A 144,179-nucleotide genomic window follows, 5' to 3' on the forward strand; every position below is an offset into this window, starting at 1 on the left:
TTTAGAATGAGTTTTAAAAGAAAATGCAATAAATTAGATGAATTTGTGTTTTTTTTTTAAATTTAAAAGGGTAAATTGATATTACAAACTTTAGAGGACCAAATATATAATTTTAAAAAATTTGAGGACTATACTTGAAATTTGTTCCTTAATATAACGAGTCACTGAGAATCACAATTACCATATGGTGATTAAAATAATATCTTTTATGTAACATATCAAGATGTGCCAGTACTAACCAGATGTACAGTAGGTTTTTAATAACCACACGGTCTGGAATTATTTTTATAAACCATAATTAGAAAAAAAAAATTATGAAACCAATGTGATTATATTTTTTTTTTTACAAAACTATAAGAACCGAAATATTATTTCGGTCCTTTTTTTTTTTGGAGACCAAAATAACATTTCTGTCCTAGCTGTTTTCACAGATTTCGAAAAAAAATAAGTTAAAAAATTGTAAAAATACCTACGACCGAATTGTCATTTCAGTCCAAAAAAAAAAAAGTTCAGAATCGAAATGACATTTTGGTTCTTATAATTTTTTATAAAAAAAAAAAAGTAATCACATTGGTTTCGTAAAAATCTTTTTTTTAATTAAGGTTTATAGAAAAAATTCCACGGTCTGGTACCGACTCGTAGAGTTGTTATTGCTGAACTGGAGACGATAGCACCGATGAACTGGAGATGATGGCACCGGCCCGGCACTCAATTTTGTGTAATTGTGTGGTTGGGAGTTGACATGACACAATAAAGTGGCTGTTTGTGCTTTTACAAAGGGTAGACTTTTTTCACGCGCGCCCCTGAAGTTCTCAATATATCATGACCAATCATTTCAAAGCATCAAGTGTGCGAATTAATTTACATGGAGTTTCTAACGAATTAATTTTATCCTACTTTCAAAAAAATTAACAATATTATACGTACTTTGTATTTTTAACTGAGCACATGCATTCAAAGCGACTTATAAATATATGCATTACGTAATTAAGCGTATTATCAAACTTGTTAAATTAAACATATTATTTTCAAATTTTCAAAAAACTCGGATGGAAAAAAAATCATCTCTAACACTTGTATATACTAGTTATGTTGTGAAATATGTAGGGGTGAAAACGGTATGAATAATATCTGATGCGTATTCGAAAACTTAAATATGGATATCCGAATATCCGTGTGGATAAAGATACCATATAGTTTTACGTTTGAATTATCTGTATCTGAATAGTAAATATATACCATATATTTTAATATATATTAGAAATTTTATGTTATTCATCATTATAATTAGATAAATATTACTAGTTTTAATATTTTATATTATTTTCGTAAATATCTAATCTAATCCGAATTCATATCCGTATCCATCTGATATCTGCTCCGTATGAACCGTATCTAAAAATTTAAATAATATATATAAATATAATTTTACCAGCTCCATTTTCATCCCTAGAAATATGAAATATGTGCTTGACACAAAATCACCCAGAAAATGAGGAGATTTCCTCAGGCATCCAAAAAATGGTGCAATCGAGTCGGTTGGATCTGTCATTTTTTTTGCGGCTCGAGAGGCCCACAGATAGAGACCGCGGCCGACATGAAATATTGAAATACTTCTAATTTTTTATTTGAAAATTATTGTTTGAGACCACATTTAATAATGCAGAGGCGGCCACTAGTCGGCAATCGAATATGGTATACTTTGCTTCTATTGTATTATTTTTTATTTATTTTTCTTTCTTCGTATGAAATTAATCTAGTCAGAGGTAAAAAAGCAGGTGTTTTGTTCTATCTTACGTACCATATAAAATTTTCTTTCTTAATTTTTTTTTTTATATTTCTTTTGGGGAGGGGCGAAGGGGATTTCAGTTGCATATATATAAAATCGTTCACATATTATGATTGTCAAATTTGAAGATAATTTACGTAGGGCTAGGCTACTATGACATTGGTGTTATTTGAAATTAAATAACACCAACTTTTAAACCCTTAGATCTGCCTTGAGATTCGTACAAAATAAAGTGCTTGAACAGTAAAAGCGGATATTACGAATCTCAAGGCAGATCTAAGGGTTTAAAAGTTGGTGTTATTTAATTTCAAATAACACCAATGTCATAGTAGCCTAACTCATTTACGTATTATTCAATTATACGTGTAGTTTGACAACTCTCTGGTTTAATATTATTTTAATTAACAGTGCTAGTTCGTCCAAAAAATTTGTATATACCATATTCCAAAAAAAAAAAAAAAATTAAAAAATCACATTTTTTGGAGAATTCCAAAAATATCCGAACTGCCAATTCAATCTGCAGCTCTATTTTTGGAAGGTGCAGATTGAATTGGAGGTCTCCCAAAAACTCAAAACTGCACTGTAATATACTGATATTTAGGTTTTTTGGGGGTCTCCAATTCAATCAACGCCCCCTCAAAAACGAAGCCACGGATTGAATTGGCGGTCCTAGTATTTTTGGAATTCTCCAATTTCATATATATTTTTTTAAATGGTATTAATAAAAATTTCAGCTAGTTCGTGCACAAGTTATGACAAAATAACTAAATTTACGAACTAATAGCTCTCTTCCACTGATTTACAAAAAAAAGATAGAAGAGTAGAGAAATACATTTTTTTTTCAAAATAGTTCATTTATTAATATACTCTTTCAAGTTTCGAGTTTCACTTTTTTACTATATTGTTCTAACAGTATATAATGTATATCAAATAATCACGATGAAAGTTAAAATGCCTCGTGTCTTATAATATCGCATATATTTTATTTTTGTTTTCAAATTTTAAGAGTCAACTCAAACTGATCAACATAATCTCCATATTAAAATGTGCAGATCAAATTTTATATTTTTTGAAACTATTTTACTATTTTTTAGATATGTACAAAATCACTATTTTTTAATATTTCAGAAATAACAATTTTCTACTTATTTAAAAAATAGTTAAAAAAATATCAAAAAAATATATAATTTGACCTTCAAACACATTTGAATATAGAAAATGATAATGTTAATTGTTTCGAATTAACTGGACTTTGCAAACGGAAATAAAATATGTGAATGCTTGACCCTCTCCAGTATGGAAGCGTATCCTCTGCGGAGTTTTTTCGTGCAGAGCTTTTAATCTGGTCTGTTCGTTTCGGATCAGACGGATCCGATTAAAAGCTTCGCAAATTTTGATTTTTTTTTTAATTCGGACAAGATCTGATCTGTTCCGTCCGATTCAAAATGAACGGACTAGATAAAAAAAAACTTTGCACAACTCCGCACAGAAAAACTCCGCAGAGGATACTATTCGTTCAGTATCATACAATTTTATAAAATTTAAGGTCAGCTAACTTCCTGTCAAAGGTTGTCATATTCGCAGTTAATGAATTCCTTTTGTCGCGGTCTCTTCTTTTTTTGTTTTATTATCGTGATTCGTGGTTTGTTTACGTGGCATTCAAAACAATGATGTCAAGGAAAATTCAACTTCAAGCCTCATGAATTATTCTCGACAGCATTTCCATGCTACCTATTTTATTTTCTCAAGATAAGTAATGGAATACCGAATCATTGATGTTGAGAAAAACAACCGTGCAAACTAATAACAACATAAAGTACGAGCAAATTAAAATCTACCGTACAACATAAAAGATCAGGAAATAAATATTCTGTTATTCCAAAGAGATAACAAGATTCTATTATTCCGATTTCAGCCGTTAAATTTTGTCGAGATTCGCATATAAAAAAAAAATTCCTTGAAATTTAAGCATGAAACACTCTGAATGGGTTGAAATAAGCATGGAACACTCTGAATGGTTGGAATAGGTATAACAGGATCATGTTATCTCTTTGGAATAACAGCAGATTTATTTCCAAAAGATCGAGGTGAGTTTTTTTTTTAATGAAGATGTATGGCTGTCTACACAGCAATCACCATAGGCTCAATTTTTGAGTTTTGAATAGAGACTGTCGGATTCGAATATGTCGCTTGAGATCGTCTCGAGATTCAAATTCATTGTTCATGATATTTGCGCTCCACTTCGGATAGATTTTTACGGATTCGAATCAGACGGTCTCGATCTAAAAACCAAAAATTGAGTTACTTCACTGGGTCTGAATTCAGGTGAATTCAGTAATTTACATAGGATAAATTTAAATATGTATTTTAGGGTGCTAGTATGAATTTTAGGTGGAATAATTTTTTAGCTGAGGTAAGAAAGAAAATTGTCAATAAAAAGTGCATGTAAAACACGATCCTTGTTTTTTTTTTTTTTTTTTTTGTCAAATATAAATCTGCATGTACAGTGAAAAGGATTACCTAATAAAGGCCCAAAATGGCCCATTTAAATTTGTACCTAAAGTTTCCGCTAAAAAAATATTCACTAGGCCTTAATTTCAAAAAAAGAAAATAAGTTCACGATAACATGCAAAATATATAATACAAGGTGCTTCATTTAATCATTTCATTAGCACCAGCCAGACTGCCAGATTGAATCACCCTAGGGGTGCAAACGGATCGGATACAGATCGGATAGTGGTAAAACCATATCCGTATCTGTTTTTATTTTCCAGATACGGATTGGATATTAGACAGATACGGATACGGATCGGATATTAATCGGATACGGATATCCGCTTTTTATACTAGTGAATAACATAATTTTTTTCATAATATATATTAAACTATATAATATATATCTACTATTCAGATACGGATAGTTAAAATTCAAAATCATATCCGTATCCGCACGGATATTCGGATATCAGATATCCGCATTAAATTTTCGGATACGGTCGGATAATATCCAACCCATTTGCACCCGTAAATCCCCCCCCCCCCCCCCAACCAAGTGCGAATTAGGACACCCCCATGTAATTAAATTTGGACCGTTCTTTAAACCTAGCACAAATCTCAAAACAGATCCCCCATAGTTTTTATAGATATCAGATTGAGTTTGATCCGGCTGAGATTAGTCTGGACCGTCCGTTTATATATATTGCACCTCATGTATCTGGGGAACTCCACTAGTGCGCCCCAAATCACATGGTTCATGTTCGACTCGACAAAATTAAAGTTCTTTAAGGCTCCTTTAACTCTTAATCCGTGCTAATTTTGTCGAACAGTGACTCCTTTTGCAAGATTAAGACTCCTCCTTAGCACAAAATCTTAAATCCAAGGTATCCCCTTCCTAAAAATTTTGGTTTCCAAAAGACCTCCTTAAGACCAAAAAATGTATATTTGTTTGACAATTATACCCTTATCAACTAACTTCTTTAAGGTCGTTTTCATTTTTACTTTGTTTTCTATCGTCTCTACATCTGAGGCAAGAACACATTTAATGCGGAAAAGAAAAAATTTTGCTCTCTCCAGTCCATATTGACCGAAATTTTTATTAATAGGAAAAATATTAATTAAATATCGAGATTGAAGAAAGCTTTTGAATTCTTTTCAGAAATAGGGAAAACGGGATGGGAAATCACGGCCATAGTTAGTGCTTAATTACCCTCCCCTAAGCTCAATAACTGATATAACTGATGAACCGGGAAAAAAACAAAAAAAAACCAGTCCGTTATGGCTTGAAACGGACATTGTCCGTGATGGGGCACTACGGCCAAGGGATAAATCAGCGAAAAAATAAAAAAACAAAACCTGTCCGTGATGCGTAGTAACGGACGAAGAAAAAAAAAAAAAAGGAGCCCGTGATGGGCCATCACGGACAAGGGAAAAAAAAATATATCGGTCCCTCCCAGACCCTTCTCTCTCGCTCTCTCGCTATTTCTTTCCCTTTCTCTGTCTTTGTCTCCGCCGACCACGCCCAAAAGAAAAAAAAAATCGGTGGTCCTAGCCAAGTCAAGCACGTGCACAGGACGTTATAGAAAGTAACGGCCAGGTCTTGTCTGCATTTATTTTCTCTCAAGTGAGTTTTTTTTTTCTTTTACTAAAATTAATAATTTCTCCATAATTGATTAAGTTGATTTGTTGTGAAGACTATTATTAGGTTTAATTTGGTGAAATTGTAACTAATTAGTAATTTTTGAAAATTATTGTTAGATTTAATTAGGTTTGGGTTTAATTCGGTGAAATTGCAACCAATTAGTAATTTTTGAAAATTATTGTTAGATTGAATTAGGTTTAGGTTTAATTCGGTGAAATTGCAACGAATTAGTAATTTTTGAAAATTATTGTTAGATTGAATTAGGTTTAGGTTTAATTAAAATTTAACAAATATTATGTACAAAATTCATCATATTATGTATCTAAAAATGTACAGTTGAATCCAAATTATTTAAAATATTATTCTTGCAGGATGGCATAAAATTTTAGCAATCTGTTATGGATGCCGCATGCACAACATAAAATATCGTTATTCTCTGATCCTGTAAGTTACTCAATGAATCTTGTAAAATTCAAATTTCACATAATTTTTGCTATGATATATAAATGTTTGAATTACGATATTGATTTTAACCGAATTGTATACCAATGACAGACTTATCATGGATTGGATGTTCGACACCTCCGGGCTGTGATTCCATACCACGAGTGCTGCGAGCCGTACTTGCTGAGGCTTGGTTTGTTTCAGGTTGCTAGAATGAAAGAAATAAATATTGACAAATGGCTCATCGCTGGCCTCATTGAACGGTGGAGACCAGAGACGCATACGTTCCATCTTCCAGTGGGAGAGATGACAGTCACACTGCAAGATGTTTCATGTTTATGGGGATTGCCAATAAAGGGGGCTCATGTGACTGGTTTTGCAGACGTAAAAGCGTCTGAATTAATGGAGCGGCTTCTTGGAGTTGGGCTTGCAGCTCCGCTGCTTAAAAAGAAGAAGAGAATGGGGCCAAACGAACAAGTTGTTCGCACGACTTCTGGATATTCCATAGAACTGAAGGAACTACGCAATCGATTTCTTGTCATGCCAAATGAACAACCGGGTGAGCCTACAGAGGAGCAGGTACAACAATACACTCGAGCTTACATACTTGACTTATTCGGGATTATGCTTTATGTTGATTCTTCGGGAGATTCTGTTCCGGCAATGTATCTGCAATTTCTTGAAAATCTTAACTCACCGACTCAATACAACTGGGGTGGTGCTGTTCTAGCAGTACTATATAGAAACCTATGTAATGCCGTTGAGCGTAAGACAAGAACAGTGTGGGGACCAACTCTTCTTCTCCAACATTGGTGTTGGACCAGATTACCGAATGGACGTCCTCGTCTCCTAGGTGGATGGACTCCAAAATGGGGTGAGCCGGATTTAGAAAAGTAAGTACAAAAAACTTTACAATAGTTTAATTTGTCATTTATTATGTTTATTAAGATTATGTATTTTTTTATTGTAGGTGTTCTGCAATTGGGGAACAGTGGTGTTATAATCGTGACTATAGGGAAGCTCACGGTCGTGCTGGAGTTGGCTACTTCCGCTCGACACTGCAAGATCTTGAAGACTACATGGTAAAATGGGATCCTTACAAAGATAAGTTACTAGAGAATCCGTCCAAGCTGCCGTTACGAATTTACGATGAGAGTGATGTATGGCTTGCCTGTGTGCCACTAATACACTTTTGGATAGTGGAATATCATTATCCTAATCGAGTGATGAGACAATTTGGGTATTCACAGGTCATCCCACCTCCTGAACCGTTGTTGAACGAGATAGAGGTACGCAGGTTACATAACATTAGTCACAATGTTGGTGTGGTCAGAAAAAATTGGGCCGATGAGCACCAATTGTACATTGAATTGGCCATTAATCTTGCCAACAACTTGGCTGAAATAACGGGGATATGGACGGATGACCAACTTTTTGATTATCGAACTTGGTTTCAAAGGAATTGTATGTTTAACGTCTTCTTGAATAGAAGGTTCATACAGGGTGTTGATAATTCCATGCCTGAATATAGAGATGAGCACGGCGAAGTAGGGTACATTCCCAGTGCCCCGAAATCCACATGTGTTGTAAGTTAAAATTTAATTATAAATGCAATTATTTTATGGAATTATTCTATCTGATAAGTTACAAGCTTTTTAATATTATAGGGACTACGAGGGATAAAGTTAAATGCCATTAGTATAGCTCTGAGTAAATCAACCTCAAACACTTACAAGGCTATCGGGAAGTTTTTGCTAAAAATAAGTTGTGGCCTTCTACGAGATAATGGTATGGAAACTAAATATCGTAACATGATGAGAGCGGCCAATCTTCCGGAGAATCCCGATGACATTGAAGTTGGTGATATTCCACCTGATCAAGAACCCATCCCACCTTTGCCACAAGATGATAATCCCAACTATCAAGAGAATTGGATCAACTCTGAGAACGGATTGATGGACTATCTCACACAAGTCGCGAACATGCCACCTCAATACGATCTGGTAAGTATATAAAACTTTACAGTAGCTTTAACAAAGTCTTGATTATGATGTCGATTATGTTTATTGAAATATTAATGTAATTTTTATGATAGGGAGCACATGATCATGTTGCACAGGGAGACACAGGTCCTAGCCAGGTCTATCAGGTAATAATTGCCAACCTTTTCATGTCAGTGTTGATTATGTTTATTAAATACTCAACTATTTTTATAGGGATTAATAAAAATAATATGTTCATATATAACTCACATTGATTGAAGCTATGATTTACATACGAGAACCTGAGAAAGTGATGGGGAGCTTTGCAACGTGAAACAAATAAAGGTTCCTCCGTGCCACCGTCAAAAAATCTAGTTTTCATCTATGGAAAAATTTGAAACTAAAATGTTGATGGTGGAACGGAGGGAACCAATATCTAATATGTATTTCACAATGCAAAACTCCACAACACTTTCTACAATCAATTAAACTTTCTCATAATTGAAAAATTACCTAAGAGAGAGGATTTTTTTTTTTAAGGAGATAACGTAATGTTTCGGAATTAAGAGTGGATTTATGAAGTTATTGTGTATATCTGGACGTTTTGGATTTAATTTATAGCATGTCTGGACGTTACGGGGAATGGCGGATCACGGACAAGGCCGTTATGGGGCATCACGGGCATAGGCCGTTATGGGGCATCACGGGCATAGGCCCTTATGGGGCATCACGGGCATAGGTCGTTATGGGGAATCACGGACATAGGCCGTTTTACCCCATAACGGACAGGTTTTTTTCGGTTTTTGTCCGTCCGGTTCAGTTAGATACAGTTAGATATTAACAGTTATTAATTAAGGTCTAAACCTGGCCGTGATAAACCATAACGGCCATTAGCCGTGATTTTCCGTCCCGTTTTCCCTATTTCTGAAAAAAATTCAAAAGCTTTCTTCAATCTCGATATTTAATTAATATTTTTCCTATTAATAAAAATTTCGGTCCATATTGACGTCTCCAACGAAAAACATTTAAATATGACACCACACAACTATTTTCGTCAATGCACTCTCTCCGTTGACACCTCTTTTAATAGATTTTTTTTTTTTGTTTCAATTTTGCATTTCTGTAGCAGCGTGATTCTTTTGTTTTGACCTCTCTTCAATTTGTTTGTTTTCATCTTTTTAGTTTCACACTTCTTTTAAATTTATTTATTTTAACAAATTACTCAGTTCCCCACGTCTTCAACTTTGTTAAATCAGAAAAATAAATTTGTATCCTCTAATAACTCATTTTTTAGTTTTAATCTGGACTGATAGATCAAAAATTTGAACTAATTCAATCTGTGGTGGAATGTACGGAGCTCATTAATATTCATGTTAGAGCAACTCGGACGGTGCGGATCCAAACTAAAAAATACGTTACTTTGGGATCCGAACTCAATCGCATAGGCGAATTCTTTTGTTGATTTTCTTATGTAGCATTATCATCAAACCTGATTTCTAATTGCTGGAAGACGTAGTTTTGACCGGTGCTATTTTTAAAGGTCCATATGCTTCCTTTACGCATGGGCATACAATTACAAACCGCAGAATATCCCTGAGCGAAAAATTTATCTTAGTCTTTATCTGCTCAGTAGCACCACTAGGGGTGTTCAGTGGGTCCGGTTTAGTCGGTTTTGAACTGAACCGAATTAGTTTGGATTGAATGATTCAGTTCGGTTCAGTTTGAAAATTTTCAAAACCGAAATAACCGAACTGACCGAACTTTTATATATTATGAATTTGGTCCGGACCGTTTCGATTTATTTCTTAATTAATTGCTTAAAATGCTTCAGTTTATTTGTTAATATTCCGATTTATTTCTTAATACTCCAGTTTATTTTTTAATATACTTTGGTTTATTATAAATTAATTGCTTTAAATAAAAAAATCAATATATTTCGGTTTGAACTGAACAAATCGAAATAAAAATTTGGTTATGTTTGGTTGCAATACTAAATCGGTTCGGTTCAATTCTATTTCTAAAACCGAATTATAACTTCGGTATGCCTAGTTCAGTTCGGTTTCAACCGAACCGAACCAATGAACACCCCTGAGCACCACCAGGTTCTAGCAATTTGGACATCTCTGAAGAGGAATCAGGCACAGTCTGATCTGTTCAATTGAAGTCGTTCAATTCATATCAAGATTCGCGTAAACAATCTTTAAATTTGATTCAATATCTGATCGGTACCATTCAATTCACGTCAAAATTTAAATGAATCAGGTGCGAAAAAATCTCAACCTAAATCAGACGACATTAGTCAGATATCGTACCGAATTTGATGTGGTACTGATCAGACTCCTCCAATCCAGCTCAGAAAGAGTGTTGTAGTTTGTACCCAACAAAAAGGCAAAAAGACAGCTAAAAGGGCCTTCCTCTTGTGTCAGCCTAAACCCAAGTACCTAACTGATTATTAGGTATCCAGTAATCGTCGGTGGCAATGGACCTAAATTTCGTATCTGGTATTCCTATTTTGGGTTCGAATATTTATAGAATTAGCCCAGATGATTTTTTTTTTTTTTTTAAAGATAGTGATTACCACCGACCGATTTCATTACAAAATCAAAATAATACTTGTGTAGGTATCCAAAATGAAAACCTATAACAAGCATCATGTTCTGTTTGAACCAACCAAAATAACAAGTTAGCAGTATAAACAGACACGTACAGCACAAAACATATCACATGCAACTGGATACATAATCACTCTAGATCACTCCAAATAATGGAGACTGCATCTTCATCAATTGCCATCCTTTATAATAAAGTGAGGTCGGATGTAAGGTTTAGTATTTTAGATATGAATTACAATAAAAATTATTTGTAACTTGAATAGACTGGTCTAGTATATTGTAATATGTATTCTCGAAATTTGTATGCACAAAAGTTCATATAAATGAAAAAATAAGCACGAAGAGAATAACTTATTTGATGGTACAGAGATCTGAATATTGTCCAAATTAGTTAAAAAAAAACTTCCATGTCTACATGTAAGTGAAAAAGTTTTAGTTTTTTGCATTTCTAGTCTCAAAGTGCGAATAAATGGATACAATGTGCTATAAACATACTCTATCAAATTTGTTTGAAAAAATAATCTCTTTTAGAATTACCACTGAAAAAACTAAGAGCGAGGCTACCGTACTATGAATAACATACATCGACCGGTACTATGGATCTGTATTTCTGTTTTCAAAGCCATTCGAACCGTTCAATATGATCTTCGTATGAAGATGCACTTGGATACCGAATTTTACATTTTTTTTAATCTTTAATTATTTTTTAGATAGGTAGAAAATTATTATTTTTGAATGATCCAATATCATTAAATCAAGTGATTTTTTAATCATCTAAAAATAACAATTGCTTTTTGAAAAATGTAAAATTTAGTCTTCAAGTTTATTTTAATATGAAGCTAATGTTGAGTGGTTCACATCTATTACTTGAAATTTGAAAATAAAGATACTGATTCATAGTACCAGTTGATGCGTGTTATGTTGGATTTATTGACAATCTCGTTGGATTTAATGTCAACATTAAGCATATATGTAATATAATTATGGATTGTTTATTGTCATATATGATTGTCAATTAAAGTGATCAAATAAGGTAATAAACAATTAATATATTCATTAAGATATGGTCCATAAATGTGTAGAACAATTTAGACAAAGATCAAATCATTGATGGACTGATTTAGAAATTTGCAATTCAGAAAAGTACCTTTTTAGAGATCAGAAATATGCCTTTATGGAGGGTTGTGTTGTCCGCACGGATATCAATGCAGTCACACAGCTTTTGATGCGTCGGCACGGTTTTTGATGCACAACATATTATAACTTTTTCAATTTGGCAGATAATAATAAATGTTATTATATATAAGGATTGGTCCTCAAGGCACAAGGTAACCAAGAAAAGTAAAGAAACTGTACATATGTTTTTCTCTCAAGGAAAGTGCATTCTCTTCTTCTTCCACCATCAAAGAATAGAGGAGAGAAATCCATTAGGAAATATGGAGAGGATTTCTCAAGGGCCACACCTTGCTATCTTGGAAGACTTATTTCTCGACCCGACGACAAAAGGCGAGCATGACTTCTTGCCATTGAAGACTTGTCTTGTACTCACGGAGATGGCTTGCTCTGCTATGGCTTTGGTTATTTCATGACAAACAACATGGAATCAGGTATTATGTTCGGCACTTATGATTTATGTTTTGGGTCTTTTTGACATTGGACGGTACTTAGGTTAAGGTAGAGAATTGTTTATCCTTCCCCGGGGTGTAAGTGTTCGACCCCTAAATGAAATGTAATTGTTTGATCTCTAAATAAGAAGTAATTGTTTGACCTTTATGATTCCCTAACATGTTATTCATAGCTTTGTTCTTGCTTTAAGTTAGTTATAACAAGTAATCGACATGTACTTTCGAAAATACAATTATGGCATTATCCTTGAGGGTTGCAACTTTTCCAGCTTCATCTAATACTATGCAAAGCGCACATCAATCAATACTATGAATTTGTATCTTTACTTTTAAAATTTAAATAATCAATCCAAAGTTTCAAACCATTCAACATAATCTCCATATAAAAATACACTTGGAGATTAAAATTTACATCTTTTAAAAAAATTACCTTTTTTTTTATATAGGTAGAAAATCACTTAATTTTGAGATATTGGACCATCTAGAAATAGTGATTTAAAAATAATAGTAAATTTTTTTAAAAAATATACAATTTAATATTTAAGCGCATTTATGTATGAAGATCTTGACAAATGGTCCGGACTAATTATTTAAATTATTGTTCAAAACAGAGATACATAGTACCGTACTGGAGCCTCACTAAAAAAATGAATGTCCGTGTCTATTAAAATTCTCATTTAAAAAAAAATACATGAATTGTTGGATTGGTAGATAGACGCATAGTCACAAGATTCGCGAATTAAATCCGAATAATTCACGAATTTTAGGAATTTTTTCTGAATTTTTCGAATTATTCGTGAATTTTTCTCAGGACATTTTTTTTTGCTCTCTTACAGGACTGAAATCTCTAGTCCAGATAATTCAAAATCATTTCCGAATCACAAATTTTTGACTTCGTCGAACCGAATCCGAATAATTCAATTGTCACTATTTATCACTGTAGATAGACGTAACCCCTTTCTCTGTCACAGAGGATCTGATGCTCTTTTTAAGTGAGACCGAGCCTGGTCGGTGAAAAGGTCGTACAAATTACCCTTCAACGCGTGATTACATAATGACATGGAAAACCAAATAGCGTCTCACGAGAAAAGTGTGTGTGGCTGCATGGGGAAATGGGTCCCACGTGACGAAGCCATCGGGCTATCCAGTCAAAATCGTGTCCCGCCCGTGGCCCGTGGTTGTCGCCTTGACTCTTTAATCTTCTCGTATCATCTTTGTTTCGCTCAAATTTTTTGCGTTTGGAACTTTGGATAGAGCAAGAATGACATTAATATGAGAATAATACTAATTTTTTGAAGAGTAAGGCTTGGGTGCTATGGATAGCATAGAGGGCTACGGTGCTACGGCTCAATATTCGAGTTTTTAAAATTCTAACAGTTGATCCGATACGTTCATCTTGTTGTCCATATTAATATGTGTTCGGAGACCAAATTTTATATTTTTTGGAAATTTTTTACTATTTTTTTAAATAGGTAGAAAATCAAATATCTCAATGGTGCAGAATTTTTTAGATCAAGTGATTTTTTACCTATCTAAAAAAATAGTAAAAAATTTTCAAAAAAATATAAAATTTGGTCTCCAACCACATATTAATATGGAGAACAAGATGAACGGTTTGGATCGACCGTTAGAATTTTGAAAACTCGAATATTGAGCCGTAGCACCGTAGCCCTCTATGCTATCCATAGCACCCAAGCCTTACTCTTTTTTGAACCATTTAATATTTGGATGGAACAAGAGTAGCACTAATTTACTATTATTTATTTATTTTATATGAGTTATTTTACTATTTTATTAACCCAACCAAATGTTAAATTAACTATTATTTTCAAACTTGAAATTAGCTCTATTTCTGCTCTATTATTTATTTCATTCAAACGTATCAATGGAATAGCTCACTATTCTACTGACTCAATCAAAAATTAAATCAGCTACTATTCTCAAACTTAAGATTAGCTCTATTTTTGTTATATTATTTGTTTCATCCAAACGTTCCTTAGTTATCATCTTGATATTCTTTATTGATTTTATCATTAATTTTTGAAAAATTAAAATGTTACTACGTGGAACTATACTGATATGCACACCACTAAGGAATTTTGTGCCATACCAATCTACATACGAGTATTAGAAATTTGTGCGCGTATTAGTATGGCGTATCTCTTCGGTGGTGCGCATAATTAATCTGCACATGTGATAACATTATCTTTTTAATAAATTCATGATAAGATATGAATTTTGCCTATGGATGTTTCATCTTTGCATCAGGAAGGCCCATTGATAATAATGTCGGATTCAGGTACTCTGAGCAGTCCATTGAATTCAGAGGGAATCGACCCTGGTCATGGTTTAGAAGGGTCTGATTTATCAGACTATATTAGGGCTCGAGCTGAAATTGCAGATATTGATGCTGCATTTCAAACTATTGGACACCATGGAGTTTTAATCCCCCTCTCTTCCTCTACTAACTCGTCTACTGTGGCTTCTAACCCTTCTTCAATTGATAGTTCTACTACTTCTTAGTTTACTTCTACTTACCTTTTCTAGTCTTGTGATTAGTCACATTTTGTATTAGTTATGGCCTTATATTTTGTAGTAATTGTCATTAGTTTCTCTACAGTTCTCTTCTTATATATTGTAGTTTTATTCTATGCACTTGTGTTCTTCTCTTTGTATGAACAATTATGTTTCTAATAAAACCGGTGGTTATCCACTTTTTCAAAAAAAAAAAAAGAGATATGAATATCGAGAAATGTAGGCAGCTAAAAAAAATGGAAGCAGCTAACAGTCCCCCAACTCCAATCCCCCAAAAATCCCCGGAGATTTTCAACTAATTATGTAAACATCAATACTAAATCATGTAAACTAATTCAACAAATCATGTAAACATAAAAACGTGTGAAAGCTGTTAAAAACGCGTGAAAGTTGTTCAAAACGTGTGACAGCTGTTGAAAACGCGTGACAGCTGTTGGGGACCACCTTCTGTGAACATACACATAATATCCTATAAACATACACATATTATCCTGTAAACATACACATGCTATCCTATAAACATACACATATAATTCTGTAAACATTACCTTTTATTTCTGTGAACATACACATAATATCCTGTAAACATAAACATATTATCCTGTAAACATAAACATATTATCCTGTAAACATACACATATTATCCTATAAACATACACATATAATTCTGTAAACATACATAGTGTACTTGAAATTATAGCAGTTGAAATTATGGTAGTTGTGGCAGTTAAAAACGCGTCAGAACTAAGCTAAAAAAGGAAGACTTTTATACACGGGGATTTTTGGGGGACTGTAGCCCGGGATGTTAGTTTGTAATAATCTAGAAGTCAATAATACGATAAATTATCATAAAACTTTGTTCATGAATTGAATGTTTATTTATATATCATTTTGTTGCCTTGAGTATTATTGAATTTATGGATCATTTCGAGTTCATGACTGAAATTGTGAAACTCCATAATATAGATGATATATACTCTTAAAAAGTCACTGACCAAGGTAATTAGCAGGAACACTAATTACCGCGATAAGGTTAGTATGTGGATTAAAAGATGGTTAAGTTTTACAAACCACCTGACACGAGATGTCATTTTAATCACATAGATACATGTTCTAGGAACATGGTATTTGACAGACCCCGAATGAAACATTAAATATAATTGTGTTCGTGTCATTTATGTTTTCATTCAGTGTCACGTTCTACAGTATGAGGTATTTATCGTTCCCACTGAGAAATATGTATGTGTGATTGTTATCCACCGCTGTCCGTAAAAAACAGTCATAACGGTAGCTTTTCCATATGTATAGCTTAGCTGAGGAAGTGATAGTTTACCAAGAATACTATTTGTCCCTCGTATCTCTATACGAGCTATAGCATCACTGGGCCCCTTGATAGAGTAAGATTATCTGCTAGCGGTATAATTACAAGAGTAATTATATTTGATAATCTGCTCAAGATCAAGAAAAGATTCAGTTTGCAAGGATGACACACATCTACCTTGAAACTGATCTGATAGCTATGAGACAGAAGAACAGACACAAGTAAATTGTTTACTGGATCGTGATATTGTACAGTACAGCATCATCTGTGTAATTGGATGGTCATGATGTGTTGCCAGATGCCACCCATGATTATAGAAGTTAAAACAATTTTAACTCTATTTACCAACATAACACAGATCCTATTGGGTCACACCATATAGGAGTTAATCGGAGAATCTTATTGTGATTGATTATAAATTGGTTATGATCAATAGTAAGATGGTTATAATTAATTATACATGTTATAATTAAATTATAAATGTTATGTAAAAATAACAAGCAAAAACATTGGTTAATTTATAAACGTGTGTGACACGTTGTATAAAAGTTAACCGGTTAATTTATAAATGTGCAGGACACGTTGTATAAATTACCAAAACAACAACCGTAAGAAAAATATATATAATTGTTCAGAATAATTATACGAATATTATTTGTATTCGGGCCGATGACATTCGGGTCTTTTCAGATTCGTCTTATTTGCATGACATGTCATCGATCCTATCCAGATGACACGTCATCGATACCGAAACAAACAACCGCAGAAAAATATATATAATTGTTCAGAATAATTATACAAACATTATTTGTGTTCGGGCCGAGGGCATTCGGGTCTTTTCAGATTCGTGCTTATCCGCATGACATGTCATCGATCCTATCCAGATGACACGTCATCGATCTTATCCACATGACATGTGATCCTTATCCATTCAATGGCATATCTTGTAAATAGGCATAAGTTGAGGGGTATTTCGGTCTTTTGCGAACCTTCTCAAAAGCCTATAAATAGAGGGGTGCATGTAGAGAGAAAAATCGCTAATTCACTTGTATCGTTTCGTGCAGAATCAAATCGTTATTTTCTCTCTTTCTCGGTTTCTCTCCCAAATAGTGTTTCGGTTGAGAAAAGAAAGTTATACGTAGTTGACGTATAATCTTGCGGGTTGTTGTGGAGTATATTTACGGGATCGATGAATAGTATTTTACCGAATTTAGCGGTATGTCAGTTTTGCATATTGATGAAACTGAGCAACCGAAAATTCGTGTTTACGGGTTTTCGTCTTTTCCCCGTGAATAGTGTTTTTACAGAATTCCGCGGTTTACGATATTTCTGGCAGAAGAAATAAACCGCTCTCCGGTTAGTCCTGGTGGATAACCGATAGAGGCATCAGACATCTGATGCTCCGTTCCGAGTCGATTCCTTCCCTGGTGAGGCTCTACTCGCTCGGTCTGCATTCCAACTGTGATTTGGAAATAAGGTATAAATATGTTATATTAATCTATTTAATTTGTAAGTAGATTAAAGTTTTAGAAATCAATCATGGAGTAGATCTGTAAAAGGATTAAATTGGGTTTTGATGTCAAAGGAATACTGAAGGTGGACCGCCTTGGAAAGTTTCCTGACATACCCCGTTTAATCCTGAGCTTAAGTTGGTTGTAGAAATTTTTGTTCTACGGTCATTCCGCACCTTAAGCCTAAAACGGGTTTCCGGTTAGCACTGCGTAAACCCCAACACGGGAGACATTACCTTTTCTCAAAAAAAATATCAGCTCGTTTCGTTGAAATATTTGAAATTTCAACTAGTGCTAGTGCGATCCAATAATAATGATAAACTCCATTTATTATTTAATAAGAAGTTCGTAGATTAAATTTCAATAAATACTAAATTGCAGTTTTTTATTCGAAGAGAAGCGTGTTGGATTTAGAGACGTCTAAATTCAATAAATTATGTTGGACATGCGTGTATTATAATTATATGTCTAATACTGTCACGAATATTAATGCCAAAATAAGTGATTAATTAAGAAATGGCATTATACATGTTTCAATTAGGGTTTGGAACCGAAAATGTATAGAAATACATTTGATTAATTATAATTGTTAATGGACCGATTATAATTAGTCTAACTAATATACATGTGATAATTTCGGCATTGACCTGAAATTAGTGTAAACTAATTTTAGCACTAACCTGAAATTATTTTTGGCTATGGTTATTTTGGCATGTTTTTTTTAGCTATAGTTATTTTGGCATGTTACGCCAATTTTAGGCTATGGTTATGCTAAATTGAGGACCTAACACTTGTATTTAAAGGATGAGTCTTCAAGGCTTGCAATCACAATCACAATTGTCTGCTCCATTGAAGACGAGATACTCTGTCATATTTTTCGAATAGCCAAAGAAAAGAAAGAGAGGATTGCAAGTTCTTGGAAGGACTCGAGAACCAACAACTCAAGTCAAGACCAGGAGCTTATTAACCTAGAGCCTTGAAAGCTGTCTGATTGATAGCATACGGAGGTTTTTGAAGATGGAAAGTAAGTTCCGCTGTACATTAAATTTAATTTCTTACATAGGAGTAGATCTTGGTTAGGGTTTAAAGTAATTAGGAAAACTCACAAAATAAATCTAACAAAGCAAAGCACGAAATAGTCAGGATTTTCGCAAGATGTACGAAAAAAGTTCTTATTTTTTTAATTTAGATAATTATTATTAATTTTCAATGAAAACAAAATCATAAAAAACAATAAGAATTGGTCGAACTCATTTTAATAAATTATATTAATTATTAATTACATCTGATTCGTTTTAATACATTATATTGATATAAAAAAAAAGTAATTGAAGCCGTGTGATTAATTTTGAACACTTCAAATGAAAAAATAGGAGAGTACTCATTTTTTTAAGAAAATGAACATATTTAAATCCTATTAAATATTCGATTTATATTCATATCCGAAAAATACGGATTCAAATATAGTTTTCTCACTATCTGATCCGTATCCGATTCGTTTGCATCCAAGCTTACAGACATAAATCGGTTTGACTCAGATTCTGATCGGAGGGTCGGGATCTAAACTCTAACTGCGCGTTAACGTATAGGATGAGGACCCTGGTTTAATTTCCTGAACGCGTAATATTCATAACGTGATCGCAACTTCGCAAGAAAAACCAAATAATAGGCTCACGCGAAAGGAGTGTGTGGCTGCATGGGGAAATGGGCCCCACGTGACGAAGCCACAGAGCCATCCAGTCAAAATCGTGTCCCGCCCGCAGTTAACGCCGTGACTCAATTATTATTATTTTTTCTATCCCATCTCGTTTCGTGTAAACAATTGAAATTTCAATTAGTGCTACTGTGATCCAATTCGTAAATTAAATTTGTAGATTAAATTTCAACAAATACTAAATTGCAGTTTTTTTAGTCGAAGAGCTGTAAAATGCGTATGTATATGAATTGTATTAAAAAATATAAATTCGAAAATATTAAACAATAATGAAGAAAGCTTTAAAGAACGTCGATTGAATGATGAATCTGATCTGTTAAATGAACTTCGGTTCAATAAAGTTTCAAATAGTACTGTCGTCATTATTCAGATTCAGATCGTCTCCGGTTAGGTTGAAATGCATCTATCCATTTGTCGTAGAGTACATCTGCTTTTGGTACTGCAGATGTCCAGTCGTCCGGAAATGGAAAGCTTACATAACCCTAATGTTTAAGTCTCTAAGATTGATTTCTTCGTTCACCAAAACTTTCTACGCAGCTCAAGAGTTAAATCGGGACTTCATAAATATATAGCGTGTGATTGCCGCGGGACAGTAACCACCGACCAATCATATAATGCCTCGTGTAAGAGAGCTAACTACTTTTAGTGAGAACTACGTATGTATTATTTCCAATAATTAATGCTTTCCTTTTCTTGTAAAGAGAAATCCAAGGATCAGTGGGATAGCGAGAGAGGGTTCAGTTGGTCATGGTCGCAGAATCATGCATCCGAGGTGTATTCAAAAGATAAAATAGAAGATCCTGTACTAAACAAAAAGAAAGAAACCAGATAGATCCTAGGAGTCCGAGTTCAGTGTGGCGTATTTGGGCTGATTTTGTGTTGACAGTGGACCCCACGTAAAATAAGAGCAAAGATGATGACGCTCTGTTGTCAGAGTTATGGACTCATCTTTAGTTACTCCGTCCAAGACACAGCAATCCTGAACCCAGATAAGTGACTTGTTAATTTAATAATTTTTAATATTTGACCCCCCAACCGACCATCAATGCATCAAATATTCAAATGCGAAGCGCAAGTCTTGGCAGTTGGGAACTTGGGATACAATTACGAAGTAAACAAGCAGAAGAAAAAATAAAATAAAATAAAAGAAGAAACTAAAATAAACGGAGTGTGTGTGAGAAAGGAAACACCAGAAAGCAAGTTCTCTCTTGTCTTGTACGCAAAATCATGGCGATCAACTACCTACCATTTCAGGTCCCTTTTCTTATCTTTCTTCTCTCTCTGGGTTTTCTTTGTTTTACTTTCTCAGTAGGTTCCTCTTTACGCGCATTACGAAGTTTGACTACTTTTTCTCTCAGGAATGGTAGTAATTCAACTTTAATCGTGTTGAAAGGGAAGATTGAAGCTGAAATTTCGCTGTACATCGAGATCTGAAAGGAGATTCAGAGAGAGATAATTTTTTTAATCCTGAGGTGAAAATTGGTGAGTTTAATTAGCTATATACTCAAGATTGGGCAAATTAAGCTGATACCTCGTTTGGGAATTTTGTTGGATTGGTTTCAAGTAGATAGTCTAATAGATCTATTATTCTTTATCCTCTTGGATTACCTGTAGAGTGTCATTTGTGTGAGCAATGCATATCTGCTGAATTTACAGTATAGTATTTATTTGAGTGTTGGAGTCTCTACTCAGTTTATCCTGAGTGTTAAATAAAATAGAGTATTTAGTTTAAATTTGAAAATGAAAATCCATCCTAGGGGTACAACTGCAAAACCTGTTTTTAAAGGTTATGCATGCAGAAACACTAATTTCATTTACATGCAATGGGTGAACTTGCACACAAGCTTGTTACTTGTACCTCTCGAAAGAAGATTTTTCCCTGTACCATTTAATTACTTGTTGTTTCAAGAATTTACAATTGTGCCCCTCTTGAAAGGGAAATGCCACGATTATGCGTCCTTGTGCTTCCAGTATAACTTTAATTGATTGTACTTTTAGCACGGTATAGGTTTAAACTGATTGTTCATCAAAGTTCTCTATTTGGTACTTCTATACTATGTACAATTTGTCTGATTATAACGTCCCAAGGATGCTTTACCTCAAAAAAAAAAGAATTATCTGACTATATTTTGGATTTTACTTTAACTACTTACTGTTCTGCTTTCTGATGGATTTAAAAAATTTTAGGATTTATGAAACAAAACGCCTAGAAAAAGAAGGAAAAAGCACAATGGCATACAAGCTTGGCGTAGAGGTTGTAAGTGCACATGACTTGATGCCCAAGGACGGTCATGGGTCAGCAAGTGCATGTGTTGAGCTCCAGTTCGATGGCCAGAAATTCCGTACCAGTGTCAAAGAAAAAGACCTAAGTCCGGTATGGAATGAACATTTCTATTTTGCTATATCTGACCCATTTAACCTCCCCAACATGCATCTAGAAGCATCCATCTACAATGTCAACAACGAATTGCATATGAGATCTTTTATCGGAAAGGTGCGGATATCTGGTACATCCTTCGTACCGCTTTCTGATGCGGTAGTGATGCACTATCCCTTAGAAAAGCGCGGTTTGTTTTCTCGTGTAAAGGGAGAATTAGGGCTCAAGGTGTTTTTGACAAATGACCCCTCGATCAAGGCATCAAATCCCCTTCCGGCCTTGGACCCTCTGTCAAACCAGCCTCCAGCTAACCCTAATCCTGTACCACTGGTGCAGGAGTACAAATCTGAGAGGCACACATTTCATACCATCCCAAAGGAAGTACACCAACAATACTATGCACAGCACCAGCCTCCCCCACCGATCAGTGACCTGCCACCTCCACCACGCTATTCTGCTGATCCAATGAAAGCTGAGCCAGTACCTCCTCGAATTGTACGAATGTACTCATCCGCCTCATCACAACAACCACCAGAGTACTCTTTAAAGGAGACAAATCCATTTCTGGGTGGAGGCCAAATTGTAGGAGGAAGGGTCATAAGAGCTGATAAACCATCTAGCACTTATGATTTGGTTGAACAGATGCAATACCTATTTGTGCGAGTTGTCAAGGCCAAGGATTTACCAGCCATGGATGTCAGTGGCAGTCTAGATCCGTATGTGGAGGTACGGGTTGGGAATTATCGTGGTACCACTAGGCATTTTGAGAAGAAACAAAACCCTGAGTGGAATGAGGTTTTTGCATTTTCTAGAGACAGAATGCAAACTTCAGTACTGGATGTACTGGTGAAAGATAAAGATTTAGTAAAGGATGATTTTGTGGGGATTGTGAGGTTTGATTTGAACGATGTTCCGACTCGGGTCCCACCTGATAGCCCGTTAGCACCTGAGTGGTACCGGCTTGTTGATAAGAAGGGAGAAAAGGCAAAGGGGGAATTGATGCTTGCAGTTTGGATGGGCACACAAGCTGATGAAGCATTCCCTGATGCTTGGCACTCTGATGCTGCATCCCCTGCTCATGCTGCTGTGGTTGGGGCCCACATCCGGTCAAAGGTATACCACGCACCAAGACTCTGGTATGTGCGGGTGAACATAATAGAGGCACAGGATCTTATAATGCATGACAAGACCCGCTTCCCTGATGTCTATGTAAAGGCCCAGATTGGGAACCAATTCATGCGAACCCGTACCTCTCAAGCCCGACCCAACCCATTCTGGAATGAAGACTTAATGTTTGTTGCTGCCGAGCCTTTTGAGGATCATTTGATGCTGTCAGTTGAGGATCGAGTGGGGCCTAACAAAGATGAAATCATCGGACGTGTCATCATACCGCTTGCTTCGATTGAAAGGCGAGCCGATGATCGAATTATACATGGGCGATGGTTTAATCTTGAGAAACCGGTAGTTGTTGATGTGGATCTAATTAAGAAAGAGAAATTTGCAACCCGTTTGCATGTTCGAGTATGTCTAGATGGAGGCTACCATGTCCTTGACGAATCGACTCACTATAGTAGTGACCTCAGGCCAACAGCCAAACAACTTTGGAAGCCGTCAATCGGTTTACTTGAGCTAGGAGTACTCGGTGCAGAGGGTCTACATCCCATGAAAACACGTGAAGGCAAAGGAACATCAGACACATATTGTGTGGCTAAATATGGTCATAAATGGGTGCGTACCCGTACCATAATTGACAGTCTTGGCCCAAAGTTCAACGAACAATACACTTGGGAGGTGTATGACCCAGCCACAGTTCTAACAATCGGTGTTTTCGACAATTGCCAGATTGGTGAAAAGGCTAAAGAAGGGGGGAACGGTAACAACAGAGATGCAAAAGTTGGTAAAGTACGGATCCGCCTCTCAACCCTTGAAACAGGTCGGGTGTATACTCACCGCTACCCCCTTCTGGTACTTCACCCATCAGGAGTAAAAAAAATGGGCGAGCTACATCTTGCTATACGCTTCTCTTCAACATCTCTAATCAACACACTGTACCAATATTCACGCCCGTTGCTGCCAAAAATGCACTATGTAAGACCACTGACTGTGATGCAGCTTGATCTTCTGCGGCACCAAGCAGTGCAGATCGTAGCTGCACGGCTAGGCCGCATGGAGCCACCACTGCGCCGGGAAGTGGTAGAATACATGTCAGATGTAGATTCGCATCTCTGGAGCATGAGGCGCAGCAAGGCAAACTTTTTTCGTCTCATGTCTGTTTTTTCTGGCTTATTTGCAGTTGGTCGGTGGTTTGCTGATGTCTGTGCGTGGCGTAACCCGATAACAACTGTCTTGGTGCATGTGCTATTTCTCATGCTTGTGTGCTTTCCTGAGCTCGTTTTACCTACTATATTTTTGTACATGTTTTTGATCGGAATATGGAACTATCGTTACCGTCCCCGGTACCCTCCTCACATGAACACCAAGATATCTCATGCCGAAGCAGTGCACCCTGATGAGCTTGATGAAGAGTTTGACACATTCCCTACCAGCAAAAGTGCGGAGTTAGTTAGGATGCGGTATGACCGGCTCAGGAGTGTGGCGGGCAGGATACAAACTGTGGTGGGAGATATTGCAACCCAGGGGGAGAGGATTCAGGCATTGCTGAGCTGGCGGGACCCACGGGCTACTGCTATTTTTGTGCTTTTCTGTTTGGTGGCGGCAGTGGGTTTATATGTGACTCCTCTGCAGGTGCTGGTGGCAATTAGTGGGATTTTTGTTATGCGGCACCCCAGGTTTAGACACAGGTTACCGTCCCCTCCAATAAACTTCTTCAGGAGGCTCCCAGCAAGGACAGACAGTATGTTGTAAAAAATCAGTGTCTTTATGTTGGTATTTGCTGTTCTGATGGTTTGGTGCTTTGTAACTTTGTTTGGGGGTAGGGGATTTGTGTCTATTTACTGGCACCTAGTTTCTTGTTTTAGTATTTTGGTGTGTTTAGTTGTGATGCTATGTTTTAATCCCCTGCTTGTGTTAATGTTTGCTATGGTTTAGAGGATGTTGTTTAGGAGTATGCATTAAGTTTTTAGACTAGATCTTTTTATATAATAAGGTATTCAGATGCTTCTTTTTCAATGTGTATTACATACAGTTATTTTTCAAAACTGCTTTTGTCCATGATGGCAACATTCCTTGCTTCTGTACTATATGGACGTTTACAGTTAACAACTTAACAACCTAGCATGCCTCTACCAATTGTATCTTTTCTGCACAAATGAAGTCAATTGATCAATTATTTATTTATTTATAAATTTTGTGGCTTTGTGCGATTCTGGGCTAACTGTAATAATAATACTAATAATCCTAGGGGTTTGTGGGGGAATTAATGGAGAGCTACTGTGTTGTGCAGTGTTGAGTGGTGTTTTAGACTATTTCGACTATCTGAGATAAGAGGTTGTTTCAGCAAAGAGACATGATCTTGGGTATCTAATCTGTTAGGGCTGATGTAGTTTTGGACTATTACTGTTACTGTGCTGTGGTTTCAAACTTTTACTGTTACTGTACTGTGCTGGTGTAGTTTTGGACTTGCCGTGCTGTACCTTTGAACTGTTTTTTTTTTTTTTTTTTTCGAGTATAAACCTTTGAACTGTTACTATGTCAAAGAATGACAAGACTTACTGCTAGTTAATGTGCTGTGTTTGTGTTTTGAACTGTTTCCATTATTAGATATTAGAGGGTGTCTCAGCAAAGAGACATGATCTTGAGCATCTAATCTGTCAGGGCTTATGTAGTTAGGTGGCAGGAATCAGGATCCATGAGACGACCAGTGAAGAGGGAGAATAGTTTTGCTTTTCATGTTTACTCATCAGGGGCACAGCTACTATGCTCATCTTCTATTATTTTGAGCTAGTTTAATGTTGCTATTCTCAGTAAGTAGTATGTGTTTTTATGCTTATTTTGTTGTAGGAAAAATGGTTGAGTTGATATTGGCATAAATAATTCAGGTGCTGTATGCTTCAGCAAACAGTTTAATAATGCAATTTGTTTAAGTAGTACCTTTGCTTAATTTTATGCAATCCAAGGGAGTTATTTGCTTCCGATGGTTTTGCTTATTAGATACTCATTTTCTGGCTTAGCTTGTATGTAGCTTGATATCTTGTATTGTCTCATGATCCATGGCCTTGTTTATTCTTTTTTCTAGCTTGGCCTGTATGTAACTGGATCTTTTGGGAAGGCAGGGGTATTTTTGGAAATACGGGTAGTAAGTATAGAGAATTAGAAATAATCAAAGTACGAGCCATTTAAATTTTTTGTAAGATATATAAGACAATAGCAATGATTCTGATTCCTCAATGGAGCATTGGCTTTTTTATATTATGCAATTTTATAGTCAGATTTTCTTATCATATGTTATTACCTGTGTGAAATTGCGAAATGTCAATTTTTGCAATCCAAGTGGGACTTGTCTAACCAGATGTTAATATAAATGTCAATTTTTGGTCCATCGAAGACTCAATCAAAAATTAAACTAAGTAATGGACCTCTCTAAACTTTCACAACATGACAATCATTCTTTATAATTTTTTAAACTTGACTATTATCATCTCAAACTTTCAATTGTGAGTTGTGACAATGAATCTCCCACAATTGTTAAGTTCAATTAACGACTATTTTAATTGTAGCATCTAAAAATAATAATTTTTATTTTATTAAACTTATTTTTATATCCTTGCAATTTATTAAAGTTATTTTTATTAATTTGCAAACTCCATTTTTTAATATGAAAGTGGTAACACTGTTTTAATATTTTTTTTCTTTAGTTTATATTAATAAATATTTTCTGAAGTTTTATTAATCATAGAAAATGCAACATAAAAGCCTACTAGTTATTACAAATATTGCATATTTATTTCTCTAATTTGGAAATATGAGGTATATATATTCTGTCATTTTACTTCAAATTAAGGAACATAATTTGTTAATAATAAAATTATGTATTTTCAGGAAATTTTGGTTAAAATTAACGGTGCTAAGTAATTTGACATAAATTTAATGATACAACGAAGATCAATTTTGACCTAAATTCATGCTTGACAAGGTACAACATTTTTTTTATTTCAGTCTAATTATTATTTTTGTATAATTACTAGTCTCAGGAGCTGAAATATATATCTATATTTTTTAAATCATGGGGTCAAATCACCCAACACATTTTCAAACCTCTATGTATATTATAGTTTGTGGGTTTCCAACTCATGATTTTCCATATGAGAGTTATGTGTCTTTGCCACTAGACTAAAAACATATTCTTAGAGGCCGAAATATTTAAACATACCAATTGAAAAAAAATGATAAACGGAAAAATTATGAATTATGTGGAATTTCATATTTATTACGGACGCAACTTACGCAACTTCAAGTTGCGTATGCCAAAGATGTGGAGAAACTTATAATTTGAATGTACTAGAAGGAACATTAAACAAAATAGATAAAAGATCTTATAATTTAGATGTACTAGAAGTCTAGAAGTACTACGAAATATTTTTTGGATATGATTTTTTGCGGCTATAAAAAAAAAACTATTTATTGATGTGTTATTGAAAAAAAAATAAAAGTATTTTGGATCTCACTTATTGATCCCGGTTCAAAAACAACTTCTGGGTATTAAAAAAATATAGTGGTCCTCTATGTTGCATGGATACGGGTACGCAGTGGCGGAACCAGCGCCTAGGCCAGCCTGGGCCCCCCTTGGCCCAGGAAAATATACATAGCCCTTTAATAATAAAAAAAAAACTGGCACTCCCTACATCGTTTATGATCCCTTGGCGACTGAGCTCCGCGACGAGGTGACGAGGGCACGCGATTGAGCGATCCGTCTCCTGAGAGAAACTAGTTAGGCTCCCTCTACCGATCATTCCTGGTTCAGCCACTGCGGGTACGGGTATTGTATCTGATACAGATATGAATACGGCGATACAATAATTTTTCAAAATCTAGAATATGATACGCCTATTATATATATTAATTTTTATTATTTTAATCATAATTATAACTTAAATCAAATTTGTACAAAAACTGAAGGGCTAACTCTAGTATCAATTAAATATGTACGTTACTAGGACGAATCATGTATATTAGAAACATGTATCCGATACGCGCCCGACATGGGTACGGAGCCCTAAGGGCCGTATCTGGATAACATATCGTACTTAGTATATTCAAATTCTAAGTTATTTCATCTATTTTTTATTTGACATTAGCAGAAATTTAGATTCTTTAATTAATTTTCAAAAACAGAAGGAACAACTTATAATTTGAATGTATTAGAAAGACCACAATAATTTTTTAATACCCTAAGTTTTTTTAACTGGAATTAATAACTGAGATTCAAAATATTTTTTATTTTTTTCCAGTAACATATCAAAAAATAGTCTAATTTTTTTTACAGCTGCAAAAAATCATGTCCAAAAAATATTTCGTAGTACTTCTAATACATCTAAATTATAAGATCTTTTATCTATTTTGTTTAATGTTTCTTCTAGTACATTCAAATTATAAGTTTCTCCACATCTTTGGCAGACGCAACTTCAAGTTGCATAAGATACTTCTTTTATTTTGTTTGATGTTCTTTCTAGTATATTCAAATTATAAATTGCTCCTTCTATTTTTGAAAAATAAAAAAAATCTACTAAAACTTATGATGAATTTCATATTAATATGGTTTAATGGACGCAACTTGAAGTTGGGTCTATGATACAGATAAACCTGGAATTCCTCATAATTCATTATTTTTTTGTTTATCATTTTTTTGAAATGCTATATTTAAAAATTTCGGTCTCAGGAGTGCAGAGAGGCATAACCATGGCTTCACATGCTTTTATTTTATTTTATATATGTTTTATTTATATTTATCATTACATTGTTATGATATATTGATAAAAGTGTTATAAAGTAAGGACCGGTACAATAGAAAATGCTAGAAAGTACATCAGTAATGGGAGAATGCTTGCTAGCGAAATTTCAGGATCAAGATCAGAGAATGATAATTTTCAGATCCAGGCTGGTACAATCTGCTCAAACTGTCTGGCAGACACAATTGTGTGCATATATATATTTAAAGTCAATGTAGCATGTGGTTGAGTGGATGTGTTGCATGCACTGGATACATATAATTTGCAAGTCAACCTATGCTATTGGATGAGCTAGCACAAACATGCATAGATCTGAGACCAAGAACGCTGAGGGTCTGTTCGGCCGTCTAAAGGGAACGGGAATGAGAACGGAATTGAAATTTTTTTAATGGTCGAAATACTGTGCGCGTGAGTTGATTTTTGCAAAATTTGAGTGAATTTTTTTTCCCACACACACAGTAAACGACCGAACAAGCCTTAAAAAAGTACATATGAGATGAGAACTTCTCTCATTGTATTACCATTTTTCTTTTGAGTTTTGGCGAAATTTCATGTGAACATTTGTGAACTCTCAAAATATCATTTATAAATATAAAAATAAATTAGGTACTCCAGTGATAGAGCCAGAAAGCCTGTTGATGCATTTACACCTAATTATATAATTAAAAATGTAATGTATATCTAATGACAAAACCATAAAACTTATTGGAGATTAGAAGCCAAGTGTCTAGAAATTTAGTGATCAAAATTAGCATCCATAATTAGGAAGTAGCACTATTTGGAGAATTTTCGTTTAGATTGGGAAAATTAATTAGTGAGAAAAATTATCAATACTTGATTACCATTTTTTTCTAAATACGTAGAAAATAATTGTTTTGGATGGTCCGGAATTTTTAGATCAAGTGATTATCTACTCTAAAAAATTCTAAAAAAATTTCAAAAATTCAAAAATTTGATCGTCAAGTACATTTTTTGGAGATCATGTTTAACAATTTAGAACTTCGGACTGAAAATAATAATATAGATCTATAGTACGAGTCAATCTGTAATATGCATATTACCATAGCCTCACTTGAGAACAATTATATGATCATATATCATCATAAAATTAGTGAGAAAAATTATCAATATTTAATTTGTGTTAAAAGTCTTATGTTGTGTCTAGGGGTGTTCATTGGGTCTGGTTTAATTGGTTTTGAACCGAACCGAATTAGTTTGGATTAATCAGTTCGGTTCTTTCGGTTTAATGGTTTGGTTCGGTTTGAAAATTTTCAAAACCGAAATAACCGAACTGGCCAAACTTTTGTATATTATGAATTTGGTGCGGACCGCCCCGGTTTATTTCTTAATCAATTGCTTTAAATACTTCGGTTTATTTCTTAATATCTCAGTTTATTTCTTAATACCCAGGTTTATTTCTTAATATATTTTTGTTTATTATAAATGAATTGTTTAAAATAAAAATATTAATATATTTTGGTTTGAACCGAACAAACCGAAATAAAACTTTGGTTCAGTTCGGTTTGGTTTTTTTTTTGAAAAAACTGATAGTGGCTATCGGTTTAGGGTTTAGGGTTTGGTTGCAATGCTAAATCGGTTCAGTTCAGTTCTAGTTTTGAAACCGAATTATAACTTTAGTTTGCCTAATTCGGTTCGGTTTTAACCGAACTGAACCGATGAACACTCTAGTTGTGTCAGATTATATAATTAATAAAATGTAAATCCTGGTATATCATACTAAACCGATTTATATGAAATGGACACAAATACAATAGATGCAAATGGGTCATACTTTTTTCTTTTGAGCGCTCATGGGAGTTCATCATTGTCTCGTCCATACACATGTTATTTATATATTGCTAACAGAGAAGACTTAATTATTAACTATTAAAGTTGTTATAAATCAACATAAATATATTAAAAAAAATATAGTTTCAAAACCATTAACAATTATTTCTTTTTCACTAATAAAAATTTCTTAAATTATACTGTCTTAATTAATTGCTGGTGGCAGTGTTTGCTTTAAGTCAAGATATTTGATGACTTTTGATAGCGGTCACATTTAAGTGAACACATCAACTATTGTACCAAAACTGACCCTACTTGCCAAATTGTCACATATTCACAGCTAATATCCATCTTAATTTGATAAATTAATCACACTTGATTGTACATATTCACCCAATTCTATCTTAATTTGATACAATGAACAAAATCTACCAACCATTTAAGAAAGTATATTAAATTTCTCCAACCAATCAAACCGTACTTTTATGGTAAGATGTCCTTGTTTAAAGGTCTCTTCATGCTTGGCTGTTGTGCCATTTTTGTCGAACACAATTCTGTGAAAGAAATGGGCCTGAAAGCATACTCTGTTTATATATGCAACCTATTTTTCTATCAAAAGCCATATTCTGTAATTAATTAAGGCAAACAGTTATAATTATAAATGAGCTAATAAACATTGCATTGGTTTGATTAACAAAAAAGTAACAAGTATACTTTTTTTTTACTGTATGTATGACTTGTATTTTTTTTTTTATTTGGTGAATTTAAAATTTGAATTAGAAACTTGTAAGATTTTTATTTTTTATTTTATTTTGGGTAGTGAAAATTTTAACATTGTTATGATTCTCAGCAAGATACAAATCTGAACCGTAACATATACCACTTGATGTTATATTTTCAGATCTATTTTCCAATAGAATTGAACTTTTTTCTTTTCTAATTTATTATGGCCATGACAAGCCTTGAAAACGACCAGTAAGTAGCCAAAATAAGTTGTTTTTCATTTAGTTAGAAACATTGCATGCATAAATTGTTCACTAAAGGTAGGATATATCATATATTTATTCTATTTTGTTCTGAAAAGGACTTGAGAATTTAATGCACACTTGTGCTAATACTTTTCTTGTTCATTGGGTCTCTTACCTACTAAGCCAGCTAATAGAAATGGACCCTTTAACATCCATGTTCATTTTATCTTGCCACCAGATATTATACTATATATATTGTGACATTCTCTGATCACCTAGTAGCTGATGTTCATATATTAATTGGTCTTAAAAAAAGACAATAACATCTGAAAATCACTTCACTTGTATGGTTCTTCACTAGTGCTTAAGTTTAGACTTCACTATCACAGACAGACATTGTGCAGAGATTTTCTATATATAACATCTCAAAGCTAGCCTTTAGCATTTTTAGGGATGCAATTTTGGAAAACAAAATGTAACTTAGGCCTTTATAAAAATGCTTTCAAGCTTCCTTGTTTATTCTCTCCTCTAAAACCTCTTTTTTCTTAGTTGCTTATGTTAATATATATTTGATATGGACTTAATATATTTTAATAATGAAAAAGAGAACACTCTATGACATAAATTTTATTTTTAGTATCAATATTATTTTACTCTCTTGCAAATTATAAATAACATTATAACAACATCTCAATGTATAAGCTACATGGTGCTCTTTAGATATCCTAAAACATAATGTCATTAAACACGACAGAAATACCAAGTGCATGAATTGTATAATCCAACATGACTCTAGAAAACTTAAGCATTTAATATATTTAAAAAACCCAAATACATTCACTCTAACCATTTGACTAATTGACCAAATAATTAAGTTTATTATTTCCAACAACATATATTACGTAACATAGTTTTTATGTTCTTTGAATGGAAAGTTGCATGTTCAAAATTCGAATATAGAATCTATTATGAATATTTAAAAATGCATAGCTTATTTTCTATCTTTATTATAAAAAATAGTTAAATAGTTATATTCTCTATCTCAGATATAAAACCTCGACTGCCCAAGCTTCCTCAAAACATAGAAATTAGGATTAAAGATAATATTTTTCATATGAAATGTTACAATTTTACAAATATAATATTGTTGGCTTTTGGAGCTCTCGACTTATCTGTTTGACTAGATTTGCAAAACATACATAAATTGCATTTAACAGTTTCCTTGAGTTGAGATGTGTGTCGGTTCATAAGATTTAGAAATGCAACAAGACTGTTGAAGCTATTTCATTTATCCTTGAGATAACTGATTGCATCACTGCTCAAATGATGGCTAAGACTTCAAAATCAACATATACTCTTCACAAGTTTTCTGAAAAGTGGTCATATGCCGAAATCGGACACTCGAGCACCAAGATACGCCTGTTTGAAGAGTGCTGAAGTTCCAGAACAGTTGTTGACCGTTATAACAGAATAAATACCGAACACGCCGCATAAAATCGATGTTAAGCTGCTCCAGCTGCTTGTTGAAACAGAGCCGACCGTTGCCAGGACCGTTATGGTTCGTCAGTTTGCGCACCTTTTGTATTTTGGCCACCGTTTGGTCATACGAACTCCGATTTGAGTAAATCAAAGCTTGAAATTCTCAGGAGACCGAGATCTACAACTTATATGTATTAACTTTGTTAACAGATGGATTGCTATAGACCTTGGAATATAGACGTCAGATTTGGAAACAAGAATAAACCTAAATTTGCTTCTCTCCCTTTATATAGAAGCCAATGCTAGATTTCTTGGGTGTGCTCCAGCCATCAAACTTCATCTCCTCTATTCACAAGAGAGCCACCATGGTTGCTAGATCTTAAACTTCAATACTCATTCAACAGTCGAAGATCTCCTCCACCATACTCAATCAATTTCAATAATCCGAGTGATTTGTGAGAGATCTTTATTTACTACAAACACCTTGTAACCCTTCGAGCCTTTGTGCTCACCCTTGTTATCTTGAGCCTCGCGCCCACCTAACAATCTTTGAGTCCTCGCGAATCGGATTGTCTTTAACCCTTTAGTGCTTCTTGTTCGAGCCGTGTGACTTCCCATAAGTTTGTAAGGGCTCACCGGTTCCACCTTGTAAAACATTTCTTATTGGGTAAAGAAAGGCGCGCCATCTAGAAGGTCGCGGGCCCCGGAGACGTAGGCGTTAGTGCAGAACTCCGTAAACAACTCTTGTCAAGTGTCTCTAAACTCTACTATTTACTTTATTTATTTTATATTTTAGTTTAAATTCAAGTTATTCGAGTTTCTGCTAAGAATAACTATACGACACACTAGAACTTTATAACTTAGATTGAAAAGTTTAAAAAACCTATTCAACCCTCCCCTCGAGGTGTCTTTGGGACCAACAAATGTTTGAATGGCTCGGCTCCATATCATTACTGGAAAAACAATTACATATATAACACATGCAAATTAAAAGAAATTCGCATAAGAGATTTTTCGTATGAAAGGTTACAATTTCAAAATATAATGTTTGAATGACTCGGCCCCATAAAACAATTAGATATATAACACATGGAAATTAAAAGAAATGTGCATAAGAGATTTTTTTTTGAGGTTCTTACTACCATATATTTATTTTTCCTCACACCATTTTGTGATTAGAACATATGAACAGGGAGGAAAGTGCTTTTCTTTTCTGAAAAAAATAAATAATAATAACTCAGATTCAATATAATTTTTTTTCGTAAAAATTGTCGCCTAACTCAAAAAGATAATCTAATTTTTTGATTTAATAGGGCATAAGAAAATTGTGACTTAATTTTATATTGTAACAATAGTGAGACCTACAAGGAACCAAATTGGTGCGATGGGGAAATTTGAATTTACCCAATCTTAAATTTGATATATTTTTTTACCTAGTTGTTATTATTGATAATCTACAAAAATAATGTATAAATTCAAAGAGAGCGTATGTGTAAGATATTTTTTATCTTATGATAAAAAGCAAGGGATCGGTGGGCCTTTGAGCTCACTTTTATATTAAAAAAAAATGATAAAAAGCAAGGGATTACAAGATATGACTTGATACTTATCCATTAAAATATTAAATCAAAGACTTTATTTGGACGCGATGATCGATCATTTGTATCATTACATAATAATGAATAGCAGCTCATGTTGTTTTCTCAAAGTTGAATCACTTAAATTTTAAAATAGGAAAGCTAATGGTTGTTTAGGGATAGATACATTTCAATGAAATCACATAGACATAGACATAGTACATTCATCATATCATGTGTTAACTTTTTATATGAAATGTATAAATCATGTCTAAGTTTTATTCTTCTCTAAATAAAACGTGATACAATTTATTAGATAGATAGGTACATTATCATGTTAACTTTTTATATGAAAAGTATAAATCATGTCTAAATTTTATTCTGCTCTAAATAAAACGTGATACAATTTATTAGATAGGTACATCAACATGATGATTCATCTTAAGCGAATATTTTTTTTCTTAAAATAATTCACCGACCTTTTGGTATCAACTTTTTTTTTTTTTTTAGCAAACTAAATAGACAAGAAATGCGTTAGTTGCATAAACTAAATAAACAACCAAGAACAAAAGGGGATCAAATCAATTAATTAAACACACGCACTGATTGATTCTCTTGATAGCGGCGGGTTGTTTCAATTAAAGACACGCACTGATTGATTCTCTCTTCTTCTTTTTTTTTTTTTTTTTTGTAATGATGATATTGAAGTTGAACGCTCTTTAATATATAGAATTTTGAACTCATTCGGTCATACTTTTTCAGAATTAATTTGTTTAAAAGATAAACACTAAAATGTGTGAAAGATTGCAGATTTTAAACAATGTTATTTCTAGTCTTATGCTAAAAATTGCGCACTTCAGATGATTGTAAAAGATAAATGCTACAATATAAACATTAAAAAACTGAGAAATTCTTGGATTTTACAATTTACTGATTATTTAGTTAAAATTACAGATAAAATTGTACAAATAACCTTTAAAATATTATTTATTACCATTATGGTTATTAAAGTTTTAAAACATCATTTAAAGTTCTAAGTTTTTCAATTTCATCAAATTGGTCAGATCTTTTAATGGACTAATATTTCATTAATCTCCACGTCATGTTAGCATTATAAAAATAAATAAAATCTCATTTCGTCCCATAAACAAAGTGATTGATGTAATTACTGTAATATTATTATCCGTAGCATCACTTATCAATTTAACAAATATTAACTAAGAATAACATTTAAATCCATAAATTAATTAACAAATATTAACTTATTAATTGGCATATGTGTAATCATAAATTAATTAAGAATAACATTTAAATCCATTCTCATATTTTCTATTTTATCACTGATGAAGGTTTTTATTAATTTTTTTCTAACAGAGATACCTTAAGAATATTAAAGATATATAATATTTTTAAAATCTTAAAGACTAGATAAAAACAAAGATACCTTAAGAACCATTCATATAATTGGTTCAAAACTCAATCTTTATAGAAACAAAATGATTATCGATCCTCCAATAAAATATTTTAATAGAACAATTTTTACTTCATACAACTCACAAACTATAAAATAAACATATCATTACATATAATTTGTGCACTTCATAAAGCTAAAACTGCTTTGTTAAGATCTTTACCATCAATATTCCCTCATACCCCACTAGCTAATAGCCTAATACAAATAAATGATCTGTCACAAGGGCCCCAGTCAATACAATGGACGTCTCCATTTCTGCTTCTGCTCACATGGAATAGTAATGGAGGGGTATGGGAGGTGGAAAAGTTTTGAACAGTGGAAAAAGTGGGACAATGAGAAACACTTTCTGAGAATGAACACAAAACTAGAATAGTAGAATAGCATTAGTTATAACTAATTAATTAATTAATTAATTAATTTCTGGTTGAAGAAAAGAAACATTCCAATTAATAAGCTCCCCAACCGATTTATTCTGGCATGTAAAATCAACAGTTCGATATCTGCGCCAACAGTTCATAATCATTAGATCCAAGTTTAACCCGTGATGTTTGATATCCTCGGATCGAATACGTATCCTCTGCATTAACTCAAAAATGAATATTCTGAGTTAATGCATATGAACCGTCTGATCTCTTTAAGATTAGTGCGAACTAAATGCACACTAATATTAAAGACCTCTATATTTTAGGTGGAAGCCAGATAATCTTTGTTTACAATCAGACGGTCAATATCTATTAACTCAAAAATGCTCTTTTGAGTTAATGCAGATGATGCGGACTCCCTCATATCCCGGTCAGTAGATATTTTCTGTTCTTTTTTGATTACATTAACTGTTTCTAAACATACCATTACTCTAATAATTAACCTTTTATTCATTAAAATAAAACACCATTTGCTCTACCTGTTTCCAGGCTTGACATGTCGGAATCCAAAGCATATTATTGTGTTTTCTATCCTCTCCATTAAGCCACAAAACGGTGACACACAAGGCCTGAACTGTAAAAGTAAAATCTATTTCTGATCATGTCGGTGTGAGAATATATCATATTCATTACTTTTTAGTATTTTTTTTATTTTTTTAATATGTAGATATAAACAATGAAATCTGGATTTTAAAATATCTAAATTAGATTTTATCTCTCTAGCTAGAGAGAGCTATAAAATTTCTCTGTATAAAATACATGTAAGTTGTCAATTGATTAAAAATGATATAGTTTATATAGTTTTTAGAATTAGAAAAAATACAGCCTCCATGAAAAATTAGTGGCCCCTACAAAATAATAAACTAATGAGACTATATTTATTTTGAAATTATTTTTTGAAGACTTTATCATTCTCTCTTACAAATACAACCTACCTCTAAATTCTCTATGAAATTGTGATCAACATGAATTAATCCATTTATTACAACTCAATTACATTCATATTTTTCACATAAGGTTCCTCCAAATTTGCCACATTTTCTTCTGATGTTAATTTTCCCAATAAAATAAAATAAAAATATTAGCTAAAGTGCAAATATTTAAACAAAAGATACAAGTCTCGCCGCGTGAAATAATAGGGTTACCTTGAAAATGGATACATCTTGTTTTTCTCAACTGCAGAGGATTATAAACTCCACTTCTCTAGACTGTATCCACCTAGTTGGCTTGTGTGTTCAGATTCTTTAATAATGTTGCATTCACATTTAACTGACGAGTGGACACCCACATTATTTGTTACAATTACAGCCTGCTTTTAGTGGTATGGCCCATTTGTCAGCGACTTGCGACAGAAAGAGACTATATTCATGACAGAAGATTTGCGTTTGTCTCCAGTCTCCACTCGCCTCCACTCTGCTGCCACTGTCTCTCTCTATTTTTTTTTAATACATTATTCTCCACTAAAGAGTTCCTCTCTTCCACCTTACTCTATTCTCTCTCTCTACCTCTCTCCTCCCTCTTCTCCTTCTCTTCTTTTGGCAACTACATTATGAGTTCCTTCTGAGAAGGTCTGTACCTATGGTTCCCTGTTTCATCCCCTGCTTTTATCTGTTTTCTTTTATCATAATTTACTAATTAAGCATAAACTTTTTTCTCTTTTTTTCTAGAGCACCATAAACCGGTGCATTTTCTCCAAAATTAAAAGCTTCGTCCTTTTTTATCTACTTCAGTGATGAGTCACTGCTAGCACAAGAAAGAAGCAAAGTAGTTTTACTCACATGCCAGATCTGATTCAAGAGAGAAGAGAAATAAGGGGGAGAGTTGGGGGAAGAGTGTATAGAGCGAGAGAGGGGTAAACGTCAAATCCCAAATAAGGATTTGTGCCTAAGTCCAGTAAATTGAGATGAAATCGGAGGTTCGGCTTGATTCGGCTGTGTTTCAGCTGACACCTACTAGAACCAGGTAAAGAGTAGGATCTATCTACATTGTTTCTGATTCTTTCTTGCTTTAATCTATGATAACTTTGATTTTTTTTAACTGTTTCCTGAATTACGTTTAGTCGTGCTTTTGAGTGCATTAGTTTATCTAATAATAAACAACATTGATCATTGAATGCCTCTTTTTTTATAAAAAAAAAAAAAATGATTCATAGCTAGAGTACAAGATTGAATAACAGACCGATATTTCCTTAAGATTTATTTACTTATTTTTTGGGCTTATTCCAATGTCGACATTATATTATTTTGATCAATACTTGTATGAATTTTGACTGATTTGCTAGTCTAAAAAGATCATAACTTTGTTAGGAGGGCTTATTTTTTTTTTCTTTCTTTTTATGCGAGTGGTTTTTATTGCAATTGCAAAATTTAGAAGTTCATTGGTCAGATCTCATTCTATTTATGTAATTACTCTTTCATTGTTTGGTAATAGGTGGCATGGTAGTACTAGTATGTGCATGATCATGATCATGAAAGTTTTTGACACAAAAGAATGAACTTCTTTGTTTTAATTTTGATTTATATATCAGGTGTGATTTGGTAATTCATGCAAATGGGAAATCTGAGAAAATAGCATCAGGGTTATTGAACCCGTTTCTAGCGCATCTGAAGGTGGCACAGGATCAGATTGCCAAAGGCGGGTATTCCATCACACTTGAACCCGACCCATTAATTGATTCCTCATGGTTCACCAAGGGTACTGTTGAGAGGTTAGTACACTTTGTCTTGGGTGTTTGGCTCTTTCTTACTACAACAACTGTACTTTTGTAGGGTTATTCTGCTTTTCTAGGCTTTTTTCTTATGATGACATGCCTAAAAAAGTTGTTGGTACCTCACTGCTTACCAAACTGATGAATTTGTTCATCCCATACATACACATACATGTACAGCTTTATTTAATTTTGCATTTGGTAGGTTTGTGCGGTTTGTGAGCACACCAGAGATTTTAGAGAGAGTCACAACAATAGAATCAGAGATAATACAAATTGAAGAAGCAATTGCTGTTCAAAGCAGCGACACTGTTGGATTAAGCAATGTGAGTAAATTTTTTTTTTTTTTTTTTTTGAAAGCTCTTATAATTACAATATTTGATAAAAGGACTCTAGAAATCAACTTGCGATATATATTACTGCATTTTATTATTTCAACCCTTTTTATAATGTAATAGAAATCATCAAAGATGTTAATGCGAAAAAAAACTCTTTTGTGTTGATGTAACTTTATTTTTGAATCTAATTTTATAGGGCGACGACCACCAACAAAGATCTGCCGAATTCACTGAAGGTAAATCCTAAGTTTTGCTTGACTAACTTAATTTTTTCTTCTTTTTGCCATATCTTTATTGTTATACTGTTTATGATTAGGTGCAAATGCTGATGGTGATAAAGCAATTGTCATTTACAAGGTATTAGCTCCTGTCTGTCTTTTTAATCTCTCAAGACTAATTGTATTTTTTTCAATTTTACTTATTTTTATATTAATGGCAGCCTGGGTCGCAAGCGCCAATGGCAGCATCTAATGGAAACACAAATCATGAAGAAAATTCAAAGTATGCTAATCTTTTTGTTTATGTTTTTAATTTGTTGTGCTAGTATTGTAGCAAAACGGTTGGATGATCAGTTTTGTACTGGTCCTTAGATATCATAAACAACAGGTTTTGCTAAAACTTTCTTGTGACTGCTGCTTAGAAACCCAAATTGAGCTTCTACTGGCCCTTAAATTTAGTCGAAGTTCAATTTTGCAATCAACCTTCAATTTAATTGCCCTGTTTTGCACCTGCAGTGCACACATGTAGCTAAGCATCAACTTACTGCCACTTGCACAATAAAGCTTCAATCAACCCTCAATTGTGCAATTAAGCTCAAATAAATTTAAATGTGTAACCATGCATGAATTAAGTTTGAGGTTTGTAATTAACAACTGCCAAGCTGAAACTTAAATGACATTTAACTCGCTAACCAAACAATTTGGGTAACTAAGCCTAATTGCCATCTATTGTATGATTCAATGAAGCTCAATTCGACCCCAATTTGCTTCAATTTTGAGACAGGGTTCAGCTACTGAAGGTGCTAGAGACGAGGAGGAATGTGCTAAGGAAAGAGCAAGGCATGGCTTTTGCACGTGCTGTGGCTGCTGGCTTCGACATGGAGACTTTACCTCATCTTGTTTTCTTTTCTGAGTGTTTTGGTGCTTCACGACTTTTGTAAGCATTTCCATAATGAGCCAAATGGGTGTAATATCAAGAGATGTTTGGGTCCAATATCTTTTCTGGGTTGTTCTAGATTTCGGTTGATTGGTTCTGGGTAATTTTTATAGTTCCATTGTTTCAGGTTTTCTGATTGGTTAGTTCCAGGTTGGTATTTGTTGTTTGATTTCCAACTTTTTTGTCAGGTCTAGGTTCAGATCCAAATTTTGTTGCGTCATCATAATGCGACTTTGGAAATTCTTTGGTTAAGTGTGGGCCCTTTGGTATTTAGCCAGCTGTACCATTTCATTCAAGTGATTATTTGTACTTTTTCTTGATGTTAGTGATGCCTACCATCAAATGAAAGTTCTACTAAGCGCAGAAAAGAATAGAATAGAAACCACACACAATACATAACAGTGATACACTTGCCCCAGTATAGTAGCACTACAGCAATATTAACTTTGAATTTGGTGTATGGTAGATAATGTATTTTATTGGCCGCCATGAACAGGAAAGCCAGTTCACAGTTCATGGAGTTGTGGAAGAGGAAACATGAAACGGGTCAATGGGTTGAGGTGGAGGCACTTGACACCATGTCCATGCGATCTGAGTTACCTCCATTTAATATGCCTGCAATTCTACTTACTGGAGATCATGCAAAACCCAATCTGGATGGTACAGACCTGAGCAACCCTGACGGGTCTGCAAAAACTGGTGAGTTCATTTTCCAATTAATTGAATCTTAAAAGTTATAGCATTTAAGTGCCAGCATTGCTAACCTAAATTTCACTTTGTAGTATGCTGAATCCAATTTAATTTTACTCTTATTTGAATATTTTGAAGGACAATTTCAAGGACAATTTTACCCTCCATGGCCAATGCCTTACCCCCCTCCTTATCCCATGCAAGGCATGCCATATTACCAAAACTATCCTCCCGGCGGGGCCCACTCGTACTACCCACCACCATACCCTCCAACTGAAGAGCACCACCACCATTCAAGGACAAAGAGACATTCCAAATCAAGCAGTAAAGACTCTGATAGTAAATCTCCTGATGATACTGACCCTGCCTCAGAGTCGGACCAAGAGGCTCTCGGTTCATCTCAGGGCCATAAAAATAAAAAAGGAAGCAAGAAAAAGAAGAAATCTAACATGGTTGTGATAAAGAATTTAAACTACATCACCAAGAAACTCGCTGGGTCAGATAGTGAATCTGGATCAGGTTCAGATTCAGAATCTGGTAAATCTGATAGATCATATTCTGACAAGGACAGCACGGACTCTGATGCAAAGGAAAGCCGCAAGAAGCACAGGAAGTCCTCTAGGAAGAAAGAGAAACATGGCAGGAAGACACAAGATTCGCCTCAAGACGCAGGTTTTGGGGGGTCACAGATGGAGGGTGATTCGGGACATTGGCAGGCCTTCCAAAGTTTTCTCTTAAAATCAGAGGAGAAATCAGGTGTGAATGATAATGACATGTTTTCTAGTGAGAGAGAGCCTGTACTGTCTAGGAGGAAGGAGAAGGGAGGTAATGCTGCTGATCCATTCCTTCCTTCCGGGAGAGATTACGATGAGTTTGGTCATGAAAGGAGTTCTGCCGGGTTTGATTCAGTCAATGGTAGTGCTTCTAGGGTTAGGCAAATATCCTCGAATGATGAGATGCTCTTTTCGGGTGAAAATGGGATGACAGATAACAGGTTCAAGGATATTGAAGGAGGCAGGAATCGCATTTACCGACGACCTGGTACAGGTGACGATTATATCATTGTCCATGGACAAGAGAGACAAATGGTTGGTATGGGACATGACATTGATCCACTTGCCGAAAGTCAGTACAAACAGTCTAATTTAGATAACCACAAATCTTATGGTGTAAATGACGAGTCATTCATGCTGGCAATGAGGTCAGGCCCACATGACAGTTTTGGCCCAGACAGCCGAGGCACAATTGATATTGATTCAGAGCTGCCAAAAGAAACCCGTGATTCTGGTACCAAGACTGTGAGTCGAGTGTTCTATGAGCCAGAGGAGATGACCATGATACCAGATCGTGAATTTGCACCTGTTTCAGCTGGGTATGACCCTGCAATAGACTATGAGAGCCAAGTTCATATAGAGAAAGTAGTGGAAGTTGAAGAGGTGGAGGAGAGCTCTCCTAGTGTACAAGCAGAGGTTAAAAGTGCAGAAAAGGACAAAAAAGTGAGAAAATCTCAAGATGGAGTTTTGGATAAAAGAAGGAAAGATGCACTTATTAGGAGGCTGAGTGGTGGGTCCACCTCAAGGACAAACCCACTCACCGAGGCCCAGAAGCGGGCCCAGAATTTGAGGTCATATAAGGCTGATCTTCAGAAATTGAAAAAAGAACAGGTTTGTTTGGCTTGTCTATGGTGTTGCTTTGTTCATCTTTCATTTTAGTTCTCTTTCTTTTTGTGTACCAATATTAATTGTCATACCCTACAAGCTTTTAAACTAGAGTTTTTCCAACTAAGATAAAATGTTGTGATTGTTTTCTTTACAACAATCAGCATTCACAAATTGAATGACTGCAATAATTGGCTAATCAATATATACATTTTGTACTGATTTCAGGAAGAGGAACAAATGAAACGGCTGGAGGCACTAAAATTAGAGCGGCAAAAGAGAATTGCTGCCAGAAGCAACAATGCGAACCCAACCCAACAAGTCAAACCCAAACCTGTGTCCAAGCCCACTCAAAAAACTTCAAAGTTCACTGATGCTGATCCAAATTCCACACCTGTTCGCAAAGCAGTGACCAAAACCACCCCCTCCAAGTCAACCGGGTCGGGAAACGGACTGACCCGGTCCGTTTCGTCCCTTTCTGACACAAGAAAGGAGAAGAACGGATCGGGTGATCCAAAAAGACTGTCCGAACCTATCCGTGCATCAACTGTTATAAAAAATAGAAGCGTTACTGGAACAACCAAGAATAGCAGTGGTGCCAAGGAACCTCAGAGCAAGAAAATATCTGCTATATTGCAGTTGGATCAGAACAAATCAGCAACACTACCAGAATTAAAACTAAAAAATAATAAAGAAAACCCATCCCATGCCATAGTATTTTCGCAGGATAAGGTTGAAAGTGAAATGGTCATAGAGAAGAATGTTGTTACTGTAGAAAATGAGGTGGTTGCTGCACCTACACCAGTACTGCCTGTAAGAGAGTCTTATATGGCGGCACCAGTGCATTCAGAGGTTGAGAAAAATGAGGAGTATGAGAGAGAAGAGAGGATGGATAAAGAGGCAACAGAAGACCGGTATGTGGCTGTGCGGGCTCCACCTTCACCTGTTCTTGTCAGTGAGGTTATCAGCGGTGACATGGAGGCTAGACGTGGTCCTTCCGAGGTATTATTTTATAATAACTGCAGGAGGTCATCCTAGTATACCCCAAGAAAATATAAAAATATTATGCACATCTGTGTGTGACATAGAGAATGTCACCGAGAACCCACAACCAATTCTCTATTTACTTGAACAAACTAACCCCTATAATTATCCATAAAATAAATTGGGAGTAATTGGGGTAACTTATGAGCAAGTTAGCTCAGGTGGGTTTCTTCATGCTTTATGGAGGATATTGATATATTTCTCATTTTTTGAGGTATCTGTAATGCTTCAAGGATTTGGTAGGGGCAAACGTGAACTAGTTACAAAAAATGTAAGACATCTTCTAATTTATTTTTCAACAGGTGGTTAAAAGAGAAGAGCTTTCTGCTAATGCTCCAAATACTGAAATTCATACCCCTGTCGAAAGACCCTACCAAGCTCCAATGGCCCGATTAAGCTCCATGGATGAAGTGCACCCAGTTTTCACAACACTCAAATCCAACACACCAGCTCAAATCGAGAGCATCCAGATGCCGGTCCCTGCGAGTTCCTTGGACCCGATCTTCTTGGACCAGACCCTGAACCAGGAAACTATAGTAGAGAAAACAAAAGGAAAGGAGACAAAAGGAGGTTTCCGGAAGCTTCTGAAATTTGGAAGAAAGAGCCATGGTGGGGAGGGAGGTCATGCTGAGTCAGATGCATCCTCAGTGGATGATGTTGTTAATTCCTCACATGATGGTACTTGAATAATTTCCATTACACTTGGTTAGATACACCAATAAGAAAAACCAAAAGAAGTACATGAAAATATCAATGCAATTCAGTTTGGACATTTGAATTAAGCGTCTCAACTGAACAGAAATTGGGGAACAATATATCAGTAAGAAAGATTGCTAAAAATGTATCAATTGAGGTGTCTTTCCTGTTTGAAGTAATTTTTTTTCTTGTGTTTTTAAAAATAAATAATAGTTTTTACCTTTTCCTTTTAAAATAAAATATTGTTTTTACACTTGTGATCAAAAGTTAATTTTATCTGAATTATTTTGTTTTTCCTATTTCAGCTCATTTGCTGAAGAATCTTATCACTCAAGATGATACCAAAGGTGAGCCATTTTCTAGTTTGTAGATTTATAATATCTCAACTTTAGAATTCTCTAAAAAAATCATCTGTTTCTCTGAGATAATACTAAATTAATAAAATCATGTATTTTTGCAGTGTCAAAGTCCTTTTCTCTCCTTTCGCCATTCCGCAAAGACAAAAAGGTTATTGTGTTATAGTTCAACTTAAACCTCTACTGCTTGCTTATCATACCTGTGAGAAATTTGCATACTAGTTACTGAAATACAGAAGTTCTTTCGGCTTCTCTTCACCCTCTGTAAACAGTAGTTTCCTTTTTCTTTTCTTTTTTTTTGTCTTTTTGTTGTTGAGCTTGTAATTGAAGGAGTTCACTTCTTTTTCTGTTTCTTGTGAATTTATATTTTGTAATATACTGTGCTTGCTATATTGCCTGAATTCCTATATATCTTGGGAGCCTGGATATATATTTTTTGCAATCAATGGGAAGAAAAAACAAATTGCAGAGTTGGCCGAAACACCCCAATTCAAATTGGAAATTTTGTTTAACACATTTATTAGTATCATAATGAGGTTCACTGTCAAGGTATCCATTCTTTTTGGAGTTCGCCATTTATATATTCGTAGCACAAAATTCACGAAATAACTTCTCTTTTAAATATTAACACCACTGGCGGGAAGACCGGAAGAACCAACACTGATAGGTAAAAACTTCACAAACACATGAGATTTGTAAACAAAATGAGAAATATATATCACAGTGACACAGCTGCTTTTCTCTCATCCTAGACCACCACCACCAGCGCCAAACCCAGCTCCACCTCCAAACCCTGCACCGCCACCGCCACCAAACCCTCCACCGCCGCCTCCACTGAAACCACCACCGGCACCAACCCCTCCACCAAATCCGAAACCACCACCAGCACCAAAACCTCCTCCAGTGCCTCCACCTCCTCCAAACCCACCACCACCTGCTCCTCCTCCCATGCCCCCACCAGCTCCAAACCCTCCACCAGTACCACCTGCTTCTCCACCACCGCCACCACCAAATCCACCGCCACCACCACCACCTATTCCATCTCCAGCCCCAAGCCCACCTCCACCACCACCACCTATTCCACCTCCAGCTCCAATCCCACCTCCATGAACTGCACCACCACCTTTTCCAACTCCTCCACCAAACCCACCGCCACGTCCTGCTCCTGCACGATCAAATCCACCCCCGGCTCCTCCACCACCTGCCCCACCGCCAATCCCCTCACTGCCACCAATTCCACCTCCACTTCCAACCCTGCTACCACCACCTCTAACCAAATCACCACTAGGCTCACCTCCTAATCCACTATGGCCAAAATCATGTCTAAACCCTCTACTGTAAATCCCATGCCCTAACCCGCCTCCATACTGGCGACCAAGCAAGTTTTTCTGATCAGTAAGTGCACTTCCTCTGGTGAATGAAATGCTATTGCTTACCTCTCCTGCCAAGAGAAGAAGTGCAAATGCTACTGTAAAGCATGCTTTCATTATAAACATTGCATGCGACACAAACAGTGGCCTGTTGGAGGAGATCGTTATGTTTAGCTTAGCATGCGGTGCTCAGGACTCAGAAGATTCAAGATTATATATGTGAGAAGTTCAAAGGAAACAGTTGGTTGGTGCAAGTTATAGTAAATATATATATATATATATAGAGAGAGAGAGAAAGAGAGATGAGCTATGGTGAGAGTTATAGAGTAAAAGAGGTTTTTTAATTCATGGTAAAAAATTTCTATTTTGAAAATTCAAACACCTGATCCGAACCGCTCAACATGATCTCCATATTGAAATATGCTTGGAGACCAAATTTTACATTTTTTTGAATTTTTTTATTATTTATTAAGTCATTTTAAAAATCGCCGATCCGGTGGTCCAGAAATTTTTACTGTTTTTACTGTTCATCCGGATTTTCAGAATTTCAAAGTAGCTTAATAAATAGTAAAAAAAATTCTAAAAAAATGTAAAATTTAGTTTCCAAGCATATTTTATTATGAAGAACATGTTGGAAGATTCGAATCGGCTATTTGAACTTTGAAAATGAAAATATTGCGTGGAGTATAAACGCGTTTTATAGTTCACCGTAGCTCATCTCATATATATATATATATAGGCTGTGGCTAATTTGCTGCCGGCAGTGCTGCCACTGTTTTTTCTATTTTTTGATGTTCAAACGACAAATCTAAACCGTTAGATGTTTAATCTATATTATAATCTACTTGGAGACCAAATTTTACATTTTTTGGAATTTTTTTACTATATATTAAGCTGGTTTGAAAACCGCTGATTTCAATGCTGCAGAAATTTACTGAAATCAGCGGTTTTCAAACCAACTTAATATATAGTAAAAAAATTCCAAAAAATGTAAAATTTGGTCTCCAAGTAGATTATAATATAGATTAAACATCTAACGGTTTGGATTTGTTTTTTGGACATCACACGGCTAAATATAGTCCCGGCAGCACCTCTGCCGAAATGCTGCCAGCAGCAATTTAGACAGACCCTATATATATATATATATATATATATATATATATTTATTTATTTATTTATGGAAGTCAGATAGTAAATAGTTAGGTGCTTACAAGTCATAACTCTGTGCATGGGAAATGAGCCAAATAATTGCTTTCTTCCAACCGTCCCCCAACCTGGAAATTTTGGAGGTAAGAGTCAACCAAGGTTTAGTTGTTGCGCAATTGCATCCAATATGATCCTCTCAATAAAAAAAAAAAAAAAAGATTAAAAATTGTTGTTTTTAAAATGCAAATACTTGGCGTTTAATTTGTAGAGGTGAAGTCACAGTAAGCTACATCGAGCTACGTTAAGCTGTACTGGCAATTAATTTACATTGAATAATAAAAAAATATTTATCATTTTTTCTATAATAAATAATCATATACATATATAAAAAACTTCAGCACAATGCAATTGTTGGTGACAATTTTGAAGAACAAATTTTGGGATCGATATGAGTGCCAAAGAGAAGATCTGCCACCTATTGGCCTGAGTGTTGACTCTGAAGTAAACAATAAATGACGGTCTACGTACTTCCAGTCGTTTCAAGTCAAAACATATACATCTTACCTAAATTTCTAAGCAAAATGTTTATCTTCAAAATCCAGAATCTTCCATCCATAATTAATATAGAGCTTTTGTGTTATATCATTTAGTAATTATAAGGTCAATTTTTTATGACCTTCAATTGTAATTAAGATAATTTCATTCCAATTCACCTCATGATTCTGTTTCAAACAAGCATTTTTTTTATAACCTTCAAATTTTTTTTTTTGCTCCTTATCTATAATTCATTAAAATCCATTATGTTTCAAATCATACCATACACTGATTTAATAAAATTTGCTACCAGTTAAAAGTTATTAATTCCAGCTTTATTTTGAGAGTAGGAATTAATTTTCGATAAAAGATGGAGAAAATTTGAGCAATTGAACTAAGGCAAGCTCGTGTAATTTTAGGTCTACAAGAAAATAAAATAAATCAAACGGCTACATGTATAACAAAATAACAATTAAGTCCATGAACTTTTGTATTGAATTCTGACACATTTGTTCTTTAGTCAAACTAGCAAAGATAAAACAAACTTAGTGAGTTCGAATTTGAAAGCGTTCGAAGATAATTATCAGTAATTAATTAAATATTCAGGTTTCCAAAATAAAAATAAAAATCTCAAAAATTTATGAGAACGCATGGTACAAAATTGGAAATAAATGAATGATTCTACCATGCCCAGCTTGGCAGCTTGTTTCTTTGTTTAAATGATAGGTCTAGATTCTTTTTTTCTTTGTATTTTATTTTTACTGTATATATTTCCGGTGCACAGAAAAAGGGCGATTCATTAAATCCATAGTTACTGCAATTAGTGACATCTTCCCTGTTTTCTCAACAACACATACATTTCATAGTGTTACTATGGTCCGATGCACAACAATTGCACGCATACATTTCATAGTGGTCCGATGCCTCAAAATGCAAATGCTATGCTGTGTAATAGTTGTGCCTTTTGCCAGGCCATCGAGCAATTGTTTCATTTTTTGAGCCACGCCTCAAATCGGTTGTGTAAGAAAAATCAACCAGCAGTGTCATGAATGCCAAGTCGCACAGTCCGGCCTGTATCAGTTGCAAACAGGAATAGGTGTGGGAACTCGAGGTTTTATCACAGTTTCATCAAGCTGTTGTGCCAGAAGAGATAATGTCTGCCAAAATCATCACAAAAGATTATTAGCTCTGTATTGTGTAAAATTTTATATCAGTATCGTGTTCCGGTGTGTCTTCATCTATAAGATGAACCTGACTTCACTAATGATGCTTAACACATGCGACTTAATTAATTTTATGCTCTAGATCCTCAAAATTATATTCATTAATCGGTTTGTCTAACTTGTATTTGTTAAAATGGTTTAGTTGAACTAAGGAACTCAAGTATCATTAGAATTATTGCTGCTACTATTTAAAAAAAAAAAATTATTGCTACTTCTGAATTCTGATATGCAATTTTTCCTCCTTCAAAATTTAGAGAGTGAATTCCAACTGTTATGGGATTAATATAAATTTGGTTTATATTTTGGTACATCTAATGTTTCAATCTTCATGCATGCATGTATCTATTTTGTAATATATTTTTATGTTAGGGTTTTTTGGTAAGATGATTAAGGGATCTGGCGAAGGAGTATCGACCCCTCTTTCTTTTCTTCAATTTTCTCTTTGTTCCTCCATTAAATTCAGTTCAATGTTTGATTAGTTAATCTTTTACAGATGGCACTGATTTACCTTTATAGTAATTTGGGATTTTTTTTTACAAATCTCTCTCAAAAAAGTATACTACAAATTACAATCGACTTAACGTGCATGGTCTCGTGGAAAATTCCCCAACTAATAATCTTTTAACAGGTTCTTTTTAACTCAACAAAAACATCCTTTTGCAAGTATTAAAACCTAAAATCAGTTCATATACAAGGGCAAGAAAATTACACCTCCAATTCTAGAGAAAGGCTTGTACAAACCACTGGCATGAATAACCCTGATAATTGTACCCATTACCCGGAAACACAATTCTGATCTGCATTACAAATCCACAAGTAATCTTGAATAACTGCATATTAGTGCAAGATTTTTGAATCTTTAGCATATATTACTTGAGGCCGGGCTCAACTCTGTATACTCTACTGGAAGCAGACTTGAATTCAATTAGAACCTGAGTGATTATCAACAAATATAATTCAAAGTTGAGCATCATAGAGTTTTGGTAACTTTAGATACTATAATTCAGCATAAATTTGCATGATTATTTTGACCAGTGAGATAGTCTAACCCGCAGGTTAGGAGATCATAACAGGACTCTGCCCGTTGAACCATGCATGATGATCAAAATAGGTGGAACCTGAGAACCAACGGCCCTGGTTACATGTTCAATTCATTATTTCATAAACAATAAGCAATAAATTTTGAAATCCTAAGCACACAAAATGAGAAAAACAGATGTAGTTCCAAATAAAAGAGCAATCAATGACCAATAAAAGACAAGTACAATATAGTTGACACTAAAGTTCAACCGAATAAATGGTTTATATAAATTTTGTAATCCATTACAAAGTTACAGTCAACTTGAGTTTCTCTTAAACCATTCTTTACTAGCAATTTTTCCACCACACACATCTACATATGCTTGAAGGATCCCAGGAAAAGCATGCTCATATGGCATAACAAACTTATGCACAAACTGCTGTTCAATTGGTGTTGCAAAAGAAATAAAAGCTTGATTTGCCACTGGAAACTCTTTTGACTTGAGAAGCATCCGGACAAGGTTCCTGGGGATGAGCCTCTTCTCCAAGCTCAGACCGAGCAAAACAGGATTTCGGACCACGTCAATCTTATCACAACAAGCATCTTTTATCAGGAATTTCATCTTCCTACCAACGAGCTCCTCTTGCATTGTCAACACACTAGGACTTTTACCAATCATGAGGACTACTTCTTCCTGTGAAAGCCCAACACACTAGGACTTTTACCCATTAAAATTGATCTTATCCATACCCTACCCGTACCCATTAAAAATTAATCTTACCCTACCCTATCCTTACCCGTTAATATTATCGGGTAACGAAACAATAACGGGTGAATAACGAATAATACTAGTATAATAATTAGTTTTATTATATTTTACAAATTAAACATCAAAAACTCATTCATTTTAACACATATATAATTGCATTTCTAATAAAAAATAAAATAAATGTGCAATTAATTTCAACAAAATTATTTTTTATAAAGAATAAAAATTTAAAAACACAAATATACATTTAAGTGGATTAGAAATTGAATTAAATATACATTTAAGTGAGTTGGAAATTGAATTGAATATATATTTGAATTTTATAATTACCCTATAGGGTAACGGGTACGAAATAGTCATTACCCATACTCTTACCCATTTATTTAACGAAAAAAAATTCTTACCCATACCCATACCCAATAAGCTAACGAAAAAAAAATCTTACCCATATCCGCCTTATCGAATACGATACGGGTCGGGTAAACGGCTAAAAAGGTACCATTGACACCCCTAGTTTTGACCAACATTGACCACCGTCGGCAGCGCAGATGAGAATTGAGAAGGCGGATAGGGTTTAGGGTTTCGCTGGACTTGACCCAAGTTCCAATGGGCTTTGGGCTTAAGTTAACGGTTGCTATTAAATACGAAAACGACATAAAAAGTTAAACGCAAATTTCAAAAAATAAACAAATACAAACGGCATACAAAGACAAAGCTCAATAAGAATTGTATTGAGCAAAAAAAACATAGATGATCCAATTAAGAGGAAAGGGTTGATATAAACTCCAATGGTTGATCCATGCCAGTAATAATATTGTTACTACCTAGTAATCCAATATATTGAAATCAGATAGCATGAAATTTTATGAACAATACAGGGAGAGAGAGCATAATCAAGAATGATGAATAAGAGGTTGTTAAGTCTCCAATTTTTTTTTTTATTTTGGTTTACTGGTATTTTTTTTGCAGTTTTCTTAGTTTACTGTTTTTCAGTTTTTATGATTTTCCCTAAATAGCTCAACTGTTTTGAGCATTTTAAATTTTGCATTTTTCTTTGACAGTTATACCCTTTGTGTAACAAACACTTATCAATGAAATATGGACTCGATCCATATTTTTACTCAAAAAAATATATTGAAATCAGATGACCGGTACTGGTACTTGAAAAGTAAGCACAGTTGAAAATCAATCTTGACCGATATTGGTACTTGAATCCAATAAGAACCTGAGTGATTATCATAGATATAATTCAAGAGTAAAATTAGGATGTTCTTGAGCTCACTAAGTCTTTTGATGAGTTTTAATTTCAAAATTTATTAAATTAACTTTAAATAAATAATTCAAAATGTTGAAAGTGAAAGTGATCTTCTTCATGAGTGATAGATTTACATGTCAAACTTATATATTTTCGACTTAATTTAGTATAAAGTCAAACAATAAAAAAATATTTTTTTAGTTAACTTTAATGCATTCATTTATTATCAATTTTTCACCGCTTGATTTTATACTAAAATAAGTTAAGTCGATAATTTATAAATTTGACATGGATACTCATCACACATGAAGTAGATCGGTTTTAACATTTCAGATTCATTGTTTGAAGTTAATTCGATAGATATTAGAGTTAAGCTCACAATTTTTTTTTGGTGAACTTAAAAACACCTTATTACTACTGATAATTCAAAGTCGAGCATCGTAAAATTGGGGTATTTTCAGATATTTTAGTTTTTAGTATGACATAACTGATCAAACGAGTAAAACATAAAAATTATCCAAATTTTACAACAAAAGAAGAAGAATGGAGAACTTTTCTTTATGAATTTACTTCTAATTGGCGACATGCTTATTTGGGGGATATGGTATCGGATGCTTACTATCTCAATCCGGATCTAATCCGGTTTTCAATACATTTATACCCGATAGCAGTCAAGGATATTGAGATAAGGATCTGCATGAGTATTAAATGTAGCCTGCGCACATAATTGGATTGGACCAAATAGTACAACCCTTTCTGCACACCTCTTAAATCTTAATTATTTCGTATTTAAAACCCAATAACCCAATCTTATGTGTTATAAATGTCACTCCTCTGTATTCATGGTCAGCCACTTCCATTAACAAGCCTTAATTACACATATGCTTTACCACAGGATTGATGAATGAGGTGTCTCTGTGTGTACAGTACGAGTGCATAATTTAACCCTTCCAAAAAAAATGTTATACTTTTATATTATAGTATGCTCTGAGTTTAATTAATAATGCAGAGACAGACAAACAATAATAAATAGGAAAAACAAGTTTTTTTTAATATCTTTTTAAAACTAAATAAGAATTATTATGTAGACAAATTACAAAACTCGGCAACCAACTTAATAACTTAATAACATAATAACAAATCGTTATCAAACGCCTTAAGAAGCAAATTACATAAATTTCAAAAGAAACAACGACATATATATATATATATTAGCATTAGGTAAACTCATGCAAAACCTTATATCGAGATGATACAAAGGAGTGCATGATCCATGCATGCAAAAGGAAATGTCTCACTTAATTAGTGGCCACCACCAATGCCGCCACCTCCACCGTAACCGCCGCCAGCACCGCCACCTAAATCCCCACCACCTCCACCGCCACCGCCGCCACCTCCACCAAATCCTCCTCCGATCCCACCTCCTTTTCCAAATCCAAAGCCAAACCCTTCGCCTTTGCCGAAGCCCCCACCTAATCCTCCACCTCCACCTCCACCTTTACCAAATCCTCCACCAATTCCATGACCAATGCCACCACCTATTCCAGGACCGATGCCACCACCAAGACCACCACCTTTACCAATTCCACCACCGATGCCACCACCAAGTCCACCACCTTTACCAAACCCACCACCGATGCCATGGCCGATGCCGCCACCAAGACCACCACCTTTGCCGATTCCACCACCGATTCCATGGCCAATGCCGCCGCCAAGACCACCACCTTTGCCATATCCACCACCGATTCCATGGCCAATGCCACCACCAAGACCACCACCTTTGCCATATCCACCACCGATTCCATGGCCAATGCCACCACCAAGACCGCCACCTTTACCAAACCCACCGCCAAGACCACCTCCTTTACCGATCCCACCGCCAAGACCACCACCTTTTCCAAAACCGCCACCAATACCATGTCCAATGCCTCCTCCTAAACCGCCTCCTTTACCAATTCCACCTCCTAGACCTCCACCATTTCCATACCCACCACCAAGACCACCACCGGATCCACCACCAAGACCACCACCGGATCCACCACCAATTCCATGTCCTATACCACCACCGAGGCCTCCACCTTTACCGAACCCACCACCTATACCATGGCCAATGCCACCACCAAACCCACCCCCACCTCCACCGCCACCACCAAACCCACCCCCTCCTCCACCGCCTAGACCACCGCCGCCACCAAACCCACCGCCCTTACCAAACCCACCACCAAATCCGCCACCCTTACCAAATCCAAAGACTTTATGCAACCAAAGGTTCTTCTCCTCCTTTGTTTGCTCACCCGCCAACGGTCTCCCGATCACACTCACTAACGAACTACACAAGCAAAGTGCTATTACAAGTGTTACCTTCCCCATGGTTTTCATTATTTTTCTTTTGGCGCCTAAAGAGGCTTTGTTTTGGCTTGAGTCTAGAGCAGTCATGTTTTTATAGACTGTACGTGGTGGGCTCGAGTGCATTAAATGATACCCAACGAATCACGTCTCGCCACTTGAAAAGTCTCTTTAGTGGGACATACAATCTATAGAACTCCCAGTGGATTATTTGAAACGGATCTCAATCCTAATTAATCCGACCCGCTAAAGTTCATTGACCAATGGTTGATTCTTTTACATAAACTTTGTTGTCATGTACTCGTGTATACTTGCAAACCCTCTTAATTTGTTCATCCGAGAAAAATCTTTAATATCATTATCTATAAATTTATTATTTTTTATGACTTATTGTTTCCATTTTATAGTGTGCAAAACTTGTGAAAGACCTTTTTAGGAAAAACATGGGTCATGCCCATATTTGATTGATAACGGTAAAAACCTTCAGTTTCTAAACCTGATATTCATGCAAGATACTAATTTATTTGTCAAATAAATGGAACCTATCATCAGTGAAAAACCATGTTTCACAAAAAAAGTTGGATCGCAAGTTAAGCAAACATGCAATAAATGTCCTCAAGAAAATTTTCCCAAATGTGCAAAGAATCCGACCCGTTTGCAAGCGGTAGGGACAGTAAATGCTGGTGGTGAAAAGCAATTAATTAAGGATGACGGTGGCCGGTGGGGTAGTTGCGGAATCCAGAGAAATTAAGAAGACGAACAAAAATTGAAATGGTTTTCTTTTTCTTTTATAAATTGCTCCTAGGCTATGATATATATATATATATTTTATACCAAGTACAAAACAAGAGAAATGGATGATGAACGATTTTCAAATAGTATTTTTTTTTTCTTGTTGAGTTAAAAACTAAAATGCTTTTGTCTTCTAATTAAATTGTCCATTTACAGTAACAGTATATACCTTGCAAATCCGTTATATAAGGGCGAGCGAGAGAAGACAACTGCCACCAATTTTTTTTAGTTAGTAGTTGTAAACACGAGATTTATAGTTTGATTTGAAATATCACGAAACCAAAAAAAAAAAAGTCATCTCTATCAACATCCAATGAAGATAATTTTGGTCTCTGTTAGATGTTTTAGGGGTGGTCGGCAACTCTCCTTGAGATGTCAAGGATTAAGATTTTAATCTTTACTAAGGAGTACTTGTTCGGTAAGTAGTAGGATTAAGTAGAAAGAGTTAGTATGAATAAAATATATTATTTTGTATGTGAAGACCTAAATACCCTTGTATTGTTGTCGCTATGCAATTTAATTAAGAAGGCTCATTAGATTATAATATAGTGTAAATAATTACATTTAATCAAAATTCAAGGTACTCTAGTTAATAAAATCAATAAACTTTAGCTAAAATTTAGATTGAGCGGTCAAGAGTGATTATAATTATATTAGCTAAAATTTAATGCTCTGACCAAGACTTACAGTATTTGCTAACTGATGACATTAATTAATTTATTGTTTTTTCAAATATATTATTCATTCATAAATTTAAGCACGCAAATTAATTTTGAAAGTTATTATTCATTCGGGATGTCCCATCCTTAATTAGTAATCCAATAATGAAAAACCTCATGCTCACAACTAAAGAGAAATAAAATCTAGCAAAGCTTGGTATTGTAAAATAGCAATTTTTCGGTATAATAATAAATCAGATGATCGTATCAGATGCGGTATTGTTCAGTACGATACTGGTGCATGTATAAGAAAACACAATACTGCCGATAGCAGTGGTTAACCAGAATGCTAACACAAAATCTAAAATTATAAACAAAAAGAAAATCAATGTAACGTCAATTTTGATTTGGCCTACTACAAATTGCTGAATGTTCTCAAACTTTTTTTTTTTTTGAAAAAAGGCAAAATGTCCATTTCATTGATCGGAATATGGATAATTACACCATCACAATTGTTCCAGTTTTAGAGTCAATCAACAAAAACCCGCAACAACAAAACAAACACCAAGACAGATATCATCCAAATCTTAACACTTGCAATATTCCAAAAATAGACTAATGTAGCTAAAACTAAGCCGCTAAGTAATGGGCTGAGGCTAATAATATCTAAATGACAAAATTGGGGCTTAGTCTTCATAAGCATCTAGGTCATCACAGGAGGACCCCCATCTGAGTCGGCTGCTGGCTGGTAAACTACCACCTCCATGGGTATGTACTAAGCTAATGGAATAACATCTTCAATCACAGGAAGCCACTCTCCAACTGCATCTTTGACTTTCTTCTTCAAGGTACCTGACCAATAGCCACACAAGGTTTTAATGAGCAAAATTAACGATCTAGCATTTTTAACATGACAATTAGTAAAGCATACTTCATTTCTATGTTTCCAAATACTCCAACAAACTGCACTTAAAACAATCAAGAAACCATTTCTGTTTTCATAATCCAACGTCTGTGCAAAATGTAAGATATCGTCCCATGTATGCCAATTTTGCATTACCCATTGACTTTTACCTAAATAAAACCAAATTTGTTGTGCTAAATTGCAAGTTATGAATAAGTGATCAATGGATTCATGCTCAGAACAGAAATGACAAATTTGATCTCCAACCCACCCTTTCAATGCAAGATTATCTTTGGTCAATATTGTGTTATGGGATACTAACCACATAAAAAATTTTATTTTTGGTGGAACTGGTAATTTCCACCAAAGCATAGAGTCACTAGGTTTAACCCCCCCAAAATTAAGAAGTGTGTAGATGGAGTGTGTTGAAAACTTCCCTGAAGCCTCCCATTTCCATTCAATGTAATCATGTGGAAGAGTAAAAAAGGTTGTGCTAATGATGTGTAGGAGAGCTAGCCAGTCTTGATAATCGACTCCAAGTAATTCTATCCTAAACCGAACGACCTGCTCTTGTGAGTGTATGACATCAGCTAGCAAAACATCCTTATTACTACATTTTGTGTACAGTGTGTAAAATTTTATAGCTAAAGGGCAATTTTGGTACCAATGATCAGTCCAGAATTTGATTGGTGTATTTACACCTAGTGTGTAAGAAACACTCATGTCACTTATGTGATTGACTTTCTCTAAAGCAGACCAGAATGAGGAGAAAACAGCTGAATTGTGAGTTATATATTTATAAACAACTAATGTTTTCCAAGGACTATGATACTTATTATTCTTTAATTTCCACCACCATTTAAGTAAAAGGGAGATATTCATTTGCCTAAGGTTAAGTATACCTAAACCTCCAACATGTTTGGCTAAACAAGATGTGTACCAATCTATGAGAATATATTTTTTCTTTTTAGAATTACCTTGCCATAGGAACCTCCTTCTAATTTTATCTATTTGTTTGACTACTGTAATTGGCATTCTATAAACCGAAAGTGAGTATAAAAATGTTCTCACACTAGCTACATGAAAAACAAAATATATAAATAAACTGAAATTGAGAAATCAACCAACAATCAATCTCTGTCCCTTCCAGTGTCTAAGCATTATCATTTCAAAAAACTTGACTTTTCTAATTCTTGATCACTTTGTTCAACGAGAAAAGAAAAAAAAAATTCAGCCACCAAATAAATACATGAAATTATTATTCATAATAAAATTCTTATGTCCTAATATACACAATCTCTTCTTACAAATATCTTAATTTTGAGAAAACATTAAGAAAAACTAGAATAATTTGATGAAATTCAGAAGTTAAAACTCACAATTTATCGGATTGTAGTGACATTTTATAAAGAGAGTGAAAACCCATCAAAAGGGATGTCTATAGAAAGAGCTTCACGAGAGGAAGCTATGTATGGTGTTAGATTCACGAGTTTGTTATTGGAGGACCGATAATGTCGAGTAGAGATGGGAAGATGTTTTTATTTTGCTGCCTCGAACTTTGTGCTATCATTTGGAGAAGAAAGAGTAAAAGCCAATAAAAAAAGATGGTGCTCCTTAGGGTGTGCTCCAGAACCTGTCGCGCAGAGGAAGGGGACGGGAGACGAAGGGAGGGTAACACGGCTCGTGTTACTCCGTCTACACCTCCAATCGGGGGGTACGAATTTCGGAAGCTTTCAACGTAGAGTTACCCCTGCAACAGTAGCGTTTCTCCTTCCTCTCCTCTCTGATTTCTTTGTTCTGGAGCGAGTAACCGTGGCGGGCAGCTCCAGTCTGCCTTCGTCTCCCCTTCCTTCCCTTTAATGAGGGGTTTACTCTCCGTTGTGGAGCACGCCCTTAAGGAGCTGTACGAAAAACAGTAAAGAAATGAGAGGATACTAAGGAGCAGTTGCTTTTGGAGATATAATTGTTCGAAAAGTATTTTAAGGAAGCTCTAAGGAGATCAAAATCTTAAGGGGAGAGATGCTTAATCTGGTCTAAGGAGGAGCTGTTCGTCTAGATTAAAAGTTAAGAAAGTCTAAGGAAGCTTAATTTTGTGCTGCCGAACAGGTACTTAGAGTTGAATAATTTTATGTTTGTCTGAATGCAACATTTTACTGGAGACTGGTTGACATGAACCTTTGGTACCTCACCACCTCTCAGTCATGTACCTTTTTCACTGTGCTGTGAGTCCGTATCCTACTGAATGCATTCAATGTGTTTTAGATTGAGTTGTATGAAGCAAAAGAAAGCTTTTTCATATTTCCTCGAAAAAAAACAAACCTTTTGATGTAATGGAACCCAATAACACGTACACCTGACCTGTATATTCAATTATTCATAGTTATTTCAGAAAATTTAATATGCAAATCCCACTTTTTAAAAAGGGAGAATTTCATATATATCCCTCAAAAGTTTTAATATTACGTATTTATTCTTCCAAAATTAGTAATTACATATTTATCCTTGAAAATTATACAAACTCACATATTTGTCCAATCTAACTATATAAGATATCAAATTATCTCCAAAAATAATTAAATAATATTTTTGAAAACGTTAAAATTTATTGTACATTATTTTTTTTTTTAAAAAGGCCAAAGGCCCATTCCATTGAACAAGAAATATATTACAGAACCCATTCAAAACCAACGTACCCACATCGGTACACCAACCCTGGTAACAAACCAGCAAAACAAAATCAGCAGCATTATTAATTAATAATATGTTGACCATTATGTCCTTCAGTCTCTTTAGCCCGTCTGAGTTCTCTTCTCTTTAAGGTGCCAAATCTCCTTGCCTCTCTCTCCAAACGTGCCAAATCACAGATTTCTCCCTGCCTTCCCTAGTCGCCTCCCCTCTCACAGATTTATGCCGCCCCTCACTGTTTTAAAAAATATGAGTTTGTATAATTTTCAAGGATAGATACGTAATTATTAATTTTGGAGGGACATACATGAAATTGCCCCCTTTAAAAAAGAACAACAGTAATATTTTTAATTTTTTAAAAATTCACAATACTATGCATTAATTTTAAATGTATGCAATTCAGCAGTTATAATTTAATTCATGCGTTTTATACATCAAAAAATGAATTTCACAAATACTAAATAAGAGGGCAGATGCAACATATGAACTTAAAAAGTTCGGCCTAAGCACATGTGGTGCTTTTAGGTTGTTATAATAAATAAATTCAGGTATAATTCTTGCATCTCGTAAATAGAGAAATCGTTTTGCCAAATTGAAAGCACGAGTTCGGTCTAAATGTTGAACCTATATGTTTAATTTTAAGAATAGTGTCATCAAATTTGAATTCAGTATTATATATATTTTTATATGTTTGAAATCTGACTGAACATACGTTATAACTATTTACATGTGAAAGATTTATACCCATTTTATCTCAAAAAAAAAATGAAATATAGAAAATAAAATTCTCTATTCAGTTAACAGAGCTTTTGTCTTTTCCTCTCGCAGTATTCTAAATGAAATTTTGTTCATTGTTGGTTGTAAAAATTTACGATAAAAGAATTAGTTTTGAGATGAGCTACGGTGAGTTGCGAAGTAAAACGCGTTTCTACTTCACGCTGTATTTTTATTTTGAAAGTCCAAATGACCGATTCAAACATTTAGATGTGATCTCCGTATTGAAATGTGATTGGAGACCAAATTTTACATTTTTTGGAATTTTTTTACTATTTATTAAGCAATTTTGAAAACTGCTGTGTTTGCTGTGAACAGTAAAAAACAGTAAAAATTTCTGTATAACCGGATCAGCAATTTTCAAAATTACTTAATAAATAATAAAAAAATTTCAAAAAATGTAAAATTTGGTCTCCAAGCACATTTCAATATGGAGATCATGTTGAGCGGCTCGGATTGGTTATTTGGATTTTCAAATCGCAAAATATGAGTGTGAAGTAAAATAGTCGCTTTACTTTTGCAACTCACCGTAGCCCATCTCATTAGTTTTTATTTATTTTGCCATTTTGACTGAGTCACGTTATTTATTAAGATAAACCCTAAACCATGAAATTTGAAAATTAGTTTTGATCCAATAGACCTTTGTCCACCCTTGAAAATTAAATTGTCATACTCTGTCCAGTCCAACTTAAATTTTTGCTGCTCAAACTCAAAGATTATTATTTTTTTTCCTTAGAATTCTAATTGATTGAGCATTCAATTAGCTAATTTGTTTTTTTAATATGTAAAAGGATATTATTTTTTTGTTTTATTATTATGTAAAAGAATATTATTTTTATTTTTTATTATGTTTTATCTAGTTTTAATTAGCTAATAAGTTTGAATTCAATTAACTATTTGTGTGTATTTATTCTGAATCCACCTCTATTTGAGCCCGAGTGTTTCAATTTTGATAACCAACATGTGATACATCTCACTAAAATCACAAACTTTTATTTTTGTCTGATATTAAATTTCTCTATATCTCCAATCCACAAAATAAATGTACGGAAAAGATCTCATTATATGCATGAAACTAAATTTCTATAGATTTCCAATCCAAAGAATAAATGTACTGAGAAGGTCTCATTAATATTATATGCCGAGAATAATGACATGTATACGGAGTTGGTAACCATAGTGACAAACGAAAAGTTCGAATTTGTTTTTGCGAGATCAAAAATTTGTGATTCAGGTATAATTCGGGTATAATTCGGGTATAATTCGGGTGTAATTCGGGAATTATTTGGTACAACAAGGAAGTCCAAAAAAAAATCTCCAGCAAAAAAAATTCAAAATTTTTTTGGGTGTTTTTCTCGCGTTTTATTCGCGAATAAAACATATTATATGTTTTTTGCATTTTATTTGGAGTTTGGTTCGAAAACTTTAAAAAAATATTTAATACTAGGAAAACAATACTTGAATTCGGGGCCTCGAGCCCCATTTTTTTTTCATAAAAAAGGGAATTTCGTAATAATTGTTATGTATTTTAGGTATCGAATAATGGGTCAATTTAATACACTTTTTCACTTTTAAATTTATAAAACCTTAGTACACAATAATAGGTCAGTTGCAAGCATACAACCTATCATTGTAGTAGTTTAGGTATCGATCCAAAGACAACGGGAAATATTACTTTTTACTAAATTAATTAATTCTAAAACAGTGCAATAAAAGTAAATGGGGGGTTTGTTTGAAAATTGGTTTTGTGGATTCAATACCCGATCGAGAGTCTAAAGTAAACAAAGCAATTTAAACAAACAAATAAAATGAGTTTTGTGATTTAATGAGATGGAAGTCTAGGGGCTTTTGGCATACAATCACTTGGTCAAATCAATACTTAGTTGGTTTCTAAATTCATGTTTGCAATTATGGGGTTTCTAAGCCTTAAATATCAAAAAGGGTCACTTTCGTGAATTAATGACGTGCCTAAATAATTCGGATTTCACGATTAAGTCCTTCACCCTAGCTATCTAGACCATAAGCACAGGTTAGCCTAGTTTATCCCTAAATATCAATACTTCACGATTAAGTCTTTCATACCAATATTTAGTTCAATTCTAGGGGTCCCAATCAAATATGAGGCTTCACGATTAAGTCCTTCACCTCAATTCAACCTTTGTTTCTTGTGGTTCCGGACTAAGAAATAGATTTGGTCATTTCTAATCTTAATCCTAAGGTTATTCATGTATACAATTTGGTACCATCAATTCTTTGATCCTAGCACTTTAAGTTTGTTAGACCTAAACGGGACGCTAATTAACGAGCACACAAATCATACAAACACATGAATTATAAAATCAACAAGAACAAACATGCAAGCAAACAATCATCATAGAGAAAAATATCCAACTAAGGTAGATTTTAACACAAGTTCATGTTTTAAGCCTAAGCCCCTAGAGAGGAAATCTAGCCTCTCATGGGTGTGTTAACATCCAAGAGAAATACAAGAGTAAACATGATTAAAACTAAGAAAAACAAGAAAGAGAATAGAAAACACCAATCTCTTCGCTCGCTGCCCCTTGTCTTCACCTTTGCTCGCTCGAGAAAACCTTCAATCCTTCGCTCCAATCGCCTTCAATCACTTGGGGAAGATAGAAAAGATGTGGAAAGATGTGTAGAATAAAAGCTAAGTTGAAAGATGTCTTCCCCTGGTGTCTCCCTGCCAATATATAGCTATTTTTGTGCCTTGGGAAACAATCCCCCGAAATCTGGAAGGAAATATGAAGAGATATGATGAAATCAGGCCAGACTGGCATTCGTGCGGCCTCTTGTGCGGCCTTCACAAATTCTCTGCGGCCCACACGAATTTCCTGCGGCCAGCATAGAATGGAGAATTGGCTGGAGATCATGCAGGATTTTGTGTGGCCCACACAAAATTCCTTAAGGTCGCACAAAGGCCCACACAAATCTCTGTTTTGAAAGGAGAAAACTTGATAAATTCCGAATTTTATTTTCGGCTTGAATTTATTTTGTGTGGCCCGCACAGAATTCCTACAAGCCACACAAACACCCATAGAATTGCTCCTTTTGCTCGATTTCTGCAATTTAAACAAGGCAAAGGCAGTAACTTGGTTCTTTGGTATATTCTATGTTAAACTAAGCTAAAATACAAGGAATTTGGTGCAGTTTTAGAGGTAAAACCCTAACCGAAAGTATATATAATTGAGGCTTATCAATAATTATAAAAATATTAATTACATTGTTTTATAAAAACTAAAAAACTTAATATTCAATATTTAAAACTATTAAAACTTTTCATTTATCAAATCTAATTTGTTTCTATAAAAATTAATTTTACACTTGGAATTTTTTTTCTTAACTCTTATATTAATAAAAAAAAAACTTTATCTCTGAACCGAACCGAAATATCTCTACTTTTTTAGGGAGAATTCATGTACACCCCTCAAAACCTCAAAATTACTTATTTCCCCTCTAAAATTCATAATATCATATTTACCCCTCTAAATTTCAAAAACTCACAATTTACCTAATTTATTGAATTTTCTATTAAAGCTCATTTTAAATTTATAAACAACCCATTTTATACTGTATTAAAAAACAAAAAGAAATATTTAGTCATTTAATTGGTCAATTTTGAGAACAAATGATTCATTTTTTTACTTGTGAGGAACACACATGCATATGCCTAAATACCACTGTGTATATGTCACAAAAAGAAAAAAAAAACCATTTGTCCTCGTAAACCTCACTTAGAAGACGAAATATTTTTCTAATACAAACTTATATTTTTATTTTTTTAATAAAAGATAAATGGGTACTTCATAAATTTAAAATAAATTTTAATAGAAAAAAGTCAATAAATTGAATAAGTTTGTGAGTTTCTGAAATTTAGAAAGATAAATACAATATTATAAATTTTAGAGGGAGAAATAAGTAATTTTCAGGTTTTTGAGGGACATACATGAAATTCCCCCTTTTTTTGAAATAAAAATAAGATCAAGTCTTTGAGTTTTAAAAATTTACAAAGAATCTTGACATTACGTTTATCACTAAAACCAAAAATTGATTTTCATCTCTCTATTTATGTTAACGATTATTTTGCCTTGCTTAATCAAGTAAGATTTCAGAAACTCGATTCAATCATGCCCTCCCATTTGGAACTCAACGGCATTTCAGTAACAATTGCAACGCATCTACGATCTTCAATTGAATCTAAGTACATCTCGAAGCTTAGCAAGCAGATCCCCTGCTTAATTTCAGAATGATAAAAAAAGAAGAATCTACACACAGTGTGTGCCACACATAATCCAAATCGTTGCATAGAATACTCTGCTAGTCTGCTGTGCCTGCTTTCAAGATGCATTCAATCCCTTTCACAAAATTGGTCAAGTTTGCAATTGAGGAGCTCTAATTGCTTCATTTATTTTGCCTTTACTCTCTGACAAGGCATAAATTAGCGACAATAGATATCAGATATGCATGCTCAAATTTAGCTTATATATTATGCTTACTATTTTTATAAACATAGAATGATAGAAGATCATAATTCTCTGACCAACCTTAGGAATAATAATAAACACTGGTACAGGTGCAGTTTTACATAATAGATTATATTATCCAGAGTGTACCAACATTTTTTCTATGCACAAATATTAAGTAAATGTATTAAATCACACAAATATGTGATGCATTAAATGAAAATGTGACATATCTTTGTTTTGTGAGATGAGATGGGGCACAGCATGATGATGCATTTAATTTATACCATGTGACTTAGTCTGTCAGTAGCTGATCCTTGTCATAATCTTACTTTCTGGTCTTGGATCTCTTAATCCCTATCATACTAACATTACTGGCATGGATGTGATATGTTTGGCATGGTATAGGTAAAATTAATTAGCCTATGGTATAGGATGTTTGAATAATGATACAAGGTCCAATAATTATAAAATATAATTAGGAAATTTCGTTATTTTAGCTATAAATTAATTAGCAATAAATGTGAAAAAAATCAGGCACCGAATATTAATTGATCAAATGGTATAAAGTTGCTGATTTGAGAAATAAGGGGCCTACTGATGTAATCTATTACTAGAAAAAAAAAAGTATTTTTATATGGGACAATAACAGAGTATAACAGACTGTATGGATTTGAAATTCCTTTTTATTTTTTTTTTATTTTTTTTTTTGAGACAGGCAAGGATAAGGAACATGTTACATGCATTAAATTTGTGTATTTTCAATGGATTGTTGGCAGTTGAGAGATGATTGAACTGTAAATGAAGATTTCTAGAAAAAATCTCACTGTTTTTTGATTTGGTGGGTACAGTAAGATCAGAAGTACACTATTCTCAGTTCCTCTAAATTCTAAAAGAAAGAATTTATTGACAATGGATCTTATATTTATCATTTAAACAAAGCATGTCATAAATGTTGTGCAATTTGAAAATGATTTGTTCACTTATTAGATGTCCAGAAATTAAAATTTTTGTTCTTTTCAAATTGCTCGGCGGATAATAAATCAATTTTCAAATTGCAACAAATATATATTTTACCAATCTAACTTAAGTTGCAATGGATGTTTCGATAATTTGCTAAAAATTGTTCAAATCAAGCCTCATTTTTCATTAAATTTTTTTAAAAAGTTTCTAATAAAAAATATTATGAAGATAGGTTTTCATCATTTATGAGACACAAAAAAAAGTTTTCATAGTACAAAGGAGGGAAAGAAATATACACTATATTCAAATAATGTACCACATCGATAATCCCAATTATTTAACTTAGAATTTTTTTAATTACAGTTGTAAAATTTGGCCGATTGATGTTCCGTACAGAAACTTGATGTATGTTAGAATTACTCTGAAAAATATAAACAAATATAATTTTCATTGAAATTACTGAAGCTGAAGTATGCAAATAATTATTTTTTTTACGTCCAGAATAAAAATGTGGTCCAACATAACTAACTATTCGTTACCAGCAATTGGCAACAGTGTAAGCCTACTTTTGCTATTTCAATTTTGCTTCCAGTTCCAAACTAAACAGTACCAGTAAAGAAGGTTAGTATGGAATGAAACAAGCACCGCTAAATTTTGAGCAGCTCAGAGGAACAAGAACAAGTACACACTACAATCGATTGCGGTCTGGTGGAAATAGGTTCCACAGGAGTTTTTCTTCAAAAGTACAAAAAAAAAAAATAAAAAATTAATACAATGTGGTCAAAAAATTGCTAAGTTGGGTTTGGGCTTAACTTTGAGAATTTTTTATTAGATAATATAGACAAATAAATTGAGTACGTGGTATTTTTGATAGTCTAGAAGGTGAAAAAGTTTTTTTTTTTTCACAAACAACACACAAAGTTGCACGGTTATTCTCCATTTTGGATCCGGAAAAAAATAGCTTTTGGATGAGAGGTGGGGTGTTTAACAATTCTATTTGATTAAAACCGAAATAAAATAAGTAAATAAAATTTTATCGGTTTTGTAAAATAAAATTGAACCGATCAAAATAAATTAATTATCAACTAAATTAAAATCTATCTGAACAAACAAAATTAAATTTTAGTTTGTTCGGTTGACATGAAATAAAAAGGTTAATCATAAAAATAAATATTTTTGTTAATTTTTTGATTTTTTTTAAGATGGATTTAAAATTTTTGTTTGATACAGTCTAACCAGTTTTAAATTGAATCAAACAATATACATTATGTCGTAATTTTTGAATCTTTATAAGGCCCTGTTCGGCCTTCAATTGGGAATGGGCATGGACACAGGAATTGAACTGAAAAGCACTGTTCCCGTGGGAAAAAAAAATTCAGTTGAACAGTAACGCAGCCGAACAGAGCCTAAATGTTTGGTTTGGACAAGCGCACATGTTTACAAATTTCAGTCACGGTCTAACTAGTTTTGAAAATTTCTAAACCGAACAATTAAACTGGTTTTAAAAAATGAACCAAACTAATCCATTTAACCCGAAAAACCGAACTGTTTAATCATCTCTCTCGGTTAGATTTAAATCCAATCAAACAATTAGCCTGATGAACAACTTCGTATTAGGTATTGCAGATGATTACCTAAATCTCAACCGGTTTGGGATTCGGGCTACCATAGGGGCAGTATTATTGGGCTTTGAGATTCGTGCCAAGTTAAATGGAACGGTCCAGATCTAGTAATTGTAAAAGATTCTCTGATATCAAGTATTGGAGAGGATGTGAATTCGGAGAAAGGAGGGAGGACCGCTAATTCGGCTTAATAATTTGAATGTGAAGCACTAACTCGGTGCCTTCTAGGCCAGCGAAAATCTCACGTACTCAAAAGTATTATTTTTCTATATTATTTAATAATAATTTATAAAAATAAAAAAATATCCTCAGTTTTATTGTAGGCTAAATAAAATAAAAAGAAAAACAGTGCTGTCAAATCAAATTCTGACAATTCCACGTTTGACTAAGTTGATGACAGTTGGATGGAAAAAGAAAACGAAGAAAAATTTAAGGCAATGTTGGTATGTGTGCTTTGAGATTCGTGCAGAGCATATTTAAACGGTTGTGATTTTCCATAAAGTCACGCAAAGTTTGAGAGATACGAATTCGGGGTCTTGGGGATATTCCATGCGGAAAAGTATCTTCTGCGGAGTTTTTCCGTACGGAGTTGTGCGGCGCTTTTAATCTGATTCGTTCGTTTCGAATCGGACGGACCAGATTAGATCTTGTCCGAATTTTAAAAAAATTCAAAATTTGGTGAACCCTTAATCCAGTCTGTCCGATCCGAAACAAACGGATCAGATTAAAAGCGCCGCACAGTTCTGCACGGAAAAACTCCGCAGAGGATAGCGTTTCTATTCCATGCTGCCTTTAATTTATGTATTGGAAATTGTCAGCATTTCCGTACCAATTCAATCAATTTCACACCAGTATTTTTTTGTCTACTAATCTATTCGAAGTATTATAGCAAGTTCATTTTAGCGCATTGTGAATGTATATTAATTTTCGGATAAGGCTAAGGTGCCATGGGTTGCATAGAGGAGTACGGTGCTACGGCTTAATATTTGAGTTTTTAAAATTTAAATGATCGATCTGAACCGTTTATTTTGTTCTGCATATTAATATGTGTTTGGAGACCAAATTTTACATTTTTTGAAAATTTTTTTTACTATTTTTTTAGATAGATAGAAAATCAAATATCTGAATGGTCTAAAATTTTTTAGATCAAATGATTTTCTACCTGTCTAAAAAAATAGTAAAAAATTTTCAAAAAATATAAAATTTGGTCTCCAAACACATATTAATATGGAGAACAAGATGAACGGTTCTGATCGACTGTTTGGATTTTAAAAACTCAAATATTGAGCTGTAGCACCGTAGCCCTCTATGCAACCCATAGCACCTTAGCCTTACCCTTAATTTTCTTTTATCAATAGAGAATTCATTTCTAGTACATAAATTTATCTGTGCTAAAACACGCAGTGGAAGCTAATATTATGCACAAAATTAAGCTGGAATGCATTTACAGTGCATTTTTTTTTTTTTTTTTTTGTGTACATTCATGTTTTGATCAATTTAAGGCATCATTAGTGAGCCTAAAATCACTGAAGCTGATAGTGATAGATAAACTATAACTAATGTTTATTTCATGTACATGATTTTATCCATGCTAAAAGAAACATATACAACAAATATAATGTATAAAATTAGCTGGAATATACTTACAATGCTTTCATGTGTACATGTTTTGTTATTAATGAATTTAGGCTACATTTATGAGCATAAAACCACCAAAATTGAAAGATATAAGTAATATCTTATGAATTTGCATAATTTTATCTGCATTAAAACAAATAGATGCGTCAAATATTATGTATAAACTGTAGGTCGATGCATTTGTAAAGTCATCAAATTGACAAATAAACTATAATAATATAAACTTTCTTTTTGCTAAAAAAATTAAGCTAAAATACATTTCTAAATGGAGGCATCACTGTGGATAAAGATGAGTATTAAGTATTAACAGATGTTTGGAAGATTAGCAAACCATATTTAGTTGTAACAACCTAAATTGAGAAAACACGACCTGAAATATGATTTTTGTTGTTGTTGTGATTTGCTGTTTGGTTCGTTCAGTTTTTGTTACCTAATTAAGCACTCTTGCGTACGGCCTTGAGAAGCTAAGAGGCCGTGTGGTGCCATAGATACTTTTAATACGGTATGGTTGTATAAATTTCGGATTATTTTCTTCTTTTTTGTTTGATAACTTAATCATGAGAAGTTTTTTATAAAGTTGATTGTAAATAATTATATTTTATAATTGTGAGATTTTAAGAATCGCGTCTAGCATAATTTATTAAGACATTGTTATTTGTACATGATATTGTCGCAGATTCTTCGAGAGCTTTAATCCAAATTTGATGCTAAATTTTTTCTAGATTTCATTGGAATTTGGTTGTATAACATTTCGAAATGTAATTTTGAAATTGGTGGGTCAAGAAAGCTTTTGGAATTAAGAATCAGCAACTAAAATATAATACCTACTTTCATTAATTATTCTGTCAAGAAATTCTCAAAATTCGTTTAATGTGGTGCGAAAGTATATTATTTACTTAAAAGAAAAGGCTGTATTTTTTTTTTTTTTTGTAAATTATCTTTCAAACTTTTAGATTTACTTTGGTCCCGCAGTTTGAAAACACTGAAGCAGGATTTTAAAGCCAAACCATCGTCCAGAACTAATCTTTGTTTTGTGTGTATATAATTTTTATTAAATTTATTATTTCTCCTCTAACTTGACTTTATAAAACTTATGCCATTTTAGAATTTGTTTTTTATTTCTTCATGAAACAAAATAATATTATTCTTTGCAATTTAAGTTTTTTTTATAAGAAATAGATTAGTCTTTTCTCAAACAATATGGAATGGAATGTTGAGAAAGAGCGCTCGTAAAAGGAGCAATTCTATGGAGGGGATAATTTGGGAGGTAGAGAAATTAATAAACAATGTTTCAAAATAGTTTTTCATTCTTAGAAAAAAAAATTAACTTTTTATACTAAAAAAAAGAAATGTAAAATAGATATAATCAACTATTTATTATTTTTGTTCCTTCAAAAGCAAATATAATAAACTTCAATTGTGAGGTGAGAACTATACATAACATATATTCCCATGATAATTTCTTCTGCTGCTTTTGTATATTAAATTTGCTACATGTAACTTTGCATATATTCCTTCTGTACAAGTAATATTTTGCAAGAGAAAAAAAAATGCTAATCATGGTGATCTTCTTTGAACTAACATGTTTGTCTGTACCATTTTATATGCAATTACTACGTACCATCCTTACATCCTTCTTTGAACTAACAGCAGCAGGTTTTGTAGTTTGTAGTGCAAAGATGGTGGAGGGAGGCATCCACAAGGCAGACAAGACTGAGTTCAAAGAATGTCTCCATTTGACATGGAAGCAACCTTACATCCTTCGCCTCGCTTTGTCGGCTGGTATTGGCGGCCTTCTTTTTGGCTATGACACAGGTAAAACATTGCATAATTCTTTTGTTATGGGGAGATCACCTGGAATTTGTCAGTTCCTTTTCTTTAGTTTGCATAGCAATGAATATATTTTCCTCAAAAGAAGGATATAGTTTTCTTTTTCTTTTTTACTGATGATAAGAGGAAGGATATAACAAAATTTCACCTTTGTTGTTATGATAATTGCATAATTCTTCTTTTTAAAAACTAATGCAGAATTATATACTATCAGAAATCCGCAAAACTAATTGCAACATTCGTTTTCAGGTGTCATTTCAGGAGCACTTCTCTACATCAGAGATGACTTCAAGCAAGTGGAGAAAAGCACGGTGCTTCAGGTCAGTATACCAAAATCACATATACACATCCAAACCTTTGTGATTGCTCAAGCTCATGTCTCTTGTTCTCACCAAACAGGAAACCATCGTTAGTATGGCAGTGGCTGGTGCTATAATTGGTGCAGCACTAGGTGGCTGGTTGAACGACCGACTAGGAAGGCGGCCATCCATCTTAATTGCCGACATTTTGTTCTTTGTTGGAGCAATTATCATGGCCATAGCGCCACTTCCATGGGTCATTATAATAGGTAGAATTTTTGTAGGTTTTGGAGTTGGTATGGCATCGATGACTGCTCCTTTATTTATTTCCGAGGCATCCCCTGCTAGAATCCGAGGAGCACTTGTAAGCATGAATGGGTTACTCATTACTGGAGGACAGTTCTTATCTTACCTAATTAACCTAGCTTTCACCAAGGTAAACTAAAAATTCAGTTTATAACAGATGAAATAAATCATAAATTTGTTTATAAATTGGGGGTATATTATATATTAATGTAGGCACCAGGAACTTGGCGTTGGATGCTCGGTATTGCTGGACTTCCCGCACTGGTTCAATTTGTGCTGATGCTATCACTCCCTGAGTCGCCAAGGTGGCTTTATCGAAAGGTAGAATATTGCTCAAAAAAGATGGACCGTATCTCTTTATTTGCCCTATCAAATTCATATGCTCAGAAATATGTTCTCAGCATCTTTCTTCTATAGCACAAGTAATGTAATAAATGAACAATAAGTGCATGAGCTTGCATACAACCATTCAGGGATCTCTAATTGCCATATCTTTTGTTGAACAGGGAAGGAAGGACGAAGCAGCTCAGATCTTACGCAAAATCTACCCGGCCGAGGAGGTGGAGCGTGAAATTGGAGCCCTCCACCAGTCTGTCGAAGAAGAGATTGCACAAGAAGGTGGCATTGGTGATGACGGCCTCTTCGGAAAACTCAAAAAGGCACTCAGCAGTGTTGCTGTTCGTCGCGGCCTTGCTGCAGGTATCCTCATCCAAGTCGCGCAACAATTTGTGGGCATCAACTCTGTCATGTACTACAGCCCAACCATTGTTCAGCTTGCCGGTTTCGCATCAAATAGCACTGCATTGGCACTTTCCCTTATCACTAGTGGGCTCAATGCAGTTGGATCTGTTGTTAGCATGTACTTTGTGGACCGTGCGGGCAGGAGGAGGCTGATGCTGATCAGCTTGGTGGGTATTGTAGCATGCCTTGCTGTGCTAAGTGGAATTTTCTTTGCTGCTGCTAGTCATTCGCCATTAGTTGGTGAGACAGAGACCATGTTTTTTAGGAACGAGACTTGCTCTGACTTCAAAATCGGCTCTGGTATCCGGTGGAAGTGCACGGACTGCTTGAAGGCTGCAGCTGATTGTGGGTTCTGTGCAAGCACACCAAATAAGGTAATTAACTCAATCAATCTAGGATTAATAAATTGTTACTTGTTAGTTTCAGTACAGAGACGAGAGACACAGGCACACAGCAGACTGAGTTTCTATGGAATCATTATATATACTTGTTAGTTTAATGGTGGATGCTGGATTAATTAAAAAAAAAATGAGACTTAGACAGATTTAGAACTTGTTGGGAATGTAACAAACCTAAATAATTTTACCTTCAAAAAAAAAAAACTAAATAAGTTGCCTACATTCTCTCAGATCATCAAACTACTTTATTTACATATAATATGATTTTTTTTTTTTTTTTTTCCTTTTCCATTGCAGCTCCAACCAGGTGCATGTTTGGCATCAAACGACTTGACCAAGGACACATGTCATGCGAACCACCGACAGTGGTACACCCAGGGCTGCCCAAGCAACTTCGGTTGGCTAGCCTTGATCGCCCTTGGGGCCTACATCATCTCCTACTCTCCCGGTATGGGTACTGTCCCCTGGATTGTCAACTCTGAGATCTACCCGCTCCGCTTCCGTGGCCTATGTGGTGGTATTGCTGCTGTGTCCAATTGGATTGCCAATTTGATTATATCACAAAGCTTTCTTAGCCTGACTAAGGCACTAGGCACGGCCCCCACCTTCATTCTGTTTGGTATCGTGTCCATGATTGCATTTGTGTTGATATGGTTCATTGTGCCAGAGACAAAGGGGTTGCAATTTGAGGAGGTAGAGAGCATGCTTGAGGAGAAGGAATACAAACCCTGGAAAACCAGAAAGCGAATCACGGGTCAGCCTTAATGATAGAGAGCATTGTTTGGTTAATCAGTTTGATTCTATAAGTATCTGCAACAAATTCACTCTACACAGTGCTGCAATTAGATACTTATTTGATTAATATCAAACCTTTTAGTGAAAATTACTAGATTTCACTTTCTGGTTCAATTTTAATTTTTTGAATAGTTAGTAATATTATTATTAAAATAAAAGAAACATTGTTTAATGGATACTCAAAAAGTTTACCAATTGCTACACAAATTACTTACCAATTGCTCAAAAAGTTTCAAACATTTAAGTAAAAAGCTTTCTAAGAATAATACTATCGATTTGAATCCTGCTCTGAGATATCACTAGGTCAAGTACAGAAAATTCTATGCACATATTTTATTCCGGTTATTATTACAGTACAGAATCTAGCCATTAACCAAAGAGACTGCAACTAATTTGTATTTTGGTACCTATTCAACTTCTGAATGAACTTTAAGCACTATAGTTCCTCTGAGGAAGACAACTACTACAACATGCTACATTTGTAACAGACAGATATACCAGCACAACCAACTTCTCTGACAAGCCGAAAAATATCTCATGTCTTGCTGGTATGATACCTACATGGCTGCATCTATTCAGCAAAATTCTAATAAGCCAAAAGACCATACTACGAATAAAAAAAAATGCTTTTTATTTTTTTAGTTTTGGCATGTGCCGCCGTGGACATCTAAGAGAATGACAAGCAAAGAATCAATTTTTGTTTTATTTTGAAGTTAAAAAAATAAAAAATAAAAACGCTATTTTCTTTTTCTTTTTATTTTGAAAAAGTGGTAAAGATCCTAACAGACTAAGGATTCATTTTCAGTTTTGGCTGCATGATCAAAGAAAGTGTTGGATCTGTAAACTCCAAAATCTTTGACATTTAACAAAATGCTTCCTGCTCCAGATGGTAACTCAGAGATTAAGAGAATGAAAGGACAGGTGGTGGTATGGCATCCTGTCTCTCTATTGCTCTCTATCCAATCATAGTAAGCTACCAAGATATAAAGACTAGTAAGAATCCAATATCCAATAATATCAGAATATCCCCTAGACAATACCAGGAACAATTATCATATTACATACAAGTCAGGTACGGTTCATACTAAAAATGGTACTTCACTAAAGTTGGAATTCTCCAACAAACTCCGAATATACTAAAAGTTACAAAATAAAAAATGCCGAAATTCATTTTCTCGAACTTGATTGACTTTCTCTATCTAAATATTATAACGAAAAATAAAAGTTCTCATTTTATTTCAAACTTTCAGAAGAGAAAACAGTACTAAATCAAAGTGATGAAACAGCCGAACAATCGGACTCTGGAATTTTGAGTTTAGATCCGAACCGTCAGATCTGTTTTGGCAAGAATATTAAAATGTCCGTGCATTCCACCTCGACTGGAGACTCAAAAAAAAAAAAAAAAGAGTTAAAAATAAAGAATGAGTGAATGACACAATAGAACTTTAAAAAGAGTGAGGCTATGGTACTTTGTAATGCGCGGATCATTTCATGCATTGAATTCATATTTTCATTTTTATAGTCCAAATAATTGATCCGAACCGTTCAACATTATTATTATATGAAAATATATTTGGAGACCAAATTTTATATATTTTAAATCACTTAATCTAAAAATTCTGGACCATCCGAAAGTAATGATTTTCTACCTACAAAAATAAAAAGTAAAAAAATTCAAAAAAATATAAAATTTAGTCTCCAGGTATATTTTCATATGATAATAATATTAAGTGGTTTAGATCAACTATTTGGACGTTGAAAGTGGAGATATGAATCCAACACACGAAACGATCCGTGCATTGCAAAGTACTATAGCCTCACTCAAATGCCTCAGTTGCATTTAATGCTTCATTCAACCCCTCCTCACCATGAACAAACCGTGTCACTCAGGGGCGGAATCAGACTTTCAAGTTATGGGGGTCAATAATGAACGAAGTTAATAATATAAAAATTTTCATGCTGCGAATGGAGGTCAATATTACCGTACCTATAACATTTTACCCTGTACTATATAGAAAATTGTGTATAAGTACAAAATTTTTCAAAATAAAGATCAATTGATCTCTATTTTTTTAATGTAGCTCCGCCTCTAATGTCACCTCTTCAACTAGTCTTTTTTGTACAGTATAACCTAGCTTCTTCATATCTTCCTCTAATGAATCAATCCCTTATTCCTTGCAAAACCTGGTACGTGAATTCAGTGTAGCTCATACCATCTTCTGAATCTTCTGAATTCTCCGAAGAAAGATTGAATCTGGTACTATAGCCTCACAAAACTCTTTATAGATATATGCTTCAGCTCATTTCAATCTTTGTTTTTTCTTTAATGAATGTTAATAAAACCTCCGTATAATAAAGAGTTTATCTATAAGCGCATATATCAGTTCAGAAAAATAGTATAATCCTAACTATTTCACCCTGGTTTCTAAATTCCAACGAAGATTAACATTGAATGCTATTTTAAGCAGGCAACTACCTAAAATGTGAAAATTACATGTAATGGTACCAACACTAAGTAAAAGTTATATATTTAGTTTACAATGCAGTCTGTGTATATTTTCTAAAAATTATATATTTAGTCACATTAATACATTAAAATAAATATTAGTATATTAATACATCTAGAGAAAAAAACAAAAAAAAAAACAACTTAGCCTTGAATAATTGAGGAACATTACCACATGCAAAAGGAGAAAAACAAATTAAAAAATGTAATACATCATTTCTATGTTCTCAATTGAACAAAATGAAATCAGGAATTTTCCATTTTATCTGATTTTTTATTAAATGAGTGAAAGAGTAACTTTCCTTTTATCTATTATTCTATTAAATGAGTGAGAGAGAGGTGAAGGGCAAAATTAGTATTTAGAGAAAAATATTCTCATAACTCTCAAAATCTCTATTCTTATATTAAGCACTTAGATATGCAGTCATGATTAAAAAATAAAATTTCATATTGAATATCAGCTCTCCAATTAAGTATTTTGTCTTCTTTTAATAAATGCATATGTTTTACATGTGCAAACTTAAATTTAATTGAAAACGCACTCACTACATATACGGCCATAGATAGTCAAGCTTTCTTTGTTCTCAAACTTGCAAGTTTGATTCTATATTCATTCTTTTTGACAAGTGCATAGTACCGAATCACAATTTCAGAAATTAGGATATGTTACATAAAAGATTGGTCCAATGAGAATTCGTAGTCATTTTTTTAATAATTTATTTCATGCATAGCAATATTAGATTTTTCAATCTATCAATAAATTTCAGATCACATTTTCTTTCAAATATTGTGTTCAGTTTTACTGATAAAAAAAATTATTTAAAAATGAGACAATTCGGTCCATCATTTATTTTCCAACTTACTTAAATATTTAGAAGTCATTTCATACTATATATAGCTTTAAGCCTGTAACTATATATTCTTAATTTTTATATGACACTTCGTAGATCTGTAGCTCTATGATTGATATAATTCCAAACGGTGTCAAAATTGATAGTAAATCAAAATTGCAGATCATCATATTGACATATATTATTTTATTTTATAGTTATTTTCACTGATGCCCTTAGAATTTATTCACCAATAATCTTGAACTTATCATTATTATATAATGGTTGAAAACTTTTATACTATAACTCCGTTGTAACACACAAACATGATACTAGTTAGAATAGTTGCACATCAATAAAATAGCTAAATAAATAACTTCAATATGTAATTGCACAATTACATATATATATATTAATAATTTTGTTATCTGGCACATTTCAGAGTTCAAAATATTTGGACAACAAGATCATGTATCTGTTGGATCACCATTCGGTCATTTTGATGAATAATTTTAAAAAACAATTATTTACCATGCGGTCATTTTGATGAATAAATTGTATGTACGACATACAATGAAAATTCCTTTATCTTCATTATAATAACTTTTGATCATTATAAGATGCCTGAACTTTGTGTATTACCATATTATAAGTCACTACCTTATAAATATACATGACACCGTGTCTAGATCAAAAGATTCAAAACCAGACCAATCAGAAAATCAGGCGATGGTGCAACATCTGTTAGTTTACTCTCATGCATTATGATCATAATAGAAATTCTTTTGAATTACTATGCTATCTCGTGAACCAAGGTATTTCAAAATGGTAAGCCTCATATCCAATACCACCAAGTAAAATGATGCATAAAGTACAAGAGGATCCATGCCAAAATCTCTCACTTTTTCAAATGCAAAATTCTAACCATCATATGTAGGAATTAGAGAAAGGCAAAAAGGTAGCAAAAGATGCTTGTAACTATCTCGCATGCAAATGCTAAAATATGCCTATAGTTCAAACATTTAAAAAAAAAAAGTTTGGAGAATTTCTAAGCATGTCGAATTTAGCAAAAGAATGTTTGAACAAAAATTTCTCAACATTAATACTTCTACAAAAGCATCAACTTGACAATTAAACATTGTATCGACCTCCTCTGTTTGATTTTTCTTTTCTAGCATCATCCTATTCAATCAAACCGAAAACATGTTATTATATAACAAACATCCAATTAGAGGTAAATAATGGCCACATGAACCAGACTTTTTCTGTAGCAAGTATTTTCAGTTTCAGCAGATCAGCAACTGAATGGTAAGTTATTCAACTTCTATATAATTTGCTATGTACGGTTACCGAGTTTGACTGATACAGCATTAAAGTCAACTGTACAAGTACACTTAGCATCTTGAGATGATACTGTACAAGTACACTACAGTAGCAACATCTCAAGGGCCATAAAGTCCCCACTTTCAATATAGAATGGAGACAAGAAGAGAGATAAGACATACATGAAAGCTGTAGACAATCTTATCATTGCAATCAATGAGTTCTTTCCATTTCCTGCCAATGCTCGTCTGTACATACCAAATATAGATCAGATCAGAAGAAAATAAATGCCAAATTTTTCTGTTGCAAAAAGACAGTTTACATAGCAGAAGGCTACTTTATTTTCTAAACCATTCAATTCGACATGCAAGTAATAAGCTTCTAAAATATAGCATGGTTGGGAAAAAAATAAACAAGGCGTGAGATTTAAAAAGATGGAAGTTATTTTGGAAAGACATGCTTGACACTGAAGGCTACTTCCTCAGAAAGGAACATCATAGAAATTGTGCTGAGTAATTTTAGGATCCTACAAAAACCTTATTTTTATGATAAAAAAAACCTCATAAATTCCCTTGTTTACAGTTCCTTGGGATAGTTTGGTTTGGATGAGTAGGTCTAGTAATCTAGTAAAAGTTAACTCCATTTATTGTTCTCCAAAGAAACACAACATCCCTTTCTTCCATTTAAAAAGTAGGTTCCACTGATCAAGACTGCTTGGAAAGTTTTCCGTGGCAACTTCATTGTATCTAAAATTCATGCATTCCTCTGAATATCATACAGCATCCCACATAGTGATTCTGCACCTAACAGTTAGGAAGAAATATTGATTCTTTGGGGTACCCAAGTAGCTCACAAATAATTTAATAACTTTCAAGGGAACACATAATTTTTGCTTCTTCATAGCTATACAGGTGTGACAGTTGTCTAATAGAAGGAGACCCTACTATAGTCTATATCTAGATGGATTGGTACTTGATTGACTAATGCATGTGACTAGCAAAGAGCAAGTGTAACTACAGAAAAGAAAACCTGAACAGCTTCATTGCTAGCAGTCCTAGTCCACAAAGCAAGTTTGTCTTGCCTCTGCCTCACACTGGCAACCACCCCACATATCTCCTCGGCTTCTTCAAATTGCTCTCCGATAAGAGCCATCAGCTGAAAAAACAATGGATTTGCATAAAAAAGTAAATGAAGTGTTTCATAATAAATGCGATTTAATTTTTTTATGTAAAAACACAAAACTAATTTTTTTTAAACAATCCATCTCATTTGTTGAGCTGATCCAATTATTCATTAAATAAAAGACAAATTCCCTCTCACCTGTTCAGCTGATTCAATTATTCATTAAATGACTGACAAATTCATCCTCAATTGTCACAAAGCTAAAATGCATTCATGTATGCTAATCAAGTTTGTTGTACATGAAATTCACCTAAAACCTAGATCCTTGCATTAGTATATATGAAAAAAAATTCCTTCCCCAACCACCAATAAATATTCACACAAATAGTGTTCAGTCTTCCTTGAATATCTAAAGGTAACATTAGCATGTAAACAAAACACTTGTGAATAAGTCATACAAATGGAAGTGGCTCTATTTCTATAAATTATTTTGTTACATATACACAAGCAATGTAATTATCTATTATTAACAAAACTACAACAAATGCAGACGGCTAAACTGAAGTTTAGACAATGGAGAATCAGATTACAATCATCACAACCAAAATTACAGAGGTCGAGCTCAATTTATGCACACATCATTATGCTAATACTGCAAAAAACTAAATCATTAAATATAAAAATGGAAAAAAAATCACTTCTTAATTATTGGTAAAACATACTTTTGGACTGCACTTCATGTGTATTTGGTCAAATGTCTTATGTTACAATTTGCATCGATATAATTTTCAAGAAGGTAACTTTGGGGATTTCAACTATTTTTGTTTACAAATAGTACCAAAACTTTTTTAGTACTAGTAATTATAATGACAAGAAAGATAGTACAAATGACACTTCCATGAAATAACAACTCGAATGGAACTCTTACTATTTCAAACTTGGTATGAAAATTTCAATTCAAACCAATATCAAACAAATTAAAATGCCTTTATTACATTTTATAGTACTGATGTTTCCCGATCAAAACAAAAGAAAATTTCACATGTAAACAGTTAGTAAAACAACATCAACCCATTATAATTTGACAAGACAAGCATGTAATGTTAATTTGAAGTTGAGATTACGAAATTTCTACTAATCAAAAACCAATTATATGTTCATTCAGTCACAGCCAACCTAATTTAATTAGATTGGTGCATAAGCACCAAAAAAAGAAAACAGAATCTACAACAATATAGTTGCAATTATTATATTCTTAGAGAAAATGCAAAAAAAATCCTTGTTAAATATGACATGGATGAATCATCAACACCTCGTCTCAAAGAGCCTTTGTAAAAGTCGCCTTTTGACACATAATTTTTTATATGCAAATTACAAAATGATTTGTAAAAGAAAAGTTATTATGAAAAAACAAAAAGCAGTTCAAATATAGATAATTACTTTTTATCTCAAACCATTGCAATGATTCATATACCGTTATTTAGGGGCATAAACCAAATAAATAGAACCTGTAAACAATAACTGCAAGAACCAAGTTCCGAAAGATTATTTTTGCAATTAGCAGAAAAAGTTTCTAATATTAACAAACAATATAAAACAATTCTGAATTGCATCCAACTATAATGATTGAGTCATAAAAAATTGGCAGGTATAGATTAACTAGACAACCTCGACAATAGTAAAACATTACTTATAATTTAAATATGACAGTTTCAACATAACCTATACTCTAGATGCAACAAGAAAAATGAAGAAATTTGATGCAAGTTTCACTGTTAATCAAATGACTTGAAATTTGCAAGTCTATGTTTGAACAGCATTTAATGGAACATCAAATAACATTCAAATTGTTTCTTTCAAAAAACATTCAAATTGTATGAAAAATAAATAAACGATCACTCTATAGGGAAAAACATGTCTATAATTTTTTATTTCTATTTCATAGAACATTTTGATGTCGATTCAGGAAAATGTTGTCAAGGTTATCAAGTTAAGCCATTGACAGTGAATTCTAACCCTAAAAAATAAGGGTAGGTACCAATTGTCCCCCTCCTTTAGAAAAAATATTTTCCCCTATTTCAGCTTGAATGCATAACAGGATTGCTAAATGCCCAATGAGCCATAAGTATGAGCCATTAGCATTTAGATTTTCCTATGCAATGATTTGATAACCATCAAAACTAATTTTTACTAAGCACCTAAAAAAATATATATTGCTTTAACATTCTCCCTGTAACGCGCTCTACGTTTTTTAACAAGACACAAGTTAATGTCTAACCTTTTGATAAAGAGTGTCATTAGTTACATCATGTGATCATTCATGACATATAAGTTACAAAAGAACAAATTATCAATTTGTTTTTTATTTTATTTTTTTTATAAGAAAGAAGAATGAATACCGTCTCTAGCCACATGGTGTCGAGTTGAGGTTTTCTGCCAACAGTGACAGACCACTTGCCCCCATTGGCACACTCAGGATCTTCCCACTTGGGCTCGATCCCTGTTTTGAATAAATGAAAATCTGCATTTGCTATCAGCTTACTCGGCTTAAACACCTGGTCGTACAAACTACAATAAAAGTAGTAAATATACAAGAACTTGGTTAGAAATAAGTACAACATTTCACTTACATCAACCCTTTTGTTTCTAGAAAGAGCTAAACAAATTTATAAAGAAAATAATATAATACTAAACTGTAACTAATCCATGAAGTTTTGCTAGAAAACCACAGCAACCTATAATTTATGACAAAGCTGTTAACTGTAAGAGACAACAGTACTATGATTACCCTGGTAAGGTACAAACATTTGGTATGGAATTGCAGATTGAACTAAAATCTGATCAACAAAGAACACCACACAAGTGACCTTGCAAGCAGTGGGTTGGTGCAATTACATTTGGAAGAAGCAAAACTACTTCAATGGAGACTCTGTTCATTAATTGCAAAGAGATTTTACCAATCAATGCATAGGTAGTTACACTAAGGCACAAAAAGTTTCTAATTGGACTTCAATAACAAAGAAATCAAGTTAATTCAATACAAAGTACACCAGTTGAGATAAGATCTAATACAATACATATCCGATTCAAAAATTAAGAAAAGAACAGTTAAAGTAAATCTCAAGACCTACCTCCAGAATTCCTCGACAGTATCGAAGGTGTATACATTACGGAGAGAGGAACCCCAAGCGGCGCCTTGTTTGGGCTTCGACTGGTTGTCGAACCAGAACGTCCATTTCCTCTGCAGTTTGTGCGGCCCCTTGCTTTCCACCGCCGCCTCCATTCCCTCGGCCAACGGCTCTTGCTGGATCGCGCCGCCGGTCGATGACTCCATTTCAGCCGCCATGGTTTTTCTCTCTTTTTGTTCTCTCGTTCTCTTTCCGGTCCAGCTGTTTCCCAATGTAAAGTTGAAGGAAGGATAGTAAATAATGTCGGAATTAAGCTGCTGACCTTGCAAAATTGAGGAATCTAGATTCTCCGACTCGTCTCTGTTATAAGTCACTGACAAGTATGGGTTAATCAATATCAGTGACCTGTAACAAGAGTTGTATCAAGGTGTTGTAATAGAAAATCTGATAATCAAGCCGACTGACCTTTCGCGTGTAGTTGGGCTTATTGGGTCGTAATTTTGAGCCGAACAGTAGTTCTCGAACTTTCGCACCTAAAAATTGTTTGATGGTCCGCTGTCAGATTTTTTTTGTAATTTTGTTTAGACTATTTCTTAAAAAGTTTACAGAATATGGTCTCCCATGTTACCTCAATACTTCACATATGATTTCGTATCCATATCCGATACGTATCATATTGCCATATTAATACATATTATATCGTTCGATATCCGTATTTATTGAAAATTATCATATCACCGTATTCTTCTATATTGTATCTGATACGATATCCATACCTATATTCATGCAACATAACCTCCCATTTTGATTTTAATCCAAATAACTTTTTAAACGAGACTAAAAGCCCATTTCATTGTTAAAATAGTATAATTACGGACACCAGTTCAATAAGAGACAATCTCTGATTTTGCTGTTTTACAATAGCATATTAACAAAACAACTAAGCAAACAATAAATTATCCAAATTCTAGATATAGCTAAGTGAGTGAGTCTATGGTACTATGCATATCACGGGTTGTTACCATGCTACGGCTCTATATTTGAGTTTTCAAATCCTAATGGTCGATCCGAACCGTTCATCTTGTTCTCCATATTAATATGTGTTTGGAGACCAAATTTTACATTTTTTGAAAATATTTTACTATTTTTTTAGATATTTAGAAAATCACTTGATCTGAAAATTCTGGACCATCCAAAAACAGTGATTTTCAATAAATCTAAAAAAATAGTAAAAAAATTTCAAAAAATGTAAAATTTGGTCTCCAGACACATATTAATATGGAAAACAAGATGATCGGTTCGGATCGACCGTTAGGATTTGAAAACTCGAATATAGAGCCGTAGCACGGTAACAAATCGTAATATGCATAGTACCATAGACTCACTCTAGCTAAGTTCTAAAAGTAAGCTAGAGTTGTTAATACTAAGCTACTTAGTAAAGAGCTGAGAGGTAAAGTAGCTAAAATAAATATGATTGTATTTGTCTTTCATGCATTACTGACATCCATTCCATTAGGTGGGGATACAGTACTACCTCCATGTCAGGGTGGATAACATCTGGTGGTATAGCATCTTCTATGACTGGCATCCAACTAGTAGCAGCTACCTTAGCTTTCTTCTTCATATTATATGTTCAATATTTAATAGTAGATTTAATTAGCAAAATAATAGATCCGGCAAACTTGGGTAAGCAATCATTAAAGCACATATCATTCCTATGTTTTCATATTATTCAACAGACAACACTAAGCACTATCAGAAAGCTTGTTCATTCATAAGTAGGTAATGAAAGATAATATTGAAATATATCATTCCAGGTGTGCCAGTGAGTCATTAGCAGTTGGTTTTTTCCTAGCCAAAACCAAACATTTAAAATTTGGGACCAGAATGAATATATTTAAAATTCTTATTAATTGAAAAAAGGTGCCTTGGCACCGGAGATGATCAAATTATAGAGGTTGTATTAGTTATCCGGTCACATTTTTTTTAATAAGAAAGGGGCACAGATGGCCCGTTAAAAATTAAGAAACGCTTTTCATCATTGAATTCTGTTTTCTAAATTGAAATGAACCATTATGCATTATTTAAATCTTGTAAATTGGAATCAGAGGCGGAGATAGTATGCAAGAATGGGGTCAATTGACCTCCACTTTTTTTCAAAAATATGTAATGAAAATATAATTTTGCTATATAAATTATAATAAATGTTATGGGTACAAGAAAATTGACCCCCATATTTTTGTGAAATTTTTATACTATTGACCCCCATTATAGGAATATGCTAGCATGCTATGCATAGCATAGAGCCCCTCCATGCAACGCCTTGGATTTTGACTTTTCAAAATCCTAATGGTCGATCTGAACCGTTCATCTTGTTCTCCATATTAATATGTATTTGGAGACCAAATTTTACATTTTTTGGAATTTTTTTACTATTTCTTTAGATTTATTGAAAATCGCTGTTTTTTATGATCCAGATTTGCTGAAAACAGCGATTTTCAATAAATCTAAAGAAATAGTAAAAAAATTTCAAAAAATGTAAAATTTGATTCCCAAACACATATTAATATGGAGAACAATAGGCGTTGCATGGAGGGGCTCTATGCTATGCATAGCATGCTATTGACTTGTATACAATTTGGTGAACTCTAGCATTTTAGAACACTTTTGGACTATTGAAGTTTATTTTATCCAGATATGTAAATATTAAATTGTTAATATAAATTTTATTAAAATTATGTTATTGAATTTTTTTTAGTATGTGTTTGATCTAGAGGTGAAAACGGATCGAATGCAGATCGGATAGTGGTAAAAATATATTCGTATTAGTTTTTTTTTTCTGGATACGGATACGAATCGATATCCGTTTTTCCATACTATTATTTATTAAAAAAACATATTAATATCATTAAAAAATACAAAAGTTTATAATATTTATTTAATTATAATGATGAACAACATATTTTTTTCATAATATATATTAAATTATTTGGTATATATCTACTATTCAGATACGGATAATTAAAATTTAAAAATTATATACGTACCACTATCCGTGTAGATATTCGGATATTGAATATTTATATCTAATATTCAACCCTTTTAGTTTGATCCCCATTCAGTAAATGTCTGGCTCCACCTCTGATTGGAATCATGTTAGAGAAATAATTTAAGACAAATATGCAACATCAGTGACCTAACTTCGTAAAACAAAGCTTTATTTTCGAAGGTGAAACAACATTTATAGCATACATTACGAAAATAAAATAAAACAATTGCATATTAACTAGATGTCATTACAATGAACAATAAAGCAGGAAATGTATTTACATGCTTATATTTCTTGCATGCTGTGGAAAAATAAGCCTACGTGAACTTTAATGTGGATACAAGAACATCTCTGGAATTAATGAAATGCTTTTTTTTTTCCAAACGAAGTCCCTAACCTATGACCTGTTTATGTATATGAGATATTTTTACAAGAAAGATCGTGATCAAATTAGTAAGCAAATATGAAAAATCAAAATTCATATTAGACGATAAATTAATATAATCATAATCATAATAATAATTAGAGTAAAGATGTTGTCCCCCTTGAATCTGTCCCCTATCTGTCCCCCTAACAACTTTCTTTTTTTGTTCTCTCACGTGGTCAAAACCCACCCTCTTCAATCTTCTCACGTGACGAGGAGAGCGTGGTGCACCGTCGAGATCCGGCGAGGAGAGCGTGGTGCACCGTCGAGATCTGACGAGGAGAGCGTGGTGCACCGTCGAGATCTGACGAGGAGAGCATGGTGCACCGTCAAGATTCGGCGGAGAGAGCGTGGTGCACCATTGGAGGGGGTCCATGCTAGCCCAGCGAAGGTTGTCACAATGCAACATATGAATACTTCATTAGTTAGATATGAATACTTCAGTTGTTAGATATGCGTACTTCATGTTACATATGAATACTTCTTGGAAGAGGTGGGATGAGAGAGATGAATCTGACTTTGAATTTTGAATTGTATAAATTATTTCGAACATGTATGAATACTTCGTAATCGTCAGTATGAATAATTCTTTAGTTAGATATGAATACTTCATTGTTTTAGATATGCATACTAGTCTGTTGAGAATATTTCTTGGTCCCAATCTGGGCAGGTGTGAATATTATTAGTGTCAGATGTGAATATTGTTAGTGTCATGTGTGAATACTTTATTAGTTATATATATGAATATTTCATTTGTTATATATTGAGTACTTCATTAGTTAGATATGAATACTTCATTTGTTAGATATGCATACTTCATGTTAGATATGAATACTTCTTGGAAGAGGTGGGTGAAAGAGATGAATTTGACAATGAATTTTGAATTGTATAAATTATTTTGAACATGTATGAATACTTCGTAATCGTCAGTATGAATACTTCTTGGAAGAGGTGGGGTGAGAGATGAATCTGACTTTGAATTTGAATTGTATAAATTATTTCAAACATGTATGAATACTTCATAATCGTCAGTATGAATACTTCATTTGTTTAGATATGAATACTTCTTTATTTAGATATGAATAATATATAGTTTCGCTGTAGTGGTCCCCAATCTTGGCAAATGTCGCTTTCAGACGATTGCGGTCCCCAATCCAGGCTGTCACAAGACGTCAGCGGTCCCCCTGGTTGTTACTGGTCCCCTCCAGCTTGTGTTTACATATGACAAATGTTTATGATAATAAGTATGAATACTATAAATTCGTAGGTATGAATACTATATGTTTTGACTATTAATAAAATAGCATTAATCTTGCTCTTTGGTGGTAGTTAGCACGTTTTAACTATTTTTTTTGTCTTTTAGTGCGGGGGACAGATAGGGGACTGAAATAGGGGGATTGTTAGTCGATCCCTAATAATTAATATAGTAACTAATAATAATTGATTATTTGATTATATGGACCGACGTCACATCCGTAACAGTTGGGACATTTAAAAAAAAAAATTAAGGGCATTTGTGTAATTTTTTAATTGAGGATATTAATAAAAATTTCGGCAAATAATGTTGGGAATTTGTATACTCCACGGTAGAGAAACTTTAGGTTCCGTACGAGTGTACTCGTCATTTGTCATGCTAAAATTGAGTTGTTGTATTTGACCGTTGACATACGTTGTATGTTTAAATGCTCAAGGAACAACATTAATTCGCGAATAATGCTGTCCTTTTTATTTGGATGCAATTTAAATGCATTTTTTTCTCTCCGAAATAATAATGAATTGGTGATATTCTGCTGATTCAAAATTTTATAGAAATAGTAGATTAGCACTATTTTAAAAAATACATTTGAAATAATATATGCATTATCTTGAATCATATAATATTACATTATTCGAATTAGCATTTTCTCGCACTGTTCTTATAAACTAATTCGAATTTAATATTCTTCCATAGGAAATTCAACCTTGTCATTCTGTCCAGTCTTTTTTTTCTCTACATTTTCTTAGCCAATCGATATAACATAATACAACTTATTAGTGGTTCCATTACTACTTTCATTTTTTTATAGCTTTGGCCGAGTTTTCGTGAATTATCTCGAGCAAACTATTACTAGTTTACAAAGGAGTCTGGCTAGTATGACATTAGTGTCATTTCAGTCTATATAAGACCAACTCTAAATCCTATCGAATCGACTTTAAACAATGAATTCAAATCGTTCAAATCTATATATTTCATCAGTTGTGTGTTTCATGCAATATCTATAATTTTTCGAATTTATTTAGTATCAAGTCAAGCGGTCAAATGTGTGAGTTTTTAAATTAATTTTAATGCATTCATTTTGCAACATTTTTGACTGCTTGATTTGGTACTAAAATAATTAGAAAATATAAAAAAATTACATATAAATGCATCACTTATAAAGTAAATCGGTTTGAACGGTTTGAATTAATCGTTTGAAGTCTATCCAATCAATTTTGTAGTTGATGTCATCTGATACTGATGTCATACTAGCCGGACTCTTTACAAAGTCTTTGTATGAACTATGAAGTACTAAATACAGAGAAATACTTTTGTGTGTGTTCTGTCGTATGTGTTTCTTTGGTCAAGGGCCAAAGCAGGCAGATTGCTACATTTTTTTTCAGGAAAAAAAGAAGAAAAATAAAGGCCATTTACCAGTACTGTTTCTGTTACATGTATGCTTTTATTACACTGATACATTACTAAAAAACTTGTCATATCACGAAGAGAGCTGCCAGTGCAATTCCTGTTATGTGCATCTTTAAATTAGATTCACTGGTACACTACTAAACCCAGCTATATAAGAGATGACCTTTCTAAAAAAATGCATGAAAACATCACACGTCACTCGAGTTAAAAATACAGTCTAAACTGAAGTTGACTGACAATAAAGCACTATTGCAATAAGAAATATCTAAATTAAAGTGATCAACTACCCAATTGACTACCTTAATTTACAAGTATTTTAAACATGTCAACATGAGTACTACACTAATCATGCTTTTAACACCTAGATAAACTATACAGAGATCAGCTTGTCCATCTCCTAGTTATCACTGATTTAGACCTGCTTCTGCTGAACTAGGGTTTCCTTCTGAAATTTCATTAGGGGCCTTGTCAGTGTTACCACCATCAGTTGAAGAGTTAGGGTTTTCTTCGCTCGACTTGTGCTGCTGCTCAATCAAATTTTGAAGGTACTTCCCTTGCTCTTCTACTTTTAGTTGCAAGTTTCTTTGCATCTGAGAGAGAAAAAAATGTTTAAATTTAGTTTCTGATTAATTTCTCTTTTATTTTTGGCAATTAAAAGGAAAACAACCGAGTATTGACCAAATATTGAGATACTCTTCCATCTAATTTTCTTTTACACTAAATGCTTGAGATACCAGCTGTGCAGGCACTTTTTTATCCTTTTATCTTCTTAATTTGATTTTTGTATTTTCACATTTCATACTCAATTTTCTATTTTCTTCTTAGTCCATTGTCACTTCAAAGTAGTCTCAATAATGCCAAAATTCATCTATCAAGCAGAAAACACACGAAAAATAATAATCCCATATAATGCTTCACCACACAGAATATAATTACTATTCTTTAGTATCCACCTTTTACAGAGGCAAAATATATATATAAAAAGAAAATTAACCTCAAGCTGTTCGTGAAGTCTTTTTTGAAGCTCCAGCTGGAGCCGTAATGCCTCTGTGATATTCATGCTCCTGAAATATATGAACAATTGCATTTGTTTAAAGTCATTGATCAATGTGGCTCATTCTTACAGTGTGGCAAATCAACAAAAAAATTATTAAAATGTATCTAGTAAAAACAAATTTACGCTTTAAGGCTGTCTATTGGTGGCAGTTCATCCTGAGAGGGAGTCCCCTTTTCCTCTGCTCCTGAGCATAACAAAAAAAAAAATAATTGAAAAATGTAAGTCAAAGAGAAAATTGGCTTAAATGGGTGAGATTTACAATATCCGACCAGACTAAGTTTTAGAAAATAAAGAGCTTGATGCGAACCTTCTGACGGTTCTGGCCTATAGCGAGCTGTTCTATATTTCTGCATCAAAAGAAAAAAAAAATTCACAATTAAATTTTTGATAAAAGCTGTATTTTTATATCCTCGTCCACAATAAAAAAATATTGGTTGATGCAGCTCTTCAATATTCCGAAGAATTTTGTTAGTTTCAATTATAAAACCAGTGATAAGATTATCATTTTAATCAAAATAAAATGAAAAAGATAATGATCAGAAAATTGCTGAAGAATTAAAAGAGTTGTACACCTGGAGGTGGCTTTTGACATGATATATGGTCAGATCATCCACCTTCATTAATTTCAGTACTGCTTTAGGTGTGGCCTCTGAAATTAAACAACAGAAATCTTAAGATTCCAAAAATTCTAGCAATAGTTTATCACACTGAACAGTTTGGTCCATATAAAAAATATTGTACCAAAATGGTTTTTTTGGGTTCCTCGAGGATATTTGCAAAAAATACACATGATTTATAAAATTTGGGAAAATAAATAAATAAAATAAAATATAGCATATCATGACGAACTTAAATGTTGTAGAAAAAAGAAAAATTACCCTAAATTAAATATTCCCAACATGTGTTCAACCCATTTATATTATACCCAATATTTGCACTTCTTAGAAATAGCTGCATTCTAAGTCAGAATCAAGCCTGAAACAAATGCTGGACAAGGAAGGCAAAAAACCAGTATTGATATGTGAGGATAACTTACTTTCACTCCCGCCAAGTCGATTGACAGCATCAATGAAGCGTTCATGGAGCTCCGGGGTCCACCTCATGCGCGGCTTAGAGGCACTCTGATTAGCAGTTGAAGGGGCGGGACTTGCTGCGTTTAGCTGGTGGATTGACAGTTGGGGTTGAATTGGTTGCGCCACTGGGGGTGGTTGAACAGGTGCAGGTTGAGCAGCCTATAATAAATAGTACACTTTCTTCATTAATCCACCAAAAGGACACGTACCACTCCTGTTTATATGTTTTACCAAATGCCAATTTGCAAATGGAGTATATCATGGCAAAAATAGGACAACTTGCTTTTTCAGACTTCGTATTTATCTTTGCAGAAATTGCAGGAAAAAATCAAATCAAATAGAATTATATTAAATGTGTCTTTTTTTACATCTTTTTTTCTTAAAAACAGGTCCAATGCCTACCCAGTACCCATGCAAAACAAGGAGTATCATCACCCAACAAACATGGTCATTATAATACCAGTGATGCCCCTGGAATACTGAAATATATCATCTTCATTCTTGCATCTGTCACTTTTCTGACTTTTAACCCAAAGAATCCCAAATTACCCTCCTTTGTTACTCCTAAGATAAATGATATCGGGAAAAAGGAGAGCCATTTGGGATACTCTTTTGGGGTAGGACGGGTATTTCTTTTCTATTTGCAATGCTTTCCAGGGATTACTTTAAAGGCTCTATTTTGCTGGTACATCTAATACTTTTAAGGCTATGATGAGTTCACACGAGGAATTTTGTCTTCAGATAATGGGCTACATTTTTTTAATCACGTGCTAAAACTGAATGTAAAGCACAAATTGATTTTAGTTAATATAATTCAGGTAAAAAATCATACCACTGGCTGAGCTTCAGTACCGGGAGTGGTATCATCCAAAATCTCCTTCCAATCATCGTCGATGAACTCAGTCCACCATTCAAGCGGCCTTTGCAAATCTTCAGACTCCACCACCGTACCGCTCCTTATCAATTCAGTACCAGCCATACTACTGGTGACAATTCCATCAGAGTACCAATTTGGTTCGGTGAACTCCCCGTTGAAATTGCAGTTGCTAGTGGAAGCCTCAAAAATAACAGATTCTAACTGTGGTTGTGGTTGTGGCTGTGCAGGTCTAGATGCTATGGAAGGAGAAGTTTCTTGAAGCTTTTGCAAGGCTCCTTCCATCGAATTATTAAGATGAATTTGGGATGAAGGCATAGATCGAACTGTAAGCAAGTACGTTGTCAGTCTTTTGTATACGTTATTTTTTTACTTTTGTATTCATATCATGAAAACAAAAGTTTTTTTAATATGTGCCCTAGCTAATATCAGTACATTGTAGATTGCTTTATTTATAATAGAAATTGATATGACTCGTGACATCAATTTTGGTGCCTCTATTTGATATTCTAACATTTATTCTTTAGCAGATTTTAATGAATTTTACTTACAAATCTTTTTGAGTAAAAAAAATGCATATAAACCATATAAAATAGGGTATTTTTCATTCTGAAAATATTAACAAATAGGAGAACATGATTACTAGCAAAGAAACTGTTAGCTTTCATCAATTGATAGATTACCATCTGCTTCTTATAACAAGCTGGTGAGCATAAATACATTTTGACTTCTCAGTGTTGCATGTATTAGTTCTTATTAAATTCCAAACTAATAATATTAGTTCATAGTCCCTTAAATTTCACTAACTCGCATGAAACTCAGCTGAAATGAAGGGCGAGAATCAATAATACCAATTTTGAAGTTCTGAAAGTGAAATTAATATACCAATCAACCCAATTTTCTTGTGGGTAACATGCAAAAAGGAAGTAAAATCTACCAAAGATGAATTAAATTACAGTAGAGATTAGAAAGGGTTCATGGATATTACCTTAAAAGGTAGAGGTGGAAATCGAGGCGTCCAACAGGAGAGAAAATTTACGAGAATTGGAAGCGATAGACGCCTCTGACGCGGTGCACCGTGAGCCGTGTAAAGAGGGCAAAAGGTTTTCGAGTAGAGAGAATCAGACGGAGCATCCCAGTCCCAATTATTGGGTGGACTCCGTCCACAGATCATCTGTAGACTGCGAAAGTTTTGTCTCCATTGAATCTGTTGAATCTGTTGAGTAGAAACTAGGTGCTTTAAACTCACAAAAAGTTTTGGTGAGTTTAACTCTAAAACTCATTAAATTAATTTTAAATGATGAATTCGAACCGTTGAAATCCGTCTACCTTACGTGTGATGCATCTATATATGAAATTTTTAAACATTCGAATTAATTTAGTATAAAGTCAAGCAGTCAAAATTAGAAGGTTAATAAATTAATTTTAGTGCATTCATTTTTGAACGTTTTTTGACCGCTTGACTTTATACTAAATTAATTCGAATGTTTAAAAATTTCACATGTAGATGCATCACACGTAAGGTAGGCGGGTTTCAACGGTTCGGATTCATCATTTGAAATCGATTTGATGAATTTTAGAGTTAAGCTCACCAAAACTTTAGTGAGCTTAAGAGCACCCTAGTTCTACTCGAATTTGTTAGTGTTGAGTGATGATTTAAATCATTTAATTAAGTTTGGTATCCCAATCCCAGATATATGATTTAAAGTTTTCCTACAGATGCATCTGTGAAACTAATTAAAATCAAGGTTTCGTATCGCTTTTAAACATAAATTTAAATCATTGAAATTGATTTATTTTATGAGTAATATAATTTAATTTTAAATTTATAAATTATAAATTTTCGAACTAGTATTAAATTAAATTGTTAAAAACATGAAGATTTATAATTTATTTTAATGTGTTATTTATTCAATATTTTTAACTTTTGACTTTATAATAAATAAAATTTAAAATACATAAATTTAGTATATATGTGCATTATTTATGAAGTAGATTGGTTTTGACGGTTTTAATTTGTCGCTTGAAGTTGATTTAATAAATTTTTGAGTAAAGATTATCAACTATCTTAATCTATTAAGTACATATTAGCTTCACTCTATTTCCTTGCATACTTTAAAAACTTCTTCAATCTCTTATTTACTCCTATACTTTTTACTTACATCTAATACATCTCTTAAAACTCTTAAAAAGTTTTAAAAAGTTTGTAGGATTTAAAAATCAACATTTAAAATATAATCTATATTATCTATGATGCACAAAAAAAATGACAGAAATTGATTGACGTAGGATTTATCATTCACCAAAAACTTCAAAATTGCAACGGTCTAATGAGTTTTTACAAAATATACAATGATCCTAAAATTGCATAAAATTTGAAGTAGAAAAATATTGATTTCGGAAGATATTTTCTTCAATGCAATGTATTGACTTTGTAAAAAGTGACAATTAATGTATAATCAGCATATCTTATTAGATTTTTAGACATATGCACATGTGAGTAAAATGTTCATGAACTTAATACCAAAACATTTTACAAATCAAAGTCACTAAATAATATCAAATTACAATACAAAGTCACTGAGATTAAAAAAAAATTCAAATTACAATACTGATACATTTTACAAATCATCTTAATTAGCAAGTTTTCGCTATTTATCTGAAAGATCCCAGATGCTGTCTCTCATTTCTTCAATTTTTCTTTAAAAATAAACAATATAATTGATCACATGTTTCAGTTTACTTGAACAAAATTGTCTTTATACACTTCTTTTGAATTTACACAGTTCTTTTCTTTTCCTTTAGGTCTTGTTAGGCAGTCCAATAAGAAATAGGAATAGAAATAGAAATGAGAATCAAAATCAAAATTTTTGAATTGATTTTTACTGTTTACGTGAGAAAAAAAAAATTAGTCAAAGTAAACTTTTTTTTTTCACATAAACAGTAACTTCCTTTTTAATGCCGAACAGGGCCTTATGGTGTGCCAAACTTGCAGCCATTGGCGCAGGTACAAGGCATCTCGTCAGGTAAGCACGATTGCTCGCATACACAAAGCCACAAAGGCATAAGAAACAAACCATCCGAACAAAATGTATGTATAAAATGAGTAGAACTAGGGTGCTCTTAAGCTCACCAAAGTTTTGGTGAGCTTAACTCTAAAACTCATAAAATCAATTTCAAATGACGAATCCGAACAGTTTAAATCCGCATACCTTACGTGTAATGCATCTACATATGAAATTTTTAAACATTCGAATTAATTTAGTATAAAGTCAAGCGGTCAAAATTAGAAGGTTAATAAATTAATTTTAGTGCATTCATTTTTGAACATTTTTTGACCGCTTGACTTTATACTAAATTAATTCGAATGTTTAAAAATTTCACATGTAAATGCATCACACGTAAGGTAGCCGGGTTTCAACGGTTCGGATTCGTCATTTAAAATCAATTTGATAAGTTTTAGAGTTAAGCTCACCAAAACTTTGGTGAGCTTAAGAGCACCCTAGTTCTACTCGTATAAAATATTTGCCACCACAAGAATGGAGAGTCCATTTCCACATTCTCCGTCAAAACTCATATTGATATTGCCAAGTCTCGAGTTTACTGTAGACAGTGGCCGTCTCCACACACTAATTTCAAGTCGATCGGTGAACACAGAGATACCGTCTCCAGCTAACCACGGATTTTTTACTAATTTCAAGTCGATCGGTGAACACATGACCCACACCACCTATAAACGAAATCGACAAAATGAGGATGGAAAACAAGCAATTCAAGAGATGTCAGTGTAGAAAAAGTTAAGCGCCGCAAGGTTCCGGTGATGTGTAACATTAAAAAAGAAGACATACTTTTTGTTCCGCTGGATCCGAACCGAAATTTTTAAAAATACCATTTTTTTTAAATTATTAAACCAAAACACCAATTTTGGCTGAAAATTGTATTTTTCGCATGGCCGCTTCCCGGAGAAACGGGCACTTGGAACCGGGCCGCTTCAGGGGGAAGCTGGCACTTATTTGGGCCGCTTCTGGGCTCAGCGGGCTGGGCCGCTTTGGGGGTAAGTGGGCTGGCCGCTTTGGAGGGTAGCGGCCACACCGGCAGGGGGCCAAGCGGCCATGGTAGTTATAAATAGTGGCCGCTGTCTCGTTTTTTTTTATACGATTCATTTGAGAGCCATCCCTTCAAATCAGGTAATTTTCTTCTTCTTTCTAAATTTAAATTTTAGCTTAAAGTAGGAGTAGGAGTAAGGTAAATATTTAGGGTTTATGATCATGTAATTATTTAGTAACCAAAATTAATTATTGACCAAAATAATTATGAAATGGTATGAAAATTGATTATTGACCAAAATAATTGTAAAATTGTACCAAAATTGATTATTTGACCAAAATAATTATCGTATTGTACCAAAATTGATTATTGACCAAAATAATTGTAAAATTGTACCAAAATTGATTATTTGACCAAAATAATTATCGTATTGTACCAAAATTGATTATTCACCAAAATAAATATGAAAATTAGTTATTGACCAAAATAATTAATACCCAAACTATAATTATTTTTTGAAATTTAATTTCAAATCCTAATAAGACCAAAATATAAAATACAGCATGGCATCTATGGGATCTGGACCGTCTTCTAGTAGGGATGTACCTTCTTCCAGTGGAGGTGCACTAGTTATACCCACTCCATATGAGATGTCACAGTATGTCGATGCGGCATTGACATCTGTGGTCCCCGGTATCTGGCACCGCACTGATCGGGTATCAGACTTTCTCTGGCACCCGAACGCGGAGCACCGTATCTTGGAGGCTGCCACTGGAGTAAGTTTTATATTATTAATAAAATTATAATTTTATTTCAAAATTTATTAATAATAATTTTTTTAATTTAGGGACTAGATACAGTTACAGTACGCCACAACAAAATGTGGCTTAAGTACCAGAAGGCCTATGCAGGGACGTTGTGTGCCATGGGATTGTACTAGCTATCCCAGATGGCCGAGATGATTGCCGATCTGGGATTGTGCTCTGGGCTCATTGAGCGATGGCGTCCCGAGACCCACTCATTTCATCTCCCCCACGCTGAGATGACAGTCACCCTACAGGATGTCAGCTGTCTATGGGGCATGACCATTGTCGGGGAGCCTGTGACGGGCGTCGAGTATGGAGATTTCAGATCCTTGTGCGAGGACCTGCTGGGGATACCGCACGCTGCTTTGCAGAAAGAGAAGAAGAGAGGCACAAAGACACAGATCTCCCTAGGTATCATCAGCTTGGCAAAGCTGAGATCCGCCTTCAAGGAGTTTCTAGCTCCTAGTAGTCGTCCCCCTCAGGTATGTAAATTTTATCTTATTTACGTATACAAAATTTCAGTTTTCTTCTAAATAATATTTTAATTAAAATAAATAACAAGCCACCATTGATCAGCACTTGCGTGCATACATTTTGGAGATGATCACAGTCAAGTTGTTCCCTGATTCACACGGAGATCAGGTACGGCTGTGCTATCTCCCATTGCTGGCTGATTTGCCCAATGCGAGCAAGTACAATTGGGGGGCTACGACTCTCGCATGCTTGTATAGGTGTGTGACTTGAAATTATTGTTTACAAATTTCAATATGAAAAATATCATCACTACACCGGTTGTTGACACTAACATTGTACAGGGGTCTTAATCAAGCATGTCTGAAGAAGAACAAGACATTTATTGAACCATGCATGTTGTTGCAGCATTGGTCCTGGGCGCATCTGATTGTTGGCCGTCCGACAATCACTTACAAGACAGATGTGCCAGATTGGGGCAAACCCGAGCCAGACACATGCCTTGTATATGCGCATATGTGGAGCTATTCGAAGACCTATATCAGGGCAGGTCATGGCGGGACTCTCGGCATCAATCACTGGAGACAGGAGATCGAGCATCTCAGGGATGATCCAGAGTATGTTACCTGGCAGCCCTACAGAGAATATGTAAGTTCTTATTTTATTTAAAATTTGATCTAAATAAATTTGTAAATCTTGGCTCATCTGATTGAGCAAGTGTTAAAATCTATGAATTCAGCTCGAGGTAAACGGGGTACATCAGACCTATCTTGAGATACTGCCCGAGAGATGTCGGCAGCAGGAGCGTTACTGGCGTGCCGAGGTGCCCCTCATATGTTTTCAGGTACCGTATTTTGAATTTATTTTACAAATTTTAGCTATGACAACATTTATTAAAAAACCTACTAAATTCATATTGTCGAACATCATTACCCCGTTCGGGTCATGAGACAGTTTGGATTGAGGCAGACAGCTCCTCCCCCAGAGCCGATCAGTGAGGACGTTTGGCGACAGCTTCATTTGGCCAGAGACATCTCTCCGGGCAGAGACTGGGCGCACTGGTACAGAGCATGCATCCAGCTGGCATCCGCTATCGACCCACCTATAGCTGATGAGCACCGTCACATGGATGTACCGCCAGTGTAAGAATCTCTCTTTTTTAATCTCTCTGGTTAATGGATGATACGTCGCATTGATGACTTTTTCTTCAAAAAAATACAGGCCTTATAGAGATTGGTATCAGGAGTGTGGTGTTGGGGTTTCACGGAGCTATAACCAAAACCCCTTTTAAGGCTTAAGGTGCGGAATGACCGTAGAACAAAAATTTCTACAGCCAACTTAAGCTCAGGATTAAACGGGGTATGTCAGGAAACTTTCCAAGGCGGTCCACCTTCAGTATTCCTTTGGCATCAAAACCCAATTTAATCCTTTTATAGATCTACTCCATGATTGATTTCTAAAACTTTAATCTACTTACAAATTAAATAGATTAATATAACATATTTATACCTTGTTTCCAAATCACAGTTGGAATGCAGACCGAGCGAGTAGAGCCTCACCAGGGAAGGAATCGACTCGGAGCGGAGCATCAGACGTCTGATGCCTCTATCGGTTATCCACCAGGACTAACCGGAGAGCGGTTTATTTCTTCTGCCAGAAATACCGTAAACTGCGAAATTCTGCAAAAACACTATTCACGGGAAAAAGACGAAAACCCATAAACACGAATTTTCGGTTGCTCAGTTTCATCAATATGCAAAACTGACATACCGCGAAATTCGGTAAAACACTATTCATCAATCCCGTAAATATACTTCACAACAACCCGCAAGATTATACGTCAACTACGTATAACTTTCTTTTCTCAACCGAAACACTATTTGGGAGAAAAACCAAGAAAGAGAGAAAATACCGATTCGATTCTGCACGAAACGATACAAGTGAATTAGTAAATTTTCTCTCTACCCCTCCACCCCTATTTATAGTGTTTAGGGTCGGTTGCAAAAGACCAAAATGCCCTCCAAGTTCGGCCTATTTACAAGGTATGCCATTGACACCTCATCCTTTTATATGTGAAATGACCAAAATACCCCTTCCACACCCTTCCACACTCTTCTCCATGTTTCTACACATGCAAGGTGGCATAGGTGTGAAATGACCATTTTTCCCTTGTGAATAGGATTGATGACATGTCATCTGGATAGGATCAATGACATGTCATGCGGATAAGGACGAATCTGAAAAGACCCAAATGCCCTCGGCCCGAACACAAATAATATTCGTATAATTATTCTGAACAATTATATATATATTTTTCTTGCGGTTTGTTGTTTCGGTAACTTATACAACGTGTCCTGCACATTTATAAATTAACCGGTTAACTTTTATACAACGTGTCACACACATTTATAAATTAACCAATGTTTTTGCTTGTTATTTTTACATAACATTTATAATTTAATTATAACACGTATAATTAATTATAACCATCTTACTATTGATCATAACCAATTTATAATCAATCACAATAAGATTCTCCGATTAACTCCTATATGGTGTGACCCAATAGGATCTGTGTTATGTTGGTAAATAGAGTTAAAACTGTTTTAACTTCTATAATCATGGGTGGCATCTGGCAACACATCATGACCATCCAATTACACAGATGATGCTGTACTGTACAATATCACGATCCAGTAAACAATTTACTTGTGTCTGTTCTTCTGTCTCATAGCTATCATATCAGTTTCAAGGTAGATGTGTGTCATCCTTGCTAACTGAATCTTTTCTTGATCTTGAGCAGATTATCAAATATAATTACTCTTGTAATTATACCGCTAGCAGATAATCTTACTCTATCAAGGGGCCCAGTGATGCTATAGCTCGTATAGAGATACGAGGGACAAATAGTATTCTTGGTAAACTATCACTTCCTCAGCTAAGCTATATATATGGAAAAGCTACCGTTATGACTGCTTTTTACGGACAGCGGTAGATAACAATCACACATACATATTTCTCAGTGGGAACGATAAATACCTCATACTGTAGAACCTGACACTGAATGAAAACATAAATGACACGAACACAATTCTATTTAATGTTTCATTCGGGGTCTGTCAAATACCATGTTCCTAGAACATGTATCTATGTGATTAAAATGACATCTCGTGTCAGGTGGTTTGTAAAACTTAACCATCTTTTAATCCACATACTAACCTTATCGCGGTAATTAGTGTTCCTGCTAATTACCTTGGTCAGTGACTTTTTAAGAGTATATATCATCTATATTATGGAGTTTCACAATTTCAGTCATGAACTCGAAATGATCCATAAATTCAATAATACTCAAGGCAACAAAATGATATATAAATAAACATTCAATTCATGAACAAAGCTTTATGATAAATTATTGTATTATTGACTTCTAGATTATTACAAACTAACATGTGGCGCGTACACAGTGTACTTAGAGGGGTGTATCACCGACAACCCTCACGAGCGTGCATCGAGGTCGAGGGATTGGCGAGGACGAGTTCATGGTATCATTCCAGCCGGCGCACCGTTTGCATCTACGGTATGTTTACTTTAAAAAACTTGTAATATCGACCCAAACCTTGATGGTTTGTATTCTCCGGGTTATGATCCGACCCAGTCGATTCCTCCTGCATATCATGCATATCTAATCAGGATCAACATCTCCCTAATTTTCCTCTGCCTCTTGTATTTCCGGATCCACCGTCTCCTCAGTTTCCTCCGGATCACAAGGCTGGGCTCAGGATCGATGGGAGTGCCGACTATTAGACGGTCGGTCCCTCTGAACTGGGGCTTGACTCTCAGGCATGTCAATCGGCAAAGGGATTCGGGACCGACGGGAGGGCCGACTAGTAGACCGTCGGCACTCTTGAACTGGGGCATTACTACTTTCAGGCATGTCAATCTGGAAAGGGGGTTGGGACACTGGACTTGATGAGGTTGACGCATTAGCCCGACTAGCACCCCGGATTAACCTTGCAAGGGGGTTAGGACGCTGGACTCGGTTAATCTCCACAAAGAGTTCAATTATCTTGTATCCACCCCCAGAAAAATTAATTGTCTGGTTGTACAGTACCTGCCAGACTCCATCATTCTGAACAGGAAAAAGTTGGAACCAAGTTTGGGCTGAACCAGTGGGCATGCTAATTTTGGCATGAATATCAAGGTCATGTCGATCCTGATTCAATCCGAGGTTCTGAGAAATAATCGATTTCAGAACCAACAAATCAGTACCGGAGATTACCGGTATCACAGAAACAGGCCCGATACTGTAATAAACCCCATTAGGGCCTGTTAAAATCTCACCACCAGTGTAAATAGATACCATAACAGCCATTTGGTATGAGTATAAGAAAACCTAAAATTAAAAATTAATTATAAATACTAAATTTTTTTTAAAAAAGATAGAAAATAAAAAACTTACGATTCTGCTGAGAAGAATGGTGAAAACAACGTGAAATGAATCTCTCACTCTACTCTATACAACTCTGTAATATAAATTATATCGCAGGGTGCCCTCTACCCCCGGAAGCGGCCACTGTGACCGCTGGCCCCCAAAGCGGCCAGCCCGCTGGGCCTAGAAGCGGCCCATATATTTGCCCACTTCCCATCGAAGCGGCCCGGTTCCAAGTGCCCGCTTTCCTAGAAAGCGGTCATGCGAAATTTAAAATTTCCAGCCGAAATTGGTGTTTTGGTTTAATAATTTTTAAAAAATGGTATTTTTAAAAATTTCGGGGATCCGAATGAGGATTAAAGTTAGCAAAGCTGGTGTCAGATATAATCGTTAATAATTTTATGTCAGATATAATCGAATTTCTACCGAATTTATATCCGTGAGAATCAAGTGTACATCAATCTTGTATCACAAGTTGTACAAAAAAACCCTTCAATATCTGTGATAATCAAGTGCACACAAATCTCGATATGAATCGGAAAATTCTCTTCGCCTGGCTCCTCCGCCATGCTGTTTCAAATTGATCAGCCAATAAACCCAGTGTTTTAAAATGCGGTTTTCTTCATACATGCGGAAGACCACTGCATACCACATATGTGGTATGCGGATGCATATGTGAAATTTCATGCGGATTTATATATGCGGATTTTAAAATAAAAATTCACGTATATATATATATATTCATATATTTAAATTTATTTTCACATAATGACATAGCCAACAATATTTTTTTCACATAAATTCTAATTAAAATACAATCAAATTATCAAATTAATCAAGCACAAAAGCATAAACAAATATGCCAACTACAACCAAATTATGCATAAATTCAGTTTAACACAAACATCAAGTTAAATATAAAGTCCATAACAAATTGACAAGACTAGTTAAACTTAAAAAGTACGATAAGGCAATAAGCCAACAATCAAACAGTACAAAACTACATGGGAGGACTGCATGGCCGCATATTCAGACCGCATGGCCTCATATTTGGATCGCATATGCGGCCGCATGCTCAAAATCACATGGTAGGACTGCATGGTAATTCTGAGCATACCTGCTGACTGCATAGGCATATGCGGCCCATGCAGCCGCATTTTAAAACACTGATAATACCAGTGTCGAAGAGAAAAAAAAAAATCTTTTGAACAATATATAATATGAAATCGGAATATGCTAGCATGCTATGCATATCATAGAGCCCCTCCATACAACGCCTTGGATTTTGACTTTTCAAAATCCTAACGGTCGATCCGAACCGTTCATCTTGTTCTCCATATTAATATGTATTTGGGGACCAAATTTTACATTTTTTTGGAATTTTTTTACTATTTCTTTAGATTTATTGAAAATCGCTGTTTTTTATGGTCCAGATTTGCTGAAAATAGCGATTTTCAATAAATCTAATGAAATAGTAAAAAAATTTAAAAAAATGTAAAATTTGGTCCCCAAACACATATTAATATGGAGAACAAGATGAACAGTTCGGATCGACCGTCAGAATTTTGAAAAGTCAAAATCCAAGGCGTTGCATGGAGGGGCTCTATGCTATGCATAGCATGCTAGCATATTCCATATGAAATCTATCCTATAACTAAACACGGTACATACTGAACATGGACACAGTCATTCGCTTGCTGGTGCAGTGGAATTGACATAGTGTTCTCCTTAGGAAAACCAAGGTTCGAATCTTGTTATGAGCAAGAATAGTGTGGGTGTGTTGTGGGGGTAGAGTGCCTACGGGTTGTGATAAAAAAAAAATATAATAATGTAAAGTTTTATCTTACGTATGAAAATAAAATGAGTTAAAATTGATAATGTCTATATTAATTATCAGCTGAAATGTCTTATTTAAATAAAACAAAATTTATTAACTATAGAGATCAACTATTTTTGTTTATCATAATGAAATAAGTTAATAATTAAGTAGGGAGAAACAATCGTTTATCAACTATTTCTTGATGATTCGCATGAATATTTGACTGGTGTTTTATAAAGAAATAAAATAAAAAAATCTTTTTGTGCTCCTAGTAACATGCCCCTATGGTTTCTAGGGAGTCAAATCTGCTCATTTTCTTAAGAAAAGAAGTATTCTTCTATGCTTTCATTCGAATCGTTCAAAATTGATCACATAACTTCAATTACATCTGATTTATTTTAATAGATTATATTGATATAAAAGAAAAAAGTAATTAAAACCGTGTGATCGATTGTGAACGGTTTGGATGGAAAAATAGAAAAGTGCTCATTTTCTTAAGAAAAAAAGCATATTTGAATCCGGTTTCTCCAGCAGGTCAAAAAAGGAAGCAGATTTGGATCTGTTTCCCCAGCAGGTCAGCACGTAGTTCCTCACTTGTTGAATCTTTTTTTTTTTTTTAATCTTTTTTTATTTATTTTTATTTATAAAAGACATATCACATATATATGCTATAGCCCGTTTCATAGAAGAAACTGGAAACTGGGGAATTCCCCACTTGCTTGAGGCATAGTTATCTATTGGAGTTCAACAGTCTATTTTCTGCCCTTATCTTATGAACTTCATGCTAACTTATTTAGTATTAAGTTAAATTGTTAAAAAAATGGAGATTTATATGTTGTATCTTGCAATAATTTTTTTCGTCTATTTGATTAATTTGCAAAACATACAATTATTGAATTTGACGATTTCTTCTATTTTAGAATTATGCAGGTTTAAGCCAATTAGAATTGCAATGTAGATTGCTTGAATTGAAAAAATTCATGAAGACATTAATCAAGAATTTAATTTGTAATATTTTAAACTTAGTAAAGTGTGTTTGATGTTGTTTCAACATGATACAAACGTTGGTAACGTTTGTAAAACGTTATAACAATTATACCTTAAGAAAACGCTGTGAAACAACTTGATCAAAGTCAAAAGAATAAAAAACGTTGCCATAACGTTTTCAAAAGTTACATAATGTTTTAAAAAGTTGTGTAACGTTTTAATTAAATTTTCAAACTTCAGAAATTTCTATTTTTTATCAAGTTTTCACATAGTGAAATCATTGGTAACATTTTATAAACGTTATTAACGTTTGAACTGAGTTCACAGAAAATTGAAAACCTTAAATTGTATTTTGAACTAAAACGTTGCAATATTTTAACAAATGTCTATAACGTTTTAAGTCAAATTGCTCTTTCTGGAGTTGTCTCTATAAATAGAGCTGTGAGATCTCTTCCCCACTCAACCTAGCTGCCTCTAACATTGCAAAAACATATTTTCTATGGGCTTGAGTTCTTCCATTGTTATGAGAGCTGAGAACTTCAATATCCCTCAAACAACCTCAAATTCACTTCACTAATCTTGAATTAGATTAGGTTAGAGTGAGTTTTTAAGTGTTTCTCTTACGAACATTGATTTAGAGACTTCGTTCTTTTTTTGAGTTGTCCGTGTGACTTTCCTTGGTTGTAAGAGCTCACCGGCTCTCATCTCTAGTTGGTCGTGCGACTTTTCTTGGTTGTAAGGGCTCATCGGTTCGCAAGTTGTAAATCTTTCTCGTTGGGTATAGAAAGGCGCACCTAGAAGAGGTTGCGACGCCCCGGAGACGTAGGCCTTTATTTTGCCGAACTCCGTTATCACTCCACGTGTCAAATTCTCTAAACTCATATATTTACTTTTAATCGCAATTACTTTTTAATTTTAAGCGATTAGCGGTGCATTTAGTATAACATTATAATGTATTTTAATGTGTTATTTATTCAATATTATTAACTTTTTGACTTTATATTAAATAAAATTGAAAACACATAAATTTAATATACATATGCATTATTCATAAAATAGATTGGTTTTGATTTGTTGCTTTTAGTTGATTTAATAAATTTTTGAGTAAAGATTATCAACTATCTTAATCTATTAAGTACTTATTAGCTTCACTCTATTTTCTCATGTACTTTTAAAAACTGCTCCAATTTTTTATTTATTCCGGTACTCTTTTACTTACATCTAATATCTCTTGAAATGACCAGTTTATTTAATTTTCAACCAAATCTATAAATTTTGAACTAAATGATTCGGTCAGATTAAAATTTTAAATTATTTTGGTTTCTTATATTTGATTTGGTTTGATATTTCTTATTTCAGTTCTATTGTCGATGATTATTATATGTATTTGTCTATGTATTGAGTTATAAATTTATAATGTTTTAAATATTAAATCTTTCTTATTTTAGTTTAATCAAATAAATTGATTTTTTTTTGTTTGGTTGTTATTCGGTTGACAAGTTTAATTCAATTAGCTTAATTAGATTTTGAAAAACAAATAAAATTTTGATTTGACTATTTTTTTTGGTGTTACACAACTGATGTTTGAACACACCTGTTATTGTACCTAGGGGTGTTACCGAACCGAACTAGGCAAACCAAAGTTATAATTCGGTTTCAAAAATAGAAATGAACCGAATCTAACAGAACCAATTTAGCATTGCAATCGAACCGAACCGAACCGAAGTTTTATTTCGGTTTCTTCAGTTTGTTCTGTTCAAACCAAAATATATTAATTTTTTATTTAAAACAATTGATTTATAATAAACCGAAGTATATTAAAAAATAAACCGGGGTATTAATAAATAAACTAAGATATTAAGAAATAAACCGAAGTATTTAAAACAATTAATTAAGAAATAAACCGGGTATTAAGAAATAAACCGGAGCAATCCGGACCAAATTCATAATATATAAAAGTTCGATTGCTTCAGTTATTTCGATTTTGAAAAATTTCAAACCGAACCGAACTGAAGTTATAATTCGGTTTTAAAAAACAAACCAAACCGAACTATTAAACCAAGAAAATCAAACCGTTTGATTCAAACTAATTCGGTTCAGTTCAAAACCGAATAAACCGGACCCATGAACACCCCTAATTGTGCCAATACATGTGTTGTGACTTGTGGTGTTGAAACTTGCATGTACCGATATAGGCGCTGCACGACACTGATCATGACCCATCACGGGACACAGTGACATACCGTGCTTGTGCTGGCGCACCATTTTTTTTATTCTTTTCTACTCAATTTTTAAGTGCCATTTTTTTTTTTTGCATACGTGAGTACTAGTGAAATGCATGAAAATGTGGACGTTTTTCTTTGTTGAAATCAGTTCTATTTTTATAATATAAAATTTATATTTTTAATTCCGTATATGATTTTTATAAATTATAAAAAGCGACATGGTTATGTAAATTTGCAAGATTTGCATATGAATTATCAAAAGAATAATAACAATAAACATTCATGGTGGAAAAAAATTGTGATAAATATTATTTTTATTCAAGTTTTACCTCCATGGCACTATCCAAGCTTAGGATCGAATCTTCTTTGTAACATGGACGGATTTTACAAGTTTGATTCTTCTCCTTTATCCGAATCTGAGACTAAGGCCGTGTTCCAGAAGAAAAAAAAGAGGAAAGAGACTTTCGTTAATGGAAAGGAAAGAGAGAGGAGATGAAGAGCGATCAGGATGTAAGGTGTCCGAACTCCATCACTTGCTCCAGAAGCGGGGAAGCGAAGAGAGAGCAGAAGGAAACTGACACTGGTCGAAAGTAGTGACACTGTGTATTTTGATGAAATTTGTTATTCTCAAATTGGAGTCTACGAAATACTGTACGGAGGTAAGCAACGCGCTGATCACCTTTCTCCCTGTTCCTTCCTTCCTCTTCCTCTCCGTATATGATTTCTGAAGCACAACCTAACTATGATAAGGCAGGTTGATCTTTTTACAAACGAGAGAGAAGAAACTTGGATACTGTTAATAATTTGAAAATTCTAGCGTACAAAATTCATGAAATTGCCTTTTTTTTTTAAAAAAATTGTTTTCATTTTTCCTACTTGTAATTTGTAAAAAATATCGTAAAATTCAATAAAGCAGATATAAGCTGGACTTCTGACTTCACTCCAAAAAAAAAAAAGGATGTATGGGCTTTTACATGGGCTGAGATCAGGAGCACATTACGTCTTTTGTCCATTGAGTAGTGGTTTGTTTAAGAGAAAATTGGTTATTTATCACTTCAAAATTTTCAAATTTGAAAAATATCATTCCGAAAGTGATTATTGGTCATTTGCCACTCTAAACTTACTTAAATTTTAATTTTGCCACTAATACAGTATTTGTCTTATTTTAAAAACAACTTACTATCGCCAACCCTGCCCCTCTCTCTCCACTCTGCCTCAACTTATGATCGCCAACTCTGAAAGGCACAATATCGGAGAATTTAGCAGCACAGAATAACATCAGTCAAGTCCTTGATAAGGCTATGATCAATTTTCCCTTTGTTTAATATCAAATCGGATAATTCCCCCCTTATCTTTTGTTCATTGAGATCAGGAGCACACTGCGTCTTGGTTTTATAAGTCTGAATTTTATCCAAATCGTATTTGTCTCTGTATAAAATATGTCATGTTATGTTGATTTTTTATCAATAAATATGAATTTGGTACAAGTTCGATTTATATCTCACATGAAATTATACATGAATTATGCTTAACTAAAATAAGATTTTCACAATAGATGGCGGAGAATTTAAGAGAATGTATCCATCAACAAAATTCATTTCTCATAATTTGATTTTTATCACTTCCCCTCTAAAGAAACATGTCATCACTAAACGTCACACTTAAAACATCTCGAGTTATTTTGAGCCTAAAAAAGCAGAGTAGATCAGATGTCCATCAGATTCAATTGACATCGCTTACATTGACCTCAAATTTCAGTTCAATGAGGGTCGGACCTATCCATCTTTCCGACCCAAAACCTTGTCAACAAGGTTGCACCAGCTTCAGTAGCGGAGGTAAGAAGGATCAATGGGGTCAATTGACCCCCATCTTTTTTAAATTTTTTATTATTTATATATGATTTTGTATGTAATTTTGAGTAAAATGTCACGTTACGGTAAAATTGACCCCCATTCTCTACACGAAAATTTTATATGATTGACGTCCATATATTTTTGACCCCCATAGTTTGAAAGTCTGGCTCCGCCCTTGACCAGCTTTATTAACTTTAAAGCGAGCTGATTACAAAATAATATTTAACGAGTAAAAATAAATGCAAATGATATTAATTTAAATTAATATTTGCATTCCTGATTAGGTACTGAATGAGTCTAAATTGCAATTTGTGATAATATATTATTGTTTTTTCTATCCACATGTATTGAAATTGTAATAAAGAATATTCATATAATGTGTATTTATGTGTATTGTTTGATTGTCAATTGTTTGATATTTGATGTTAAATGATTGTGAATTACGTTTCGTACCAATTGGAAATGGAGAAAATATATGAACAAAATGGGTGTAATATTATATTTGTTTGATACATTTTGTATCAATTGGGAAAAAAATATCAAAAAAAAAAAACCTTTTGCGACCGTCCAGTCGGTCTCTGATAGGTCTCTAAGGCCACGTCAGCGTCGCATCTGTGACGGATCTAGTCGGTCGCTGAAGGGGTCATCTGTGACCAGCGCCATACCTTTCAGAGACCGGTGACGTCAGCAGGGCAGTCATTAGTGACGGAGCAACTGCGACCGAGTCATCTGCAACCCATTTTGGTCATCTGGGACCGGCGCCCCCCTTCTGCGACCGGCGCTTCACCCATCTGCGACCCATTTGATGGGTCGCATAAGGATATTTTTGTTGTAGTGTTTTAAACGAATATAAAAATATCTGCATCCGATCTTTCCGTATTATACTTTCACATGGCCGTCAAATAAAAAAAAAAAAAAGTATTTTAATTTCACATGATCGTCGCGTATTATATAACTAGAATTTCTTTGCGGAGCTATAAATAGTGCCACGCTGTTCAATTATTAGGTCCCACATGGCCACATCATTTAACACTGGCCTGATTATGCGGGACCCACAAAGATTACTCCACAAGTGTATTTTTTATTTATTTTGCAAACTATTGCTCCTCAAGTCTACTGAATTTAAAACAGCACTGAAATCAGAGACATGAACCGTCTGATGTAAATGAATGATCAAGATAATGTTTAGATCCGAATTCATATCCTCTAAGGTAACATAATATTTATGTTTAGATCATGGCCGTTCAATCAAAATCCGGATCAATCCGACTCTAGATAGAATGCACGGAGCTATTTTAATATGAATGCAGATTCTGATTGGACGGTCCATATCCAAACATAAATATTATGTTACTTTAGGTGATTCGTATTCGTTTAGATCCTCCAACTAAATGAGTCTGTATCTCCTAAGGTAACTCAATTTTTGAGTTTTGACCCGGACCGTTCGATCAGAAATTCAGACCAATTCAGTCCGTGATGGAATGCACGATTACTTCCTCATGGTTGATTTCAAGTTTAGTTTGATATTAGAATTATAATAGACAATAAGATCAAATTTAAATTAAGGTTTCTAGCTTTTTGTTGCCAATTGGAAAAATAAAATTGCATTTATTCAATTGTGCAAATTACCACAGATGTTTTAATATATAATTATCTATGTTGTGAATCTTCAAATAGCAAAATATATAGTAATAACTAACATATATTCCTGTATAAGAATTATGTCTAGCGCAATTAATCAAGATAATATATATAATTGTTTTTATAGAGGATCACATGTTTTAAATCCAGCACCTGTTTATAGTGGCGTAACCAGGAATGATCGATAGGGGGGGCCTAACTAGTTTACACGATTAAACTCAGATATTTCTTTTTTGTTTTTACAAATGGTCAGTTCAAAATGGTTAGTTCAAAACAAATGGTCAGTTCAAAATTTTACAAAAACGTAATCCATTATCAATATATTTCTTTTTTGTTTTTCCTATAATCCTATTAATAAGAAAATCGGTTGGAATCAAAGCTTGAGTTCTTGAGATCAGCCCTTTAGATTTAGTCAGATATAGTATATTTTTTTAATCTAAAATTCATGATCTCAATTTCAGAACACCAGATTAAAAGGCCTAGCTAGCACAATTTCACAGCTCTAGAATTCAATTTCACAGCACCATAATTCAATTTCAATCAAACCTACGTCAATTTCAATCAAGTGCAGCAATTTACCATCCTTATCGTGTGAAGAGAAGGGAAGCAATTTTCGCTTGAGAGAGAGAGAACGCCAAGGGCTCCGTAAATTTTCGCTTGAGACTTGAGAGAGAGACAGATCGCCAAGGGCAGCAATTTTCACTTGAGAGAGATAGAGATCGCCAAGGTTTCGCGTGAAGAGAAGGGTGCCAGCAGAAGAGAAGGATCACCCAGGTTTTTGTGAGCGTTTAAGTTTTTCGCGTGAAGAGAAGGGTGCCACCACGCCAGCTTTTATTTTTCATTAAGAGGCCTCTGTAAAAATTTTGGGCTAAAGGGGGGCCAGGCCTTGGTGTAGAGAATAAATAGGATTGGAAGAATTAACAAAAAATCAATAGGGCCTCTGTAAAATTTCTGGGCCAAGGGGGGGCCAGGGCCTAGGCTGGCCCAGGCCTTGGTTCCGCCCCTGCCTGTTTAGATATATTTAAAAAAAAAAAATAGAGATCTTGAGCCTTTCATTCACATATAGAAAATAAGTTATATCACTTTATTTGATGCTAAAAGTATTTGAGCAAATAGCTGCAAGAGGTCTGAGAAAAGAAATTGGAGATTTTAAAAAGGTATTGAAAAATTGTGCTGCATAATAATTCGATTATCAATTCGTATCATCAATGGTTATTCGGTGCGTGACAGTATGTTTACTATTAATTTAAAAAGGTTATAATTTGAATATTTACACATATTTTAGTCAGAGAATTCTTCTATAACATTTTTCAGAAAACAATCTTATAGACTTGGCATATAACCTTGTTTATTTATAACCAAATATATTCCTCATTCGCCGCTAACAACGATACCGCAACTAATTTGGATTTGAATAATTGAGCATTGAGCTTCCGCCGATTTTTTTATTTATATCCAAAAAATAAATCAAATTACAAAAAATAACCACTTGAGAGTTGAATTTGCAAAACTACCCAATCCGGTTACCCAGTAACCGAATTTTCTTTTTCTTTCCGGTTACCCAATTCCCGGAATTAGAAAAAATGTCCGGTTATTGGATAACCGGAAATATGAGAAGGGTTCGGTTATTTGCTAACCGGATATAGGGTGGGTACAGGAAATATAGGATTTGGCCTTCTTTTTTTTTCTTTTTTTAAAACAGATTTTTTTTATTGGAATATTAGAAATGTTAAATATATTTCTTTGAAAATAGATGGAATACAATATAATTTGATTTATTAAAAATACTGCAACAAATAACGCGGATCAATATTTTTCAGATCGGGTTTTTCGCGGCTGTAAGAAAAATTAATATATTTCTTTATGTGTTATTGGAAAAAAATAAAAATGCTTAGATTCCGAGTTATTGATACCGGTTCAAAAGTCACTTCTATGTAATCTAGAAAATATTATGATCTTTCTAGTACATTTAATTTATTAAAAGTTCTATCTATTTTGAAAAAAAATAAAAACTTTAATTTATTTAATGATTATTATTAAAAAATAATTCTCAAAATAGATACAACTTTTAATTAATTAAATGTACTAGAAAGATCATAATATTTTCTAGATTACATAGAAGTGACTTTTGAACCGGGATCAATAATTCGGAATCCAAGCATTTTTATTTTTTTCCAATAACACATAAAGAAATATATTAATTTTTCTTACAGCCGCGAAAAACCCGGTCTGAAAAATATTGATCCGGGTTATTTGTTGCAATCTTTCTAATAAATCAAATTATATTGTATTCCATCTATTTTAAAAGAAATATATTTAACATTTCTAATATTTCAATACAAAAAATAAAAAATAAATAAAAATTCTGTTTTTTTTTTTTAAAAAAAAGAAGGCCAAATCCTATATTTCCTGTACCCACCCTATATCCGGTTAGCAAATAACCGAACCCTTCTCATATTTCCGGTTATCCAATAATCGGACATTTTTTCCAATTCCGGGAATTGGGTAACCGGAAAGAAAAAGAAAATCCGGTTACCCAGTAACCGGACTGGATAGTTTTGCAAATTCAACATTCAAGTGGTTATTTTTTATAATTTGAGTTATTTTTTGGATATAAATAAAAAAATCGGGAGCTTCCGTATTAAAATTAAAGCTATGTAAAATTGTGAATTTAGGAACAGGAATGGAACCAGACAATTAAAATTAAAGGCTAGATGAACAAATATCATATTATTTTATTTTATGAGAAGGACAAATAGTAATTTGTAAACATAAAAAAATTGAAAAGAAAAAAAATAAAACAATATTTTATTAAATTTATGGGCCCTCCTATCAAGTAAAATTTAAATGTTAAACAATTGGAATATATTTCATTATTGTTTTGAATGCTTCCCGTCCCGATTTTTTTATTTATATCCAAAAATTAAATTAAATTTCAAAAAATAACCGAACCGGATGTCAAATTTGAAATCTACCCAAACCGGTTAACCGTTAACCGGACCAAATTTCCGGTTAATGGTTAACCGGACCTTTTCAAAATGGTTCGGTTAACCATTAACCGGACCCAAACCATGGGTCCGGTTAACGGTTAACCGGATTCGTTGGTTCGCTGAACCGTTAACCGAACCCAATTTTTTTTTTTTTTTTTTTTTTTTTTTTTTTTTTTTTTTTTTAAAACAGAAAATTTTAAATGCATATGTATATGTATTTTTTTATTTTATATGTATATGTATATGTGTATGTATATTTTTCTATAATTTTAAATTTCAGATTTGATTTACAAATTTTTTTTGTGTAAATTTGATAAATCTAAATACGAATTTTATTTTATATGTATATGTAGATTATATAGAATATATAGTGTTTAGGGTTTAGGGTTAGTGTATATAGATTATATAGAATATTAATAAAATAAATATTCCGACAGAATATATATAGTTTCTGCAACATCCAATTATTAAGGTCTAAAATAATAATAATAATAATAATAATAATAAGGTCTAAAATTATTTATATGAAAATATATATAATAAATTTCTGCAACAGAAAATTAATTAGGCCGAAAATTATATATGAATTCATATAAAATCATAGAAAATACCAACATAATACAATTTGTGCAACATATACACACATATAGTTTTTTGTACATGCAATCCCATCTTATCCTATCATATAACATATAGTCAAGATCCAATACAACACATATAACACATAGTTCGGTCCTTCCCCTTTATTAGCCATGCAATCAACTTTTGGCCAAAACGCATGGCTGTCATTGAGGTTGGACCGAATTTTTGTTCATCTTAAGTTGTATTAGATCCAATATAGCAAAAATAGAGATGCACATGTGAGGCCTCTTGGGAGGTTAAAGGTCTCCAACTTTTGCATCTCCCATAAATTTTAATAATAGAGAATAATTATGAATTGATTCAAGAATAATAATTCTCAAAATTTATACGAACCAAAGAATTAAATAAAATTAATAATTCTCCGATTAAAATTAGTAATTAATCCCAAAAAAAAATTTACTCTCGGATTAATCCAAAATTCGTCCAAAATGAATTTCTCAGTTTAAATTCGTCGTATAAGATCCGTAATCATGAACCATCAAAATGAATTTCTCAGTTTAAATTAGTAACTGTATATATCAAAAAAAGTAAAAAAAAGTAAAAAAAAAGTAAAAAAAATTGGTAACTGTATATTATTTATGTATATGTATATGTGTATGTGTATGTGTATTTTTCTATAATTTTAAATTTCATATTTGATTTACAAAAATTTTTGGTGTAAATTTGATAAATCTAAATACGAATTTTCATGTATATTTTCAATAGAAAAAAAAATTGAAAATTTTCTGTTTTAAAAAAAAGTAAAAAAAAAAAAAAAAAAAAAAATGGGTTCGGTTAACGGTTCAGCGAACCAACGAATCCGGTTAACCGTTAACCGAACCCAAACCCTTGGTCCGCTAAACGGTTAACCGAACCAAGGGTTCGCTAAACGGTTAACCGAACCAAGGGTTCGCTAAACGGTTAACCGAACCCTTGGTCCGCTAAACCGTTAACCGAACCTAGGGTCCGGTTAACCGTTTAGCGGTTTGGGTACTTTTAAAATTTGAAATGCGGTTCGGTTGATTTTTGAAATTCAATTTAATTTTTGGATAAAAATAAAAAAATCGGCTTCCCGTCTATTTATTACATTAATTTCTTAGGAATTGCTGAAGGTCTCTCCTTCGCAAATTTTCTTATTAATTTCTTAGAAACCGTTGTTTTGAATGCTTCACGTCCATGGCTTACTTGAATAAAAAAAATCACAATTTGAATCAAATATCTGCACGCCAAAGTTTTTGTAACATCTAAAAAAAAATAGTTTCGGTTTGATAACTAATAATAATAATAAAATGAGTAAAGCTTTGCTACTCTTATCAAGAGAGGATTTGGTGAGTATAATTTCAAAATTTACCGGATTAATTTCAAACAATAAATTCAAACCGTTTAAACTGATTTATTTCATGAGTAATGCGTGTATATGCAAAATTTTAGAATTTCAAATAATTTGTACAGAGTTAAACAGTAAACAAAATAATGAAAAAAATAATGTATTAAAATAACTATAAACCTTAAAAAAAATACCGCTTGTAGGACTGCTAACGAGCCGAGTTAGCTCGAGTTATGGATAACTCCAATTCAACTCGGAAGATAGTGAGTTGAGTTGACTCGAGTTGAGAATATTGAGCCGAGCCGGCTCGCTGACTCGAATTCAACTCACGAGTAACTCGAGTTGGCTTGTGACTCATGAGTCAACTCGTTTAAGGTGTTGAAATGTTGAACACTTGAACTGATGATTGTTGTTATCTAATAATATGAGAAGTAAATATTAAATTAACAAACAATCTACAATGAAATGATCAAATAAAATGAGTTGGATCAACTTGGGTCAGTCACATATAGTCGAGAAAATAAAATGGGCCGAAAGTTACAGAGGAAATCATTAATCAAACGAGTCACGAGTTGTAACGAGCGAGTTGAGTCCAACTCGAACTCAACCGTTTAAGTCATGAGTTACTCAACTCAAGTCAGACTAACTTGAATTGTAAATGAACGAATTGTTAGCGAGTTCGTTACCGAGTTGAGTTCGAGCGGCTCACGAGTCGCGAGCTTTTTATACAGCCCTAACCTCTTGATTCATACTAAATCAATTCCAAAATTTTGTATATACATGCATTACTCATAAAGTATATCGGTTACAACAGTTTGAATTCACCATTTGAAGTAAAAATTTCATAATTTTGCTCACCAAATTCTCTTAGAACATAACATATATAGCACACGCTAACTTTACTCATATGAAAAAAAATATATATTGGATAATTTATGATGGTGACAAATTAAAGAATTTCTGTGCAAATATGTGTTGAATAAATCTAGTCCATCGAAAGAGAGAAAAAAAAATTAACAAGTTTTATAAATTATAACGACGTATTAACAGAATAACGAGCCTTAATTTGAAATTGAATTAAGAGAGCAAAATCTCATAATATATTAAAAGATTCATGCAGAAACAAAGAGAAACTTGTTACATAAAAATCTAAACCAAACTACCACTGCCGATTTATACATCCATGAGTAATTTAATATAATTATGTGGATCAATCTAGTTTATTTAAAAAATGGTGATATTTTACTGAGGTAGGTATATACATGAATGTACGTCATTACATAACTTTTTATTGTGAGTTGACGGATCTTCAAAATTGAAATGAATATTGAAGTTGTTGTTTTAGTGAGATTCTCTTCATTAAAAAAAATAAAGGAAAGATACTTGGTTATTATATTCAGATTTAATCCTTTGTTGGGAAACTTGGAATTAATGCTGTAGGCACAGTGTCTGACCTGTTCACTAGTTTTCTTTTTGTTTTTTTTCTTCCCAATTATTTTCTAGAAAAGAGATTTTGGACTTTTATGAAAACGATGCTAACAACTTCCATGCCAATATTTGTGCAAAGAAGGTAATTGCTTCAAGAAAAAGGACTCTTTTAAAGATACATTTAATAAGTAAACGATGACAAGATTCATGAAATATTCTGAATCTTATTTCATGTCAACGATCCTTTAGATGCACAAAAGAGATTGAATTTTCATGGATGATTGAGTTAACATTTTTGTATATAAAACAATCAATGTATGGTGTGGACATGTCCTATTGTGGATTGAATATTTGAATGCATCCCATATAAAATTCTGGGGGAATTTCATGTATATCTCTAAAAATCGTTGAATACGTATTTTTTTCTCAAAATTATAATATAATATTTATCTTTCTAAATTCCAGAAACTCATAAATTTACTCAATTTATTGAGTTTCTATTAAAACTCATTTTCAATTTATAAAGTATCCATTTTATCATTTATTAAAAAAAATATAAATATGCAGTATATGTAAGAAAAACGTTATGTCTTTTAACTGATCGAATTATGATGTCAGATGGTTCATTCGTCTACTTATAACATACAACAATATTTAGATATATGGTTGTGTAAATTAGAAAAGTCAATAGATTGTATAAATTTTTGTAGTTTTAAAAATTCTGAAAGGTTAAATATGATACTATAAATATTCCAAAATTTTTATTCTTACCATAATTAAAAAAAAAAAATCAAAACACCCCTGTTTGGGGAGATTTCCACATTTATCCGGGTCACAAAGTCAATCTGCGGCCCATTTATGTGAGGGGGGGGGGGGGGGGGGGGGGGGGGGGGGGGGGGGGGGGAGAACGCAGATTGGCTGTGCGATCCAAATAAATATTGAAATCCCCAAAACGGGGTGTTTTGGGTTTTTTTTATTATTGTATTAAAATAATTCGGATAAATATTAGAGAAAAAAGTATATAAAACCGTGGGTTTTGAAGGGTATACATAGTATTCCCCCTAAATATTTTGTATATACGGACAAATCAATATTGATTATATATATGTCACAGTCTGATGTTCTAATAACTTCAATTTTTTTCTTAATTTTGTATATTAAAGAAACGATTGTCGATGTAAATTGGATGATTATTATAAGTCAAAACCACTTTAGCTTATGTCATAACTTTATAAAGTCAGCTTTGCTTCGAAGAAAATTATATATCTGAGAAATAGTCTCTAAAATGTCGTTTTACCTAATCTATTTTATGTCCCACATAAACCAATTTCGTTGATTTTTTTTCATGTGTTTTATATATGCGCCGATTTTGGTGATCTGGTAGCTATCCAGTAGGAGTCTAATGCTGTTAAAATAATATAATGGTAGTTTTTTTATGTAAATTTCCATATCATAGTTGTCCCACTTCAAACCAGGGTCTGAATTAAAACAGTGGCGTATTCTGTCACGTATATACCATTCCTCATGTATTTCTCGTGTATACAATGTAATAACAACATAGATTATTCATATGTCAATAAGAATATGTAAAAATATAAGAGGGTTCAAATGCACCATGATTTTTGTACTCCAATATGCTCCACATTCTTTATCTCTATTTCTAAAGTTCAAACAATCGATCCAAACTGCTCAACATGATCTTTACAATAAAATATGCTTGAAGACCAAATTTTATATTTTTAGAATATTTTTACTATTTTTTTAGATGGGTACAAAATCACTGTTTTAAGGAGATTATGGACCATCCGATAAAGTGATATTATAACCTATGTAAAAAAAAATAGTAAAAAAAATCTACAAAAATATAAAATTTGGTCTCCAAGAATATTTTATTATGAAGATCATGTTAAGCAGTTCATATCGACTATCCGGACTTTGAAAAAGGAGATAAAGGACGTGAAGCATATTGGAGCACAAAAATGATGGTGCATTTGAACCTGCTCAAAATGTAATGTACACTTCAATAATGAATGTCCCAAATATATATAAAAAAAAATCTAATTTAAATGTATTATTCATATTTTTAATAGAAATAAATTAATACAAATCTTAAGTAAATAAATATTTTTTGATTAAATAGTAAATAAATATTCAAATTGTATTATTTAATAACCAAACATATAGACAAGAAATGTGTGAACAAAATCTGAATGTTGGATTTAATTAGGCTACAAATGTTAAAATAGGGTTACTGGTCCCAATTTAGCAAATAAACAGACGCTCAAAATACATTAAAATTGTTTCTGTAGTCTCAAATTATTTTGTTTTATTTGTTCAAAATCTGTATCAGTTTTTGTTTACCAGTGTAAGTTATGTGAGTATCAAACATTATTAGTACACTTCGCTGCTGTTGCTAAGGTTTTTTTTTTTTTTTAAAATACCAAATGATATTTTTTTTATTAGTGAAATATTTTAATTTTTTCGGAAAATGGAATTCACATAGTCGTTGAGATTTCTGTTATCTAAAATCTAAATCATATTTTTGTACATAGATATTAATACTTTAGAAAAACAAATTCAAATTGTAGAAGTTTTTACAATCTCCACAGAAGATTATCTTTTCACATTAAACTTTTAATAATCTCCTTACAAATACAGTGCGGATACTGTTATAAGCTCTCATATAAATAATACATGCATCTCCAACACACACACACCAAGTTGCTCCGTACAATGTTGCAAAAAGTAGAGCAGAGATTTATAATATAAAATTCACATAAAATATTATATCCTTGTTTTACTTTTATTTAGAACAATTAATTAATATATTTATCCTTGTTTTTATAATCAAGGGCAGAACATAGTGGTGGGGTAAGCATCCTCTGTAGTTTGAAAATTTATAGTTTGGTTCATTAAATTTTGTAATTTTTATATGCATTAATATTTTTTAGTCTCCTTATAAAATAAAATTACACTATATTTGATTTTTCAGTCCCTCCAATCTCCATTTTCTAGTTCCGCCCCTATTTATAATGCTGAAAATGGTGAATTTTATTTGTACCAGCTGGTAAGAGCGTAATATCATTCTTAACCAAGTAGCTAGTTTTGTTTTTTTGATAATCAATTGATAGTGGCTATCAATTCAAACCAATTAGCTAGTTGGAATTCTGGTAAGAGCGTAATATCATTTTTAACCAATTAGCTAGTTTTGTTTTTTTTGATAATCAATTGATAGTGGCTATCAATTCAAACCAATTAGCTAGTTGGAATTCCTTTTTATAATCAGTGACCTCAGGTATAAATTAAATTTGAAACACCAATTACTTACTAGTAGTCTGCTTGTTTGTGTATATATATTTCAAAGCCTATTTTTTTTTAATAAAAAAAAAATCAAACCCTAACGTATTAGATTAATTTTTCAATCATCATATTATCAAGTTTATTTAAATTTAAACGAATTGGGATTGTTGGAGATGATTCGTTGATTAGAAATTCAATTTAGAATTAAACGTTAGAGTAAGTTCATCGGACCAGTTTGAAATCATCTATGAATATAGTACGATAAAATAAGAAATGAGTTAGTTGGAATAAGTAACTCTACTTTTCAAATCGAATTAACTCACTCTATTATCAGGGGCGAACACATAATTTTCGTCAGGGAGGCAAAAAAGTATCAAATCGGGTTTAAATAGCTTATTGGATTTAAACCTATTAACTAATTGGGTATTCGATAAAAAACAATGCTTTGACTTATATTTTCCAATGCTTTGACATATAACTTTTTATGTTTTAACTTATAATTCTAATTACCAATCATAAATCAAGAAATTTATTTTAATTTTAATACTAAATTTAACCTGAATTACAAATCAAACATCTAGAGGAGGGCAAAAAAAATTTCAAGGAGGGGCAAAGTCAATCTATACAGATAGATCACCACTAAAACTCGAAATCCAGAGAAGGCGGGCTGCCCCTCTGTTCTACTCTGGGTCCACCCCGGTCATTACTCTATACTTACTCCGACTATAGAACCTATTGTCACATGTAAAAATTCATTTCTCAATATCATACTTCTATTAGCGTATTAATTAAATTCACGACTTAAACTATCTCGTTAAACGAGATGTAAATAAAATAAATAAAATGAAGTAAGAATTTTAATCTTTCTTAAATTTATTAAATTTATGTGGCAACCAAACATCACCGAAATATCTTGATTTTTAATTTTGGTCTTTATGTTTCGTTTTTTTAAAAATGAAAATATTTATGGAACGGAATATTTTATTTTTGGGAATCCTAAATTACGAAAATTGTTTAATGTCTTTCTAATTTTTTTTGAGATAATGATAGAGTCAACCTTCTCAAGTTTAAATATACGTTAACATTACCATTTTTTTTTTTGCTTTCAACATTAACAGTTTCTAAAATTTAATTAAATTAGTTATATATATTAATTAAAAAAATTCGGATCCCTTTGTTCTCCGGTTATTAACTACGGTACCTCCATTCCTCTTTTAGATCTGTGCATTTTAAATCTGAAATTGTCACATTGTGTAAATCCATGAAGCGGTCAGCCAAATAAGCACCGAACCGTCATATTACAATAAAAACAAGAGAAGGGTTCAAATGCCTCCATGTTTTTGTGTCTCCATCATGCCTCCATCTCTCTCTATCATTTTCAAAGTTCAAACAGTCGATCCGAACCGCTCAACCTAACCTCCATACTAAAATATGTTTGGAGACCAAATTTTATATTTTTAGAAATTTTTTTACTATTTTTTTAGATAGGTACAAAATCAGTAAATCTGAACCATCTAAAAACAGTATTTTTGTACCTATCTAAAAAAATAGTAAAAAATTCCTAAAAATATAAAATTTGGTCTCCAAACATATTTTAGTATGGAGGTTAGGTTGAGCGGTTCGGATCGACTGTTTAAACTTTGAAAATGATGGAGAGAGATGGAGGCATGATGGAGGCACAAAAACATGGAGGCATTTGAACCCTCCTCTAAAAACAATACACTAAACATAACTAGAGCATTTACATCCTTGAAACTATTAGAGTATCTAATCTGATATGGCAGTTTCTTATTTTTAATTTGTTGCTGACGTGGCTTAATAGAAGCTCTAAAATAAGTTTCAGGAATGTGAAAGTTAGAAACTTTACATACTTTAATTTCTAAAAAGTGGTTAACAGTTATTTAGAAACTCATTTGAGTTGCTGGGATGTAGATGCTCATGAAATGTCAATTATTTTTTGAGGAGAGATACAATTACACTTTTTTTTTGTGACATCGGATTACACCCTATGTTTATGAAGTCCAAACAGTCGATCCAAAACGTTCAATTTGATGGATATGTTAAAATGTGCTTGCAGATCAAATTTTACATTTTTTTTGAATTTTTTTACTATTTATTAAGATGGGTACAAAAATTCAATGGTTTGAATATATCGATTTTGTTAAATACTTAATAAATAGTAAAAAAATTCCAAAAAATGTAAAATTTGATCTGCAAGCACAATTTAATATATCCATTATGTTGAACGGTTTGGATCGACTGTTTGGAATTTGAAAACTTTGAAAATGAAGAGTATAATTCAGCGTCACCAAAAAAGATGTAATTGGATCCCTCCTCCTTTTTTTTATTATTATTTAAGAACCAACTTGATAGTTACTATATGTAAAATATATAATGATCCAGGCGATAAAATCTTAAGTAAAGTTAGGGTGTGATGTGCTCACCAAGAGAGTTTGGTGAGCACAACTCCAAAAGTTCATCGGATCAACTTCAAACGCTGAATCCAAACTGTTGAAATCCATGTGCTTCATGAGTGATGCATGTGCATGCAAAATTTTGAAAGTTTCGAGTTCATTTGCTACACGGTCAAGCGGTCAAAGAAATGAACATTTTATTAAGTTAATTTATAAGTTGTTTTATATAGTCATTTTTTATTATTTTTTTGACCGCTTGACTGTGTAGCAAATGAACTCGAAACTTTCAAAATTTTGCATACACATGCATCACTCATGAAGCACATAGATTTTAATGGTTTAAATTTGACGTTTGAAGTCGATCCGATGAAATTTTAGAGTTGTGCTCACCAAACTCTCTTGGTAAGTACATCACACCCTAGTTTTACTCTAAAATCTTTGTGGCAAAAATATCATCAAAAGTTGTACTTATCAATATATAAAAACATAACGTAATATATATGGTTCACACATCTCGCTGTCCAATTATTCTCTTAAGAGATTCTTAATAAATGTCTATTTTTGAACATATTCACATATACCACTTGACATTTTTATTGGATTATGTTCCATTCAGAGGATCCATATATTCAATGAAGTTCTTCCTTCAATTTAAGTAATCAACACGAAACAACTGGAAAAAGGACAATACAGTTGATATCAATTAATATTTAATTCCAATTCAGTATGTTTCAATTATTAGAATATTGGAAAGTCAACTGTTCATCCATTATTTTTTTTATACATCATAATGAATTGATAATTAGTTATGTTGATATTAAAAATTATGATACAACATAGGTCATAATTTGTAAATTTCACACGATTATAATTGAACGGTTCATATAATTAGATTGTAAACAAAAAAACAAATTAAAAATTGCAAAAAGTTTTATGGTCACTAGGACGTATTTGTTCCTATTAATTTCTTGAAGAAGTGAGGCTATAATTAATTAGTATCAAAAGAGTGATGCTATAATTATCAGACAAGATTATTGGTTTTTATCTCACTGATCTGTACTTAATGAATTAATGAAGCCGGATGCAAGAGAGAAAAGAAAGTACGCTGATTTTCACATAAACTAATAAGACCAAATCAATAGTTTTGTTCTAATAATTTCTAGATATTCTGTGATGAAAACAAACTGCCACTTAAGAAAACTATTGAGGTTGAATTATTATAGGAGGAGGGATCCACTTACAACAACTTGAAAGTTACAACATCTTATAACATCGTTTTTTTTCATTTTCAAAGTCCAAATCGTCGATCCAAACCGTTAGATATTCAATCTATATTAAAACGTGGTTGCAGACCAAATTTTACATTTTTTGGAATTTTTTTGCTATTTATTAAGATGGGTACAAAATCGATGTATTTATTAAAATTCTGCACCATTAAAAAACAGCGATTTTGTACCCATCTTAATAAATAGCAAAAAATTTTCAAAAAATGTAAAATTTGGTCTGCAACCACGTTTTAATATAGATTGAATATCTAACGGTTTGGATCGACGATTTGGACTTTGAAAATGGAAAAAAACGATGTTGTAAGATGTTGTAACTTTCAAGTTGTTGTAAGTGGATCCCTCCTCTTATTATAGATGTCTTAATGAGTACCGAATCATTAGTTCGGTATCAATCAATTTGATTTTTTAATTTAAAATTTTTTGTAATCAATATCTGTCTCTTGTCTGGTTGTCATATCCAATTTGCAGTGCAAAAGTCTTCCAACTGTACTTTTATTCTTAATGCTTTCGACTATCAAATTCTCCATTGAGTTGTCCCAAACATTTTTTTTTGGGTTACAGATAAGGTTGCAAAGTTATGTAGGGTTAAGAAGTCAATTATGCCTACGGACTTCTAGATAAAACAAATTGGAATGCAATAAATGAAGAAGGAAAGAAAGAAGAAATGAGAAGAAGACTATTTTTCTATGACATATTTTCACATTCAAAAGATGGCTTAGAAGGAAAGAGAGAACAAATTTGTATAGCGTTCTTTTTTTTGTGAAAGAAGAATAAGGGTCTAGCCCTTAATTTTTGTCTTGATTGTTAGAAGGTTTTCGGTCTTAAATGAAAGATCTTGTACAAACACAAAAATTGGAAGTGCTCAAAAGAGAATATTTTGAGTTAATGCATCTCCACATCTGATTAGTGTTAAGATCCGTGTAGACTAGATCCGCACTAATATTAAAGAGCTCCTGTGTTAATATCAGACGGCCAGATTGTCTCCGTTTAAAATCAAAGAAATAGGAGTAGGTCCGATGGGCATTGGACCTACTTTTAGGTTCAATCAACTCTAATACCCTAGGATTACCATTGAGATCTGTGCGCAAAGAAATTGATACAGACACGCACGAATTTTAATACAGAGCACACAAATCTTGATGCAATCGGATAGTCACTGAACCCATTAAACCAAAGTAGGTCCGATGGGCATGATACCCACTCCGAAGACGTCTAGGAGTGTTTGTATGCTCTTTTCGTTTGGTCTTTGAAGATCCACAAACTGAGCTATCAGTATTATCTCTCTCTCTGTTTTTTTACTATTCTAGCACACCACAGATTTTCTCGGCGGCGCGTTTTTACCACAATTATTAAATAATCAACTGTGGAGTACGGTATATATTCTCTCTTGTACTCAACCTCAAAAAACTATCCAAATATTATTTTTCTCAAATTATGTTCTTATAATATTATGCCTGGACATATCTGATCACAAGTTCATAACTACCAAATAGCAATGCCCATATAAATATGACACTTTTTTTGTCATGATGTGTTGACCAATCACAGTCATATATATATATATATATATATATATATACCACATATAAATCTTATAAACCAACCAATTTGAATTAGTTATTTTTTTTAAAACGAAAAAAGAAAAGTCAAGGATGGAAGGGTGAAAAGTTCAATGAAGTAACCTATAAAACCTGCCTACTTCCAGTTCATAGAACCATTCACACCTTCTATCAATAACACATTCTCTAATTCTCTCCCCAATCATACCACAGGGATAAATCAGTAACCATGTCTTGCTCAGGCGATTTGGCGCCGCTTCTCGGCAACTCGACTGATGCTGCAGACTACATCTGCAACAAATTCACAGATTCCAACTATGCAATTAACAACACATATCTCCTTTTCTCAGCCTATCTTGTTTTCATCATGCAGTGTGGCTTTGCCATGCTCTGCGCTGGAGCTGTGAGAAAGAAGAATGCTGTCAACATTATGTTGACAAATGTTATGGACGCTGCCGCTGGTGCGATTTCGTACTATCTTTTTGGGTTTGCATTCGCATTTGGGCAGCCTTCGAACGGGTATATCGGTAAACATTTCTTCGCATTGAAGGATATCCCTTCATCCAGTGCCGGTTTCGACTACTCCAACTTTCTTTTCCAGTGGGCCTTTGCTATTGCGGCTGCTGGAATCACATCTGGTTCTATCGCTGAGCGAACCCGCTTCACTGCTTATCTTATCTATTCCTTTTTCCTCACGGGCTTCGTGTACCCTGTCCTGTCACACTGGTAAAAGTTTTTTGTACAGTTACTTATCCGATCATTTTATCTGTTTTCTATAATAATTTTAACATTAAGTGTCCCACAAGAGTACGAAATATGATGCAAAGTTTTACATAATTATATATATTAACGGTAGTTGTCCAGGTTTAATTTACACATGAATAATTAATTATTTATTCAAATATATTTTATTTGATTGGTTAACAGGTATTGGTCGCCCAATGGCTGGGCCAATCCGGCCCGTGGCCCAGGCGATGCCCTCCTATTCGATTCTGGTGTCATCGACTTTGCCGGCTCAGGTGTTGTCCACATGGTCGGTGGCATCGCAGGCTTTTGGGGTGCATTTATAGAGGGACCACGCATCGGGCGATTTGGTCCTGGTGCTGATAAACCAAGGGGCCATAACACTGCCCTTTTGGTACTGGGCACATTTGTGCTCTGGTTCGGATGGTACGGTTTTAACCCTGGTTCTTTCCTCATCATAAACAAAACATATGGCGCATCCGGATCCTTCTATGGGCAGTGGTCTGCCATCGGCCGAACAGCTGTCACAACGACTCTTGCGGGCAGTGCTGCTGGTCTGACAACGCTGGTAGCAAAGAAATATCTGACCAATCAATGGGGGCTTGCTGATGTGTGCAATGGCGTGCTCGGTGGTTTTGCAGCAATCACAGGTGGTTGCTCTGTGGTGGAGCCGTGGGCAGCTATAATATGCGGTGTTATCTCCGCCTTTGTGCTTATTGGGCTAAACATGTTATCAGAGAAGTTTGAATTTGACGACCCGCTCGAGGCAGCACAATTACACGGAGGATGCGGTGCATGGGGAATGCTCTTCACATCTCTATTTGCCAAGAAACAGTTTGTAAACGAAGTATTCGGGGAGAGGCCCGGCAGTAGACCACACGGGCTATTCATGGGCGGAGGCGGGAAGCTTTTGGGAGCACACATCGTGGCGATATTGGTGAACATCGGTTGGGTCACCATCACAATGGCCCCGCTATTCCTCGTGTTGCAATATTTTGATTTGTTGAGAGTGCCGGCGGAACACGAGATAGACGGGATGGATGAGACTCACCATGATGGCCCGGCGTATCACGAAGGAATTGAAGTTAGACAATCAGCTCCATATGTTGGTTCTGCAGTTGTACCTCAACCTCAAGTGTAATTGTGTTATATATTCTTCCTTTTTTTTTTTTTTTTTTTAAACTTCTGTGTATACATTGTTTTATCAAGATAGTTGAATTGAAAACTTGAAAGAAGGAAGGGAATGTCTATTTTTCTTTTGTGGGCAGATTAAACATATCGTTTTGTGAGTGTAAATATTTAATGCATTTGTATTATTTTCTCTCAGTTTTCGTCATGTTTGACAGGTTGAGTGTATTAAAAATAAAATTAAGATTTCTTGATGTCTTTTTGTCATAGATGTCATATTCAAGAGCATTTCATTGTCGTAGATGTTGTGTATATTTTAGAGAAATGTTATGGTACCGAGCTATCATACTCGAGTGTGACCCCCAGGTAATTTAAGAAAAAACTTTCAATGTTGTCTAACTTTTATTTTCAGCTTTAATATCAAAACATTTAAAGTTATGTTTATAACATTTTACAATGCAACTCGCAAGCATGTAAACATGTGTCCGTGGAGGGGAATTTTACAAACTACCCCACTTCCGAAAAAGTTCAAACAAAATACCCTCTCATTAAATTTCTTGACAAAATGTCCTTGTAGGACCCATCAATATCAAAATATCCCCTCCCCTCATATTACTTCCATTTTTCCCTTCTTTCCTTCCTGTCTCTTCTCCTATCTCAATTTTGCTCTGCTTGCTCTATTTACTCTTCAAAACCATCTCCCTTTTTTGCACACAAATTTATGCATACAAGTTTTAATAGTTAAAAATTGAATTACATTATTGGGAGAGAATGAATCCTTTGTTGACTTTTCAAACAGGAGTGTGATAGCTTTTGTAGTTTCTTATTCAAAGTTTCAAACTGCAGTCTTAAAAAAATTTAGAAGAAAAGCAAAATCCAAATCTTTGGAGTTAACAAAAAAGTTAGTCAATCTGAAAAGCAACACTTAGGATTAACCTTCCTGAGCCTTCGAATAAGAAGATCACATTTGCCGATTCTGATTCTGACTCCTCTGCTGATCAAATTTGTAGCTCTCGAATCAGGATGTAATGGTGTCATATTCATTCAAATGCAAAAGGCGAAGGGGGACCCAAGCCCTGAAAAATAGTTCAACATATGATGAATTCAGCCTATACAACAAAAAGCACATGACAAGGTTATATATCTATAACATGTGAATAATGTTTTGGTACTTGAGTTTTTGCTCCTTTACCGAAAGTTCTCTTAAAATTTCAGCAGACTCAAAATAATATTTGTAGATTAGAAAGTTTGATAAATGGAGGTACTTTTCATCTTTTATTTTTGGCAATTTAAAGTTTAAGAAGATATGGGAGTTGCACTCGAAAAATGAGGTATACCACTAGTCAGATTATTTTGTATAATTTCATACCATATCATATGTTAGTAGTCTACTGATTCAATTTTAATGCCAACTCTGTCTAGGAAGAACATTTCTTAGTGCTATTTTTCATTTTTGTTCTTGGTTTTGGTTTGTGTTTATTTGAGATGTTTAATTAATTAGACATACTTTTAAGCCCTAATTTTGATGCTGTCTGGAGTCTCTGGACTCTGGAGCTAATGTTAGGGCATTGGCATCTAATACCGTGGTGTTGTTCTATTATAAAGTTGTCTCTTTGTTGTCGTAAATTAGATTCATTCTGAGAGTGCTGCCAGTTGAGATCGTTTGTTATGCATATGAGGAGGAAATTACAAAAGCTATCAAGCTCTTGTTTGAAAAGCATTTTCTAGAGGATTCGTTCTCTCCCAAGAAGGTAATTCACTTTTTTCTAAAAACTTATATACAAATATTTGTGTGGGGAAAAACGAGAAGGTTTTGAAGAATGAACAGAAACAAATATTTGGGAGAGGCGAAAAGATAAGAAGGAAAGAAGGGAAGGATGAAAGTAATATGAGGGGAGGGGAAATTTTGATGTTGATGGACCCCACAAGGGCATTTTGTCAAGAAATTTAATGAGAGGGTATTTTGTTTGAACTTTTTTGGACGTAGGGTAGTTTGTAAAATTCCCCGTCTGAAAACATTAAAATTCTAAATCTGCATAGTTTTAACTCCTAACTACTTTTGTCTTCAAGCCAAAAACGGAAAGATTCATTTCACCCACTTTTTTTTTATTTTTTCTCTGATTATTATAATTTATTTTTCCGATGATCCGTGATGAATTTTACGAATCTAAAAATACGAACGTTTTATATTCGATTTTATCTTTCAAATAAGATCCATGAAGAAATACTTTTGAATAATTTTAAAGTCATTTGTTTTTTTAAAGTAAAACTCATGAGCACTTTAAATTTTCAAGTTTTTAAATCTCAGTCTACAACCATTAAAATTTTTAAGGCTTTATACATGAGGTTTATATGCTTTGTAGATGTAGTGTTATTGTTGAGGTTTATATGCTTTGAAATGCTATTGTTGAGGTTTTAATTCTTTGTACATGAGGTTTATATGCTTCGTAAATGAGCTTTGTAAATGCAGTGTTATTGTTGAGGTTTATATGCTTTGAAATGTTATTCTTGAGGTTTTAATTTTTTGTACATGAGGTTTATATGTTTTATTCTAGAGATTTAAAGTGTTATTAATGAGGTTTATATGCTTGTACATGAGGTTTATATGCTTGTAAACAGAGATTTAAATTATTTTGAAACAAAATAAAAAAAAACTGAAAGTCACAAAGATTTAAAGTGATAAAAAAATTACGACACAAATATAACTCGAAAGTTATTATTCATGGATCTCATTTGAAAAAGAAAATCGGATAAAAAACATTCATATTTTTAGATTTGCAAAATTCATTACAGATCGTCGAGAAAATAGATGAGAATGATCAGAGAAAAAAAATTGGTGAAATGAATCTTTCTGTTTTTGGCTTGAAAACAAAAATAGTTAGGAGTTAAAACTATACAGATTTAGAATTTTAATGCTTGCAGACAGAGGTTTAAATGATTGTGAGTAGCATTGTAAAATATTATAAGCAGAGTTTTAAATGTTTGGATATTAGCGCTAGAAATGGAAGTTAGATAACATTGGAAGTTTTTTCTGTTAAACTACTTGGAGGACACGCTCGGGAATTTTGTTTGGAGTACAATTATCAGGCTCCTATATTTTAATCCTTTTTTTTTTTTTGCCAGTGATATATTTTAATTTGACAGATGTGCAAATACAGAGATGAGAGATGTTTGGGCCGAATATGTAATTTGACCAAATCTAATCAGATCCAAAGTCGCCTAAATTTGGAATCTAATCAGATCAAAGAATCCCCAATTTTTTTAATAAATGCAAGGCAGTGAAATATTTGACGGATTATCTGTAATAATTGCTGCTTCAAGATAGAGGTATAACAGTCACTGTTCACAATTACCAGAAGATCGTTGTGGCAGATCTCATTTGCTATGCTCCTGGAAAAAGAAAATGAAAAGGAATAGAGAACTTCGTGCATCCTCCTGTTGTACTGTTGTATTATCAACTGACAGTAGTGTTATCCAACCTTTAGAAATGAATTGAAGAAAAATGGATCGGCGCGGATCTAAAGTCAATATGCTCCAAAAAGCAACCGTCTTTTCTACTGGGCTCCAATTGGACAAGGCAAATCCGAGTTTGGATCTTTATTCGTCCATTCTATTGGACTGGATATGGATTTGAGCTAAAGCCCGCCCATTATCGGGTCCGGATCCCATGAAGTAACTCAAAATTTTTAGTTTAGATGCGGTCCGTCTGATCATAATCTAGACTAATACGATCGGAGATAGAATGCACGGAAGCCAATTTTATATTTGTGCCGAAGCAGATCAGACGATTTGAATCTAAACTCAAAATTTGAGTTACTTTAGGAGATCCGAATTCCCCATTAGTACCCAAGTTCATGTCGACACAAGAATGAAGTCAGAATTGATTACAAACATTAATAGATGCATGCAATATAAATCGGAGCAAAGCTAAGGTGTGATGTGTCCACCAAGTGGTTTAGGTGAGCACAACATTAAAAGTATATTGAATCAGCTTTAAACAACGAATTCAAATAGGGATGCAAACAGTCAGATACGAATCGGATAGTGGTCTTACCATATTCGTATTCGTTATAATTTTTCGGATATAGATACGAATATTTTTAATAAGGGAAAATTGTGCCAATGCCACTCCAAAACCTCCAATTTTGAAAAATACCACTCCAAAGTTTGAAATTATGCCAATGCCACTATAAACTTGATTTATTTCTAATTTTATCATTCTTATACAATCTTATACTATTTTTATTAAAAATAATATGAAAAATTATGTTTTGAAATACGTATTTCTGTATTTCCGATTATACCCCTCAGGTAAAATGAATGCACACTTAGAGGCCACAGCCGATTCCTGCCTCCTCTCTTCTCTTTCACGCGCGAGAAAGGGGAATCGATCGCCTCCTCTCTTCTCTCGCCGATCCATCAATCCTCCTCTCTGCCTCTCGCTGATCCCTCTCTGCCTCTTCTCTCGCCGATCCACAAATCTCTTCTCTCACCGATCCCTCAAGTGAAGGAAAGATCGACCCCCTCCTTCGTTTCACTTTTCTCCCCACCCCCTTCGATTACCGACGTGGATAAAGTCGCCATGTTCGCTTTTCTCTCTCTCCCCACCCCTCCAATTCTACGAGCATGGTTGTTGTGCGCAGAGGTTCTATTCTCAAAGTTTTGTTGGGATCAATCAACTTGAAACTCAACCAAAGGTGCATGCTTTGGAAATTTACTTGTTTTTGTTCACAAGATTCTTATAATATGCTTATATGGATCGTGAATCAAATTGCAGTAGTACACAACTGAATTAATAGCTTGTATTAAACTATGGTAAGCTGAATTAATAGTTGTGTAGGTCTATGGTCAGATGGATGTGCTTGGATTTTTTACATGTATACTGTACTTATCGCCTTGCTTATTTCTACGTCTTTTGCAATCATCTTTAAATGTATCAGGCAAAAGTTCTAACAGAGTTATTTTGGACAAGAGGACTTAAACTGACTGGCACAGTGAGAGGAGCAGAGTTAGTCTTAGAGCTGCGATGAAGAAACAAAGCACAAAAGTTACAGAAACCGATGGCATGAGCTGAATAGAGTTCTAGTTTGTTTTTAATTTCTTGTCATGTAATTAGTAACAAATTCAGAATTTGTAGTGTTGTGGGTGGAAACTAGTAAATTAGGGCTTTTTTAATTGTAATTTTTTTTTAGTTATGTTGAGATTCAGAAACTTATCTTTTGTAAGCATAACAATTGAATGAAGAGTTTGAAATTGAAATAATCCCTTTATATCATGGCATTAAGGTTCTGGTGTTTATTTTTTAGGTTTTGTACTAGTGGCAAAACTGAAAAACAGTGAAAGTAATTAATGATTTCTTTTGAGGTTTTGCACTAGAGGTTGTTATTTTTATTATGATGGTGTTGTATTACTATTCAAACATAGAGTTAAGTACATAAATTTAAGCTATAGCTAAACATAGTTCAGGAATTGAAAATACCAAAAATAAATAAAGTTAGTAACAGTACTAAAATATGAGAAATAACAGATACTGGTAAATTTTCCACATGGCTTATGCAATGCCATTACATAGGGTCAGTTGTGTGTAAATTGAATAAAACTAAAACTGAAATTAAACAGTGACAATAAAAAATTACAGTAACCTGAATAAAACTAAAACTGAAATTAAACAAGGTATATGAATCCATATGACAACAAATTAAACAAGGAATATATATCAACCAACTAATATATCAATCAACTCGTGTCATCCATCTCTGGGTCTTGTGTGTTTTTGTTTCTTCATCCCAGCTGTAAGACCAAATCTTGTCCTTACACTGTGCCAGCCAGTTTGAGCTCTCTTCTCCAAATTACTCTTTTAGAGGAAATTTTGCCTGATACATTTAAAGATAATAGCAAAAGACAGAGATATATCAATAGCAACTATGAAAATGAGATATGGCTTTATTCAATATTTTTTAATCTCTTTCTCCCATTACTTTTACTGACCCAATCTAATTGTGTTTATCATTTAATAAAATGAGTGTTATATGAGTGAGTTTTCATCCAACTATCTTGTCAAATCCCTCTTATCGGCATCAGATCACCTTTGTTTGATCATATATCAATAGAACAATTAAGGTTAACTCAATTTAGGGCCAATATAAGTGTTATATGTCATGACATTAAGCTCATGCCCTTTAGAAACCATGCTATTTAGAAACCATGTCCTTTGGAAACCATATCACCTAAAAAATATATTACCTTATCAATTTCATATTTTTTACACAGCCCATCTATAACAACGGTAGAGTTCAGAGATCAAAAACTAAAATTTAGGACCAATATATGCTATATTGAATCATCAAGTCTACCAAAAAACAGAATGAGCCTCATATTCTACTTTGTTCAATCATTTCTAACATTTAACATTCTCTAATCATTTGCCTTACTCAAATCAAGCTTGTTTAGCGCTTTGAAGCAGGCTTGCACTTGTGCTTGAATTAGCTTGCTCAGTTATGATCTAAATTTAACAATTACACAAGCTGGTTGACAATGTATGAACAAGAACCAAACTGGGAAATTTGGTACCAGTAACACGAAGTACCTGACAGTGTTCTCCAAAATGAGTAATTAAATCTTTACCTCAAAATCGATGGAGTGTGATCAGGTCGCAGGAGAGACAGAGAGAGGAGATAGGCACGAAGGGGTCAAGAGTAAACACCAAAGTGAAGAAAGCAGTGATTACTTTGGAGCTCGTCAAATCCCGAAATCAGCTCTGAATGGGGGAAATCGCATGGAAGGCACGATGCACGGGAGATTGAGGCTAGGGTCGCGATTTCTGAGGAAGGGCTGAGAGAGAGAAGCACGGGACTGAGAGAGAGGCTGGGGTTCTGATTTCTGAGAAGGGTATTATTGTCATTATTTTTTTTTGTTAATAGAGTAATATAGTATTTGGGGCAAAATTAGAAATTAAACAAGTTTAGAGTGGCATTGGCATAATGTCAAACTTTGGAATGACAATTTTCAAAATTGGAGGTTTTGGAGTGGCATTGGCACAATTTTCCCTTTTAATAATTAGCTTGTTAGTTACAAAACATCTATTATATTATTAAAATATTAGTCACTAATTATATCATAGTGTTATATTGTTCATCAAAATATATATCTATATGAAATTTAATAAATTATTCATACAATATGCAATTTAATAAATCAATTTAAGAACAAATATCACATTTGTTATAGTTTAAAAGTGTAAACGGTCGGATACAGATAGTTAAAAGTCTTACTGTATCTGTATCCATTATAATTTTTCGAATACGGGTACGGATAGTCTTAGATACGAATACGGATACGGATCAGATAATTTAAGTATTTTTTCGGATTCAGACGAAATCAGATATTATCCGATCCATTTACATCCCTAAATCCAAACCCTTAAAATCTATGTACTTCATGAGTGATACACAGGGGCGGACCTAGTGTAGTCCAGGGGGCAGCTGCCCCCTCCCTAGATTTTTGAAAATAGTGAAAAAATAGGTTGATTTCGGTTTTCCCCCCCTTGAAAATTAGGTTGCCCCTCTCTGGTAAAAAATGGGTCAAGTTATTTCTCTTGATTGCTGATAAGAATAAGTCACTATTTCTCTTGAATTTTGTTGTTCTAAAATTCCTCTTCTTTAGATCAATTTCAGATAACAAAAGAGGGAGAAAAATCTTACAAAGAGGTCCCACATGTCATTGACCCAATAGAATGCTTCTTGTTATATTTTAATTCTTGGATAGGCTTGGTTTATGGTGAGCCCATGATTTTTTCATGTTTTTCATGTATTGGTCTATGATGGCATGGGTGTACCCAAAATAGCCCCCCCTTGAAAATTAGGTTGCCCCTCTCTGGTAAAAAACGGGTCAAGTTATTTCTCTTGATTGCTGATAAGAATAAGTCACTATTTCTCTTGAATTTTGTTGTTCTAAAATTCCTCTTCTTTAGATCAATTTCAAATAACAAAAGAGGGAGAAAAATCTTACAAAGAGGTCCCACATGTCATTGACCCAATATAATGCTTCTTGTTATATTTTAATTCTTGGATAGGCTTGGTTTATGGGGAGCCCATGATTTTTTCATGTATTGGTCTATGATGGCATGGGTGTACCCAAAATAAAGGGATCACATTAAATAAGGAGCGCAAATGAATTCAAATGGTGACTCTATGACAGTGGGCCCCACTGGTCGGATTGTCATCTAACACACCCAAATTGCACCCCAAATGTGCCTTAAATCTTGTAAAATCCATATAAAATCAACCTTTTGGAGGTTTTTAGCGTTCTTCATATCAAAATTCTCAGTTTAACGCGTAGAACATTATTATAGATTTTATTTTCAATAAATTCAAATCTCATTTGTGTGAATTTCAAAAAATTAGATTTTAAGACATTTAATAGATCAGATAAGCTAATGGGTTTGAACCCAATAAGATATTTGAATCCGATTTCTGCCCTTCCCTAGCAATAATCCTGCGTCCGCCCCCGATGATACTGTTGGGTTTCGGGGTAACCAAAATTCGTTTAGGCTTAAGCTGCGGAATGATCGTAGAACAAAAATTTCTAAGGCCAACTTAAGCTCAGGATTAAACGGGGTATGTCAGGAAACTTTCCAAGGCGGTCCACCTTCAGTATTCCTTTGGCATCAAAACCCAATTTAATCCTTTTACAGATCTACTCCATGATTGATTTCTAAAACTTTAATCTACTTACCAATTAAATAGATTAATATAACATAATTATACCTTGTTTCCAAATCACAGTTGGAATGCAGACCGAGCGAGTAGAACTACATCACGGGAATGATTCTCCTCGGAGCATCAGACGTCTGATGCCTCTATCGGTTATCCACCAGGACTAACCAGAGAGCGGTTTATTTCTTTTGCCAGAAATACCGTAAACCGCGGAATTATGTAAAAACACTATTCACGGGGAAAAGACGAAAACTCGTAAACACGAATTTTCGGTTACTCAGTTTCATCAATGAGCAAAACTGAAATACCGCGAAATTCAGTAAAACACTATTCATCAATCCCGTAAATATACTTCACAACAACCCGCAAGATTATACGTCAACTACGTATAACTTTCTTTTCTCAACCGAAACACTATTTGGGAGAGAAACCGAGAAAGAGAGAAAATACCGATTCGATTCTGCACGAAATGATACAAGTGAATTAGTGGTTTTTCTCTCTACCCCTCCACCCCTATTCATAGGGTTTAGGGTCGGTTGCCAAAAGACCAAAATGTCCTCCAAGTTCGGCCTATTAACAAGATATGCCATTGAATGGATAAGGATAATGACATGTCATGTGGATAGGATCGATGACGTGTCATCTGGATAGGATCGATGACGTGTCATCTGGATAGGATCGATGACATGTCATGCGGATAAGGACGAATCTGAAAAGACTGGAATACCCTCGGCCCGAATACAAATAATATTCGTATAATTATTCTGAACAATTATATATATATTTTTTGCGGTTGTTGTTTCGGTAATTTATACAACGTGTCCTGCACATTTATAAATTAACCGGTTAACTTTTATACAACGTGTCACACACGTTTATAAATTAACCAATGTTTTTGCTTGTTATTTTTACATAACATTTATAATTTAATTATAACACGTATAATTAATGATAACCATCTTACTATTGATCATAACCAATTTATAATCAATCACAATAAGATTCTCCGATTAACTCCTATATGGTGTGACCCAATAGGATCTGTGTTATGTTGGTAAATAGAGTTAAAACTGTTTTAACTTCTATAATCATGAGCGGCATCTGGCAACACATCATGACCATCCAATTACACAGATGATGCTGTACTGTACAATATCACGATCCAGTAAACAATTTACTTGTGTCTGTTCTTCTGTCTCATAGCTATCAGATTAGTTTCAAGGTAGATGTGTGTCATCCTTGCTAACTGAATCTTTTCTTGATCTTGAGCAGATTATCAAATATAATTACTCTTGTAATTATACCGTTAGCAGATAATCTTACTCTATCAAGGGGCCCAGTGATGCTATAGCTCGTATAAAATACGAGGGACAAATAGTATTCTTGGTAAACTATCACTTCCTCAGCTAAGCTATACATATGGAAAAACCACTGTTATGACTGCTTTTTACGGACAGCGGTAGATAACAATTACACATACATATTTCTCAGTAGGAACGATAAATACCTCATACTGTAGAACGTGACACTGAATAAAACATAAATGACACAAACACAATTCTATTTAATGTTTCATTCGGGGTCTGTCAAATACCATGTTCCTAGAACATGTATCTATGTGATTAAAATGACATCTCGTGTCAGGTGGTTTGTAAAACTTAACCATCTTTTAATCCACATAATAACCTTATCGCGGTAATTAGTGTTCCTGCTAATTACCTTGGTCAATGACATTTTAAGAGTATATATCATCTATATTATGGAGTTTCACAATTTCAGTCATGAACTCGAAATTATCCATAAATTCAATAATACTCAAGGCAACAAAATGATATATAAATAAACATTCAATTCATGAACAAAGCTTTATGATAAATTATCGTATTATTGACTTCTAGATTATTACAAACTAACAGATACATGTACATGCAAAATTTTGAATTCATTTGCCACTAAGGTCAAGCGGTAAAAGAAATAAATATTTTTATAAGTTATTTTATAAGTTGTTTTATATGTTCATTTTTCATTATTTCTTTGACCGCCTTATCTTGTGGCAAATGAATTTGAAACTTTCAAAATTTTACATGTACATTCATCACTTATGAAGTATATGGATTTCAACGGTTTGGATTCTTCATATGAAACCGGTCCTATATGCTTTTGAAGTTATGCTCATCAAATTTTCTTGGTGAGCACATCACATCCTAGCTTTACTCTATAAATTGAATCATATTTGTGTTGTAACCGAGAATATTATAACAGAATAAAACAAATTTCATGTAAGATAATATAAAAAAAATGACCTGTGCAGAAGGGAAAGCTAAATTTTGACTAATTTTGATTTTATGAAACTGGGAACAATGATTAGAAGAAAATTCGCGGTTAGAATTTAATCAAGACACTTTTTTTTTGTCAAAGCAGGTCGGAAGTTGCTTTCGCTTACGTTCCTTGATAATGGATTTCATTTTCTTAATCATAGTACCTTTGGGGGTCCGGATCATCTAAAATAACCCAATCTCTGGATTTTAGATAAGGACCGTCCGATTCAAATTCTTCGCTTGATATTACTTTGTGATTCGAACTCATTTTTCGGAATGCGTGCACTCCACTTTAGATGGATTATCACAAATTCGAATCGGATGATCCAAATTTAAAACTCAATCTTGAGTTACTTTACTGGATGTGAACTCGTACCTTTGATCCTGTTTGTTGGAGTCGATCAACAGGCCGTCAATTTTGTTTGCATGCGCTTTGCTCTCAAGTGAATCGAGCAGTCCTTAATTATAATAAAAATAAAATCGGGCAGTCCTGCACGTCCGTACACGTGGAGCGATTCTAGCGGACCAGTGCAAACAGGTTTTCAATACCGTGATTAAATTTGAAAAGATGATTATTGTACGTAATTACACTGTGATTAGTTATATTTGATCATGTTTAATCAATTTAAGTTAGTTTATTTAAGATTCACCATTCGATTAAGATCTAACAGTTCTAATTACACATGACTTGTATTTTCAGGTGTCATGCTGTGTCATGATCGGATCTTTTTGTGTGACGTGTCCTAACGTACCAGATTTTAAGAAAATAGTCACATCACGCGAGTAATCAAGGCACGTGACTGACACACATACCATTTTATGTGGTGATGTATCCGATCACGTCACGACTTTTTTAAATTCACAAGTGCAATGAAACATTCATAAAATTCGTGAAAAAAAAAGGTTTGTTTATCCAAGTAATTTAGACATTATAGTAGCTCTGATTAACAATACTTTTAGCGAGAAAATTATACCCGGAATAAGAACAATTTAAATAAAAAAAAGTGAATATTTGCATACCTTTGCATCTCTGATTGTCAAGTTCTTTAATTGTAAGGTGATAAAGACTATATACTGTTTTTTTTACGGAGAAAATTAGTAGCTAGCAAATTTTCTTCAATTTCTTTGAAAACTTGTTTAGACTTAAATTCATTCATGTTGCTAATTTAAATGGATGTCTATATTCGAAAGGAAGGAGTATATTTGTCAAAAAAAATAAAATAATAATAATAATGAATATAAGGAAATGAAAGAAACATGTTAAATTTTTATGAAGATCTTCGATATCAAGATCTTTTTTATGAGAAAATTGGTTATTTTTCTAATTAATAATAACGTTAAAGCGAATCTTAATAATCAGTTGCTTCTCTTTTTTTTTTTTAATCTTATAATCAATTAGATGACTATGTATGAATATTTATCTCAAAGATGATAGCTCGACCTCTGATATTCCCTAAAAAAGAAAAAAAGAGAGATAACGTTAAAAAGGGCAACTTTGCGTAAATTAATAAATTAACTCACTAAAGTTGTTTCATTTCGAATTAGGAGTGTCAATGGGTACGGTATGGATCGGGTGGAGACATTTTCATATCTATATCCATTAAAATTGATTTTATCCATATCTTACTTATATCCATTAAAAATTAATCTTACCTTACTCTATCCTTATTTGTTAACGGGTAACGAAACGGTAGTAGATGAATAGCGGATAATACTAATATAATAATTAGTTTTATTATATTTTACAAATTAAACATAAAAACTCATTCATTTCACACATATATAATTGCATTTCTAATAAAAAATAAAATAAATTTGCAATCAATTCCAACTAAATTGTTTTTTATAAAGGAAAAAAAATATTCAAAAACATGAATATATATTTAAGTTGGTTTTGAATTGAATATATATTTAGATTTTATAATTATAACAGGTACGAAATAGTCATTATTCATATCCATATTTAATAAGCTAATGAAAAAAAATACTTATTCATACTCGCCTTGTCAAGTACGATACTGATCGGGTACACAGCTAAAAAGGTACCATTGACACCCCTATTGCGAATTCTAACAAATTGGTAGCTTTGCGAAATAAACTTGGATGCAATTTTATTCTGCCTTTGTGTTGGTTTTAGACAAGATATAAAGGGACGAATCACTTAATAATTAATTAATCATACCAAAGCGGTCAATTCTATGTAAATCATTTATCAACTCGATAAAAATGCTTAATTGCAAATTGTTACAAGTTAAAATTAGTGTAGTTTAAGATAAATCGCAGGCTTTGAATGCCTATTTAATTATTTTGACAATTAAGCTTTTAAAATGAACCCACTTTTTTTTTATTATACATGTGCACAAGAAACGACTCGGTAGTGCTTTCAAAGCCACACGTACAGTTTCAAATAAAATACCAACTAAAATCATGCTTATCTTATTTCTTTTTCTAAACCAACTTATAGGATTCATGATTTTTTTTTCTGGTTTTTGGACGAGAGAGAAAAACATAGAATATTAACGTATTTAATTATAAGAGTTATCATGTAATATTATCCATATTCCATGCATATATAACAAAATATTAATCTAAATAACACAAGACTCCCCAAACCTCCCTCCCTTTCTTTATTTCACTGAGAAATTAATTTTACAAGACAATCTTTCACTTGTTACATATTTCTCTATGCTAGCATTATTTATAGAACAATATTAAGATCTTTTACATATCTCTAAATAAAGAAACAAATAATTAGCTATCTGTAGATATTCGGCCAGAGATCCAGTAAAGATATAGGCGCCATATACCACACGATGCATATCCTGGTTACCCATTCTTACCCCCATTTTCCTTCTCTGGAAGATCTTGTATAATGCCAGCTTGCCTTTCCAACATTCCCCCTCAAGCGGACATGTAGATATCCCCCATTCCTAATTGCTCCAACAGATGGTTGAACACTTTATTAGAAACGGCTTTGGTTAACATATCTGCTATTTGTTCACTTGACCTTACAAATGGAATTTCAATCACCTTTGAATCAATTTTTTCCCGAATAAAATGTTTATCTACCTCAATATGTTTTGTTCTGTCGTGTTGTACCGGATTATGAGATATGTCGATTGCAGCTTTGTTATCGCAAAATAATTTCATCTCATCATTTGGTTCAAACCCGAGTTCGGTGAGCACCTTTCGTATCCATAAAAGTTCACAGATACCCTTTACCATCCCTCGGAATTCTGCCTCAGCACTTGATAAGGCCACGGCATTCTGTTTTTTACTACGCCAGGTGACTAGATTACCTCCTACAAAGGTGAAGTATCCAGCAGTTGATCTCCGATCGTCTATGCAACCTGCCCAATCGGCATCAGTATAACCAGTTACCTTGAGATGACCATTCTTTTGGAACATTAGACCTCGTCCGGGAGCACCTTTTAGGTACTTGAGAATTCTCATCACAGCTTCCATATGCTCTTCGCTAGGAGAATGCATGAACTGACTAACGACACTTACTGCATAGGCTATGTCTGGTCTCGTGTGAGATAGATAAATCAGTTTCCCGACCAACCTTTGATATCTTTCTCGATCAGTAGGTGTCTGGTTTGTATCTATTCTTAGTTTTTGGTTTTGTATTACCGGTGTATCAACTGGCTTGCACTCTAACAATCCAACTTCAGCAAGTAAGTCAAGCACATATTTCCTTTGAGATAAAAAAATAGTTTCCTTGTTCCTAGCTACTTCAATACCCAAGAAATATTTCAGACCACCTAAGTTTTTCATTTCGAATTCCTTGGACAATCTTATTTCAAGCGTCTGTATTTCTTTATGGTCATCTCCTGTGATAATCATATCATCCACATAGATGATTAAAACCGCAATTTTACCTTGGTTTTGCTTGTAGAATAATGTATGATCGGAGTTGCTTTGAGTGTACCCATACCCCTTCATAGCAGTAGAGAATCTTCCAAACCAAGCTCGTGGAGATTGTTTCAATCCGTAGAGTGATCTCTCCAATTTACATACCTTTTTTTCTGCTTCGTGACAATGATACCCTGGTGGAATATCCATGTAAATCTCTTCCTTGAGGTCGCCATGCAGAAAAGCGTTCTTCACATCAAATTGATGTAATGGCCAATCAAGATTCACTGCAAGAGATAACAAGACTCGCACAGTATTTAGTTTTGCAACAGGTGAGAAAGTTTCTTGAAAATCTATCCCGTAGGTTTGAGTGTACCCTTTTGCCACAAGTCGTGCTTTGTACCTTTCAATTTTTCCTTCTACATCATACTTAATAGAATAAACCCACTTACACCCTACAGTTTTTTTTCCTTCAGGAAGGTCCATTAATTTCCAAGTTCGGTTTTTTTCAAGTGCCTCCATTTCAGATTTCATTGCCTCTACCCAATTTTTATCTTGGATTGCATCCTCTACTCTAGTTGGTACAACAACAGATGACACGTGTAGTACAAAATTTCTTAAAGGTTCAGACAAATTGTTGGCACTTGTATAGTTTGTAATCGGGTACTTTATTCTTTTACTCACTCCCTCTTCAGGAATGTACTGTTTTGGTGGCACACCTCGGTTATTCCTAGCAGGTAATTTAAATGGAGAAACATAATTTTGGTCAAGAAACCTTACCTCAGGAGTATCCTCAGGAGAGTTCGGGCCAAGTGGTTGAGAGTCAGATTGTATTATTTCTTCGTTCCTTCCATCAGCTTCAATCCAGAATCTCACATCCGAATGTTCAGTGTTACTTTCCTGTCTAGGTGGTTCTGCCAAATTTTCGGATTGGTCTTGGTTTGACTGATTTTCAGATTGGTCTAAGGTGAACCGAGTGGGGCTTACGTTTTTGTCAACAGATCGGTCTTCATGTAGGCCTTGATGGTCGCTGCTGTCTGGGGGATCTTCATTTGGGCCGTGTGGGCCTTGTGCAAGAAATTCGTTATCAAACCCTTTATTTTGATAGCTCGTGTAGTCACCAGGTAAAGGGTTAGAAAAAACAAGTTCAGGTTCATCTGTATCTGTAGTTTCCCCCTGAACATAAACTTGGGTTTTCGCAAAATATGATTCACTTTCTATAAAGGTTACATCCATTGTTGTATAGAATTTCCGATTTTTCGGATTATAACACTTATAACCTTTTTGATGTGATCCAAAACCTAGAAAGACACATTTTTCCGCACATGGTTCGGTTTTAGAACGAAATTTTTTCTGAATATGTACATATGCTACACAGCCAAAGATTTTTGGTGGAAGATTTAAGTATGATGGAATATTAACATGTGTAGCAAGTGCTTGTAAAGGTGTTTTGAAATCATTGGCTTTTGACGGAACTCGGTTTAATAAATATACGGCAGTTGAAATAGCATTGTCCCAAAACAGTTGGGGAACTTGATTTTCAAATAATAATGACCTTGCAGTTTCAAGAATTTGCCTATTTTTTCGTTCTGCGACTCCGTTTTGTTGTGGTGTTCCCACGCACGAAGTTTCATGAATAATACCATTTTCTGTAAAAAAATCTTGCAAATTTCGGTTTATATATTCTTTCCCATTATCACTTCTTACTATTTTTATGCTTCTTTCAAACTGGGTTCTAACCATTTTATGGAAATTTTGGAAAATATTTGATACCTCATCTTTGGTTTTAAGCAAATATAGCCAGGTCATCCTAGTACAATCATCAGTAAAAAGTACGAACCATCTACACCCAGATTTAGAGACAATCGGGGAAGGACCCCATACATCAGAATGAACAAGATCAAAGGGATAAAGACATTTATTAGTACTCAAATGGTATGTAGTTCTATGGCTTTTCGCTTTAATACACGTTTCACACACAAAATTTTCATTCTCTAAACCGGAAAATAAAGTTGGAGATAACTTCCTCATATATCCAAATGACGGATGCCCAAGTCTCTTATGCCATAACCATACTTTTTCTCTTAATTTTGCTGAATCACTTCTTGTAGAGTATGCATTCCCTAACACGCTGTCCAAATAATACAATCCGTCTCTCTTAGAACCACGCCCAATGGTCTCCCCCGTTAGGATATCCTGAACAACACAAAAATCCGGAAACATTAGAACAATGCAATTTAAGTCTTCCGTAAGCTTCCCTACTGAAATTAGCTTGGTGGATAAAGAAGGAACCAGCAAGGTATTCCTGAG

At 33.7% G+C, this 144,179-nt stretch overlaps 7 protein-coding genes and 1 long non-coding RNA gene across 10 annotated transcripts; 5 read left to right on the forward strand and 3 right to left on the reverse strand.

Annotated features, from left to right (window-relative positions):
- Positions 1 to 20,731: 20,731 nt before the first annotated feature.
- LOC144543955 (FT-interacting protein 3-like) lies at positions 20,732 to 25,248 on the forward strand. Of its 2 annotated transcripts, none has more exons than XM_078292401.1 (3): positions 20,732 to 20,925; positions 21,030 to 21,143; positions 21,859 to 25,248. In XM_078292401.1, the coding sequence occupies exon 3, from the start codon at positions 21,902 to 21,904 to the stop codon at positions 24,911 to 24,913; it is 3,012 nt and encodes a 1,003-aa protein (XP_078148527.1). In that variant the 5' UTR covers positions 20,732 to 20,925; positions 21,030 to 21,143; positions 21,859 to 21,901; the 3' UTR covers positions 24,914 to 25,248. The 2 variants fall into 2 exon arrangements, with proteins under 2 accessions (XP_078148527.1, XP_078148526.1); XM_078292400.1 differs by having other exon boundaries at positions 20,816 to 20,925; positions 21,030 to 21,153.
- Positions 25,249 to 38,061: 12,813 nt separating this feature from the next.
- Positions 38,062 to 45,733, forward strand: LOC144576136 (COP1-interacting protein-like protein). The gene is made up of 14 exons (XM_078326412.1): positions 38,062 to 38,229; positions 38,329 to 38,623; positions 39,189 to 39,368; positions 39,574 to 39,694; positions 39,903 to 39,942; positions 40,023 to 40,063; positions 40,146 to 40,207; positions 40,709 to 40,861; positions 41,358 to 41,560; positions 41,690 to 43,215; positions 43,438 to 44,211; positions 44,556 to 44,931; positions 45,255 to 45,296; positions 45,410 to 45,733. Exons 2-14 carry the CDS (start codon positions 38,565 to 38,567, stop codon positions 45,469 to 45,471), a joined length of 3,639 nt encoding a protein of 1,212 aa, XP_078182538.1. The 5' UTR covers positions 38,062 to 38,229; positions 38,329 to 38,564; the 3' UTR covers positions 45,472 to 45,733.
- A 7,967-nt stretch (positions 45,734 to 53,700) lies between these two features.
- On the reverse strand, positions 53,701 to 55,044 carry LOC144543956 (uncharacterized). Of its 2 annotated transcripts, XM_078292403.1 has the most exons (2): positions 54,513 to 55,044; positions 53,701 to 54,482 (listed from the first exon to the last, which is right to left on the reverse strand). In XM_078292403.1, the coding sequence occupies exons 1-2, from the start codon at positions 55,000 to 55,002 to the stop codon at positions 53,926 to 53,928; spliced, it is 1,047 nt and encodes a 348-aa protein (XP_078148529.1). In that variant the 5' UTR covers positions 55,003 to 55,044; the 3' UTR covers positions 53,701 to 53,925. The 2 variants fall into 2 exon arrangements, with proteins under 2 accessions (XP_078148529.1, XP_078148528.1); XM_078292402.1 differs by having other exon boundaries at positions 53,701 to 55,044.
- Positions 55,045 to 71,139: 16,095 nt separating this feature from the next.
- Positions 71,140 to 74,054, forward strand: LOC144543657 (putative inositol transporter 2). Its single transcript, XM_078291994.1, has 6 exons — positions 71,140 to 71,302; positions 71,567 to 71,637; positions 71,717 to 72,052; positions 72,136 to 72,243; positions 72,429 to 73,037; positions 73,359 to 74,054. The coding sequence occupies exons 1-6, from the start codon at positions 71,167 to 71,169 to the stop codon at positions 73,824 to 73,826; spliced, it is 1,728 nt and encodes a 575-aa protein (XP_078148120.1). The 5' UTR covers positions 71,140 to 71,166; the 3' UTR covers positions 73,827 to 74,054.
- A 3,906-nt stretch (positions 74,055 to 77,960) lies between these two features.
- LSP1 (Eukaryotic initiation factor 4E protein) lies at positions 77,961 to 83,103 on the reverse strand. The gene is made up of 5 exons (XM_078292404.1): positions 82,769 to 83,103; positions 82,037 to 82,205; positions 79,545 to 79,670; positions 78,698 to 78,763; positions 77,961 to 78,374 (listed from the first exon to the last, which is right to left on the reverse strand). Exons 1-5 carry the CDS (start codon positions 82,981 to 82,983, stop codon positions 78,324 to 78,326), a joined length of 627 nt encoding a protein of 208 aa, XP_078148530.1. The 5' UTR covers positions 82,984 to 83,103; the 3' UTR covers positions 77,961 to 78,323.
- A 5,952-nt stretch (positions 83,104 to 89,055) lies between these two features.
- Positions 89,056 to 92,225, reverse strand: LOC144543633 (protein PHOSPHATE STARVATION RESPONSE 2-like). The gene is made up of 7 exons (XM_078291966.1): positions 91,866 to 92,225; positions 90,997 to 91,192; positions 90,533 to 90,609; positions 90,268 to 90,307; positions 90,084 to 90,144; positions 89,898 to 89,967; positions 89,056 to 89,493 (listed from the first exon to the last, which is right to left on the reverse strand). The coding sequence occupies exons 1-7, from the start codon at positions 92,223 to 92,225 to the stop codon at positions 89,308 to 89,310; spliced, it is 990 nt and encodes a 329-aa protein (XP_078148092.1). The 3' UTR covers positions 89,056 to 89,307.
- Positions 92,226 to 125,253: 33,028 nt separating this feature from the next.
- On the forward strand, positions 125,254 to 127,180 carry LOC144543674 (ammonium transporter 1 member 2-like). Its single transcript, XM_078292028.1, has 2 exons — positions 125,254 to 125,836; positions 126,038 to 127,180. Exons 1-2 carry the CDS (start codon positions 125,340 to 125,342, stop codon positions 126,993 to 126,995), a joined length of 1,455 nt encoding a protein of 484 aa, XP_078148154.1. The 5' UTR covers positions 125,254 to 125,339; the 3' UTR covers positions 126,996 to 127,180.
- Positions 127,181 to 131,336: 4,156 nt separating this feature from the next.
- LOC144543853 (uncharacterized) lies at positions 131,337 to 132,244 on the forward strand. Its single transcript, XR_013508100.1, has 2 exons — positions 131,337 to 131,679; positions 131,923 to 132,244. It is a non-coding gene; the product is annotated as an uncharacterized LOC144543853 (long non-coding RNA).
- Positions 132,245 to 144,179: the final 11,935 nt, after the last annotated feature.

This window comes from Carex rostrata, chromosome 25 (assembly GCF_964058835.1).
Source record: "Carex rostrata chromosome 25, lpCarRost1.2, whole genome shotgun sequence".
Classification (NCBI taxonomy): Eukaryota; Viridiplantae; Streptophyta; class Magnoliopsida; order Poales; family Cyperaceae; genus Carex; species Carex rostrata.

Coding starts and splice junctions, on each gene's coding strand:
- LOC144543955 (XM_078292401.1), top strand. CDS start 21,902: ATGGCATACAAGCTTGGCGTAGAGGTTGTAAGTGCACATGACTTGATG.
- LOC144576136 (XM_078326412.1), top strand. CDS start 38,565: ATGAAATCGGAGGTTCGGCTTGATTCGGCTGTGTTTCAGCTGACACCT. Junction 39,943..40,022: donor ATCTGCCGAATTCACTGAAG/GTAAATCCTAAG, acceptor GTTTATGATTAG/GTGCAAATGCTGATGGTGAT. Junction 43,216..43,437: donor AGAAATTGAAAAAAGAACAG/GTTTGTTTGGCT, acceptor TACTGATTTCAG/GAAGAGGAACAAATGAAACG.
- LOC144543956 (XM_078292402.1), bottom strand. CDS start 55,002: ATGAAAACCATGGGGAAGGTAACACTTGTAATAGCACTTTGCTTGTGT.
- LOC144543657 (XM_078291994.1), top strand. CDS start 71,167: ATGGTGGAGGGAGGCATCCACAAGGCAGACAAGACTGAGTTCAAAGAA. Junction 71,303..71,566: donor TCTTTTTGGCTATGACACAG/GTAAAACATTGC, acceptor ATTCGTTTTCAG/GTGTCATTTCAGGAGCACTT. Junction 71,638..71,716: donor AGAAAAGCACGGTGCTTCAG/GTCAGTATACCA, acceptor CTCACCAAACAG/GAAACCATCGTTAGTATGGC.
- LSP1 (XM_078292404.1), bottom strand. CDS start 82,983: ATGGCGGCTGAAATGGAGTCATCGACCGGCGGCGCGATCCAGCAAGAG. Junction 79,671..82,036: donor ACACCATGTGGCTAGAGACG/GTATTCATTCTT, acceptor TTGTTTTTTCAG/CTGATGGCTCTTATCGGAGA. Junction 78,375..78,697: donor AGATTGTCTACAGCTTTCAT/GTATGTCTTATC, acceptor TTGATTGAATAG/GATGATGCTAGAAAAGAAAA.
- LOC144543633 (XM_078291966.1), bottom strand. CDS start 92,225: ATGCCTTCATCCCAAATTCATCTTAATAATTCGATGGAAGGAGCCTTG. Junction 91,193..91,865: donor GTACTGAAGCTCAGCCAGTG/GTATGATTTTTT, acceptor TATTTATTATAG/GCTGCTCAACCTGCACCTGT. Junction 90,610..90,996: donor TCGACTTGGCGGGAGTGAAA/GTAAGTTATCCT, acceptor GTTTAATTTCAG/AGGCCACACCTAAAGCAGTA.
- LOC144543674 (XM_078292028.1), top strand. CDS start 125,340: ATGTCTTGCTCAGGCGATTTGGCGCCGCTTCTCGGCAACTCGACTGAT. Junction 125,837..126,037: donor TACCCTGTCCTGTCACACTG/GTAAAAGTTTTT, acceptor ATTGGTTAACAG/GTATTGGTCGCCCAATGGCT.